General features: G+C 41.4%; 1 protein-coding gene across 2 annotated transcripts; it reads left to right on the top strand.

Moving 5' to 3' along the window:
• Positions 1-56,034: 56,034 nt before the first annotated feature.
• Positions 56,035-124,084, top strand: PRRX1 (paired related homeobox 1). Of its 2 annotated transcripts, XM_081025637.1 has the most exons (5): positions 56,035-57,315; positions 109,534-109,709; positions 114,149-114,330; positions 118,132-118,203; positions 123,805-124,026. In XM_081025637.1, exons 1-4 carry the CDS (start codon positions 57,075-57,077, stop codon positions 118,184-118,186), a joined length of 654 nt encoding a protein of 217 aa, XP_080881763.1. In that variant the 5' UTR covers positions 56,035-57,074; the 3' UTR covers positions 118,187-118,203; positions 123,805-124,026. The 2 variants fall into 2 exon arrangements, with proteins under 2 accessions (XP_080881763.1, XP_080881762.1); XM_081025636.1 differs by lacking the exon at positions 118,132-118,203 and having other exon boundaries at positions 123,805-124,084.
• Positions 124,085-144,104: the final 20,020 nt, after the last annotated feature.

The raw sequence follows: 144,104 nt of genomic DNA, 5'->3' as shown, positions 1-144,104 counted from the left end.
AAGAAAAATTCTTGAAAAAGTAACGGTTGGGCAGATAAGCCCTAGATGTCTAATTTACTGTTCCCTGGAGAGAAGTGACTGCACCTTTATTCAATTGTCTTGGCTGCTTACTGGTACCTATCACGTCGCACTTACCATACTGCTTATTTTATAGCGATTTATGGGTATGTCTCTCTCTTCTAATAGACCACCAGCAACTTGTGGGCAGGTGCTTAGTTTCCCTTTGCACCAAGGCAGACACAGTGTACTGCACATGATAGGCATTCAGAAGTGTCCACTGACGGATCAAATGAATCAGTGATTGGGAACAAAGGAGTTAGTGGAATCAGTAAGTCTAAACAAGCAATGGATACAATAAAGGGAGAAACGTCAGGCATTTACATGGTAGGCATAATAAAAAAAAATACCCCAATAACTTTTATTATGTGCTATGATTTTCTTCAGGCAGGGAAAGGGTTAAGCAGTTTTGCACCGAGTTCATGGGCTTCTGACTTGATAGAAAACACTACAATTTTGGCTTTTCCATTTTAGCTGACATAGTTTAAGTTGATGAATATTTTGATTTGTGCCAGTCTTGGGCACTTTTAAATGTTATCCCTCCAGGAGTCAAAAAGTCCAGTCATAATCATAACAATATGCTTGTCAGTCAAAAGCACCGGAAGATTGTTTAGGTGCAAAGAAAGTCTTTTCCCCGGAAAGGAAACAGGGCAATTGAAATCACCTATTTTTCAAGGCATTGAAGTCAAAACGGTTACCAGCTTCATGGTGTGAAAATCCAGGTCTTACGCAGCACCCCCTCGGTCAGACTCCATTATGTCCTGGGGCTATCCAGCCAAAAACCAAGTTACAGTCTCAAATTCAGAAGAAATTAGACTAAAGGGAAAGCACGGTGATCAAGGTTGATTTCCCCATCATTATATGCAGGTCACCGTTGCAGAATGTATAATGAGTTCCCTTCCATCTCTGCAGTCAAAGCACTTTGGGGTAGAGTTGCCGAGCCAACGAAATCAGAGAATTCATGCAATTATACAAGATCTGGGCAGAAGAAAGTGATTTCATTTTATTTTTCCTGAACAGACCGAACAAATAATATTTGATAGAATTGACCTAAAGGTTATACCATAGAAACTGATAGCATTACAGCAGGCAAAATTTAAAAATTCACACAGCATTGGGTTCATTAGCACAAGGGAAAAAGCCAGAAACCAGTGTGGGAGAAAGAAAAGAAAAAAGGAACAGCCTGGAGAAATGGATTTCAAACTTGGAGGCTGCCCAGAATTATTGAGATCTTCGGATATGTTGATGTCAGGACCTTCTTTTTTCAGTGTTAGTGTAACCGTAACAATTCCAGCTGCTCAGCAAATTTGCTCAGCAACTTCAGCCCAGCAGAGGAAAATTAAAAAACAAATTTGCTATGCCCCTTCTAATTTTATTGCTCCTTTTACATGGAAACTTTTACATGGAAACAAACTGGTTAAGTAAAAAGTTACTATAATAGAAAGAACACCTTTCACCCCCAAAGAATTCCATGTACCCCATGCTGATATCAAAAGAATCTCCTCATGGGAAAGAGAAATGTGGAAAGCAGAGGGGAGCAAAAATCTGGTGTTCAGAGTCCGCTGGGAGCTTCAGACAAATATGAAACAATGACTTCATGTAGTAGATACATTTCTCACATTCTTCAACCAGTTTTATTGGCTAAATACTCACGTATTCAGTTGTATGAACACCAAGCCCGCCCAAAGAAGAATCTGAGTGGGTATTAGAAAATGCATCCAAGATGGACCTCTTAAATCATATGCTTACCCTTTTATCCCACCATTTACCAATGTTTCTATTAGTTGGTCATTCTTGAAGTCATCTAAAAATGTGTTCTCGATTATCCTCCACCTCACTGATAAGGGAAAGATAATGTGGAAGAGGTGGGAAATCGTTTAGCAATAACAAAGCAGGGAGACGTGTACTGTCATTGTATCTAAGTCCCAGGTTGCCACGCACACTCTGACTTTCAGAGCACACAGCGTGCCTCAGACCTCTGTCGTTGACTCTGTCTCCTAATTCTCCCCTGAGAATCTTTCTTTTTCTTTAAGCCATTTCCACTCATTGTCCTGACCCAGACCGTGCACACCCATGGGCCCTGTCTCCCCTCCCTTCTGTTATCTAAACTGTCTTTCTGTCTTTCAGGCTGGATGCCTCCGTGAAACTCTCACGGGCTGCTCCCGCCTTTGCCAGGTCTCTCATCTGGCTTTCTCTCAAAGTTGGCACTTTGCCTTGTCGGCCTCACCCTGTGCTATCTCTTATGAGTTCATTAGTCCCGTAGGCCATGCAGGATAGCAGAAAGTACATAGGCTTTGGAATCAGATAGACTTGGTTGGAGATCCAGGTTCTTTCCCTAATGAACTGTGATCATTTAACCTCTCTGTAGTTTCTGTTTCTCGTGTAAACTGTGAGTCATGGTATCTAGTTTACAGAGCTCTTCGGAGCATCAAATAAAGTCATATATACAAAGTGCCGAGTCCTAGCGTAGACTCATTTGTTCCCTGCTTTATCTTTGGCACCTAGAAGAGTTCCCAGTACAGAGTAGATGCTCAATGAATGCGTATTAAATGAATTAGTGAGTATTCAGTACACAATCGACATTGGTTCTCTTCCATCCTTTTTTTTTCCACTACACTAATTTTTGCATGACAGGTTTTGTTGCATGTATTCTTGATATACTTGCTAGGAGGAGCTTTGATGAGTGTTTTCTCATGAGTCCTTGGTCTCCCTATTTACTAGATAACTCTCAGTGGTACATAAAGAGCCACTGATCATGGCTGTTAACCCACTTGTCTATGAACTATGAGGCTACTCCCCACCAATGGAAGCAGTGGCAGAGTAATAACAATAATCTTAGAAAAAAATTAAGGGAGCTAGAAGAAGGCATTTGAAAAATATGTATCACTTGTTAGCCTTTTCCATATGCCCAGCATGCTCAGAAATACACCATAAAACTCCAAACAATCAATAATCAAGGTATTAAAGAAGGAAAGAAGGAAATAAGAGAAGGAGAGAGGGAGGAAGGAATGGAAGAAGCGAAGGCGGGAAGGAGGGAGGGAGAGGGAAAAAGCAGAAGGGAAAACAAAAAAGCTGTGAACACACTGCTGTTGCCTCCAGGCTGCGTGTCTTAGGTTTGTTCCCAGGCCTCTCAGGATCATTCTCGTTCATGCTGGGAACAGCCTCAGAGGAGTTCTGAAATCCCCAAAGGATTGTGGTATTTAAAGTCCAGCAATGTCATACCAGAGACCATGCCAAGCCATGTGTCTGTCAGAATGAGAAACTAGGGCTCAGATCCTAGAAGACCCCTTCTTGATTTTAACCTAGGGACTTCTCCATAATTCTTTTAAATCAACGTGGACTATGATATCATACACCAGTTTGGAGCAGTCAAGACAGGCTTTCTCTTGGCATAATGGAAACATCATGAGCCATTATGGATTTTCAGTGCTCCAATGAGGTGGGTACAAGTTGCTTTGAAGAAAAAGAAGCCATTTCCAACCACATTTCTCCTGATTTATGCCCGAGCTCCAGAAGGTCCAGACAGGTTGGAAAAGATTTGGTAACTGGAGAAGTGACAGGGGGTGAGAAAGTATACTTTGTAAAAAAGACGGCAAACTCGACTCCCACTTTAAATTCTTGCCTTGGGCAATGTGTGCATTTTGAAGCTTAAATCATGTTAGTAGTTTAAGTCAGATTGAGGATGAAAGACTACCCAGCTCTCTGAATTAGGACTGGATTGTTTTGGTAAAAACATTTTCCAAGTTATCCAAGCATAAATCAGTCTTAACAAGGCACCTGTAATTACAAGCAAATCTAATGCCCTTCACCATATATCTACCCATTCTTATTTCTATTCTCTTCGCATTTTTTTTCCAACCAGAAAAGCAGAAAGCAATAAGGATTTTGAGAGACATGTTGCACTCAGCCCCCAGAAGAGAATAGAAATGTCCAGAATGGCACAAGTCCAGAGGCAGGACACAGATCACTACATGGGTCTCAGCAAGGAGGCCAGGTACAGGCAGAATCTGAGGGTGGACACAGAAGTTCCTCGTCAGACAGCAGGGACCGGTAGTCCTAGATTTAAGGGTGATGTCCAAGAGCTGGCATCAGCTGTCCCCTGGAAGCTGGTGTCCCACATTTCCACCATCCAAGAGCTTGCATGACAACATACATGTGCCCATCTTGCTCCTTCTCTTACTCTTGGACCTGGAAGCCTTCTGTTTCAGGAGATTCTAGCTGTCCATCTTTCCAGGTGACTCTTGTTTATCCATGGAAAATCTTCATAGTGACCTAGCATAGTTCTTCTTGGTTGTATTATTCTTTATTGCTCTCATGAAAAATTGTCTCATCTTCAAGTCACTGCTCTATTTTCATTAGCAAATGCCTTTCTGTAAGTCCCATCAGAAACAGATAACACTGAAAAAGACACCAGGGTTATTTTGCCCTTTTGCAAACTTTGTAAACTGGTCACATAGGCCTGAAGTGTTTTGTCCACCAAATCCAGCGGTCTTGGGAAAAAGCTGTATGTGTGACTGTTTCCAGTCTTCTCTATTTTTAAAACTTGATGTAAATTGTTGGGTCTTATGTTCTCTGCCGTGTATAAACATTTGTATGAGTAAAACCTCCTTACTTTTACTGCTTGTCATTCATCCCAGGTGACTCACCTTTTCAGTTGACTTATGATATTTTAATAGTCCATATCCAGAGGGTAAGGGGTGGGGGGGGGGTAGATGAGGGTAAACGGGATCAAATACACGGTGATGGAAGGAGAACTGACTCTGGGTGGTGAACGCACAATGTGATATATAGATGATGTGTTACAGAACTATATGCTTGAAACCTATGCAACTTTACTAACCATTGTCACCCCAATAAATGTTAATTAAAAAAAATCCATATCAACTACTGCTCAAGTGAGATCTGAGATCTGATGGAAGACGTTGTTCTGTTTGTGAGCATCAGGTGATCAGGGTACTGCTGACTGGTTGAAATTTCTTGGGTTCTCCTGGGTCTCGTCACCCATCAGAAAACAGACTATGGTCTCATCTTCAGGAAGTTGATTTAGTCTGCATTTTATATATTTTATAGCGAATCAAAGTTCCCACTTATTTTAGTAAATAAATGACAAGGTCCCATATTTGTCAAACTCTTGAGCCAAAATCCTCCACAAATGCCTGTTCATTTGAAATGACCGCCAATTTAAAACCAAACTTGCATGAACCAGGTATCCCTGTGCTGTGTCTAGCAACACAATGATGGCCTTTGATAGTTATGCCCAGTCTAATAGGTATGATTAGCCACATTTTAAAATGAAAAACAGGAGATGAGAAAAATCAAGTGACCCATCCAAGATCATACAGCTCTGGGGTAGTGGATGCAGGATTTAAACTGATGTCTGTTTGATTCCAACACCCTATTATCTCCTAAATGGACTGTGACATGAATAATAATCACATTACATAGCCACATAGAACTTCGGAGTTCTCAAGTCCTGATCTCATTGAGTATTCCCGACAATGAGTTATGCGTGACAAAGCAATTATTATTATTCCTATTTTATAGCTGAGGAAATGGAGGATGGAGAAGTCAAGTAATCTATCAGAGACCCCAGGTTCCTGATTTCTACCACGTTGCTTTTTTTCAAGTACATCCCACTGTTTCCTGAAGCGTCTTTCTTAGCAACATGTTTGCCTCCTTCCCTGCTTCTCTCTGTGGTGTTTGTTAGTCACAGGGGATGACACTCATGATGAGAAAGATAACTCTGTCTCTCTGTCTCTCTCTCTCTCTCTCTCTCTCTCTCTCTCTCTCTCTCACACACACACACACACACACACACAGAGGCTGTGCATGTTTTTTCCCTCTGAAAATTTGTATAATTGCTCCTATCACATGGTTATACATGCAGCTTCTTTTTTGCCTGATTAGTTGGAATATATACTCTTCCGGATAAAGGAACAGAAAGAAAGAAATTTTAGGTCTCAAAATTATGTGGTTCTTATGTTTAGTGCATAGCCTAACAGTAAAGCCTGTTTAGATTTTTCAGAATAAGAGATGGTTTTAAGAGATTTAACCCATTTGAGTGACTGCCTTTGATACATTTCATTCTTTGAACGTGCATGTCTTGAATATCTGCCATATGTCAAGCACCGTGACGCCTGAGACACGTCAAGGAAAATCAAATTTGATCCCTGGGTTGAATAAAACGAGTTATATTGACAGGTGGGGTGGGGATGGGTGAGGGGAGGGGCAGTAAATGAGCAGCAGTGCACCATGTCCATTTGTTACTTTTTGTGTGTACATAATAATGTATATACAAACGTGTCACAGTTGAACATAACTAGAATAAAGCAGTAGTCATAAATCGACTAACAAGAGGTTGAACCTTAAATCGTGTGTCATGTGTGATAATTCTGAAACTTTGTTGTTATTCTTCATTATTCTTATTTGAAAATCAAAATGATAGTCATCTCTCTAACTTAAAGAAAGGTTAGGAGGAAAAGAAAATCATGAGATTCTAAAATAGGGATTTGATTAGCACCGCTGGTATGGACTTTTGAGCTATTTTAACTAGGTTGTGAGGAATATGTTTATAACCACAATTATATCATATCCATCTCCTTGGTGTACAAACACTTATGCTGTTCAACTGGTCAGGCCCCTCCAATGAATTCTAAGTTGTTCTTGGACTTAGAAATGGTGATACAGATAAATTAAGATTTAAGGGGAAAAGTTGTTGGTTCTGCCCTCCGTCTTACTTAACTGTTGTATTGTTTGCTCTTTCCTGCAGTCACTTTTTGTTCTCAAGTTAATACTTACTAATAATTTCTCAACCATAATTTAAGAGAATCTGGAAACTTTCATTGTAAGTAGAGGGCTTAGAATAAGGAACACCACCCACCCCTAGAACATATCTTTTCAAGTGTCAAGTTCTCTGTCTGACTTCACCCAGATCTGAGAAGAATTTAGCTTGGAGTAATATAACTTGAAGGTGCTAGTAAGAAAGCTTGATGTCATGGTATCATGTGGTCATTTCTAAGGGAAATGGGGTGTCTCCTGAGTTGACTCATGGGCTTACGGTGTGAGAAAAGAAATAAGAAAGTAGAGCCAATCATGGTACATCGCATTAGTCAATAGGCTTCACAACTGTGGCACTGCCCTACAGAAATACAGCAAGAGTGTACAGCACGTTGTTATCACGCTGGGGCAAGCTCACGTACAATGCTGTTAGTCATTCTAAGTCAACGACTGCATTATACAAATTGGTGTTGGGCCAACTTGTATTTCAGAACCTTTAACCCTTCCTTCAATCTCCCCCTTTCCTGAATTTCCAAATAGTTCTAAAACTTCTGAAAGGGGCCTCACACGTCTTCTGAACAAGTCCTCTCCAACCATCGTGTACCACCCGCCATACTCCCTCCTCCTCTGTCTGTTTCCTTTTAGAGGTTTTCCTGTAAAGATTCTTCATCACAAGTGCTAAGGCTGGGCGCCTTCTACCCAATGATTCCTTAGGGCTACCCTGTGCCCACATTGTCCTGGAGAATCACTGCTCCGAGGAAGTAGAATGATCTTTCCTCCCCTTGCCCTCACAGACACGCATTTCTGCCACCCTCTGCTACTCGGATCTTAATGGAGGGCTGTCTCGCATTCCCAACTCCTCAGAGGTATTTGTACTTGCACACCCTTTTTCTAAGACGCGGACAGTAGTCCATGAGGGTTGCTGAAAAGACTGGTTTCTCAGGAGATGTCATGCTGCCCTCCTATCTTAGCCCAGGCTTCTTAGGAAACAGATCCTGAGGCAGATAGAGTGAGGAAGAAGGACGTGAGGGGAGGAAGGAGGAGGAAGCAACATTTCCCTGGCCCATCAGTGCAAGAGACCAAGTTGGTCGCACAGCAGGCATATCCAGTAAGAACTGGTACAGACAGGCTGTGTTCAGAAATGATGCTTTGGGGCAGCCGGATGGCTCAGTTGGTTAAATCGAACAGGGTTGCCGGTTCGATTCCCACATGGGCCAGTGAGCCGCGCCCTCCACAACTAGATTGAAGACAACGAGCTTCTGGAGAGGTGGCCAGATGGCTCTGTTGGTTAGAGCGTGAGCTTTCAACAACAAGGTTGCCGGTTCAATCCCCACATGGGATGGTGGGCTGCACCCCCCGCAACTAAAGACTGAAAACGGTGACTGGACTTGGAGCTGAGCTGTGCCCTCCACAACTAGACTGAAGGAAAATGATTTGGAGCTGATGGGCCCTGGAAGAATTCCCCAATATTCCACAATAAAATTTTTTTCAAAAGGAAAAGAAATTATGCTTCAGAGCAGTCCATGGCTGTGAGGAAGAAGATGGGATTGATGTGGCCAGCTCTCCCCTATTTCTTGTCACCCAGTGGTTGACATTTGCCTCCTGGGGTCATGGATGAAACCATCTCAGTGGCTGTGGCAATATGAGATACCATAGGTGTCTAGCACGTGTAGTGTGCCGGTGGTGTACTGTCTTACCCAGGTGCAAAAGTGGTAGGAGGAGACGGAAACTCTGGATATATGAGATGTGGCTGGGGACAGGAGGGGACTTGGTGTTTGCAGAGCAAGAAACAGCTCACCTCGGCAGGTGAGCCACCAGGCTGTGCAGAGTTGGTAAACTGTGGCAAAGCAAGGGGTGAAAGGCCCCAAGGTAATCTTGAGAGATACTTAAAATATGTCAGATCACCCCCAAGAGCCTCTCCTTACACCGTCATCCCACTCTCCCACAGTCTTGTGAGCATTCACCTCGCACCCCCCACCCCAAACTCTGAAATGCAGCACAGGACGTGGTTTATTTTGAGGTTTGTGCTCCATACACACGGTCTATTCAACTTTGACGAAGTGTCAGGTGTGAATTAGTGATGAGGCCATTGAGCTGAGATGAATAGAGTTTTCATTAAATGATATTTCTCAGGGACTCGTTCCATACTTTCTTCAAAGATGAGACAAAAGAAGTACCTGACATCTTCTGTGATCATTGAGAGTGCACAATGCAACTGCTCATATAAATAACCTGGAAAAACTGCTTTCCATCCCTAAGACACCTCAGACGCTTTTAAAGGCAAAATGAATTGCCTACATGTAAATAAACTAAAATAAAAACCAATACACCCTGTGGGATGGGATTGTTTAGCTCACACAGTGGAATGAAAAGTGGTTTTTGTTTGTTTGGGTCCTTTCAGTTTGTTTTATTGTTGTGGTTTTAAGTTCTTCATGGTGAGGGCTCAAGTAATTTTCTTCTTTTCTATTATAAGTTGCTGGCGGGCTGGTAAAGATTCGGTTTCATTCTAATGTTTGGAGAAAATGATCTTTCTGTTCCATATTCAAAGATAAAAATACCTCCCAGCTAAAGAGATTGTCAGTGCCAGCGCCAGGTTCCTTTTTAGGAATTTCCTTCCTGAACTTGGCCCTTCAACTTCCGAAATAACAACTGATTTTTGGCTTTTCTGAAATCAAAATATTTACCAACAGGGTTGGGTTTTGTGACATCGCATCTCCTTTAGCCTGCTGGGGTAATTGCATCAGATTATCTGACGCTGAACAGGGGAAAAGCCAGGGGAAACCTCTGTGGTCAAAGAAGGAGGAAAGGATGGAGTAAGCAAGAGTGAGGAACCAGCCCTGACTCTTTGACATGCACACCAGAATTTCAATGCAGGGTGTAAGGCCTGGCATTGAAACAGAGGAAATGTGTAGCAGACAAAATACCTACTCTTTGGTCTTTCTTTCAGTGTCATTCCTTTTGGCAAAACCTTTTCTCCTCCCTGTCCATTACAGAAACTAGCTTGTTCCCAATCAGTAAGGATAAAACAACAACAATAATTACCATGCCTATCATCTGTTTGGGGCTTGGTTTCATACTTACAAAGGAATTTGTCCAAATAACTAAATGCTGCCGTCTACCTCCTCTCTATCTCATCCAAACCTTATGCATCGTAACAAACTGATGTCAGAGGAACTTGGCAGGAATTTTAGGGAGAGCACCTCAATTTCATGAATAAGTAGGGCAGGAATGGCCTGTCTGGAGAATGCCTCCTAGCTCAATCCCTCATGTGTTATTAACAGTGAACGCTGAGTATGCTAGAGCCGGGGATGGTGCTGAGATGGGATGAGGTGGTGGAGGGTGGGGGAGATTACATCATTTCATTATGTCCCCCCACTCCGAGAGTGAAAACCTTAAGGGGGCAGCAAGCACACCCCAGATCCAGAATGTCGGCACTCCTCAGGGAACAAGTCAGCTGACAACAGAATATTTTCCTCTGTGGACTAACCTCAAGGATAATCTAGTATTTCTTAGACCTTCCTCCTCTTTTGAAACGATCCTTAGACATGAAAGATCATTTAACAAGAGAGGCAGGTGAAACTTACACTTTAAAATACAGCCATTACATGTCAGGCACTCTGCTTGATGCTTTCCAATATTATTTCTTTCGTCTTCGCGATACCTTTGCCTGGTTCTATTATGCCCAGTTTGGGAATGAGAAGTTTGGTTTAAGAAGCACAAAAATTAAGGTCACACATCCATTAATAAGAGCCATGCTAACAGCCCCTGTATTTGTCGGCAGTGGACACAGTGCACTCACTACCCAAGGACACCTTCAGGACCCACGCACGCTTTTCCCCAGCTGTGGGATGTGTGGGCTCTTACCGGCTCACTGGTGATTCTCTCTCCAGGCGTTGCCCCAGGCTAAAGACAGTGACCTTACCAAAGATTGTGCCCTCTTCTTGGGAGGCAGCCTGCAACCAAAGACTGGTAGTTGTGGGGGTACAAAAGACTGGCCCCCTGGACTTCACTGGGAGGAACCAGGGGCCACAACTCCCTCGTGGGGTCGGCTGAGTGTTTTATTGTGAGTGCATCATAGCCCAATCCCTCTCAGCCAGTCCTGGCTTCCTTGACCCTCGGACAGTGGTCCTTAAACGTAGCCCCATGCACATTTGTGCACACATCTCCGTCTCAGAGTCTATTTCCTGAAAAACCTGACTTACGATAGCCTTCTGGAATGCACATTAAAATGAAAAGGAAAAAAACAGAAACAAAAGCAATCTAAATGCCAAGACACAGGAAAACCAAAAAACTAACCAAACTAACAAAAGCCTACCTCATCCTTTCAATACAGTGGCTCTCGCATTCTATATACGGATATCCAGAACTGACACTTTTATTCCTCATGGAATTTCATAAATCATAGCATTTTACTCTTTTTAGAACCAAAATAAGTATTAAGAAGCCCTTCTCTGCCATTCCACTTCCATATTACAATTTTAAAAATAAATGAAGCTCTAAAAACATAACTGACGTGGCCATGGTCACCCAGCTATTTGGTAGATTAGGACCCAGTGCTGAGTCCAAGGCCATATTACACTTTTAAGTTGATTAAATTAGATGCTTTTACGGTTTAGATGATGTGCAAGAGAGTATTTAACTCAGAAATGGTGGGTTCTCTCATGCTAGTTTTAGAGTTACTAAATATATAACTATTGTCTTCAAAAATATAATAAAGTAACTGTTAATATCAGGAAAACAGACATTATGTATCCTCTGCTTTAACTTTTTTTAACCAAGAAGTGTCTTTTATACATTCACTTGAAACAGTTGTAATTCACAAAGCTTTAAACAATGCATTTTTCCCTCTGTCTGCCATCCTCTGCTAATTTTAATTTAAATGTCACCATATTACATGATAAATTGTTTATTTTCCTTAAAAGGAACAATTTCAAGTGTGCCTCTCAGAACTCTGGGAGTTCTTTTTTCCTTCAATTAGCTTAGTTTACAAAATGGGGATCTTGGAAACTGAAAGAAGATTCAATTGCAGAAGGGAAAACTTTTCCCTCCATGATTCTGACCCCCACCCCCACCCCGCATGCACGCGTGTGTGCACACACACACAACCCCTAGCCTCCATCGAGAGGTTAAAGGACCATGGCCTTTTGTTTCATGGGATGGATTACCATTGCTGGGTTGCTGGGAAGGAGAAAGGACTTTCCAAGCTGTAACACGCTGGACGTGTTGAGAGTGCATGGTTATGTAACACCATATTTTTTAATACAACTGACAGTCTGTCTTGAGATTTAAGTGTTTTTTGACAGTTTTTATGCACCTGTTAATTCAAAGCTCTTAACAAATGCCAGTTAAAAAAAGCCAGGCACTAAAACATCTAGCTTTAGAGGCTAAATATGGCTCAGCTGCAATCCCAGGCGGGAGGCAGGCAGCCTGACTGACGGGAACAGTTCCTTCCTTCAGGATGGAAATCAGCTGGAGCCTCCCTACTGTGACCTGAACCAACAGGTCTCCTTGTTTGGGGTGGGGTGGGGGGGACACATCACCTGACTTCTCAGGGAGTAGTGATCTGAGCTGCCTCAGATCTTCACCAGGGCGGGTTACTGGGGACAATGTTCTGTCGTGTTCAGATGGAGAGCTCAGGGTTGGGAAAGACCCCTGTCTTCCTCCTGGACGCACAGGGTGGTCTGTGAGCATTCTCAGACCTGGAGTCTCTTTACTGTGGCTCTCCACCTGGCTATCCTCTGTGCCACACCTCCCGGCCACACCCACTACCCACACCCAGCAAACCTGGGGACAAATGCCTGAATTTTTCCCATGCGAACTTCATGGTTTTCAAAGGAGAAGACCATACATTCCCCTATAACACAAACAGCAGTATTTCTGGTGTAAATAAAGGAATAATTCTCCTCAGCTTTAAACGAGGATAATTAAGGTGTATTCACTCAAGCTCTGGTCACATGCCCCAAAAGAAACCATCTCTCTGAGAATACAAAGTACCTGTACTCAAAGCACTAAAACAGCATAGGGTAGAAGAGAAATAAGCACTTCCTTTTATTGTTCTCTGAGACTCTATGGGGCAAGGTGTGGATTTAATACATTTTAAACATCTGGTGCCTTCTGCGATTGAGGGTACAGAACAATGCTGACCAAAAGAGATATAATGCAAGTTACAAATGTAAGTCCATATATACATAATTTAAAACTTTTCCAGTAGCCACATTTTTAAAAAAGCAACAAGTCAAAATAATTTAAAAAATGTATTTAGTTAACTCATATCCAAATTACCATTTCAAAGTATAATTAATTAATAAGAGATGTTATATATTTTTTCTGTATGAAGCCTTTGAAATCTGGTGTATATTTTGCATGTAGAGCACATCTCACTTTGGACTAGCCACATTTCAAGTCCTAAACAGCCACCCATAGCAAGCAAAGTTCTAAAATACTGGCCATGAAAGTGTTCTAACAGATGGGAAATGACACGTAGCGACCGTGGGGCATGATAGTACCAGAAACTGAAGAACGGCTGGGCACCTGTCAAGCATACAGCAGCTTGTTCTCTTTCCTACTGTCTCGTACAACGCATTTCTTTTCGTACAGTTGTTTACAGGTCCCTCTCGGCTTCACAGCGATGATCATTAGATTCAAAGGACAGAAATGCAGAAAAACAGACGTCTCAAAAAGTGGAATGAGTTACCTAGGTGGAAAAGCGAATGTCTGTCCTCAGAGGATAGAGCAGAGTCTAAATGATCACCGTCAGCAATACTAGCGTGAAATCCTGTACTATGAGGCATATACACTGTGGTTAAGACGTTAAGATTTAGAGCCCAAGAGACCTGGGTTTGAATCTCATTTCCACCATTCGTGTGGTGGAAATTTTTGCCATTCTGAGCTTCAGTTCCCTCATTTGTAACATAGGAACAACTACTTCATCAAGTTGTGATGCGGAATGAATGAAAGAACGTATCTACAGCTCTCCCTGCAACGTTAGCACTATCACAGCATAAGAAAACGGTCTGTGAATGTTTGGTGCTAAAGGCAGATTACATAAGCATATCCAGCACTCATGACATGGGTCATCACTCCTCCTAACGTCTACAACTCCGCTGATCTAGCAAGGACATCAGTTATTAAGGAGAGGTGACACCTAGACATTAGCAGGATTTGCAACAAAATGGTTCACTTCAAACACTGGTTTGTTTTGCTTGTAGGGGAGAAGAAAGAACTAACTTCCTTTGAGTGTGGAGGGTGTTTTTCTGTGTGTTTTTTTCTGTTGCTGTTTGTTATTTTCTTTAACTTACAGAGGACTTTCTTCATCTTCACACTCCTTTGAGGTGTGTTCATTTTAGGAGTGAGGATACTAGGACCAGGGAACTCAAGAATCACACAGTTGAGGTGTAGTGTAGTTAACATGTGAATCCAGACATGTCAGATTTCAGGCTCATGCTATTTCTACTACGTGGGAATGGCCAGATTTGACTTTCACTTATCCGGAACTTTCAATCAATAGCAGAAATGGATATAAATAGTCTTTCAAGCAATACTAAAATACCAACATTCTGGCTCCTTGTTTAACTGTGTTTAAAATACACGTTTCCCCACAGACGCCATCTACCCCAGAAAGGGGGTAACTGCAGTACCTGTGGACGTTACCATTATTTACATCAGTCTTCTTACCACACGACTGAAAGGTTCATGACCCTTTGAGGAGCTTGCTTCTGATGTAAAAAAATACTGGAAATGGGGACACATAAGATAGAATGTGTATTTTAAGAGACTAGTCTCAGAGGCACAGGAAATTGCATGCTACACAAATGTTTACAGGGCAATGATGGCGGCCACCCTGGAGTGGGAGCCATCTACACTCTTTTCCAGAGTGACTTTCCAGGTGTGTCTATTCCTACACAAGTTGGTTAAGATTGGTGGCGGGGGTGGGGTGGGTGGGAGAATGGAGCAGCAAGGCAGAAGCACAGAAAATAGAAGCTTGAAAGCTATTCTATCAGACAGGCATTCATGATCAGTTGCTATCTGTCATGTCTGTCATGGAAAAAAAACAAGGTCCCTGGCAGCTGTTCTGAGGGTCTCTGCTTCACAAGCCTAGTTTTGCAGAGAGAGGTCCTAATAAGAAGGTCCACATAGCTGCCCGGCTTTCAGAGCAGCCGAAGTCCCCAGGTGCTTTGATCACAGGACACAGAGGAATAATCCAGCTCAAACTGCATTTACATTTCTTATCTAAAAGGTATTCAATTTAGTTTAAACAAACTTCTATGTTTCCCTTAGGTTTTTTTATTCTCACAGAAGTGTTTTTACAAATTATGTATAATTACCCCTCCTGGTCAAAGGTGAGAGGGAAGGTAACATCACAATGGTAAATTTTCTCCCTGGGTATTGCCACCTCACACAGTTCCAGAGATTAATTGAGGGTGTGATGCTTCCGTTTATAAGCAGGAAAAGTGTAGCAGAGGCCACGAGGACGGCATTAAAAATTCTTCATCATAGACGAGCATTTCAGACATTCATTACCACACAAGCCATCAGTGGAGTAGATCTAATAAACCAATACTTGCAGACCTCAGCCCCGGGGCTGCTTAGACTATTCAAAGTAATGCAGAATGAAAATTGGCCTGAATTGCACCCTGCCTTCTTTTGAAAGAAGCCAATGGTCCTGCATCTCCTCATGAGAGGGTGTTAGGAAACTAGTTGAAAAACAGTAGACCCAGACATTTGGGTTTTAGTACTCAATTTGGTTAGAGACAGTAGGAAGTGTTCTAGTGATTCAGCACAAGAAAATATGTTTTCTAATTGCATAAAGTCAGAGGAGGTAGAGGTTTTGGAGGGAGAGAGAGGTGGTCTCTTCACTACTCGAAAAGAAGGAAAATAACTCATTTTTTTTGGTAAAAAGAAATTGCAAAATATTCTTCCAGAAATAAAAAATGAGAAATCACACACACACACACACACACACACACACACACACACATTTCTGAGATAGATGCCAAATACTGCTCTGAAATCATGTGAATATTTCTCTCATGCATTTGTCAGCCTGACTCCAAATCATTTTATTCTTTCCTCATTTCTTGTCTTTGTTCAGTCTGTTTTTGGTTAGTTGCTTCTTGGCATAGCTTCCATTGGAGCTGAGAGTGCCTGTTCTTTCTTCCTTCCCCCGACCCCCCTTTTCTTTCTTTACTTTTAAAACTTCATTTTTAGTGTTCTTCCTTCTGGGCTCTGCAGTGACTCTGCAAAAATTGCCAAGACCAGCGCAAACAGCACGCGTGTCTCTGGAGCCCACCCTGTTACCTCCAGCAGGCCTCCATGCGACATGGAAAGAGCCTCGGGGCGTGGCACAGAGACGTGCTGGAGAATGCAAATACGTGCTGCCCGTGACCCACTTTCCTGCGAGAGTCTGCAGCTCCCCCAAAACTGTCTCTAGTGAGCAGACTTGCTCAGCGCTGCCATTTTGTATGGAGGACTTTCTTCAGAAGAATCCTCCAAGTTGCTTGTGAGAACTAGTACTTTGAGACCCAGAGAGCGGAGATTACTATATTCGTTTATTTACAGAACCCCATGACATTGTATTGGGCTGCTTTCCTAACTGGCTTTGTCACAATATGTTTCAAATTGTGGAAAAATAAAAAATTGAATCACACTATCCATATGGCTACGTATAGTCCTGAAAAAGACGATGGTGGTTTTTAATCTAAATGTAAGCAAACACGTTTTGTATGGACATGGAGTAAGTTTTAAAGAGCATCATGAATACACAGAATAGAAAGGGAAGCACACCGTCAGGGACCATCTTTGTCCTCTATCCTTTTGTTCGGGAAGCTGGAGTGGATTTAGTTGGTATGATTGTTTCCACCAATGTGCGTTCAGACTTTGGGGAGACCCCTTAACATCAGAGCACACTTATAAGTGTGCTTCAGATCAGGAATGACAAAAAATAAAAATAAAATAAAAATAAAGTCGATCCCTTTAACAACTGAGAGGTACTTAAACTTGAATTAGACCGGTGGTCTAACGGGACAGTAGAAATTGAACTTTTTGTTCCTATCTGGACCCTGTCCACGTTCATGGACATTATACTTCTTTGAATGATTTTTCTATGAAGCATGAAGTCCACTCTGTCTTCAGGTAGAGCTTGAAATAAGTTTTTTCCTTCTCTGTCAGGAGTTTTTTGTTTGTTTGTTTCTTTGTTTTCAGAGACATAGAAACAGCCATTTGTTGATGATGTGCATAGGATTTATGAAAAAAATTGAAATCTCCATCATGTAGAGCAGTTTTAGAAACAGTCATTTTAAGGTTTAAAAACAGGTTAATTTCAGGATACAAAAAACAAAGGAATTAGCACATGAAAGTGCAGAGATTGATGTGGGAGAAAATCACCTGAGGTATGAAAATGAGAGATGTGAATTGGAATGACTTGGCCTTAGCTACCTGCAAGAAAAATATCCAAGCCTTCCCTTCCTGAAGTATGCAGCCTGCAGAATGTCATTTCAATCACTTCTGCAGTTGTTCTGCTGAGTACTTTGGAAATATCCTGTATCTACAGAAGACCTTCAGCAGAGAGGGAACAGAGCCTGTGGCCGTGCCTGCATGCTGCCAAACTCTTATGTCCAAACTGAAACCGTTAGGCCAGTGGCTCAATGATTTTCAGACACTCAGATCTTTGGCATTATAAAGGGAAACAATTCAGATTGTTCAGTTTCCATCCTGATATTTGTTATTTGTCATTGTGTAGTTACAGTCAATGGCTAGATAAGTGTGTATTTTCCCTACCAAACAAACAAACAAAACAGTTAAAAAGTTATATAGTTGATAGGCAATTCAAGAAAGTAACTATCCACAAAATACACAGCTAAATCACGGTGCCATGGTCACTAATGTGTCCTTATTATACAAATACATAAACACACACATGCAAACACACATTCGAGCGCCAATATATTTTTTTTAATCCAGTTAAGCCAGATTTCCTACCTTTAGTTGTTTGACGTGATATTATCTCAATCTTACTTGTCCGTAAACCAGTCAATTCCTACGAGAATAAAACTTTGTAGAAGTACACGATTTCTCTTTGTAAATCTGCAAACTATTTTTCCTTCTTATTGCTTGAAATATTATCACTGTGGTTTCAGTTATGTGCAGAGTATATTTTCAAGTCACTGCTCAAGTTCTGAATGCTCTGAATCTCTCTGTTGTTTTAGTGATCAGATAGTTGCCAAAATACAAGATAATTTATTGCAAAAAAAATTCCAACTTTAGTTTAAAAAATATACTTGACATTTTTTTAACAGAAATGAAAATTTTATCCAAAGAACACATGATTAATAATCTCAAATTAATAGATCCAAAATCAAAATGATAAGAATAAATATTTTGTATTTTGGTAGCATAATATATTTTGCCAAAGGACTTACCTTAATGTATATTAATTAGGAGATGGAGAAATGAGGGAGTGCATTTAAAGTAAAGACCACTTTATAGTTAACTTACTTAAAATGGATTTTTAATGATTTCTAAAATATTTTCTAAAATAAATGGAAAGGAAAATGTTTAAACTGTTTGATAAAAGCTTCTTTCAAAAGGCACATAGTATACCACTGACCTTTTCTCTGAGCCTGGAATTCTCCAGAAATTCTCCTGGCTATAAGGCATATTCATAAACTCAGACCAGTAGAGACATACATGTCCCACCTAATCCTTGCTATCTTCCTTGTTGTTCATTTTACAGAAATAATTCCCCCTCTTATTTCCTCAATTTTTAAATGCAACTGCCTCTAGGTTATAGATACATGAAATGGCATTCATTTTCAAGATATTAAATGTCATAACTGAGATCATTTTAAGATTATAAAGAATCAGTGCTTTCAAGACAATGCACTTGAATTATTATGTGTGCTTAAATAAGGTTGGAATTGTATAAGATCATAAAGTTGTGAATTACAGTGTTTAAGAAAATACTTGAAATGGGCACTGGCAAACCATGTAATTAAATAAAAATTGAAAGCCTTTGAACATGTCCAGGTTAGTGTAAATGGATTCACAGACCTAGATTTCATGTTTTCATTTTAATAGCAATAATGTATTTTGTTTATGTACGTTCACTATTAAACTATTTTAAATGCATGGCATACATAGCATTTTAGGCACATGTTTACCATATAGCTAAAGACAGATTTTAATGAGCCATGGCTGGAAATCCATAAAGGTCTGCATGTCAACACTGGTTCTCTTATAGAAAATATTTCCTTTTCTCTATTTCATTTCTAAAAATATGAAATGTTTGGAGAGTATGGAGGATAAGAGGGAAGAAGTGCTTTGAATAAGTACATATAGATTCTGAAGGTAGGCTTCCTTTCTTCCTTCCTTCCTATTGAAAACAAGAATAAGATTTGTGCAGAGGTGAAATTATGCAGAAATTGAGATGTAGGCTACAGCAGTCACCTCAGTGATAACGTGGAGCTGTTCTTAGCGTCTCTATCGCTTAGGGACGTTTAGACTGTCCTCAGCATATGTGTTGGGTCAGATAAACTTGAAGATCATTATTTATCAAACTTCAAGATTTAGAGCTTTGTAATTATGAACAAGGATATTTAAAGTGGTTGCAAACCAAATATTATTATAGAGAACAAGCACACAAAAAGCAACAACAACAACAACAAAGCAGAAAGAAAGAAAGAGAGAGAGAAAGAAAAGAAAGGTGAGAAGTGTATGAAAATAGAGGGATAGAGAACTTTGGGGGAGAGCAGACGACAAAGTTAAAATCAGAATGGGAAGGGTCTGATAAAAGAATCAAACATAACGTAAAAATATGGAAGCAGAGTAAACAACCCAAATATGCCCTTAACAAACCCCGTTCTGCAGGCTTTTCTGCTGCCACACCAAAGTATATTTTTCAAGAAAATTGGTTACAGCAGTTACCGTGCCTTCGAATAGCAGCACGTAGAAATAAGGCAGTACGTCTGGATCGACTCTCCATAGAGCTGTATTCTCTACCTTTTCATTCCCTGCTCCGTTCTGCTGCCCCTAAGCATATGGAATCCATCTCATTCAAGGACAGAGATGAGAAGAGGGGCTTGAGGAAACCAGGGCTGCGTCTGGCTGTTTTAACGGCATGCCACAGGAAAGTTTTATTTCCAATTGATTGGTTACAAATCAGATAAATATCGCTTCTAATGAAAGCAGCTTTGAACTGCTGGAAATGTTATCTATAGGAGTCTGGGGTTTATCAAAAGTCAAATGCAGCTTTAATCACATCAACATGCTAATTACAGGCAAACAATAAAAGCTTTAAGAAATGATTGTGTGGGTTTTATGACTATTGACAGTCACCAAGGTATATTTATTTCGGGAGGTAATTGTCAGAAGACTTTCTCCAGAAAGACTTGTTTGTAGAATTAAGTGTGTGTTATGCAAGCTTATCTACTGATCGGCTCCTGCTAAGTTATGTAGCCTCCCCCACCCCCCACCCCCGCAATGCCTCAGAACACAGAAGCAATTAAAAAATAAAGGTTCAGGAAGATATTTTTTCAGTAGTTAATTTGTGAGGGATAAGAAAAATAAAGACCTAATGTGTTCTGAAAAAAACAGAATGTACTACAGTGAGAAATGCGATCAGTTACTAAAAAGAAAAATAAATGAAGAAAACAATTAAGGTAAGTAGAAAAGTCTTCATAATCAGTGATGTAATAAGGAAAATTAGGATGGCATGTGTGCATATTTATTTGGAGTAGAGGTTGGGGGAGCCTGAATTTTCTCTTTTGTATACAAAATATTATTTAATGGAATGGGGTACTCCAAGCTAAAAATATATGTGATGAGAGTGAGACAAAGTAGAAAATAACAATAAATGGCTACATAGATCCAGCACCACTGGGTTTATTATTTGATTGTAGATTTATTGCATAATTCCCCAAAGTGCCTAATTTAAAAGTGTCTAAAAGTTTGATAACATCATCCCAAATCTACAGAGCTACACATGCTTTTCCATCCAAATAAACAGCAAAGGCAAATTTACAGTTGCTGCCCTAAGCATATATTTTTTTCAGGCTAGGACACCTGAAACATATATATATATATTTTTAAATTTCCATCTTATTTTTAATGACAAACTGACTACATTGCGACTGGACTAGAGAGGAAAAAATAAACCTTTCAAACTATAAACTATTTTTGTGCCATAAAGAATCATTCAACACTAAAAGGGAAAAACACTAATTTAAAAAATATCATTACTATATCGAAAGGTGTTGGACTGGATTTAATTCTTTCCATTCCCAAATATTGGCCTCAGTTCAGTTTCCATATCATTCAAAGCAATTAAAAATGTGGCAAATCCTTGATCAATTTTTTACCCTTAAACAGGGTCAGTTCTGAAGTTGTTGTCACATTTTAATGGGTTCAGAGTCTGTTTATGCAAGAGACAATCAAATGTTTGCTTTTAAAAGCCCTATAAAAAGTAAGAGCTTTTAACCTTTTGAATGCATTAATAAAATGCTAATGACATCATGGCCCAGGCCACATTTGGAGGTCCCCCAAAACTCCAAATGACCGTTGTGAAAAGAAAACAAAATTTTAATCAAATGATCTGTTATTTTAATGGCCACTTACAAAACAGGAGATTTATTGAGAAGCATAAAGTTTGTTTGCATGAGTGAAGGCAAAGCTATTAAGAATTACCTTCCTCTGGGTACCCCCCCACCCCAAACCACCAGTGCCTTGCAACATAATACTACCAAATATTTGTGAATTGTGACTCAAGTCTGCAGTCTCATTTCTAGCAGAAAATAAAAAAGAGGCTGGAGAAAAAAAAAAAAAGAAAAAAAAAGTGGTGCCAATTGGTCTGCCCCAGACTCTGATTATTGGATGCAGAATTTTTTTTTTTTTTTCAGGGGAGAAGGATTTGGTGGGAATGTTTCTCCCTTCAGGGTGAGATATCTGATATCCATCCTGAGACCAATCATAAGGCCAAACTTTCATGCAAAACTGCACAAGGGAAAAAAAAATAAGTCTTTGGGTAAAATTCTCATCTAAATTTGCAGCAGATCTCTAGTTTCCGCTGGGCAATTATGGCTCCTTTTACCATTTCTGATTACAAAACACGTTGATTTTTCTTAAAAAGTGATTTCTGATAACTTGAGACCCTTCAATCCCTAAACCCCTCCCCCAACTCTTCTTCCTCCATGTGAGACTCTCTGTTCCTCATCTCTGTCTCTCCTGACTAGAAGTGCTATCCAGTGACCCCTGGTGCTGATTAAAGTTTCTCGGGTGACCCCTGAATGCATTTTATTACACTGAATGGTCATAAAACCTGCTTAAACTGCTGGCTTATCCAAACTCCTGCCTCTTCTGTGCAAAGCCCCACAGTTAGAAAGCCCCAACCTCGGGCAGGGAAACTACAAAGAAGTCAACCAAGGAAGGGCAGAGGGCTGAACACTGCCTTTGTCTATACCGGGCAGCCACCCGGCAGAGGAGTGGGAACGACGTAGAATGAAGACAGAGGATCACAAGGGTTCTTGGGGAAATCAACTTACTACTAGTGTCGGTGGGACACGGAGAAGCAGAAACGTAAGGAAAGAGGGGGGGAAAAAACCCTTTGGTGTTTTGTTTTTTCCCCCTAAAATGATGCCATGACTGAAATAGTGTGTAAGGCATAACTAACACAGGATAACATACGGCATCTCTAAAAACAACATATTCCTTCAACGAATCCCAGGAAAACATTTGTTTGGCTTTTGGAAGCAACACAAGGTGGCTAGAAGCATTTTATATTTATGTATTTACTACCCCTAGGTAAAAATATATATTATTATCACTACATGGCTGGGGGAGGAACCCACTTACAGTTTAGCTTAGCTTCGCTGTTTGTTTCCCTGGCTGCCAGGTGCTGAAAGGAGACAAACTCTAATATTCTATGATGTTCATAATCCTCCATGGATGGAATTTCTGTGGTCGGGAGAAGGCATGGAAATGCTTGGAGGAGAGGCCAGAGAAGTCAGCGTTTGAAAAGAGAATGGTTCTACTGGGAATTAAAAATTATCTAGTCCTGGGCTTTTCCTGGTACTAAAACTGAGTGTGTGTGTGTGTGTGTGTGTGTGTGTGTGTGTGTGTGTGTGTCAAATACAGTTTTAGCACTTGGAAATAAAAACTTTTAAATTCCATTCCCACTCACAAAGTCTGAAAATAAATCAGCAGGGTCAGTTCTGATCCTTGAGCCAAAGTAGAGTCCACAGACTGGAAATCTGCCAAGAGATGTCCATCTGTGCAGTTCTGTACGATGCCCACGAGGCAACAGGATAAAGAGCTTATACACACAGTTAGCCCTGGCAGCGGTCTGACCAACCACTGTAGACATCCACAGAGGCAGGAGAAGGACTCAGCTTTCCCACCTTCCCCTGGTCATGTCCCCATTTCAGTGACACTGAAGCTGAATCAGGTCCAGACTCTGCTGGGAGCTCTTGGCCTTCCTAATCTTCAAACAGCATGCTCCCAGAAAGTTAGGCTGTTTTCTGGACACTGCCCCGGTCTAGAGCTTCGGTCATTCTCACACTAGCTAGAATCTTCAGTAAGGTAAAGTCAAGAGCCCAAGTGAATCATAGTAACTATTTAATCAGCATCTGATGACCAAAATGTGATTTCTTACTTTTGGAATCATTTCCTTTATTTCTGGTGTTTTGTGTGTTTTTTTTTTTTTTTGAAACCCTTGGAAATTTGCTGCATTGTTCTCCCTGTGGTTCAAAGAAATACAAAAAAAACATGAATTTAACTCTACTGTAGACTAGAAACAGTCCCTTTGCCTGTTTTTCCTTTTCATGTAGTCACTAAGCAGAAATCAAGCAGTCCCTCAAAGACACTGTTAGTTGTAGCTCGTATGTTTGTCAGTACCTAGAATGAACTGGTAAGTTTCACTCCAGTCTGATAACCAATAACACCCAACCAGCATTTTTTTTTATACGCAGCTACTTGCAATGGTTAGAGCATGATTTACAAATGAGAATGCTTGGAAGAAGCCACAAAACACATGAAGAAACACATAATAGGAAGCCCCAGTACATTGGGAAGAGAACTTAGATATGGAGCTGCTGACACTGTCAATTACACACCTACCGGGCTTAGCAATTTGCAGATATAGATACTTTACTTCTTACGACACCATATGAAGTACATACAGCTACTCCCAGTTTGTAGAGGAAGAAACTGGGGCTTAGAGCACTTCGGTAATTGCCCAATCCCCATAGCTAGTTACTGACAAGTTCAGGAATTTAATCCTGGACAGTCTGACCCTCTGTACTACCTTTGGGTTCCAATTCACTCGGTAACCAGTGATGCTTAACCCACTTTGTCAGTCCCAATCAAAGTACATAGAAAGAAAAGATCTCAGGCAATACACAAATGTACATTGGGTTGCTTATCTTATTTTTCTCTATGTGTTAGGTCCAGGATCCATACTAAGCCACAACTGAAGGTTATTTCCTCCATGAAGATTTACTCTCCACTTGGTAAATCTATTTCTCACTCCTCCTTTTCTTGGTGGAATCTAAATTTCTTTTACATTCTATATATATTTAGTTGATTACATATAAAGGAAGTGATACGTTTTTCTTTATATACTGGAGAGTTTAATCATTTTTTTAAAGGCTTGTTCCATGCCTTTATACAGATATTCTAAGATAGGAAAGTGGGTGTCAGATGTGCCAACACACTGGACAAGTTGGGGTTCAGGTTGAAGCAGGGAAGCAGAGGGTGGATAGGTCAAATGCAGTTGTTAGCCTTCACATATTTGATCTAAAAAATAGTGAGTAGATAAAATGGTGGCGTTCCAGGGTCTAGGAAGTTAACATATGAAATAACCCAGTAAACACCGTTCTTGGAATCTAGCCTAGAAAAATAATTTTTATGAGGGAAAATTTATATGTAGGAACATATTCACAACAGCAAAATTTTGAAAACATTGAAATTATCCAAAATTGGGGACATAAATAATTAAATGCTGACATACACACTGTGAAATATTATTACAACTACTACAAGTGATAATATAAAGTTAATAAAGCATAACAAGTGTCTTTATTGTTACTCTACATGAAATATAGAGATGAATAAAAATTGGGAAAGAATGTGTAGAAACGTTCAAAGTTACTTTAACTAGAGTATTGGTTTAGGACTTTTCTCCCCCTCAAAGTTCCAAAGTTTGTATAGCATTGCTATAGGGTGTTTATTGTACAATACAATGTGTACAACATAATAAACAATAACATATTTATATTACATACACAGACACAAGCACGTTATGTTGTGTAAAAACGTTTGGGATTTTTCTCTGTAGTATTTCTATGGCCCTACTATTTACAAATAACGTTTATGTCTTTTTGAATTTCTAATAATATTTCTTGCCTTAAAGTCTAATTTTTCCCATATTAATATAGCCACTCCACTCTTATAATTACTATTAGCATGAAAATGTTTCCATCCTTTAATTTCAAGCTATTTGTATCTTTGAGTCTAAGGCATGTCTCTTTTAGACAACAAGAATTGTTTTTTACCCAATCTGACAGTTTCTGCATTTTGATTGGACTTAGATCATTCACATTAATGTAATTATTTTTTTCCCTGATGAAAATATCTATCATTCTTATCTTTGTTCCTCTGTTAATATGGTTCTTTTGGGGGGAGGTGCTTGTAAGAATTTTCTGTTTATTGTTTTTAAGAAAGTTGATTAAAACATTTCTTGGTGTTATCTTCATATTTTGTTGTTGTTTTGGAATCTTTGAGCTCTTGGAGCAATGGGTGTACAGTTTTCATCAAATTTGAAATTATTTTGAGCATTATTTCAGCATTGTGTCTTCAAATTTTTTTCTGTCCCTCCCCTCTTTTCCTTTGGGAATTAGAATTATGTGTATAGTCATACCACAACTCATTGCAGCTTTGTTTGTTTGTTTGTTTTTCCCTAATAACTCTTATTTCTCTCTATGATTCATTTTGGATTGTTTCTATTGCTTTGTCTTCACGTTCACTAATCTTTTCCTCTGCAATATCTAATCTGCCATTAATCCTGTCCAGTGTAGTTTTTATTTTTGACATTGTAGTTTTCATTTTTCAGAAGTTTAATTTGGTTATCTTTTATATCTTCCATGTCTCTACTTAACATATTCAATCTTTCCCATAGCTTCTTGAACATATAGAATGCAGTTGTAATTGTTTTAATGGACTTAACTACTAATTCTATCATCTGTGTCACTTATGATTTGGATTTGATGGGTTTTTTTTTCTGTATCATTGATCACATTGGTTGCATGTTTGATAATTTCTGATTCGATGCCAGACATTGTGAATTTTACTTTGTTGGTGGCTAGGGAGTTTCTTGTTTGCTTGTTTGGTTGGTTTTGTATTCCTATAAATATTCTTGAGCTTTACTTTCAAACATTGTTAAATTATTTAGAAAAGAGTTTGATCCTTTGGATCTTGCTTTTAAGCTTTGTCAGACTAGAACATAGCAGCATTGAGTCAGGGATGAATTTCTCCTTTCCTTGAGACAACATTTTTGTGAGTACTGTAATCGAAGCTCCATGCTTTCTGAGATTTTCCACTCTGTCTAGTGGGATTGTTCCCTCTAATCCTTTTAGGTGTTTTTTTCCCTCAGTCTCAGGCATTTCATTACATGCAAGTGCTGATCAGTATTTAGCTGAATACTTGAGAAGAACCCTCTGCAGATTTCTAGAATTTTCTCTCTGTGCAGGTCTCTTGTCTCTGTTACTCTGCCTATAGTATCTAGACATGTTGTACTCCCCTGGATCCCAGTTCTGTCTCCTCAACTCAGAGAGACTGCCATTCTTCTGAATTCCCTCTTCTGTGCCCTGACTGAAAACTTTCTCTGGGCTGTAAGCTGGAACAATTGTAGGGCTTACCTTGTTTGTCTCTCATCTCTCAAGGATCATTTTCCTTCATTGCCTCATGCCTAATGTCAAAAACAATTTTTCTATGGTTTCCCAGTTGTTTATCTGGGATTGTAATCCATTTTGATGGGATATAGATGTCTCCATGTCTTGAACAAAGTATCACAGTGGCCTAAGCTACTAGTTTGTTTTGCAATGTAGTTCCTTAAAATCTCGGTAGGCTTAACACTGAGAAAATGTAGTAGGCTTCTCATCTACTTGCTCAGTGCCATGTGCCAGTAACTACACCCTAAATCATTTTGAAGCATAGTTTTCAGATCTGTTTTATATCTTTGCTTTCTTATCTCTACACTTTTCTTTCTCAACTTAATAGCAGCCATCTGGAGGCTTTCATGCTTGAAGGTGAGAAACTGGAATGTGATTCCTTTTGCCAACAAGGAGGTTTGATGGGACATTTACCCTTACATTTTTGTTGTTGTTGTTACTATCTCATACCCTTAGAAGCTGATAAATAATCAGTTTTTCCAACTCTGTATGATCCCAACTTTCTCTTCTTTCTGTAATCCTTTTAATTTCTGCTTGAAAATGGGCCAATTTTTTTCTGAGTTTATTAGTTCCTTATAATATTTTGACAAAAGCAATCAGCAATAGCCAATATTTGCTTCTAATCGTTGTTTTTTCTAATCTCTTCTGCTATGCATGTGGTCTGGCACAATCCCCAAATTACCACAAGTGATGTTTTCACCTTTTCTCTTTTTCTTTTTTTGGGCCACTGAATAACGTTAATTTCTATCTTTGTTTCCTCTGATGTCAGTTTTCTCATTGGATGCTTCACAAGATGTTCGTTTAAATTTTTTAATTTCAGCAATAGCTCCTTTCAAAATATGAATCCCTGGATTAGGATAATTAATACAGCTGCCATAAGAGAAAAAAGCCAAAATCTCAAAGGCTTAAGAAAATAAGTTTAATTTTCCTCATGCAAAGTTTAATGTGGATTGGCAGTCTTTCTCAAACTTGTAGCTGTGCCATCTGGAACATGAGGCCTCCAAGTTTTCCAAGGCAGGGAGTAGAGAAATGCTGAAGGCACATCATTTCTTACTTACCTCATTTTACACACAGTCATTGGCCAGAACTTGTCACATGGCCCCAAACCTAACTGCACAATAGCTGGGAAATGTTGGGAGATACGAATAAGAAATTGGGAGACACAAGGGAGACACAATGATTAACTCTGCCATACCATGCTGATAACTTAATATGACACTATTCGCATTTTCCGCATGGGCACATACTTCTGTATATAAACATGTATATCACCTTATTGTTTTGTAAAAACTGAATCATAGTTACACTGTTCTCTATCTTTTTATTGAAAAACATCTATTGGAAATTTCTCCAAATTAGCTTGCTAAACCTCTAATTTATAGTTTAAATGACTCCATAATATTCCATAGTGTAACTTGTACCATTATTTACTGACATATTTTTTATACTGTTTTTATAGTTTTTATACTGATATATGTTTATTTTTGTCAGTGTCATATATATATATATATATATATATATATATATATATATATATAGATATATAAAATATGCCATTATATGTATAGTATGTCATATATATATATACTTATATATATATTCTCACACATAACTCTAATCCTATAAAATCCATTTTTCAAAATAGATGGCATTTTCCCACTGTGGGATAGATTTCCAGGAGTGGATTTACTGGGTTAAGGTGCACATGTTTTGTTAATTTTAATATTTGCTACATTGGTATCCATAAAGACTGAAACTATTTACATTTCACCAGCAATATACACTATAATGTCTCCATGTCTCCATGAACCTGACAACAATAGATATTTCAACACTTTTTAATTTTGTCAATTTAATGGGGAGTAAAGAGAATTGGAAAAATGCAGATTAAAGGGAGAAGATCTTTATATGTTGGTTGGCCATTTGGTTGCCTCTTCAATTCCTTTGCTGTTGGAATTGATATCCCACATTTTTCAGTTAGGAAGAACATTTTATTATCAGAGCTAGTAAACATCTGGTGACCTTCTGAATTATAAATATTTTTCCCAAATCAATTTTCAAACAGTATTGGATATATTTATGTATAATATAAAATATTTAACATAATAACATGTATGATATTTTGTCACTCAAAAAGTTTAATTTTTGTATTGTCAAAATTTCTTTTATATATATAATGTGATGGCTCGGTGCGAGGTCAGAGGGATAGTGGATGGGGGGAGGGGGGTCCACAGTGTGAGGGATATAAATGATGAACGTCTAATTATTGTCTTGTACACCTGAAACTAATAAATAAATATATACATAAATAAATAAATAAATAAATAATTTCTTTTATGGTGCTGAGTCTCTCCTACCTCTGGATTGTTGTATATGAGATTTTCTAGCCCTGTGTGTGTGTGTGTGTGTGTGTGTGTGTTTAATTAGTTAAGGTTTTTAATACATTTAATATATTTTTAATCCATAGGGAGTTAATTCTTGTATAAAGTAGAGCTCAATTTCATTTTTTTCAGCTGGGTAGCTTTCTGTGTCAGCATTATTTAGTAAATAGTCCATTATTTCTGCCTTTTCATATATAAAATCGTGTTTTCTGGGATTCTCTATTGGCTGTATAGATCTATTTATTTCTTCCTATGCATATATATATATATATACACATACATATATAAATCTAATTTCGACTGTTTACTAGATTCTGGTAGTAAGGTAAGTCCCTATTCACTATTCATCTTTATAAAAATTTGTTTGGCTAGTCCCAGAAATGCTTGCTTCCTTGTAAATTTTGAAGCCTTTTTATCCACTTCCCCTAAACCTCTACAAGGATTAAAACTGAGATTACATTAAATTTCAACAGCAATTTTTGGCCCATTGACATTTTTATTATATCGGACCTTTTCATCAAAGAATGTGGAAAGATTTTCTTTGTGAAGACTTAATTTTATATGTTCAATCAATTTTATGTTTTCTTCATATAGGTTCTGTTCCTTAAAAATATTTACCTCCAAGTTTTTAATAATTTATTCCATGTGATTTACTAGCAAGAGTCTACCTCTACAATAATGTGAATAATAAAAGGTTTTGCACTCACCCCTACCTTGTTCTTGGTTTTTATTGAAATTTCTTCAGTATTTTATCATTTAGAATAACCATAATTATTGGTTCTGGATAAATAAACTTTATAAAAGCTAGCAATCACTGCTGAATTTATTAAATGACTTTTTAGCACCTAGTGATATAATTATGTGGGTTTTTAACCTTCGGAATTTTGACGATGGATTGTCTGGATAATTAATGAAATACACTTGCATCTCTGGAATAAACGGTACCTTTGAAAAATAGTTCGTTCTTTTCACGTATCACCAGACTCTGTTTGCTTATATTTTATGAGGATTTTTTGCATCATTATCTCTAGGTGATATGGGTCTTTATTTTTTCTGTTTTGCATTATTATTCTTAGACTTTAATATGAAAGCCATGCAGGCTTTGAAAAATAAGTTGCAGGAATTTTCCATCTCTTTCTATGGCCTGGAATAGTAAAACCAACATTGGAATTATCTATTTTTAAATTGTCAGATAAAATTAGTTATGAATCCGTCTGTTTCTGGTACTGTTTTTAATGGTAAATCTTGAATCATTTGACAGTCTCTCCTGTGGTAACTGATCCATTGAAGTTTTCCTGTGTCATCTTTGGCAATTTTATTTTGCTAGGAAATGATTCCTTTTTTGACTTCTTCAAATCTGTTGTTAAAAGTTGTATGAAAGACTCTTTTATAATCCTTTTCATCTTTTATGAATGTTTTAAAATTCCTGATCATTATCTGTTTTTGCATTCTCCTTATGAACGGTTGGGCTCTCCTCCACTGATCATTTTTCATGGTGAGCTCATTGTCTAGTTGTTGGAATACCTCCACTGTCTATAGTCTCTTGCATTGTGGAAGGGGAAGCAGCCTTTACAAACAAGAGGCTGACTCCTGTTGAGAGACTATGTGGAAACCTGTCAAATTACTACCAAGTGAGAAGAAAGAACCTCTGTTGCCACATCTCCCTATTTTTTAAGAGAAGTCATAAATCCAGAATTTTATGTAATCTCTTCCTATTTCAAAATATCGATGACTTGTTTAAAATTTTGTGTAACTAATACTCCAGGAGAAGATTTCTGGAGTAGATGGCACTCTGGATGATAGATGGTCCTCTCTAACTTTTAAGTTCTGCATGGCGGAACTTAAAAACTTCCTGCTTTCTTTTTAGGCAAGCTCCTTGGAGGCAGAGCTATGTTCTCTACTTAGTTTTGTATTCCCCAAGGTTCCAAGCATAGCACAAGATATACACAGGACATTCAATATATATTTAAGAATGAAGAAAGGCAACCCGTGGTGCCACTATCAGAGCCTAAAGGATCATTGGTCTTGCTTCTGTGAATACACACAGTAAGGCAATAAAGGAAGCTGCTGAAGTGGCATTGGAATGTGACAAGAATGAGGCATGGTGTCATTAAAATAAAATTCCCTGCAGTTGTTTTTAGTGTGTGTGTGTGGGGGGGGGGGAGTTGTGGTGGTAAGTAGAATGTACAATTGTGAGTTTTCTACAAGATCAGAATCTTTTCAAAATTTGAACTGTTCAACATTTCTGTGGCAAAGAGTTAGCTGGACAACAAACTACTGCTTAACGTGGAAGACAGAAGTTTCATCCGAAGCATGTGAATTTGAAGATTTTATAGTCTAACAACTACCCACATGCAAAGCCTTACCTAGTAAGGTAGAGTCTGAGGATGAACTCAGAAGAATGGATTTTCATTTTTTTCAATTTGCAATCCTCCTCTAAGAGACTTTTGTAGGGAAAGGAAAACAATGCAATCATTGGCCTATATTTTCCAGGTATGGAGTCTGAATATTATGATGATGAAGAAATGATTGTCTGGGATGAGAACTCAAACATGACTTCAAAATTTGAGGGAGAAAGGCCAAAAACCCAGGTTTTGGGTTGCAAACCTACTTAATCCTAGATTGGGCCCTGATGGTCTATTCACCAGAATGCTGCCTGTATTAGCCTAAGCCCTGTTCCTAATTACAACCTTCTTTGGGTGTTCCGAGATGACATCAAGATGTGTGGGATTAATAGACGGTACCAGGCACACTGCATAACAATTGTGGCAAAACACCGTGTACCCTCAAAGGCATGGACAGAATGATTTCCTGGGTCAACATATTAATGTCTAGACTTTCAAGGCTGCTGTTATTATGAAAAAAGAAAGCATCATTCTTTTGAGTCAATAGACTGTCCTAGGCTTATCATTGAACCCATCTCATTTTACTCTCTAATTTTAAATTTCTTTGTTATTAAGTTTCTCTCTCAGAGTTTGAAACATCAGTTTCAAACCAGACTATTATTAATCTCAAAAAGGATCCACTTATACATGATAGAAATATAGTGTACAATAATACTACATATTTATTTATAATATGTCTAATTTCAAAGAAAAGATTTGAGGTGTGCTATTCAGAGTTAATGAAAGAGATTCAATCAGCCCGTCTGTCTGGGAATTTGAGAATCTAAGTGTACCTAAAAAATACCAAACATGGCAATTTTTTCCAGAACTGTCACTTCGCCCTGCATCCAAGGGAAGTGACACCCAAAGAGTTCACAGCTGTACTGTCATCACAAGTTTGAATTTGATACTGGTGATATCATAACCATGGAAAATAAGTTTTTTAAATTATCACAGCTGAGTGTTTAGATTATATAAATTGTCATTAAGAGGTGAGCTCTATGGAGTTTAGTAGAGACTATTGACATTAAAGGATACACAGTTCTCTACTTTATTAAAGAATCAGCTGTGTCAAATACTTTACAGCCATTATGTCACTTTGCCTCTTACTGGCCCCATTAACTAAGAATAATCTTCCCTACTCTATGCATGAGCAACGGGAGGCTTGAAGAGGTTAAATACCTTCCCCAAGATCACACAGCTGGTAAGTGACAGAGGGAAGAAGCTCACCCTTGTCTACCTGACTGAAGCAATGTGTTCTTTCCATTACAGCTGGAATGTCTGGAATTCAGATTAAATTCCGTTTGGCCTGGATTAAATACCAGCTCTGTGGCATCTCTCAGAAATGAAATAAAATAAAGGCTAATGAAAACAGCTGATTCATCTCTTAACCAAGCAAAACAAACTCCAGTAGCAAGGGACAGGGTCTCACTATTGGAATAAAAATCATGACGTGACTGAAAGCTCTCTTCTCAGCCAGTCCCTTTCATAGATGCCATGATGTCTGAAAGTTTGCTATGAGTGTTCCTTCCTTATACCCTCTTTAAAAAAAAAAATACTGGAAGACAGGAAAGGTTTATATATGAAATAAATACACACTCAGGTGTTTTGTGACTACTCAAATATGCCTCCTTATGAGCAGACAAAAATGGCCAGCGACATATTTTTGGTGTGTGCTGGGGCTGAAAAGAAGAATGGAAATCCAGAAATAAGAGAACATTCTATTTTATCTCCTGCTTAGGTCAAATCTTAGTTAGACATAGCAGTTGAGGAAAAAAGAAAATAAGATTCTGGTGTATTTTCCTCTGGGTAATCTAGACGCTTGTAATGGGTCTATAAGTTGTTCAAGCCAGGTTCTTGATTTGAAGGAAGTCAGCCTAAAGATAATGATAATTTTTTATTCTAGTCTGGTGGTCGTTGATGATTTGTATCGTTTTAAAGGTCAAACATTGATTGGCATCAAGGTTTTTTTCTGAATTAGTTGCTTTTGTAGTTTTCATAATTCTATACATAAAAGGCACACTTTGAAAAACTATGGAGGAGATTTCTTCCCTTCCTCCTGGTGAATTTGACCTTTGAACTACCGTTAAGTTTGAAGCCCAAATAATGGATTTGCCTAAGACTGGTACTAGACAGCAACTTGTGCAAAACCATAGAGGAAATCAACTTAGTGGTTATCCTGTCTCCCTGACTATGCCCCACTGAATATTAGAAAGTATAATGTACCTGAAATACAGCATGTACCACAGACTGTAAGGGTTAAAACACAAAAGCCAAATTCCAAGCACCACCCATAGATGGCAAAACACAAAGTGCCATTTTTCCATTTTGAAACAACTTTTTTTCAAGGCTTCTAAAAATTGACTCCGCTTTCCAGAAAGCACTGCCGAGCCCTGTCACAATCAGACGAGCCTATGGAGTTGGCAGCCATCTTGTGCAATGAAAGACAAAGTGTCTGGCTCTGAGCCAAAAAAAGCCAAAGTGATCAATATTCCATTCTGAAAGCACCAATGGACCCTTTGTCCCAGGACGAACGCGTCTGGGAGATGTGCCAGAAGATTCACGTGTGCACATATGTGCACACGCACAGTAACATGATGATCCAGGAAATCCAGTCAGATGGGAAGATCAAAAGCCCAGCAGGATATTCCTGCGACTCTGGCACTGGTCAGTGATACTTCAATGTCCATATCCAAATATGAAGGCAGCTTAGAGAGTCTACAGATGGAAGATAAACAGAAACTTGAAAAAACGTACCAAGGCAGCTGATTTTTCTGCCGTGGCCTTCCCACCTACCCCGAGCAGCCCTGGTGCATTGTCAATCACTCCCTTGCAGCACTTTGAAGTATGACTCTGTCCCTGAATCCTACGGAGTGTTTGCCAGCCTGGCCTGGTCTCACCTCTAAGCCTCCTGCCCTCCGGCGCACTCACAAGTGTTTGGAACATATATTGGAAATGGAGGGGAATATGATCCCAGACCCAGGTCCAGACGGCTACTAGAACGTGTCATGTGTCTGGCACTAAGCACAGTCACCAATTTAAAACCAATGAAATGACCTCAGTTTTCTTGGGAAAGAAGGAAAAACGACCATGTGGCTGATGAGAGAACAATGAAAAGATATCTTGTGCACACGCATACACATATACACACACACACACACACACACACATCATTTGTCTGAAAATCAAGGCCATAGTCAGGGTTGAAAAACATATATTTAGTGCATAGCATGAACAGAAGGGCCTAATGAGGCATTCTTGCTACTGTTGTCCTTACAGATAAATTTTAAGGACACGTGGAGCCAGGGAGGAAATGAATATTCAGTTTAGAACTTTTTCATACATTTAATATCTGCCTCTCCCATCATGTTTGTAATTTTTACAGTCTTTGTTATGAATAGCTTCTCATCACATTTCTATGAGGGAGATCATCATAATTACAACCTTATGTTATGGGAGAGCAGAAAGAAGTGACTTGGCAAAGGTCATGTGGCAGTGCAATGTCCTAGACAGGAAGGGAGCTGATAGATCTGGAAACCATTGTGAGTCGCGCATTCCACTGTGCCTGGCAGAAAGCAAAGCTCAGGTTGCCCCAGCCAAAACTTCGAGCATTTTCAGAAACTTGAGTGCTTGCTATGAATGTGATGTCACCAAGAAGAAGATATTAAACGTTAGTAGTACTAACTTGAGCAAAATCTTATTGGAAGCAATTTCTAAAATCACTGTTGCTTTTGTGAGCGTTAGGAGTAAGACAGGGAAAGGATGAACTGACCCTGATTTGGGACATCTGATCTGGCATGTAAATTGCTGCAAACTGTACTCTTAGCTAACAACCTCCCCTTTGCAGAATCGAATATTCATCCATGCTTGGGTGGTATGTCTTTGGTGGGATGCCCCAGGGGGCGACTTCCCTGTGTGCTTGTATATTCTTGTATGGTCCACATGGCTACTGGATGAACCAACCCTTCCATCCTAGAATGCTGCTTAGTTATAAGAACTAGATGTTCAAATATTTTTAGAAATGAAATATCAGGAAGTTCCTAATTTCTGAACAATGAATGAACCTTTTTCCACATCTTACACAAATGGATGGTTGGTCTTTTCCCACCTAGAAGCTTAAGAATATTTTTTTAAAAAATCCATCTCCAACCACAACATAGAAAAGAGTGAAACTGAAAACTCAAACGAGAGAAACACAGTCAGTATTTTTCAAAAAGTGCCTGTTGCCTGGTAAGTAAATCTCTTTATATAGTTGATTTAAAAAAAAAAAAACAAAACCCCCTGCACTTCCTGAATGAACTCTGACATATTTAAAGTGGAGAAATTGAGAAGTTTCTGTAATTAATATTAAAATTCTGATGTATGGAAGTAAACATTTAAATTATAAGGTACCGGGTGAAAATTTCATTGGATGAAGAAAAGGTCTACTAACGAAGAATACGACCCTAACTGGACAAGGACAGACACATCTCCCTCAGCCAGACCTGAACAGGTGGCTTTCCCCAATTGTCCCACAAAGAGGAATTAAATGTTAATATTCCATATGCTCATAGGTTGTGTTTCCAATATTTGAAAAATGATTATTAAATATTTCAAACAGTATATAGAAAATGGCATACTATCACCAGTTATATTTTATAAACCTTAGCATGTTGTCATATTTGTTTTAGGTCTATTTTCTTATAAGAAAGTAGACATAGGAGACATTTGAAGCCTATAATGGAATACCACTCTCCACCCGCTCACCCCCAGAATTTAACTTCCTCTCCTCTCTCCTCAGCAGTAGCCTGAACTTGGTATGTATCTTTTGTTGTTGTTTTCAAACTTGACGATATAGAGATGTATCAAAATCATTATGTAGTATTGTTTGCACATTTTCAAACTTGACCCACATGGTATAATGTTGTTCACATTGTTTTCCTACTTGTTTTTACCCTTTGACATTGTTTTCAGCATTTATCCAAATTGGTATCTGTATCCCTTTTAATCGTTATAACTCCTTAAATTGGTCTACCAAGTTGTTTGATTTTTGAAATTAATTTGAAATTAATTCTTAATCTATTCTAGATACCAATTTTTTGACAATTACATGTCTTGCAAATAACTTTCCTCTATTATGCCTCTTTCTTTAATTATGCATATGTGGGTTGTTATACTTAATGTTATGCCCACCTCTATTCTTCAAAACAGCTCCATCCGCCATACACAGTTAATGCCCAAAAGGAATTTTACAGCAATGTCATTTTGCTTTTCTATCAACCCCATTCTTGTTCAATTTCAGATGCAACTTGCTTCTGTCTCTTGGCTCCATTTCCTTTCTTTGGCCCCAGATCTGATCTTTTATATGATATTTGAACCTAGATATTTTGATATTCTGTGCTCCCTGAAAATGTTGTCCAGCCTTCAACTTTTCTTCCTGTAGATTTTCGGGATCTTATGTGACTCACATACCATGTTCTCGTCATTGTGGTAAGATAGATCCTTTGCTCTAACATTGAACTTCTTATCAAATACTAAGTCTTTATCAATTGATTTCTTTTCTTCAGACATATATCATGATCCTGAATCTTCTTGTCTATGTATTCCTTTGCTTCTTTATTATCTGTTTTTCTACTCTCCATCCAACTACAACCATGTAAGCTGCATGAGGTCAAGGACTTTTGTCACCACAGTATTTTCAGTATTTTTGGAATGAATGAGTAACTCCAGGTGTTCTTTGAACAACCTCTGAATGTTGGAAACTTAATTCTAGCACGCAAGTCTTTCTAATTAAAATTTATGCCATAATATACAGCTAGTCAACCTTAATTAATAATTTTTATTATCATTTCATTCTCAAAACACATTTAATAAGTATGGCAGTTTTTAAAACATGGTTGCAAATTATTTGGAATTTCTCCCATACAGAGGTCGGATCTATGTCCCCTCCCCTTGATTTGGGTAAAGTTATGGTACACATGGCTTCTGAGGCAAGGTGATAAAAGGGCATGCAATTTCCACCTTGCTCACTACAACATTTGCACATGGAGTCTTAAATTGTCAAGTAAGTTCAGCTACGCTGAAGACTCATGCTGTGAGGAAACCCGTCATTCCAGGTGACAACCTCAACTGAGTCTAACCTTTAAATTATCCCAAACGAGTTACCAGACACGTAAGAAACCTCTAGATGATTCTGTCCCACAGACATTCAAGTCACTCTCAGTGACTTATTTAATTTAATTCTCTCCGGCTGAGGCCACATATACCATAAAGCCACAAGCATGTATTTATAATTTTATTTAATATATGTCACAATTAGACTTCCATTTTCTGGTCCAACACGTAAGGAGCTCGGAAATCATGGCTCCCATAGTCAAAATAAAAAGAAAGCTGAACAAACTAAAAAACAAAGACTCTTTTTAGATTCTTTTTAGATTGCTCGGAAAATTGAGGTCACCGGGCAAACCACTGCCCCCCAAAGGAGAAACAGGTAAATACAGATAATCACTTTACCAGAGTGAAAATCCAGGTGCATAAAACCTCCGTGAGAACAAGAACACGGATAAGAAAATTTAAACTGTAATTGACAAATTGCTGATGCTCACTGTGGATAAGTTTGAGAGTTGAAAACTCCAGGGGGGCCAGTCTTAGGGGAGCCCCCATACTTTTGTGAGGTTTGCCCCCAGGAGCCCCACCAGGTTTTCTCAGTGAAGATATCCTTGTGTTTCCAAGCAGTGGGAGAGGAGAATTGGCCCTTTTGAAATTGACCTATAGTATTCTGTTCTCAACAAGGCTTGCCCTCACAAGAAACTGTCTCACCAGAACTTAACTATCTGGAGCTTTATCAGAGCCTAACTAACCTGGGAGAAAGGAAGTACTCAATTCCAGCCTCCTGTAGTCTTTCTGAGTCACCTAAGCAGGTGAATTGACTGAAAAGCATTAGGGAATGTAATGGCACAAGCTCACTAAAAGCCTGAGACTTAATCACAGGACTATGGAACCTTTCCCGTCCCCCTCACTGGAGTTCCTATATAATAACCAGGCAGTACAACAGAAAGAACTGTATGCCTCAGACACTATTTAAGAAGAAATCTCTGAGAGATCCAAGATAGCAGAGTAGATAAGCACGGGGCCTGCCTCCTTTAATGAACACATTAAAATTGCAACTAAATTATAGAACAGTCAACAATCTGGACAACAATGTGAAGGCTAGCTGAACAAAAGTTTTGTAACCAAGCATATAAAGAAGCCATGTCGGGACTGGTAGGAGGGGCAGAGATACAGAATGGGCCCCAAACCTCTATGTGGTGGTTAAGAATCAGGAGGGATATCTCAGCTGTGGAGTTCCCCCTGGAACAGCAAACAACCTCAGACCCCCACACCAGACTCCCCAGCTCAGAGTAAGTAGTGGTGCCAGGAAGTAGAGCCATCACAACATTGGGCTATGAAAAACAGTGGGGATTCCAACCATCTGGTTGGGACGGAAGGCTGCGGAAACCCAGACGTCTTCTTAAATGGCACACGCACAGACTCGCTCGCTCACAGGCACTTACCTTGGGCTCCAGCGATGGGACAGGGACTTGGGGTTGTCAGAGGCACACAGGGTGCAGACTGAGGTGTGTGGCTCGGCACTAAGGACTAGAGGACAGCCGCTATTTTCCCTGGGTGGGGCCCTCATTTCCTGTAGCCAGCAGGTGGGTGCTATCTTTTCTGTGTTGAGCCCGCCCCCACAGGCCAAATCTGAATCCGATTGGTCTGTTGAGCTCTGCTGGGACCCCACCCCACCCAACTCCCCCAATGCCAGAGGTACTTTCTTGGGAGCAGCCAGCTCTGCTCACATTGTACGCTTTCTTGGAAAACTATGAGAGTCCATTGGCCCCAAGTGGGCAGCAACTGGCCTCGGTGTGCTCTGAAACTTTTATTGAGTAGCTCCAGGCTCAGCACTGACACTAAACTAGAGTCTACATTAACCTGGTGACCACAACTCTTCCACTCAGTGATTCCCTGAGACCCTGCCTCACCTGTGTACCGCACAAGGCATTATCAGTAGCTGAACCTTAAGAGAGCTGACAGGTGGAAGCAGGCTTTGGGGTGTCCTGGTGTTTTGCAGAGCTACTCCAATCCTGGTACCGGTGGCAGATGTCCTGGGTTCCCAGTGTGGCCTCTCCTACATGTCTCCAGGTTTAGCACAAGTAATGAACAACCTTGAATCACTTTGTAGCTCTGACCAGGTAGTCCCCAGCTAGTCATAGGCAGTGGGTGATTGGGGCTGCACCAGCACCCTCTCCAAGAGGCCCCAGAATTAATGTACTTAGAGGTTGGCTCAGACCACAGCAGAACACTGTCCAATTAGCTCCACAAGCAGCACGCACAAAGGGCGATCTCAACAGGCACCAGAGCCTGCTAGGGCAAATCCCACTCAGTGGGGTAAGCCGCCCCCTCCACCACCCCCACCCTCACACAGCAGCGCATAAGCTACGGATGTGGCCAAACCCCACAGCCAACCAGCCTGAAGGTCAATCTCACAGACAGGCCAATAGCAGTCAAGGCTCAACTACAACAGGAGGGCATATACAACCCACACAAGGGACACTCATGGAGCTCCTGAAACAGATGACCAGGGAGACTGTGACGAGCCCCACAGGGCACCTACTACATGAGGCCACCCGACCAAGACTGGGAGACGTAGCAGACCTACCTCATACATAGAAACAAACACAGAGAGGCTGCCAAAATGAGGAAATAAAGAAATACGTCCCAAGGGAAAGAACAGTAGGAAACTCCAGAAAAAGAACAAGTAAAATGGAGACAAGAAACTTACCAGCGGCAGAGTTCAAAACAATGGTTATAAGGATGCTCAAGGAATTTAGAACTTCAACAAAGAGCGAGCATAAAACACTGAGTCATGAAATATGAGCAGATACTCACTAGACTGTCCAGAGAAGGACAAATGCTTCCGAAAGAGGAAACTGAACATGTGAGGGCCATGGTTGAAATAGCTCAACACGTTCAGAGAGCTGAAGCTAGCTTCATTCAGAAGAAGGGTTCATTTATATATTCACGTATTAAACAAGTTCCTTAAAACAGTGAACAAGATGTGTTCATTTCATGCTTGCATGAAGACTGCTTTGTAGTGATGGAGACAGATTTTGTAAGTACTATGTCAAGAAATAAATATTATGAATTAGGTTGGCGCAAAAGTAATGGCAGTTTTTGCAATTATTTTTAAACCGCCATTAATTTTGCATCAACCTCATACAAGCTTATGAAGAAAAAAAAGTGAGGGCTAAGATAGAAAGTAGAGAAAGGGACATGAGGAGGGGCAGAAATATTCTTTAAAGGCCCGGAAGTGGTGTTGGGAGAGGGAACTTTGAAACTGAAGAATGAGCAAGAGATCATTTTAAGGGAAGTAGGTGGGTTGACCATTACAGACAAGTGGATGGCGTAGGACCTGTTATGTGAAGAGGGTACAATGGAAGAAAGTACATGCTATGACTATACGTAGGTGTTTATCCTCCCTTATAGACAATAAGGAGCCTTTGGATAACGTTTCAAGAGACAGATATGTTCAGATATGCCTTTTAGGAAATCCACTCTCTTGGCAGAAGAGAGGTATTGGCCACAAAGGAACAAGACAGGAAATTGCGTCAGTAGCCCAAACAACAGAGAAAGGATTGGTGCGTGTGATATTAAAGAAAGAAAACTGACAGGACTTAATTTCTGGCCGCTATAGAATGATTCCTTTTTATTTCTTTATTTGACTTTTATTTATTATTTGTAATACAAGAAATGCATATGATTTTGGAGGAAGTAAACAACCATCAAATAAAAAATAAGACAAAAATCACTAAAAATCCCAACACTTTAAGATGACTACTCAATACTGTTGCATGCATTCTTCTGGTCTCATTTCTATGCAAATATGTAATTTACACATATTTTTGCCTAATTTTCACATAACATCTACGTTGTGAATGTCTTTCCAAACTAGTATATGCTAATAACTTCATGGTTTTAATAGCTGCATAGTATTTAGTTATATTTATAATTTATTTAATGATTACCCTATTATGTAGTTTTTTCCACACTTTTGCATTATAAAAAAGGTAGTTCTGAATATTCTTCTCTGTAGATCATGGTGCTCCCTGATTATGTTTTAGGAATATATTCCTAAGAGCTGAATTGTTATGTCAAAGCATACAATTTTTTTAGTGGTTTTCATAGAATTTTCCAGAAAACCCTTTAGAAAACTGAATTTTTCTTGTACCTTTGTTCTACTACCTGAACTCTAAAACTATTTTGGAAAATTGAAGAAAAAAAGGTAACTTTTGTTGAGACTACATTAAATTTACTGATTAATTTAGGGCTAATTGACATTTTTAACAGATTGAGTATTTTCATCTGGGGACGTGCTACAAAGCAAGCATTCAATAGTGCTTTGTAGTTTGCCTTTTTGTAAGCCTTACACATTTCTTTTTCATTTTATCCTTACGTATTTGACATTTTATTACCATTATGATTAGAGTATTTTATTTAACATTATATGTTCTAACTGACTATATTTGAAATATAGGAAAACTATGGAACTTTTAATATTTAATTTGCAATTGGCTACGTTATTGAACTCATTAGTTCTAAGAGCTTTTTTCTGTTGCTTTTCTCGGGCTATTCAGGTGGACAATCATATCATTTTATAGCATTTGATAAATGTACTTTCTCTTTACAATGTTATTAAGCCATTACATAGTTTTCTTATTTAATTGTGTTCCTGGCATTTCCTGAACAGTCTTACACAATCTTTGCGATCATAGGCTCCTTTCACTTTTCCTGACTTTAATGGGAATTTCTGGAGGGTTACATCATGAGGCATGATATTGTTCAATTATTTTAAGCTATGCATATTACATGCTAAAAAGTCACTCTCTAATCCTATTTTTTAAAGTTTTATTGGGAATAGATCCTGAATTTAATTAAATGCCTCTTCAGTATCTCTTCTGAAGCTTTTTCCTTAATGAATAATGGTAACACATACCCTAGTATCTAAGTACTCATTTCTTCCTAGAACAAACCGTATTTCGTCTTTGTAGCTTAGTCTTTTAATACATACTTTAGGTTGTTTAGTTAGTATTTTGTTTAAGAAATTTGGGAGTCCTTTGCTTTTTGTGCTTTCTCTAAGATTTTGGTATCGGGGTTTTGTTATCCATACATATATATAAAGAAATTGAAAACATTCCCTTTTTCTCTATGTTCTGGAACAATTCAGTTACCCTAGAATTATTTGTTCCCTACATGTGTGGATGAGTGCACCCATAAAATTACTTGGCTCTAGTATTTTTGAAGGGACAGTTATTTAATACATTTCTTTGAATTTTCTTTCATGGATTTTGATCTAGTAAATGTTTCTTCTTCTTCTAGGATCAGTATATTTCATCTTTCTTTTCCTGAAACATTGTCTATTTATTTTCCAGTTATTAACATAGAATTGTTGGACGTACTCTCTTAGAATTCTTTTACATTTTTTTATATCAATGAGTATAACTCCTTTTGATTGTTCCCTTTGTTCTTAAATAAAGGTAGTTAGTATTTTGTCTTTATTTCTTATTCTTCAAAGACATTAATTCTTGGATTTGTTTATTAACTCTCTCTCTCAGTTCTAAACAATTAAGTTTTGCTTTTAGTCTTGTAGTCCTTCTATATTCCTTAGCTATGTTCAATTTTGTTTTTCCAGCTTCTTGTAGGCAATTGATCATCATTCTTCTTGGCTTAGTGACAAATGTGTTTAGAACTATATATTTGTTCTGAATACACCTTTCATTGCATCTGCAGGTTGAGAGCTATATAAAATATTATATATTATTAACATACATCATACGTAACATATGATATATATTATACATCTATATACAGAGGGTGCCAAAAAATGTATACATATTTTAAGAAAGGAAAAAAACTGTTTTAAAATCGTAATACTCAATATATATGGATCACAAAAGAATACAAGTCACGTGTGACTTCTGCAATTGCAAGAAGTATTCAAAGTGGTTACCATCAGCGTAATTTTAATAACGTATTTTCTTTCTTAAAATGTGTATACATTTTTTGGCACCCTCTGTATATGTCTGGCACATACAATGTGTTCTTTAAATGTCCCCATTGTTGTTACTAATTTATTAAGTAGTGTATAATTATATTCTTTACTTTTCCTTCTTTCTGGCAAGAAATTAAAACATTATAAAGTTGAAGTTACTCGTATCTTTGTTTCTTATTTCTTGACAATTTTTTCCTTCCTTCCACAATGCAACCGCTATTCTGAATCTGAAATGAATCTGTCCATTCTATATTTTTAAATCTTACAAATCTACAAATTCATAAATAATATACAGTATTGTTTTATGTGTTTTTAATGTGTTTAAATACTGCCACATTGATGTACACTTCTGCATCTTTTATGTTCAATCTATTTTCAAAAACTATACTAATGGGCATATAGATTGATTGATATATTTATACATATTGATATGGAGAGATCATTTGTTTTTAGCTGCTGTATGGTATTCTATCATGTGACTAAATCAGAGTTTATTTAATTCGTTTCTTTGTTAATATATCCATCTTTTTATAATTCTTTTCTTGTGATGAGAACTTTTAAGATCTACTCTCTTAGCAACTTTCAAATATGCAATACAGTATGTACATTACATCCCCAAGACTTAAATATTTTATTGGTGAAATTTACTTGAAGTGTATCTTTTGTTGGTATCCTATCACTGGATTTTTCCTTTAAACATCATCTGGCCAGTTTTGACTTTTAATAGATGTAATATTGTGAGTACTGATATATTTTGTTTTGTGTCTTATATTTACCATGCTTATCTATATTGTATTGAGGGTTTTTTTTGTTTGTTTTTTTGCTTTCTATTGACTTTATTGAATTTTATTAATTCTTTATTTTTTCCCTAGTGGTTTTGAAATTACACATTCTATTTATGTTGTTTAGTGGTTACCCTCCAATTTGTAACACTTGATTTACAAATTAATTTAACTTGATTTAGCAAAGTCTAAAATTAATCATTATATCTTCCAAAACAATGCAAAAGTCTTAGAATGATTTAACTCCACACTCTTATTTTCCATGAATCACTGAGTGTAAGCTTTTTTTCTTTTGGCCCTGCTGGAGGAAGGGCTAGGAGAACAGATCAATTTTAGAAATCAAAGAAATTAGTTTTTTTAATTTGAAAAATATACTGTTCAATCATCAACTCCGCCACACAAATCATTTTCTAAACATCAGTTTGTTTTTCTCCCCTTTTAGTGAACATACTGTAGGCAGACCTCTCTGTTTTTTCTTCTTTAAATCCTCAGGGTTAATAGATGTTCAACATCTGTTGAATGAGTAAATAAGTGAATGGATGAGCATCTAATGCAGAAAGGTCTAAAGGATTGTTTTAAAAGTCGACATTTTGCTGGTTAGTATTTGAGAAGACAGGCATGAAAAGTGCAATGAAGACAGACATCTTGTTGAGAAGTGAAATTTTGAGTGAAGAGCTGCATAGTTAGAATCTGCAAATATAGAAAAATCAAGGCCTACAAGGGTCGTTGTGTTGAATTTTATTTGACCTTTAATCGCAAATACTATTAAAAGAAATGTGAGCAAAAAAGAATGCTGGAATCTTCATTTCATGTGCTGCCTGACTCGCTCTTCATACTTTTTATTTGATCTCCATAATGCTCCCTTTGTTCTCGTGAGTAATGGTTTTAAGGCTTTTATGAGTCCTCTTGCTGCCCCAGGGTTCAGTTGCTAAAATTCTTCTTCAACCTGTGTAAGTACAGATTCATTTTTCAATTGAAGCTGTTGTCTCCAGAAAGCACATATTTCACCAACACAGTCCAAGGGCAGAATCATGATAACAAGTCTTCCCTATGGTCTAAGAACAGGATTCCATCTCCTGGCAGCTGAGAAACATGCTGGTGACGATAGGCATCCCAATGTGACATGGCAAAGGAATCTTTTATTACAACCAAAAAACTAGCACCTTTCCCCAAAAAAAGGGTTGGGTGGTAAGGTAAAGAGAAAAAATCATCTAAGTACAACCATCCTCTGATTTATAGGCTGTCTAAGCATACATTTGAATATTCTCTCTTTTCCATTGTTCTACCAAGAAAAATAGCAAGTCTGAATGTACAACTTACCTCTTTGCTCCATCCCCAGGAGAAGAAAGCAAGGACAGGATCCAAAACATTTAATGGTAAACCCTGTTTTGGGATATGGACCCTTTGGTGACACAAGCAAAGGGATCGATTTTCTCATCTTCCTCATGGCAGTTCCAGGTTTTTAATTGCCACTATACTGCTGGGTGACTCAAGAAGGTCAAATGAGGGTCAAGTAGAGTCTAAAGGAAGAGGAACAAATTCTTGGTGCTAAATTTATTATAAATCTTTCCAGGTGTAGTTGCAGACCATTCCTTTAAATCATTGGTGCATACCTGCACAATACATCGTTTAGCAAGGTAGCTAAGGGCATATGTTTGATGGTCAAAGAGAACCAGATTCTAATCAAGGCTGAGTGACCTCCTGTGGGGGTAATTACTTAACCTTGGTTTCCTTATCTGTAAAGGGGGATAGTAAAACCTACCTTCTGGGATTATTGTGATGATTAAATAAGATGATGGATATAAGAGTTAGCTCAGTGTTAGGCATATTATAAATACTCGTCAAATGATAACGATTATTACTATTACTAACTATTGCAAGGTTATGAAACTTTACTGAGATCTTGATTTGTTCTTTTAGCTTCAAGTTACTGTCTCATTTCCTTTCATTTCACCCTGCAGGATTCCTTTGAGCCTTTCTTGCAGTTCAGGACTAGGGGTAACCAACTCCTTCAGCTTTTATTTACCTGGGAATGTCTTCCTTTCTCCCACACTCTTGAAGGACAGTTTTAATGGATATAGGATTCCTGGTGACAGGTTTTTTTGTTTCTTTTGTTCTTCCCTTTGAGCACTTGGAATATAGCAGCCCACTGTCTTCTGGCCCCCAAATTTCTTATTAAAAAAAAAAATCTGCTGATAATCTTATTAGTGATCGTTTGTATGTGATGAGTGTCTTCTCTCTTGATGCTTTCAAGATTCTGTTTTTATTTTTGACTGCCTTGGATGTTTATATTCATGTCTTTCATCAAATTTGGGAAATTTTCTGCCATTATTTCTTGAAATGGTCTCTCTGCCCCTTTCTTTTTCTCCTTCTGGGACTCTCACAATCTAGAAATGGTCTGCTTGATTGTGTCCCACAGGTCACTTAAGATCTGCTCATTTTTCTTCAGTCTCTTTCCTGTCTGTTCCTCATAGTTGATAATTTCCATTGTCCTATATTAAATTTCGCTGATCGTCTTCTTCTGCCTGCTCAGATCTGCCTTTGAATCCCTCTGGCACATTTTTTTTCATTTTAATTATAGTACTGTTCAGCTCTAGAATTTCCTTTTGGTTTCTTTTTATCTTTTCTATCTCTTTATTAATATTGCCACTTGTGCACACATTATTTTCTTGACTTTCTCCACATCTTCCTTAAATTCTTTGAGCATCTGTAAAGCAGTTGTTTTAACATCTTTGTCTAGTAGATCTTTCATCAGGTCTTTTTCAGGAACATTTTCTTTTTATTTATTTTTTTACTCTGAATAAGCCATTATTTCTTGTTTTTGTTTTGTTTTGGTTTTGGTTCTTTTTTGTAGGTCTTGTGATTTTTTGTTGTTGTTGTAAACTGGACATTTGAATCTAATGATAACTCTGGAAATCACCTTCTCCCCCTTCCCCAGGGTTTCCTGGTTTTCGTTACTGTTTTTGTTTTGTTTGTTTTGATTGTTGTAGATGGTCTCTATTTCAAGGATCACCCTAAAGTATAAACTTAAGATCTTCTTGGGTCAGTCTGAGTCTGCACCTTTCCCTGGGCATTCATGGTTACTTTCTAATTTTCCCTGTATATGCAGTTGCCTTGGAATGTTCTAGTCTTTAATAGGTCTCCCAAAAGGGGAAAAAAAAAAAGAGGAAAATGAAGGGGGAGAAAGGGTACTGGCCATTTAAACCCCCTGGAAGTCACTTCAGCTTGAGGGGAGGGGCTCGCAGAAATGGGAGAAGTGTAACAACAACTGCTACCCTCCTGTTTGTCTGCACCTATGTGATCAGAAAGAACAATCTGGAAATAGAGCACAGATCACTGATAGGGTCCTTTTTTCCCACTGTGACTCCCACGAGCTGTGTGTAGCTGTTCCAGAAACATGTGCACAGCTGCCTGCCATGGGGCTGCAGGCGGGGGATGGGTGGCTGCTACTGTGCTAAGAGCTAAAATTGACCAAAATTAACCTCAATTTACTGTCCAAGTCTTTACCTGGATGTTGTAAGCCTTCAATAGACTCCAGAGTTTTAAATTAATTACATTAGACAGATTCTGCCAGTACAATTGTTGTCTAGGTGGGAAGACAGTTTCCCCGTGCTTCCTACTCCTCAATCTTCCCAGAATCTTCCCAATTCCCATTATTTTTTCCCTCTCCATATTTCCATCTGGATACTTTCCTCTCATCTGTTTTCCAGCTCATGAATCCTTTCTTGAGCGGTGCCAAATATCCAGTTAAACCCAGCTATTGGGTTCTTAAGTCCAGTTGTTAGTTATATTTTTCACGTACAGAAATTTCATTTGATTCATATAATTTTAATGGTGAAATTCTCATCTTATATTACTTTGATTATATTAATTATTTTTATTTTTAAGTCCATGTCTGCTCCCTTCAATATCTGGGCTACCTAATTCTGTTGTGCATTGTTTCCCTTGGCGTTGTTTCTTAATGTCTGTTTTTTTTAAAAAATGCTGGATATTTTGTGTGACAATTATAGTGGCTCTGAATGCTATATGCGTCCAGAGAGTTCTCACCCTATTGTACAAGGCAACAGAGGTGCAAGTCAGCGTGCTTTGATGTGGGACTCACACTCAATCTTGGTAAGGTTCAGTCTACATCTAATTTTGCTTGCATTCTAAGGATGTAGCTTTCTACATTTCTTAACAGAGAGCCTGAAGTGTTTCTTGTAGATTCCCCTCCTTGGTAGATCATGAACTTCAATTTTGGTCTTCCTGGCCCTGTCAGGTTGCCAAAAAATCTCTGATCTGCTTTTTATTCACATTATTCTATGCTTCTTACCCTTTGCCTTGTGCAGCTTAATTGGCAAAATACCTTGAGGGGGAAAGCTGATGTGAATGTTGATCTCATTTGTCTCCACCTCCCTTCTCCATGAAATCTCAATAATCCCAAACTCTAGCTTGCCTTCCTACAAGGCCATACAATTGCACAAAGCTCTGCTGGATTCTCTGCTTCTTAGTACATATTTTCTCCTTTTTCAGTCTCTTGCTCTATGTAAAATGTGGCAGATAACCCAAGGATAAAGGGGAAAGTTTGGTTTCCAAGGAATGGAGAAAATTTGGTTTACCTCAAGGGGTGTCCTTCTCTGGAATATGACTTTTCAAGTTCTGTTGTTTTGGAAGTGTTCTGACATTTGGGCTGAAGAGATAATACTTCAAATTTTCTAGTTGCTCTTGGAGGGAGCATTGTTGGTCTGCTACATACTGCCATATCATAGCTAAACATGGAAATTCTGAACTAATTTTATTGAGTATTTGCCAGGCACCCTGTTAGAGCCATACCCATGTTATCTTACAGTTTTTTCAGCAGTACTTTGAGATGCTGAAGCTCAAAGTTTGAGGCTCAGAGAGACTAAGTAATGTGCTCAAAGCTTTTAAAAGGCAGAACCAAAGAATTGACTTCCAAGGCCTTGGAAGCCTCTACTCTTTGCATCATGCTAGGCTCAGAATAGGACATGATAGTATCTAGTAATGGTTAAAGATTAATGGTGAACTCCTACTTTATGTCATTTAGTTCAAAATAACATGAAATTGGATGTCTGCTATCCTGTCTAAACGTCTTTAATGGAGAAACTGAGACACCCCACAGTAATGAAAATTACAGCAATCACTAAATCTCATGCTTCAAATTCTGAAGGAAAAAAAATTCAGAGTTCTGGTTTAAAGGAGAAGATACTCAAAAGAAAAATTTCAGAAAGAGGAAAGGATGAGACAGTGAGTGGCAAACGCAGGTTATTTTTTTTTTTAAGGATGTATGTTGGTTCTGATGCATGAAATGCAAAACTGGACACCAGATTCACGAAAAGCAAAGGTATATATTGTTTAAAAGAGGTGAATAGCGACTTAACAAAGTGTTGAAATAATAGATTCATGACCTGCGAAGTGTTGAAATAATACGTTATTTCAGACTTCTTTTAAAAATCAGGTTTCTAAATTCCATTATGTAAATTCTGCCTTCTTATCTGTAGCGATGAAAAGCAAGAGAAGAATGGCAGGAAAGTGTGACAACTGGAGGTAAGGATAACTTGTGTTACATACACTCATGCCTGTTCTAATACGTTCCTCACATACACATTATCTCACAGCACCCTTTTGAGGCAAGCAAGAAAAAAAAAGTCACTTAAATTTGTTACTGCTATTTACTGTGGAGCAAAACTTGAAATAAGGCAGATCCAGGTGTGCTTAACATGATAAAAAGAGGGGGGTAAAAGAGGGTAAATCATATATCTAACATAACAAGTGTAACTGAACGACAGAAGATACAACCAGCTTGGTTGTTGACCTGTGAGCTATTATAGTATTACAGGAAACGTGGAGAAATGAGAGAGAAGAGAGAGGCCTATTTAGAAAATTAGAGATTTCTGGAAGGACTCGGGAGAGGAAAGCAGGTGGAGAATGGGTTGTGCTTGGCTCCAGATTTGTGAGAGCTGCAAGCCAAGGAAGGTTATCCGAAGTGGCACACCCACTGGCTTTGCTATAAATAACCATCAAAGTCAGCTGAAGCCCCTTATGGGTTTCAAACTGGCCAACTTACCCAGGCCCGAAGCATTTTGTACCAATCCTGTAAGATTCCATCCCACTTCTGCTTGGCCTAGACACAGAGCCCCAGGTCCTAAACGTTGGGGAATTTGCAGAGGCAGTAAGCCAGTGTGGGGGACCTTAGCTCAGATATCTTCTGCAGGGCCAAGAATCCAGTAAGCGTGGAGGTTCTCGAATTCTCTGCGTGTGACATAAAAATCCACCAGGCTTGAGCTCTTCCAACAGGATGAAACGGTCAGCAGTGGTCAACCTCGCAGCTGTGTGCTGAGTGCCGAGAACCATCCCCAGTTTTACCTTCTTAGTCACATGCATGTCCCCATCCTCGAGGATTTTTCTAAACTAGGAACATAGCAAGAATTTAGCCTCTATTCTTCCATGGAACCCAGAGGAGCCTGCAACCCGGGCCATCTAAGCGTCAAAGAGCAGAGGAAGGGGATTCACGGTTGTTGAATACTGACGATGATAAGGCGTTTTGCTTTTGTTCTTTCTTGTCCTCCCAACAGCCATTTGTGGTGCAGCTGAACGTGCCTGGTGCGTGAGGCTTGAGTTCCTAGGGACAAAGAAGGTATGGTACCTGCACATTTGCGTTTCCTCTGAGGGCATCTCCACTACTGATTGTTTGTGTCTTTATACAGTGTGAACACGCTATCATATCGGAGCGACACACTCACAGGTCATGTTGCATATGAGGTCATTTTTTCCAGTATTCCTCAATCTTCAGTTCCAATTCGACAAGCGCTGTTGACGATGGAATCATAGGACATGCTAGCTCGGTACTATAGGCGGACCTTAGTGATGACCTGGAAGCTCTAGAGTTGTTGTCAGAGATGGAAGGACTCGGGTAATGCCTAAGTAGTCCTGTAACAAAATCGTCAGTGTCGTCTATTACAGCAGAGGCGTTTAGCAAGATAAGGTCTGCAAGTATTCACAGCATCTGCCCACGTGCAGGTCACTGGCGTCCTGAGCTAAAGCTGGCTGAGTGCTGTACGCAACATCAGTGTCCAGGGGTTGGATGAGCAGACAGCCCCAGGGAATTTCACGAGGTCCCACCTGAATACGGTGGGACTCCCAATCTGTAACAGCATGGACCCATTTCCAGCTCACTGCTTGGAAATGTGTTGTTACTCCTACTTCATTTGATTATTGCAAAACATCAAAATAATTCCATCCGATGGAGACGGAGGTGGGTAGAGAACATGCATTCACGCACAAGAGGAATGCTCCTGAAATGCCACTTAGGATTACAAGAACCACCGGTGGAAGGGCAAAGGAGAGTTTCTTTCGAGTCTGGCATGAAGTCTCCTTCTCAGGAACATTAAACCATGGGAACCCTGCAGAATCCATCTTGTCCTGCTGCACCCCTTTCCCATTTCATTATTAATGAATATATACTAGATTGTCGACCATGAGCAGGAAAGCATTTCTAGCCCCTCCCCACCCCCAGCATGAGATGTGCATGAGGGTGGTACTGTTTCGTTTATGTGTCATGGAGCCTGTGACCTGTCACATGGGATAATCATGTCAGCTTATTAACATGTCAGGGAGTGCAACTCCTGGCTTCCACCTCACAGGGGAAACTGCTTAGGGTCGGGGCATACTGCTAGCCAGATGAGGCAGAGCTCTGCCAGCTCCCAGTGCCAAGGAAACCCTGGACAATAATCAATACCAAACCTGACTATGAATAGGACCACCCAAGGGCATGTGGCTGGGAACCAAACCTCCTTCCTACCTTGGTCTGATCTCTTGGCAAGTTTCCTTGCTAGTCCCAGCTTTGCTCCCACTTACTTGGGGAAGAATCCAAAACACAGGAGTTATTTTAAAAAGGGTGAAGCAGAAAGAAGGGTTGGAAAGCCACTCACAGATGCTGGAAGGGTCATGAGGAAGAAGGTTCGGTTAGTTACATCATCCAGGGCTTCAAAGTTTTCATAAATATTGATGGATGGATGGAAGTCAAAGTGAATGCCAAGGAGAGATCTACACATGTTCAGAGATTTTGAGTTAGAAATGCTGTCCTTCCAGTGCTTCCCAAAAGGAAGTCACACGGGGAAGGCAAAATAGTGATTAAGGAACTAAACAGTCCACAGTGTTCTCTGGGGCCTTCTAAGTTCTCAGGGCAGGCCTGCCGGGGAGATGAGCATATGCTCCCAGACAGTCTTCTCCTCTCCAGACATCTTTCTGCCAGATGGTCCTTCTCGAATTCTAGAGGTGCTGGGTCCTCCTGGTTCCTGCAACCTGAGCCCAGAGAACTTTGGTTCACCAATTTTCCCCTCCCTTCACCTCTCTAGCGAGCAGGGAGCAGGAGTGAGGCCTGGGGCCTGGACCACAAGGAGAGGCCAGGCCCAGCGACCCTTGGCCTCTAGAAGGAGCTCCCCAGCCTCCTCTGAGAGCCCGAGCTAGAGCATGGGCGCTATTCTGAGGGTTGGGAGAGAGCCTTCTCCTGCCCGGCCAGCTGGCAGCAGGAACTGAGACTTTTCGCCATTTACCGGGTGAATGAGCCCGGTCTTGAATCTCCTTGTAGGGTTATCCTGATGGTTTTTCAATTACAGTCCAGCATCTGAACAAATTACAAATGTGTGGAAACATAATCAGGGTGTGAATCCAACCCACCAGTAATTGTTAATAGAAAAAAGAAAGGAAAGAAAGAAAGAAACCCTAAAAATCAGTTCTGCAGGGTCCATACCTGGAGGATTTGCTTTCTTGGGGACCTTCCCGGCGTGTGCCCCCAGCCCACCCTGCACACTTGGTCTCAGGGGGAACTAGAGGACTCTGGGGTTTGCTCCCTGCAGCTGAGGCCTACACTAAGGGACGCCCTGGGAAGGAAACGCCTTCCTTTGGGAGGGGTTAAGATCCCCGCAAGCTTTGGCGCTCCTGGGGCCTCCGCGGAAGTCCCCAAAGAATGCGCGGGGCCCAGAGGTCTGCCTGGACACCCTGTCCCAACACGGGCATCTCGCTCTCCCTGGGCTCCCTGGGAGTGTGCCCCCGCGTCCCAGCTTCGGGGCTTGGAGGACACTCTGTCGCCGCAATCCTCACAGCCCAGCATCATTCCTGGAGAGGGGCTCCTGGCCCATGCCCACCCCACCCCCCCAGAGGCGGCGGGAGCGGTGCTGCGGGTAATGGTCCAGTCCCGCACAGTCGCTGGTATTGGAGCTCTCGGTCCAAGAGACATTTAGGAAGAATAGTGTGCATAGAATTTTATATATCACATATATACGCGCACATATTTGGTCGACAAATATTCAGGAACTACGCGTCTGTCTGGCGTTTTCTGTCGAAACCGTTGGCCTCCCAAGTGGTATTGGTAAGATCGTGTGATACCGACCCACGAATGACGAGTGGATGACGCTAAGGAGCGCGTGACCCTTCTGGAGAACACGCGGGATCAAGGTGGCGATGTCCCCTTCCGTTCCCAACTGTCCTTTTCCGACTTATCCTCCCTGGTGCCACCTCTGGGTCACCCACCAGGCTAATGGCACACCCGGGACAAGGCAACTTCCTCCGAAGGGCGATCTCCCCCACGACTGACGAAGATCGCTGCGTCTCCAGGGGAAGAAGCATGTCCCGGGGGTCAAGGACGAACGAGACCTTCAAAGACGACTACGTGGACGAGGGCTGAGACAAGGGAGAAGCCAGGCCTGCTTCCGTTCTGGGGACAAACCCAGCAGCGCCTCCGCGAGCGAGCGCGGGGTGGGGAGGGCCCGCAGCCTTCCTCCTAAGCTCGGTCGGCAGGACGCCCTGCGAAAACCCCTCCGCGCGACTCAGTCGCGTCCCTTGGAGCGGGTGGCACCGACACGCGTGGCTCTGGGCTAGGCCCGCGGAGGCCGTGGTGGCGGAAATCCCCGTAGAAGGCACCCGCCTCCAAGGCTCCCAGAAGCAGCGGCCCACCGGCCAGAGTCCGCCTCCCGCCAGCACCCCGCGCGCCGGGCCCGGCAGCGGGCAGATGTTTACCGCTTGGAGCCCCGACTGCGAGGGGGACGCGGCGACCCGCGCAGCGCACCGCACAGCGCTGGCGGGGCTCTGGGCTCCCAGTCGGGGGTCCGGGGGGAGGGCGAGGGGATGGAAAGAGGAGGGGGGGGCGTGGGTGGACTAATGATGAAAAAGTCTCCTCCGTCCCGGCTCCTTAATTAAATGCATGGAAAGAACCGAGGCGAGCACATCTGGTTTCAATCTGCAGCCTTTGATGGCATCAAATGTTCTTTTCCCAGATCAGGGCTGGAAGTTCTGGGCTAACGATGGCTGTTTGGAGCCCAGAAACCGTTTATACACACTCGGACCCTTCTTTCTTTCCAGTTGAGCCTCTCGGCTATAGAAGAAAGAAAGAAAAAAAAGAAAAAAGAAAGAAAAGAAAAGAAACAAAGTCTAGTCATCAAGGGAATGAGAGAGAGTGTGTGTGTCTATGTATGCACGTGTGCGTGTGTGTTTAAAGAACATAAAACGCCACAAATAAGCACTTAATATTTTACTTACTCGTCATACACTAACTCATTTCTAATGAGACTATTAAAGCTGTTACCAAATTCCAACAGGTCATGAAAAAATCGTTCAGCACCTTTCTGTCCTCTGTCATGTGAAGGCTCGGCAGACAGACGACAGGGCATTATCCGTAGACTTAGGCGGGGGCCCCCCACCCTCCCTGGCCTTGCTCCCCTCCCCCACCCCGTGGCACCGGGCTGGACCGTGGACCGCGCGGGAGCCTCGCCCCGGAGCTCGGCTCGCGGGTGGAGCGTCCCGCCTGCGCGGCATCTGGGCAGCGCGACCCTCTCGGCTTAGAGCCCTCGCCTAAGGAAGCGACCTTGGCCGCACCGAAAAGGTGACGAAATTGGCCAGATTGCTGGGAGAGGGGAGCAATTATCATAGACTCCTCGAGTCCTGTCCTCCAGTTAAATAACGACGTACATTTCCTATCGCCTGGGGAGGGGGGCTGACTAGGGAGGCGGAGAAGACTGGAATAGATTCGGAGCCTTGGAGATCCTCTCGCTCAATCCGCCTTAGTCCGCAGAAGTGTGGGAGGGTCCCATTATTATCGCTCCCGTTATTTTATTACATTACTTAATAGGCTGTCTCTACAGAGCCAAGCACAGCCTTCAGATGCTTGCTGTCTCCCAAGTTCTCTCTCAGACGCTCCTCCACCCCACCCCCCAGCCACCCCAAACCTTCAGAACGGCAAAGACACGTTAAAAAACAAAAATTAAAAAGGCAGAGGGAGAATAAAATTTGATGGAGATAGTTTCGAATGTTTTCCAACAAGTTTCCCCGCCGCTGTTATCAAAACATGCAAATGAGATTTTCCAACAGGGTCCTAAACAAATCTGGAGGCGTGAACGCCGCCACAGCAAAATAATCAACCCGTTTGAAGTGACTGTGGGTTTCAGTTTGTCTTTTCTCCCTGTGATACTATTGCAGGGGAATGATAATTAGACCTTTACTTTAAAAAGTCCGAAAGGGCTCTCTCGCTTTCTCTTCCCTCCCTCTTCTCTCCCTCCTCCCTCTCTCCCCCTCTCTCGCTCCCTCCCTCTCCCTCTCTCCCCTCTCTCTCCCTCTCTCTCTCTTGCTCAGATGTTGGCAAAGGGGTTTTTCTTAATCAGACTGTTTTTTGGTCCGAGGGAAAGGAGGAAGAAGGAGATTGTGATGGAGAAAAGGGGTCTGTAAAACGTCAGGCACCGCACAAAGGCTTTGCCACGTAATTACAGGCTCCTATTAAGTCGAGATCTGCCCTCCCAGGGGTCTCCAATTTTCTTGTATTCCCTACAAAGCCTCCTCTGCATGCCAGTTTGTGCCTTTTGAAGTGCCAGAGAGCTTCTTGATCCAACTGAGAAGGAAAAAGGAGCTCCGCAAGAAGAGGGGGAGCGAGAGAAGGGAAAGGGGGGAAACCCACCACCACCCTCCTTCGGACTCTTGAAGCCCTTTTTTTTTTTCTTCTCCTAACGAAAAGTAAAGCGAGAATCCTGCCCTCCAATACATCTGCAAGACATCACCCTCTCCTCCTGAAACTTTAGTCACTCCTGAGAATCCACAGGAGTGCCGAGAGGGGGAACACGTTTTCTTGAAGATGTTTTAAAGCTGGAACAAGCCTTCTTCTGTTGGTGCTTGAACTCTTGCCTGGGAATAACTTTTTTAACCTTAAAAAAAAAAAAACTCACTTTGATTCTTCTCTCCCACCCTTCTTCTCTCTTTCTTCTGTTTGCCTGACTCCCCCGCCCCGCTGGCCTGCCCTCTCTTCTCTCCCCCTTACTATTATTTTTAGTGTGTGCGTGTGGACGCTTCTGGGGAGGTAGAAGGAATTTTTTTCTCCTGACTTGAACGTAGGGTGACTTTTGAATTTTACTTTTTGGTGTGGATTATCTCTTTGGATCGCGCCGGACTTGGCCTCAGGAAAGCAACCGGGGCTGTCAAAGGCTGCTGGTGGAGAACGCTGTGCTCTGCACACGGGGGTCCCCCGCCCTCTTTCCACTTTTTTTTGTCCTTCCTCTCTCCTCTTCTCTCTCTCTCTCTCTCTCTCTCTCTCTCTCTCTCCACTCCCCCCTCTCTCTTCCCCACTCGGCTCCTCTCCCCCCTCGCGCCCGCAGCGTTTGGTGTTGATTCGAGCGGGAAGAGGGGGGTGGGTGGGATCGGAGGGGGAGACCATGACCTCCAGCTACGGGCACGTTCTGGAGCGGCAACCGGCACTGGGCGGCCGCTTGGACAGCGCGGGCAACCTCGACACCCTGCAGGCGAAAAAGAACTTCTCCGTGAGTCACCTGCTAGACCTGGAGGAAGCCGGGGACATGGTGGCGGCGCAGGCGGACGAGAGCGTGGGGGAGGCAGGCCGGAGCCTGCTGGAGTCGCCGGGACTCACGAGCGGCAGCGACACCCCGCAGCAGGACAGTGAGTGAGGGGCGCATGCCCGCAGGGCTGTGTGTCCCGACCCGGGGCGGGGGTCCGCGCTGGGCGGCTGGAGCCGCCGAAAGTCAGGGACGAGGAGAGGTGGTGGCAGTGGCCGGAGGAAGGGCCGGTCCCAGACGGGGCAAGGGACGTAAGCAAAGGAGGGCTCCGCCGAGGGCGTAGCGGGGACAGACGCCGGAGGGGAGCTCCGAGGCCCTGCGGTCCGGAGCAGGGACTGAGCCGCCTGGCTCCCCTCCGCCCCGGCGGCCCGATCTGCCCGCAGACAGGTTACAGGGCTGGGCTGGGAAAGGCTCCCAGAAGGGTGCAGACTGTGCGGGTTCGGGGCTGAAGGGACAGAGGAGGTGGCACACAGGAGGCGAAGACCCCGGGCGGCTCCGGTGGCACAGGGCGTGCGGGCTCCCGAGCTCGGGCGTGTGGGAGGGGCCGCGCGGAAGCCCCCGGCCGGTCTCGGGGGTCGCCCTCTGCCCCCTGCTCTTGCCGCCCCTGCAAATGGGCTGCAGACAGCAGCAGAGTCAAAGGTCCGAATGACTCCGTTAAGGGTGAAACCCAGCTCCTGGCCCGCAGGATCCCGCGGCAGAGAGATGCGCAAGGAAGCGCAGCCTCCAGTCCCCAGCCCGGTGTCACTTTCCGGGAGCTCTCCCTATGGGCCCCAAGACCTCCAGAAAACTCCACGCACAGTCTCCCTTCCACAGAGTCCCCGGCTGATACCGCGCCCCCAGGGAATGCCACCTCGGGTTATTAACCACGCCTTAAAACATGACTCCAAATGTTTCCATAACGTCCCTGAGTCTGTAACAGACCTGTCACCTACCTCTCATCCCAGGTGACAAACTGCCCCCTTGAAGTTTGCAAGAGTCTGAACTTGGCTTCCGCGTCATTATTTGCTGACTGCTTCTAGTATTGTCTTCACATTTGGAACCTGTGCGAGTAGGGGGACCCTCCGGCATCCTATGACTTTCAAAAACCATAGCCAATGTCACACTCTCAAAAAACAGACAAAGCAACAGGTCCCAGAAACAGCTGGAATCAAGGCCTGGGCCAAGTGGTGGGAGCCCCATAGCCCCTCTAACGCAGGCCGCAGGGAGAACCCTTTTCTGGGGCAAGCTGCCTGCCCTTTGCTCTTCCTTGGTCCAGGCCAGCGCTCCCCTCAGTGTTTTTTAGCCAAAAGCAAGATGGGACCTACGTACTCGCAGAGGCAGAGGGCAATGGGGACTCTGACCTGGTCTGTCATTAGGGAAAGATGGCCAACTCTGAGGAAGGCAGATGGAGAATCCCCAGGTATGGGTGCCAACCAGCACAGCGGCAGGGTCTTCCTTATGGAGGGTATTGGTGCAGGGGTGGGGGTGGGGGTGCTGCTCCTGAGGCACATGCTGGCAGCTTGAGTGGTTTGCATAGATACTTTTAGCTCCAAGAAAATGCACTGTGAAATAATACAATTACTTTTAAACTCAAAAGGGTAGGGAACAGAGTATTCCGCAGTTTCATGTGCCTATCCCCCAGCTTCCCTAATTCTGCACTTCCTGCCCTTGTTCCTCTCTGGCTAATGATGAACCGCAACATTTATCACCATTTGGAGCATTGGAGGCTGGACAACAGAAAACAGGGTCTTAATGGAACTGCTGCCAGCCCCAAGAGCAAGCAGAGGGCTGTGAAAAGCAGGCCCAAGGCTGGTGGCTGAGCAAGCCCAGGGCCCAGGCCGGCCACAGCAGGCTCCAGATGCTACAGGCCTGGAGGGATGCCGGCCTTTCCCGTGGTTTGGCTCCAAATGGATCCCGCGAGAAGCGAGCTTGGGTTCGTGGTGGCCTTCTAGTGGGTACGCAGCAAGGCTCAGCCAACGAGGCTGGCAGGAAGCGAGGTAGCTAGTGAGAGGGGACCCAGGGATGGCTCCTGAGACCCAGGCCTTGTGCAGCCAAGGGGGCATTGAGCACGTGGCGTCTGGTGGGGCACACGAGGATGTGCAAAAGGAAGCAGGCTGAGTTGGGGACTGTGTGTCCAGATGTAAGGGGATGAGACCTTCGGAAACTTGCCCACTTGATAATTGAGCATATTTCTGAGTTTCAAGGAATAAGGAGGTCTAGTGGGGAGTGGACCCTGAAAGGAAATGGAGGTTCAGAGGCCAGCCAAGGGAGGACGCTTGAGGATGATGGTCAACATACACTTCATTATGGAAGGAGGTTGAAGAATGCAGAGTATACCTGGGACTGGGAAAATAGCTGAGAAAAACACATACACACATCGGTGTGACAGGCCTTGCTTTCCAGATATGGCAAGCGGCCTAACAATTTTTTTTTACTTTTAGAAACAGTGTTTCCTCACCCTCCTTCCCCACCTCTGGAAAGAGAATAGGAAGGTCTGGTAAGTTGGGTGACAGCAAGCACGCAGGGGGACCCTTGTCCTTGGTTCTTGGGCCCCCACCAGAAGTGGCCCAGAAAGTCAGGACCACTTAGCCGGCTGGGCCTCTGGTCCAACGTGGACAGTGAATCAGGAAAGAGGGGCGTCTCCAGGCAGAGAACTATAGCTGGGCTCAGAGCCCGCAAGGGACAGAGGCCTCACCAAGAGTCAGGCGCTCCTTGCAGCCTGCTGGGAATCTGTCTGCTGCAGAGTGGGGAACGATAAGATAATCTCCTTTGGAGAGATGGGTAACATTCAGAATATGCTTTTCACTCTTCCAGCTATACGGAAACAGGCCCTTCCTAAATTTTCTTTTGGGCTATAATTAGTAAGACAGATTCCATTTACACCTGCAATCTTAGGTCATTAATATTGCAAATTTGCGAATTCTAAGGGCCCGGCCTTGGCAAAGAGGAGCTAAGTATCCTGTCCAAAGTGAAGGCTTCCCGCTGATTTCCCACCCTGCCCACTGCAGTTCTGTTTCCCTCTTCCTTGAAACCCACTCCAACTTTCCTCTCTGTAGTAGGACTTCTTTCCTCAATTACAGATTCTCCCAGCCCGTAAATTTCTCCAACTTCTAGGTTCAAATACCTTCAGGGTTTAAAGAAACGGCTCTTTAACACTGTTAGGAATCCAGTGGCTAGTGGGGGAGTTTGGAGTGTGAAGGGGGGTGCTGTTAGATTAGGGGCAGGCAGGGAGAGGAAAGAGGAACAGGCCATAAAACAGGCAGACCTACTCCTAGGAGGACAGTGCATACCGCTGTCATTTCTTAATCTGAACTTGTGCAAACTCTTTAAAAAAAAAAAAAAAACAGCGCCTGCCTTCCACGTTCCCAGCCTCTAAATTAGTGAAACCAGATTGTCCTAATAAGACCTTTTGTTGGAAACACATGTAGTCATAAAAAGGTAGACGGAAAGTCAATTAGACACGCGCGCGCGCACGCACACACTCACAAGCGGGTGCTAAGTGTGCACCAGGCGCAGCTGGGTCCCTGGCTGGGGCGGAAAGCAAATGCAGCACATCCGCGCGGGAAATTGATTTGTCACAAAGGCAGAGGTGTAAACGCGGGACGGAGGAACCGCCCGCCCAATCCTCCTGCCACACTGCCCCGGCCCGGCCTCGCCAAGTCCTCCCCGCCAGAGAAACACCCAGGGGAGCGGGGAACATTCTCTCTGGTGCTCCCTAGTTGGTATTTGCATCATAAGATTAATTTCCCTGGACTCAGCGTTTGCAACACCTATGGCGCCGGAAATTTTCTTATGTGGCACCACCCTGGGACCCTGGAGCCGGTGCTGGCACTCTAAATTTGGGCCTCAATTATCTCGACTCAAGGGGGAGTGAGGGAAATACCTCATTTTAAGGGTAGCCTGGAAAAAAATTCTCTTTAGAGGAGGCAGTGAATTCCAGGATCAAGGGAGGTCACTGAGTCCCCAAAGTCCAAAGTCAAGTCCAGGGGAGAAGTGGTGAATCCTGTTTATCTTACATGCAGGGGCAGCGGCTGGATGGTCTCCTTCTCGTAATAATTTGGAGACATTGACAGCCCAGTGACTCCCACCGCTTTGGAGCCAAGGGCCGCTGGAGTTTGAAGTGTCAGGGAGGTGGCCTGCAAAGTCCGAGGCCGCAGGCTGCCAATACTCCCTGGGCCTCACTTCTCAGCTGAGGCTCTTCGGAGCGTTTCTCCCGCACTTGAGGCGTCGCGCCGCCAGCATTTTGGCTCGGGGACCTCAACCTTCCCCGACGCGCTCAGGTCAGAGCGTAGGGGGAGCAGGCGGGTAGTGGTGGGTCACAGGGAGCCCTGCAGTTCCTTCAAGTTCCCAGGGCCGTCCGTCATTTTAGATTTTACAACTCGAGTGAATAAATCATCTCCAAACCAGCAAGGTGTCACCCACTCATCCCTCCCCCTTTCCTGCGCGAAAGACCCCCAGCACCTCAGAACCAAGGGCATCGTCCTACCCCACTGGTCACTCCCGGCCAGCAGCTACCTCCGGGACCCTTTTTCATATTGAAATGGCATCTGTAGATTTTCAACTACGAGGACCCCTAGACCGATTTGATTTTTCTTTTACAAGATGTGTGTCTTCTACAATTCCTCTCCTACATCCTGTTTACCTGCTCCCTCCTTCAGCAGGGCACCCCACTAAAGCTGACCCCCAGCTTCTGGAGAACCTTCTCCATCGTAGAAGCAAGGGGCCGCAGGCACGGGATGTGGTAAATCTCTGCAGGAGCGTGGGCTGCCCCCGCGCGCCTCCCGCTGCTGGCGGTGCCAGCTTTTAACCGTTCGTGAAATATGTATTTCCTTTCTACCCTGTCGTAGAGATGGAGTCAGCAGAAGGCTTAGGAGGTACAACGTTTAGAAATCGGGGGAGTGTGTTTGTAGAGGAGACAAGGCTTGCGTTTTGCTTATTATTATTATTATTATTATTATTATTATTATTATTATTATTATTATAATTGCGGGGGGGGCGGAAGAGTTTTTTTGGGGAAGAATGCCCCCAGGAAAAGAAACGTGAACCGTGGGGGCTCAGCAACCCTCATCTAAGCTATTTGTTCAACCCACAGGACCCTCGCTCGGAGTATTCTCCGAGCTAGAGGGTAGACATCTACGGGGACTATTTGATAAGGGACAACTCCCTGGGGCCACTAGGTAGCCAAACATTTACAGAACTACCTGTGCGCGCGCGCGGTCTGCAATCCTTGGGCGCGCTCTGTCTCGAATTCTGCGTTTGAATTTGGTGCGGGGCCGACAACCACTCCTATCGTTCTGGGGGTGTCCCTTAGGGCCCTTTTCCACTGTACTAAGAGGATGCATGCGTCAACAGATTATTATTTGTCCACAAGAATTTGGGTTCTTGTAAAATCAAGTCGTTCGGTGCAAACAGCACTCGGTTAGAAAGCACCAGTCTCAAACAGGACCGACCGACAGTTATCAACAGACTGCCACACCCGCCTGTCCTCTGCCTACGCTGTTTCTTATTAAGTCAATCAGTGAGGAGATAACATTGACAGGACATCTGAAGACGAACAGTCATCAGTGTTTCGGGGTCAGTGGGTTTGTTTTCCACGTGTGGAAGTTTTGGAGTAAGAGGTCTCCCGCGGTTGGAATCTTAACAGACTCTGGGCTTCGTTCGTCTAATGTAGTGAGGCAGCCACAGAAAATTATGGGCTATCGATTTTAGGTTTAAGACTTGTAAAAAATCATTACATTTCACTTGTCCTGGAACCACTTTTCTTGATGAAAAAAATATCTGGGAAGCTGATTGCAAGCGCGAGAGCCACTTTCAGGGGACGGCGGGGGAACAAAGGCACAAAGGGTGGTTGGCGAACGAAATTTTATGAAAGACAAGAAAGAAAACATGTCAGAACAAATCAATCACATACACATGAGACTTCTCAGAAGATCCTGAGGACAATCGGATCTTAGGGGTTCTACTGTTTCCGTGGTTCTGAAATACAGGAATAAGGGTCTGAAGAGATGACCAGAATCCAGCCCCCGTGCTGCACCAAGTAATGAGGGAGCTGGAATTCCCAAGAACTTTGGGGCTTATTTTTACCATTAGTGATTTCCCCAGACTCAGCTCCACACGGGAAATAAATCTGAAAAATGTGTATTCATTCGAATCCCCAAGATCCGAGTTACGAGAAAGGACAAGGACAGGCCCCTCTGGTTCCTATTTTGTCTGCTTTCGCGGAGTTATTTGCAAGCGACTGGAAATTTTCTGAACGCGCTCGCGGAGAGACTACAGCGCAACCCCCACGCAGGAATGGAGACCCACTGGGCCTGAACAGCTGTCTCTCTTTGAAGCTCACCTTATTTTTCTGGGGGGGGGGTACGTTATGGGGGAGGGGGGATTAATGAATTCAATAATTTAGAGAATTTAACTTTTAAAACCGAGTCCACAGTTTCTCAGATTTTAATCTTCTCCATGCCTCCCTCCGCCCTTGGTACTTGTGCCCCCAGTTCCAAGGGCGCTGGGGCGCAGCGCTCCGCGGGTGGCACGTACCCCGCCAGCCTAACCAGACGCGCCTCTTCTGTCCTTCTCCCACCTAAAGGGGGCGCATTCTTCCAAGGCCGGGGCTGGGACCGACCTTACCCTGCCTTCAAAGGTCCCTGGGTTCCCACGGGAGGGACATGCTGGAAGACCCCTCTACACAAGTAGCAAAAGACGTGAGCTATAAATATCCTGAAGATATCCCAGGGACTACATAAATAAATGCTACATATGTGTTTTAACAGGATCGTGGAGGTAGCTGGTAGGCGGTCTGCCTTCCTGTCCTTTGAAAGGAGGGTGCTCAGGATTCCGGGGTGAACTGGAAGGGTTAGAAGGATGAGCCGGCTCAGTGGGTGCTAGGGCTGGTGCCTGGTTCCCTGGGGAAGGAGAGGGTTTGTCCCTGTGGAGGTGAGACATTTCTGCATATGCACTCCAGGTGTGAAAGAAAGAGGGACAAATCTGAGAGATGGAGAGTTGGTAGGATCAGTGAGCGGCTGCAAAACTGCCACAGAAACCCTCCCAGTACTGCGGTCTCCAGGTAGGGCAAAACACTAGCCGCCACCCTAGCGTTAGACCCTGGGGTTAGGGTAACTCTCTTTCCCTCAAAGGAAGAACGATCACTGCCCTACGTCTTGTGTGCCTGCAACTTGGGAACCCAAAGCCAGTTCCAGTTCCCAGATCTGAATCCTGGCCTCCACTGTCCTCCCTTTGGGGGAAAGAGTTTCAAGACTTCAGGACATAGTATGAGGATACATTCTTAACCGCTCTCTGTAAATCTTAGAATTTTCTACTTCTCTCCTTACCACACCTTGACATGGGAAGCCAACAAGACAAAGCAACACTGGAAGCAACAACGTGGCAGAATGAAAATTTTGTCTTCTTAGTCTCGATGGTGGTTCATACATACCTTTCAAGAGAATCTGAGCTTCGGGTTCACTAGAAACAGAAGCACGAGGCCAGGGCTGTAAAGGAAATTGCCTTCCCACAAACGTTTGTCTGGGAGTAAAAACATTCCCCCCTGTCCACTTAATTTCTCATCATCAGTCATGTCATTATATTTTAAAGGACCTCACAGTGCTGGAAGGTGGTGGAGTTATAAATAAGCATAAAAACAGACTGGCGCTCTCCCACAACTCTAAATATATATGGGGAGGCCAAATCTTTTCAAAGAGGATTCAGATATATGACTCAAAGGGTAAGGGGCCCCCCTCAATCAAATCCTTGCGCCAGGATATGCTAAGTTTAATCAACTTGACTATGGGTACAGCGAACGGCTTAGCCAGAACTCTGGATATATACAGAGAGCCACATTTTCTCAAGTTTCCATTGTATTTACCCACATAAATTCATGCTAGTACACAAAGGGCTCAGTACTCTGGTAGAATTGGCTTGGGCCCAGTGGGTGGTAGGGGTCTGGGGTCCCAGCCTCCTGAACTTGTCTACTGTCCTTTTCTTCTTTGCATTCCCTGTGCCCCAATGGGCTGTCCAAGACCTCTGTGCTGCAGAGAAAAGTGGTGCGAGAGGCCCCTTACTTGCTGTTTTCCAGAGTCTTCAGACCAGGAGAGGGCTGTTGAGCTCAATGACATGCAATGTACCCGGTATTTTCAAGCGAGGCTTGGGGAACTAGTTACCATTCTGTTTCTTTTCCAAGTAACTCATAAATACATGAAGTTGAAAGTTCCGATGGAAATAGGTATTGAATCGCAAACTCTATACCTGGGCATTGACATATATTAGCATTAATCCAGACTGGGAAGTGACATTAAATAATTATGTACACTGTGACTTTTCATTTTTACCAGTGCCACGTCCCTAAATACTAGTCTGGATTACAGCAGGCATATTGCACTGGGCACCTGCCAGACTATCGCCTGCGTTCAGTAAATGCTTACTAAGTGACAGAATGCACTCCCCATCTATAGTGGGTCCCTTTCCTGTCTAGCCTAAGTTCTAGGGCCCCTTGCCCCCCTACCCACTTTATACCCTTGGCCTTGGAGATCTCCTCTAGGCTCACCGTTTCATTAACCATCTCTATACTGATGACTACCAGGTTATAGCTTCAGGGTCCCCTTAGAGCTGTAGATTCATATATTCAGCTACCTACCGAATCGACATTTCCATCTGAACATCACAAAAGTGATTCATCCTCAAGAGCGAGAAAACACGACACTAACGAGTTCTCTTTCCCTATTAATCCTCTTATAGCTTTCCCTATTTGCCGGTATCACATGTGGGTGTAAAGGTCAGAAGTGTCTTCCTTGGTGCCTTCCTTTACCCCTCCGTCCAATCTATCCCCATCCCAAGTTTACTTTCTAAAAATCACGTGACTCCATCTCCTTTTTTAAACCTCTACTGTATCTCACCTGCACTGCTGTCCCAGCCTCCTAGCTAGTTGGGTCTCCCTGCACCCATGCTTATCCTCCCCTGTGTGCAGGTGATGGACAGAGAGGTTATAACAGATCTTCAAAGAATATTTGCTGGATACATGAATGATGAATACCAGTACATTCTTTTACACACATATAGTTTTTAAAAACCATGGCTTTCCCCTTCTTTAGAACTCACAATTGCTTTTTCATTCTTTTCTGTATCAAGACCAAATTATTTGTTCTGTTTTCTTTTTATCACCCTGTATAGTCTGTATTTCCATCCCTGCCCCTGCCTGTGTGGAACCACCAGTTTCCCTACTTTTCCCTCTTGTGCTCGCGAGGCTAGGATATGTGCTCTGGTCTCCTTTCTGCCTCTCTGACTTCTGATCTGAAATGTCTTTGCTCCCTGCCCCTTTTCGCAAAGTCACCCATGCTATCTTTAAGATTCTGTTCCCAGTATATCTCCCTGTGACACCTTCTTTGACTGCTCCATCTCAGACAAATCAAATCCCTTTCTCAGTGCTTACTGTAATAATCAGCGCCTTGGCAAATATTGCTTAGTTATTTTCCAAATAGTTATGATTTTTAATTTATCTTGAGAAGTCCTTAAGGTTAGAGACTTTTTTGAGGGGGGAGGGGTGAGGGCATATTCCACAGTGTATAAAAAGCAGCAGTATAAGCAAATAAATTAAATAGATCATTTTGGGGTGTAATCTGATTCTGCAATCTTCGCAATTTCTGCCTGCAAGTAATCCTTTTCTTTTTCACTGTAAGAGTAATATCAAAGTGCACTACTGCTCATTTTAGAAGCTGTATTATTTTACATTAAAAAGTTTAAATAGGAAAGTCAAGCCACCTATATTCCACCACCCTGAAGTAGACACAGTTAATAGTTTGGCGTTCAAATATTTCCTTTTTGTTTTTTATACAATTTCTGTATTAACTTTCTTGATGACTTATTTTTTTCTTTAATCACTGGAGGAATTTTTAATTCCATTTTGAAAGGTGGTGTTTCCCCCAAATGAAGAAAATACTCAAACATTGAGCCCACTTTCTCTCATCAGAAATATTAAACAAACACACCAACAACAAACAAAAGTTCCCCAATAATTATGGGAGCTGTGACATCACAGTTCTTTCCCAACATTCTTCAGTTCCAGTAGGTATATTTCCAGCAGTAAAGTCCTTCAGAGTAAACAGTTTCTTTTTTCTTTTCTGCTTGTTCTAGCTGGGAACCCTCCCTAGACATGAGCACATGTCTCCTTTTGAAACTGGAAAAGCCTGCATAATACCTACAGGACATTCTGAGACCACAGTTGAGCTCCTGCTCAAAAAATTAGTCTTTACATGGTAAAAACGATGGTAAAAACATGGTAAAAAGTAAGAAAGAGCTCTACAAAACGAGTAGGGGAAGAAGTATCTTAAGAGATTGAAAATTTGTCTATGATTATGGATCCCTGGATCTTGAATTTTCATATAGTAAAAGTTTTAAGACTCAGACATGCTTTTGCATAAAAAGGAGAAGGAAAATCACCATTTATTTCTTTGTACCTGGTAGCATAATGATCAGGTAGGACAGTGACATATTCCAGGACCCAGAAGTATGTTTTGACAGAGCAAGAAACACTTAACAAAACTCAGAGATAATGCATTTATGCAGGCATGAAAGTCTACAGTACGCCAGCCCTTATTTAAAGCGATAATTACAGTGAAAATATAAATTGTAATTATGAAGTCCATTTAAAAATCGTTCTCCGGCAAGTTGACATGAAAACATTTTGCCTGATGAATGCAAATATTTTCTGTAGGCAAAGTAGTAACAAATGACATACAATCATGTCGAACAAAATTTTTAAATTATGAATTAGATACATCTTAATAATTCATCTTTCTCCTCATGAGAAAGTGGGAACAGAGAGAGTAATCTCATTTGTGAGGGTTCAAAAACCACACGTGCCCAATAAAAGTTTCTGCCATTCCCCACATTGCCTGTTTCTGAGGGGGAAGGAGAGCCACCCAGCGAGTCCTGTGCTCGGAACCAGATGTACCGTTCAGCTCTATTCCTCCAGTTCAAGGAAAGACCACAGAATGAATCCTCAACACATTTTAGAACTAAAACAGAACTTAGTTCATTAATCACAAAAACTGGAATCTGCAGTTTTGCTACACGTATTTCAAAAGCTGAGTCCCTTCTGACAAGAGAAACAGAATCTTGCGCTGCTCCGTGGACTCTGTGTCTGTTCTCAGCTTCCCTCAGGGAAGAACAGATTTTTCTGGGTGTGATCACTTTTACTCAGAATATATGGAGTGCGATTTAAATTTCTATCTTTTTTTTTCTTTCCCCCAACATTCTCCTTTCTCAGGGTGGTGAGGATATCTATTGTCTGCACTGTTTCAGAATTTTTTGGTTTGGAGATTCAGGGCTACCTTGAACAGTCAGGAAATTACAGCAGTGTTTGGGAAGGCCTTAAAACGTGCAATCATTTTAACTGAATTAATATACTCAGACTGCTGGGTTTTTTCTTTTCCCTGTTTTTGTGTTTGTTTTTATATAAATTGATGTGTTACTTTGTCTTAAAGATTCATAACATTAATAAATATGAACAACAAAGGGAGATTAAATATGAAAGTGCTTCACAAACTCATAAGAACATATACTGATGCTATTAAGCTTTAGGAAGTCAATTCTAAGAAGTAGGTAGGGTTGGCGTGATGATTTTCATTTTACAGACAAGAGAACTGTGGTTTGGAGAATTTTAGCCAGCCACTGTAAAGTGACTTGAATCTTTCTTTCCTGATCCCATTTTAATGTTTTTTTCATTGTATCCCATCATCTTTGATGTCAGCCAAATTCTTTTAGATGCCTTATTGTCCAGTGAAGCAATACTGAGGTAAGGCTAGGAAGGCAGCATGACACTTTACAAAATGTTACCAAGCTACACAATCTCTTTTAATTCCTCTGGGTCATGTTGTTATATTAAGTGGGCATCTTACTGCACTGCCTAGCTTCCTCATGGGAATGCAGGAGGCCAAAAAGATATTGCATTTGTGAAAATATTTGACAAAGGGCTAAATTTGTATATATTATTATACTATAAGGGATCAAATGGGGAGTTTTCTCAATCAAGTCATCAAGTAAAGATGAAAACCTCAGAACGCGTTTCCATGTGTACCCAAGCCTCAGAAAGCAACATTCTTTCATTTAGATTTAAGGACATCAAGAGTTTCAAAGCATTTCACTTTCTCTGTTAAGTTATGCTTGCACAATATATAGGAGACCCCCATATCCGCAGTTTCACTTTCAGTGGTTTCGGTTACCCGCGGTCAACTGCGATCCGAAATTATTAAATGGAAAATTCCAGAAATAAACACTTCATCTGTTTTAAATTGTGCACCATTCTGCGTATCGTGATGAAATCTGAGTCCTGCTCTGTCCCACCCAGGACGTGAATCATCCCTGTGTCCAACGTCTGCCTATGCTCCCTGCCCATTAATCATTCAGTAGCCATCCCAGTTATCAGATAGATTGCCACAGTATCACAGTGCTGGCTTTCCAGTGACCCTTATTTTGTCCTTGTTTTGTAATTATGTCCCCAGAGCACAAGAGTAGTGACGCTTGTGCGCTAACTGGACGCTGGCAATTTCGATGTGCTAAAGAGAAGCCACAAAATGCTTCCTTTAGGTGAAACGGTGTGCATGTATGTATAGGGAAAAACAGTATACATACCGTTTGGTACTATCCATCGGCATCCACTGGGGGTCTTGGAAGATATGCCTCACGGATAAGGGGGATAACTGTACTTGCTGGTTGACTTTAGACAGACAAGTCTCTGCATCTCAATTTCCTTATCTGTTAAAAACGGCACATTACCATCTATCATGCTGGTTTGTTGTTTGGAATAATGAGATAATATAAACAAGCAGTTACTAATACCCTATTTTCCTTTCACTTGAAGACATTCAAATAAACACTTGCCCTTTTCCTGCTCCCCACTTGCACAGCTCTGACAAGTATCACTTATTCTAGGCTTCGGTACATCATCACTGTGGTTTCCCAATGGATGTTGGAGGCCATTTAATGTCACTGAAATTGGGAATATTCCCACACTCCAAAAGTCCCACTCTTACAGCTCGTCACTTACTGACAAAGCAGACATCCATTTTTGATCGGCAGTTAGAACTGGTGCCTCATGATTTTTAGGGACACTCACAAGGCCACAGCGTAAGTGCCTGGCCGAGCCAGGAGTCTGGCCCAAGAAGTTCCTGTCATTGTCAATTCAGGTCACCCTTCCCCTTTCACATGAAACAGTATTGCAAATCTTTGAAAAATTTGAGATGGCACCAACCTTTCATATTTCCATTTGTTTCATTCATCATCGAGGAAGACAAATTCCTTCCGTCAATTTAACCACTGAATTTAGTGGAGAATATATGACGTGTACTTAGGACACGAGGAGTCAAGACTTCTTATCCCACACTTGACACAACCAGTAAGTTTCCAGGAGACCAACCACGTTAAGTTTTCTCTGTAGTAGAATGTCTCCCACATAGCACTGTCTTACCACTCCTCTGAGATTTCTGTGAGGTTTACTTAAATTTTTGTACATGAGTAATCCTTACCATGTTCACTGTGATTCTACATACAGTTTCCATTCCTTTGCCAACTTAGATTTCCTAACCAGTTGAGTAAGATAAACATTCTGTCCTCAGTTTGTTATGTGACCTGCTTTCATATGTATTGCTTTGAAATCCGATAAACCTGGGAGACATACAGACTGCATTTCTATATCATGAAGCCTCCAGAACTCTTTCTTGTATTTTATATTTTTTCAGTTTGCTGAGCAATTAACGATGAAATCTCCCTGGCATTCTTCAGTAATGGATTGGCATGGCTAAGATTTGTGGTACATGTGGAAAAAGCAGGTCACCGTGGGCATGGCACTGAGACACCAGTTGATGGCATGACTACTGTGACCATGGTCTAGGGAAACAGTTTCCCATGTGTGTTATGTGGCTTATGCAGAGAGGCAGGTCACCTGTCCACATCATCAGTGGGCATTAGTCAGGGATTAGGAGCTCAGCCCCGCTGGGTGGATGAGTTCTGACATAATGGAAAAGTGTGTGTTTGCTGTCTGTGCTTGACAACATTATGTAGAGTCTCAGAAGTGGGGGTGTAGGTAACTTGGGGTTACTCTTCTCTTTTTGCAAGCACTCAGTCCTTCCTCATCCAGGCGGACTTTCCTCTGGTCCTTATTTTCTTCATGTCTTTCTTTGATGTCTCTCTCACGTGCGGTTCATTTCTCACGATGTCGAGAAAAGGGAGAAAAAGAAATCACAGAGGAGCTGACTCTCTAACGGTCTGATCTCCTAGAGTGTAAAGTGTTATGATGCCCAGTTCTTCTGAGTCAGAATGAAGTGAAGGGTCTTAAAAATGCAGATGCCAGGGCCCGCCCACACTCAGGGAATTGGACTCTCCCAAACCGTGTGCTTTTGAAACACCCCAGATGATGTTTTTACATACTGCGAAGTCTGAAGTCACTGATGGAGATGGCGTTCTTGCAGGCCTTGCTGTCGAGTGGTATATTTCCTTGTGCCCTCTGCAATGTCTGACGTGTTCCGTGTTCCGTCCTTAAGTCCTTAATCCACACCCCCGCCCCCCAGCTCAGTCTTCTGTCCCCAACCAGATGGGGAAAGTTTTCAACACGAGGCAGATCTCTGATACTTCAGAGCACGTTTCGCACTGTGGATGGCTCACTAGGCAGGCATGGGCTAAATGAACGTGCGGACAAGCCCGTGGGAAACAGAACAAGAGCCTCCACAAAGCAGTTACTAGGTGCCAAGCTCAGTCTTCAGCGGTTCACATCAAACAAAGAAAAAAAACTTCGAGGCAATTATTGGGGTTGTAAAAATCCTAACTATGACTAATTTAGGTGATTGTTATCTCAGCTCTTATTCTAGAAGAAAAAGCTGTGCCAGAGAAGCACTCCATCACGCGGATACAAATATTTGCAATTTAACTTTAGCGTTAAGTAGGTTTTCAGACAAAAGTATGCCACGTTCAGGAAGTTATGGTTCAGTGTTTTGTATCGTCTTTTCTTACAAAGTCCTTCCTTAACTTACTGATGGTTGATAAAGCACAGTTTTTTTCTAATTTTTCTGCAATTTTGTTTACTTATCTCCTGCGTGGTCTGAGAAAGCCAAGTTTTAATTTGCCCCTTTTTTTTTTCAGAAAGTGACTGTGGGAAGGTTGTATTTGAAAATCTCAACATAGCGTTTCCAAGTTGGCCATGTTGAAAGACAAATTTATTCCATTAGTGGGGCACAATGCTTGGCATGTACTAAAGTTCCATCACAAATATCTCCTTTTAAGGTATGCGCTAAATGGATGTATCCTAAATGGATTTTCTATTAAATATCAGGCTTTGTGTTCTTTCTAATGACGTATAATATGCAATTCATAGATGGCTGTCTAAAGAGTGCGTGGGGCTGGGGCTGAGAGAGTCTCTGTCACGGCAGACCATGTAACTAATGAGAAAGGAACCACATTGAAGAAAGTAGGGTTCGTGTGATTTTTAGAAAGCCCAGAGGAAGAAAACCAGAAAGTAGGGTTCGTGTGATTTTTAGAAAGCCCAGAGGAAGAAAACCAGAAAGCAGGGCTCTCACAGAGATGAGACTTGGAGCCCGGTCTGCAGCAGAGAACACTGCTGAGTTACTCAAGCAGTTACCAGTTGCTGAGTTACCAAGTCCATCTGGGATCCTTTTGTGACAAGATCTCTGCTCCAGTGGTTTCTGACATCACTGGAACCCCCTTGGTGGAATTACAACTTCATAATTCACAGTTAGCTGTTGTTTATTTTGTATTTAATCATTTGTGGAGCTCACTGGCAGCACACCCAGGGGAGCTGTGTGGTTTTGCTCCTGCAAATCTTGTTGTTGCATAATTACGTACGTCAGAAGTAACTCACCAAGTGTCATAACATCGCACATTGTGAGCCTGGCAGATGCTGGTCTTGGTGGTGACGGTCCTGGAATTCATCGTGACCGACTCCCCTTCTCACTGAGTTTTCCTTTTGGGGGGAACAGTTACCAAAGACAGCTGGGCTTCCCGGATTAAATACAGTTCTCTACATAGCAAGCATGATGCTTCCGCAGAAATATCATTCCCCGTGTGGCAATGACTTCTATGATGGATCTATGAAGTATGGTTCTAGTCCTCTTCACCTGTAAGGATGTCAGAAAATGTATCAATGAGATAACAGAGGTTTGTGGGTTAGCAAAGGGAATTGGGGTTAGTCTTCACTTTTGTGTTTGGCCCTGAAGCTCAGAAATGACCCTACTTATCTCATGCCTTTAAGTCCTTCAATGGGGAAAGGGTACTAAAGAAAGAAAGGAAGATGTTTTGAGCACCCATCATGACCAGGTACTGTGCTGGGTGGTTTATACTAGTTATGCTGTTTAGATTTTCACAATAATGCTCAGTGGTAGATATCGTCTCCCTCTCATTTACAAATCAGGCTTTGAGGCTCAGACTTAGCAACTTGCCTAAAGCCTCAGAGTTGATCCCGACAAAACCAGAAGTTGTCGCCTCCCCTCTAATACCCTGTCTTCCATTATCCTCTCATGTATCCTCCAAGGGCTAGAAAAGAGGAAGATGGTTGACTTACATGGCTTTTCTGTGATGTTTATTCAGTGGAACACAGAGCTATACTACTGGGCTGTGTATTGGGATTACAAATGGAAAAAAAATGCACATAATCCTTTAGAAAATTATATCTTTGTAAAGAAAACCCGATGGCCCTGGATACTTCGAGGACAGTTAAGCAGCAAAATTGAGGTTAATTACAGGGCTCAGTGAACTTGAATGAAAGAGTGAGTTGGAAGATAGTACTAGAGAAGAAACTAAGTGAACCAGAAAGCTTTCCTGAAGGTCAGGACTTGATTTTGATCATGCCCCTGACCTTGAACATGCTATCCAGCCCCCTAAGCAATAATGCCATGAAACTGGAAAAATAGCAATATATTTTTGACTGTTGAAGTCTGTTGAAGATGAAATCAGGTATATGTGGATCTTTTTTACACGTGGTACATAGCTTCTAAATTGTGTCAAGTCTAATACTGGATTAAAATATTGAAGAAGAAAAAAAAAGATAGGTCCAAAAATTCTGGCTAAATTCTTTCCTGCTATAGGAATGGTTGTTTTCGTGGTGGTGGTGGTTGTTTTTGTGTCGTTTTGTTTTGTTTGTTTTTTTCTGAGTTAAGGATAGGATTTATTTGAAAGATTCAGACAGTCTGAGTTGGTTGTTTGGAACCAGAATTTCATTTTTTCACATGCAATGTTATAAGTGGTGATCAGGTTCCCAAGAAGATTAGCAAATGTGTGACTCAGTGACCTTGGAAGCAGCCAGTGTTGCATTCTGGGAGTGACCTAGCAGCTCAGTAGTATGGACAGGGGTGTCTCTCCCTCTTTATTGGTACAGGGCCAGTGCTGGGCAAAATCTCGAGCTACCAGTGTCTGAATTGGGCGCTCCTCCTGTGTGATCCTCCTCCTCCTTTTATGGCATGGTCACATTGTACAGGTTTTGAAAGGCTGCCACTGATGTTTTGGTGCCTTCATCATCCCACTCACCCCTCTTCTCTAGAGGTCCCAGTGAGGAAGAGAAACACACAGAACAACAACTCAGTGGGAAATAATGTACTGAACTGTCATCATTTGGGCAAACATTCAATAAACGCTGGGCACCCCAAAGCCCCATCTTCAGAGATTTGCTGATAAAACAAAGTTGGGGGCTTAGGTTTAAGTCTGTGATGATCGCAGAGCAGACTCTCATTCCACTCTCTCTCACTCATTTTCTCGTATATTTGACAAATATGCATTGAGTACCCACTGTGTGCCAATCACTATCCCAGGCTTTGTGAAAAACACAAATTGCTTCTTCTCCTAAACCTTATATTTCCCTGGGAAAGAGAAGCAGTTAACAAGTAAATATACAAACAAGTAGATAAAGAATTCAATGGTAAGTTCTATAAAGGAAATGAAACAGGCTTATCTGAGCAGGGATATGAATGAAAAGATCGAGGTAAAGAACCTCTCAGGCAGCAGGAAGGAACAGCAAGTGCAAAGGCCCTGGGGCAGGAACAAGCTTGTTATGTCCAAGGCACAGAAAGAAGGTCAACACGACCGGAAGATAGTGAGTGATGGGAGTGTGGCAGATGAGGTCAGAGAGAGATGGAGGGGCCAGGTGATACACTCCTTGTAGGTCCCAGTGAGAAGTCGGGCTTATATGTGTGGCAGCAAAGGGAAGCCATGGAGAGATTCAAGCTGGAGTGTTTTGTAATCTGACTTATGTATTTAAAAGAAGAATCTGACTTCTCCATGGAGCGTGGGTAGTAGAGGAGAAAGGAGACGCACTAGGAGGTCCTTGTAACGGGCCAGGTGAGAGATCACGGTGCTTGGAACCGGCTGTGTGGGTGGGGAATTGAGCAGTGGTGTGTATACCTGGACTGTACTTACTCTGGGCTCAAGAGGCCACGCGGAGAGCACACTGGATTAGCAGAGAAAGGGGCCTTGCCTGGAGGACTGACCCAGGACACTTATTTTTTTAACCTCATCTTTTCTGTGTTTCTGTAACCCAGGTTCTCTCTCAAATGTGCAGCCTTCCCAGGGCTGCCTCCCTGGAAGCAGCTGACGGAGGAGAGGGAATGGTTGGGTGCAGCGGGGTGTGAAATGGGAGTAATTTTTTCTTGAGTTTGTTATTTGAAAAGAGAGAGCCTGTAATTCAGGTACTGCCTATAATTTTCCCAGAAAGGAAGGATTCTGTTTTAAGTTCTGCAAAAGCGGCCTCTTTGTAATTTAGCAAAACATCAGAAGGCAGCTCTGCTAATGACTGCAATTCAGATATGTGAAGACTTGTGTGACTCAAGTGACTTCAGAGGTGATTTGTATTTCTGAGGCCTAAATACCTCCCCTTTAGTGCATCTGCGTGAATGCAGCCAAGGGTCAGAAGTCAGTCAGGGCTTCTCTGCAAACAATGAAATGATAACCAGACTTCAGGTGAGCAGAAATCAGGACATTTTACCTACTGGTACCACCGGTCATTCAGCTAACAAATCCTTATTGTGTTAGCACTGTACCAAACACTCCGGACGATACTAGAGAAGCATATGACATGGGCTCTTGCCAAAAGAGCCCATCATATGATAGGTGACATGGATCCAAGACTGGCCCTCACATAGCTTACCTTCAGTGTCATTTTAACATGTCCAATCTTAGTATCACCAATCCGCCAAACCTGTCATTCAAAGGTACCTCAATCTACCAGGTGGAACCAGCTCAAATTTTAACAGCAACCCCAATGCCTTCCTGTCTTTCATTCTACATGGCTGTGTGTCAGGACAGACATTTTGTCACACAGGGACTTGGTCAGATCCTTCCTTATAGTTCCTCACAGATGGAACTTACAATGACCTAGAGGTGATTCCAGAGAGTAGGGAGAACTTCAAACCTGTAAGAAATCACTAGCTGGAAAACTATCAAAAGAAACTTTGAATAGACATCTCTTTGCTTTTAAAGAAGACGTTGCACCCCAAATACTCAAAGCATCCTGCAGAGTGTAGTACCACGAGAATCAAGAAACGATTCAACATCTCATCTTCCTCAGCATTCCAAATCTTCCAACACTTTTCATATTTCAAGTAATTTAGCAAATAAGTTACAGCCGACATCAACTTATAATTACATAATCGATTAAACAGACCACGAAGAAGAGGTCAATATTTGACAAGAAAAACCGGACGTCATATAAACTGAATCTTGGAACAAAATGACAATCCTCTGGCTTGAAGTCAAAGATGATCAGTCTATTAATTTTGTAGACAGGGAATTAATTAATCAGTATTATTCTTTGGGATGAAATACTGGCTTTACCACAGCGCTTATTTGAAATTTTATTAGGCATACCTCTTCTTCTGCATGTCCACTACTGTCTTCATTAATAATCTGAGAAAAGGAACAAAGGAAATTGGGTCAGTGTAAACCAGTTTACAACAACTGTGGCTGGAACCACCAGCCCAACACATGTCCCGATGCAGGGGGACACAGCAGGCAGTGTGAGGAGGGGAAGGCCCGGGGCCTGGGAAAGCTGGCCATGGTCAGCTCAGGCTTGGGAAGTCCTGTCAAAGGGTGACCCACGTTTGGACGAGCAGCAGATGAGGGGACAGCTCCACAGCCCTCAGGAGGCTGATTCCCAGCCAGGCGATCTGTGAAGCAATCTGCAAGACACATTTCGAGGGCAGATGATTTGGGAATTACAGTGCTTTCACCCAGACTAGGAAGTTTGAAAAATATTTGTTTTCACAGATGGAGAATAAAAGAATTTGGAATTTGGAATCAAAACATCTAGCTTTCAACTCAACCTCTATTTCTGCCTGTGTGTGCCCCTCTGGGTCTGTAAAGTGGAATGATATGGCCTGCTTGATCTTTTTTTTATTTTATTTTTTAATCATGGGGTCTTAAGGGGGAACAATATAGAAGAAAGGATGTATATGGTTTGAGGTCTGCTCAACACGACTGTTAAACTCGAATATACAAGAGGGTAATAAACTGCTAGGGATTCAGAGGGTAGAGTTTTCATCCTGAGTAGGAATACGTGAAGAAAGACCTTGTGGAAGAGGCAGCGTTTGAACGAGACTTGAGTATAGGAGAATTTTGTTTTTCACACGTCAGAATATTGTGAGTTAAGAACAATAGAAATACTAAGCAAAGAAATATCAAATGGACACGTACCTGTTCAGTCCCACAAGAGCCTTTCCAAACAGAAGGGTGAGAGGTCTGTGAATTTCCTTGGCAGTCGCTGATTTTGCTTCACTCGGTTAGAGTTAAAAATATAGGCCCCCACCTCCCGGCTGTCGATATGGCACCTTTCACCAGCATTTAACTCACTTAAAAATGATTTGAAACAACCTCACATTTGGAAAAAAAAAGCCTGGTAGATTTTTAGTCAAGGGTACAAAAAACAAGTTGCTGTTTGTGTTCCAGATATTTTTTAAAAATATAGTCTGATGAGTGGAGAATGGCAGCTTGGAAAAAATACTGGCTTAGAAGACCAAAAACACCAAGAGGGCAAAGGCGGGCAGCTCTGAGTTTTATAACCCAGCTTTTCTTTAAAAGGAGCCATGGAAGCACCGGGCAGATGGGGGGAGGGGGGCAGAGGGAGAGGAAAAGAAGTGGGGAAGAGAATTTCCCATTCAAATAATCGCATGGTTTTCAGCAAGGTCAAAAGCCTGAGAGTTCTGAGGTACCTTAGGGAGTGGGGACTAAGGAAAATGTGACTTGCCAAGATCAGCAATTTCTGACACTCTCAAATTCTAGCCCTAGGGGGGCAGCTATTTGATGAGAACAGGCAAAGAGGTGGCATGAATAGATGACTTTTAACATCCAGAGGAGACAAGCGGCTGCAGCAGATTCCTTGAGAGACATTTCCAGAACAAACAGAGTCACCTCTGAATTGCCTGCATATGGATTTCCCACTTGGTGGAGTCCTTTAAATTCTGCAGTTGACATCTCAATCTTGCACACTCCAGAGTTACTTCATTTTCTTATCAGATGGACTACACTTTGAGCATCCAAAATCATCTAGAAACGAAACCTAGGTAAAACGCGTTAGAAACGTATATCTCCTGGGCAAACAGAAACAAAGACGCGATCTAATATTTTCCAAGCACAAATATGGACGGCTTTTTGACCACCTTGTGTTTTGGGGAATGGAACTAACATTCACTGAGTACCTTCTAATCGTTTTGCCTTGCTTCTCTCCATTAATTAGAACCATCAAGAATTGGCTGGACCCTTCCCCCAATCCCATTTCCACCCCAAATGCAAGTTATTTAAGTTTCCTTATTACCAGTAGCCTCTTTTCAGAGTAACACGTGAACAAAACTATGATTTCCATGGTATAAAGAGCTTTTTTAAAAAAAGGTCACCATGACCATTTAGGATTTATTTACTTGTTTTTTTCACAAGTCAGAATAATGTGAGTGAAGAACAGTACAAACACTAAACAGGCACCTTTTAAACCCCATATGTGAAACACGGTTTTTAAGTAATGAGAAGGTTTTGGCACCAGACATTTCCAGTGTGCTGAACTTACATTCGGTGAGTGAGTCCATTGGAGGGACTGGTTGAGACTCCAAATGTCCCTCTCTTGTCTCTTTAAGGAAATTTCTTTGGATGCTCAGAGATGCCCCATGACCTTGGTGAATTCTTTCGTGACCCTTCTAAGTCAATAGTAGAAGAGCTTTGCTCCGAGAGAGTGGCAGGCCCCAGGGACTAAGAACGTGGACTTGGCGTCGGGCCCCTTTCCCTCACTAGCTTATCCTGGGAAGCCTCACGTTCCTTTTTCTCTAAAATGAGGGTCCCGAGGCCATCTATATAGCCGATGAGATGATGTCTCTAACCTGGTTAGCTCTGTGCCAGGCATGTGGCAGATAGTTAGCCAGTGGAAGTGATTTTACAATAAGTACTTGATCTGTATTTTATAATTGACCAGACACTGTGGAGTCCTTTATCACTCAGCCATAAAAATTGTGTGGCTAGGTCCTTGAAAGATTTGTAAACATCTGGAAACGATTTTGTCTGAGGACACTTTAGGTAACTAAAGGGACTCATTCTTAAAATGAATATATAGTCTCAGGAGACCCTGGGGTCAAAGAGCAAGTGACCAAATACTTCTACTCAATTCAGCAGGCTTTGTGGTGAGAGAAAGGGAAAAAGAAAGAGGGAGAAAGAGGAGGGGCGGGAGAGAATTAGATTTCGCTTAAAGCTAAAGAATATTTTGTTGGCGAAGCAACATGTTGCTTACTGTACGAGCTAGATGTCAAAGCATCTGGGCTATCTATTCATTTATTTGTTTGATGACCTCTAGATCCATTGTGATACCTCTTTAAAATAATAATAATAATTATTATTATTAAATTTATTAATGTAGAGATATTGAGAGATAAACTCTAAAACCCCTACTGACTTTGGACCCAGAACTGTGTAAAATAACAACTCAGAAGAACACTAACACTGAAAGGACAGTGTGGGTCAGAAAACGGAAATGCTCCACAGTGGTTGTTGATAGATATCTCTGGAATGGAGCTATGCTTGTGGAAAAATGAAGGGATTTGTTTTTTTTCTATGTTTCTTAAAAATTGCTTTTCTTTAACCAATCCATTTGAAAGAGCCGTTGGATTTTAAATTTTGATCTTAAAGATAACATAGAGTCAAGTATGCTTTAAGGATTTCCAACTTTTAGCCCTTCAAAATTAATTTCAGAGCCATGCTCAGGGTTATTCAGATGTTTACAAGTAAAACTTTATTTTACGAAGTCTGGGCACTCTTATTTATTTAGTCAAGTAAGGACATTTAAATAAACCTCCCACCATTTTCTGACTACATCATTTCATAAAAGAAAGAACACGATAGCAACAAAAACAACAAAATGATTGTAATTGTAAAATTTAAAAAATGGGTGCACATAATGTATGAAAAACGGTGTTTCCATTTTTCCACTCCCCCCCGTTTTATTTTGGAACCCTGAAAACTTTGTCTTTGTTCTAAAGACTGTTGACTGGGACTCTCTGTTTTGGGTTTTTTTGTTGTTGTTTTTTGCTTTCTGTGTCTTCACTATACAATTGCTGATTTCATTATTGAAATCCATTTGATGATTTTGTGGTGGGGACTCTAATTCAAGCAAAATCCATATTATTTTTTAGCTTTGCATCTTTTGGTTCTTAGTTCTGTGACGCAATTCTCACCGCATGAACAGGCAGTTGCACATTTAAAACCAGAGGAACAAGGGTCTAAGCTAGATGTAGACATTTCAGTCCTTTCTCCCCCCTAGGAATTATTGATTTGAAGTTGTACTGAACCTGTCGGGATATTGTTTCCTAATCTACTGGTACCGAATCTCAGATTCCCCAACTTCTTAAGGGCAGTAAAAGGGAACCTTTACTCATTTTCTGTTATTTTACAACACCTGATAAAAATGCATGTCTATTCTCTACAGACAGGAAAGCGTTAGGATATTTGGATTGGACTGACACTAACTGAGGGTGACTCCAGCACCTGGCACAGCTCCTGGAACACAGGAGGAACTCGTTAAATGAAGGCATGAATGAATGATGCCACTCCAGGCGATCACAGGCTAAGTGGTACCGTAGCTAGCAACTATGAGTTTACTTCATGCAAAGGACAAAATGTAGTTTATCTGGTAGACAAGGTTTTACAACATGGAATCTATGGGGGGAAGGCAGTCCATGGAGCTGAAAAGATTGAAAGCATTTGTATTTTTTTTGTGAAGATGCGAGTGGAAATAAGGCTGTGATTTGAGGACGGTTTGTACATGTTACTTTTGTGCTTGTGACCTGAAGTCTATGCCAAGACACCTGTGATTTTTCAAAAAGTCTCAGTGTAAGGTTATTGATCAGCTTTAAAAAAAAATTCATTTTCATTTCTTGGGTTATTTTTCTTGCTTTTGGACACCAGGGGGCGATATGGGGTGAGGTGTGGGGAGTTTGGGGCACTAAGGTTAGATCAAGTCATAGAGAAAGAAAAAGTAGGTGGAGACCTGGAGAGCAAACTGATCAGATTTAGTGTGCGTGCGTGCGTGCGTGTTTGAGAGACCGACAGACAAATCCAAGAAGGGAAAGCTTTTTAAAGGTATGGTAACATTTTGTCTGAGAAAGGTCGGCATTTGTCACCTGTACGAGATACTTTTCACAGCAGATTCCAGACAATATTTCACTTGGATAACTCAGAGGCTACCAGGTCTCTACCTTCTGCTATCTATATTTGGTTAGTAGTTCATTACATATAAGATTATCCCTCCTCTTGTCCCTTCCATTCATCCCACGTTGACAGAACACCTACAGTATTCCATGCACTGTAAAAAGTACTAAAAAGAATGTGTTGAATGGGGGTCAGGGTCAAGGCAGGATGAAGAAGAGTCACAAAACATGAAGTTGGCACTCCAAGTATTTTCCATGCCAAGGAAAAAACTTCAGGGAAGATATGAACTTTGAGCTGGATGGTGAGTAGATGTTTATCTCTTAGACTAGACTGGGGAAGGGAAATTATTATAATGGTGAATTTTGCCACCATGAACAGGTCAAGTGTGTGTGTGTGGTATGTATGAGAAAAGTTAGCTGGGTCTTTGCGTGCATTTTCAGTGATAACATAATCAAAAGAACAATCACCAGTTACCATTAGTAGCCTAGTTCTGAAATTTGAAAATGTAAGAGGCTCCACATTTGACAAAACTCGACCTCCTCACCGGTCCTTTACATATAAGAATTTGTGTGATGGGAGTAATTATAATATCAATTGGGTTTTAAATAGTCATGTGTTTTTATTGGGTCAAGATTAGATATGGGCCCCCTGGATTATGTGCTAGAGAAGTGTGATTCTGGGAAGACTATGAATAAAATAAAATGTACAAATTATTTGGAGAGACGGAAATTTCAGAGAATGTAAGAGTCTGGAGAGAGAAAAGTAAGTTGGCTTCACATAAGGACTGCCATTGGCACCAAAACAAGGCACTGCATGAATTGAGCAGAGGTCGTCCATTAGAAAAGGCTTGATTGCAAAGAAAATGTGCTGAAGCCTTTGTCTAGGCAGACAAGAAGAGTCTAGAAAGGATAATGTGATAAAAAGGTGTGTGCTTAACAAAATTTGGAATGGTTGATAGCACTACTTTGGGTTTCAGGTGGCTGTGGAGAGGGTAAGCTTTTCAAGTGAGAGATGTGGTTTATTCATCACTGTTTTTCCACTGCCAATCACAGCTTTAGAAAATTCTTGCCCCAAAAGTATTTGTTAAATGAATGAATGAAATAAAGCAGATGGGTTGGGTGCCAGTAAGCAAGCAAAGATTGGGTTAAGATGTCTATTAGCCAACCTAGAAATGAAATAGAAAGTAATGCTTTTAGAGGTCACTAATGGATTTAATCAGGCCAAACTTACACAACTAATGAGAACCAACCAGTTTTCATAGAGTTGCTCCTCAAGTGGATTCTGACATGACTGAAAGAAATTTTCCTTCTTTCCTTCCTTCCCTCCTTCCTTCTTTCCTTTCTTCCTTCCTTCCTTCCTTCCTCCGTCCCTCCCTCCCTCCCTGCCTCTTTCATTCCTTTCCTTCTTTTTTTATTTTTCATGTTTTTCTTTTTATTTCAGGAATGTTGCATTATGGTGTTTTCCTCAGTTCCCGTCTTTCCTCCTCCTATCCCTTTCTTTTTCCTTCCTCTTTCTTCATTTTCTCCTCCTCCCCTCTTCCTTCCACCTCTTCCCCTCTCCACACTTTTTCCTCCCGTATTCTTGTGTGAGTGACAACGACAGTATTGAAAATAAATAAAGGAGCATAGTCCCAAGTGTTTAATGTAAAGTGGGAAAATTATAACCCTGTGCTCTGGGTGGCAGAGTTCCAACAGCACGTTTCAGGGGACAATGGAACCTTCTGTTGGGGTGGGAGGGAACAGTGCCTTAGACTTAACTTAGACAACACTTAAGCCTGCCTTATTGCATCATTTATTCAAGAAATATTTAAGGTACAACTATGTGTACATGATACTATGTTAAGTACTCTGAGGGATGAGAAGTTCCTTGTCCTCCAAGAAAGTTGGTCGATGGGTCTAGAATCTAAACTCTACATTCGATATACACACGAATAAATATAATATCAAGTGCAAAGCGATGCTATGACAGAAGAACAAGGTATATGACACAGGAGTTATTTTTCTCTTGGCAGTCCAAAATCGGAGTAGGATTATTCAGGTTTACCTTTCCAAGAAAGAATATGCATTTATATTAACAATTATCCAGGATCAGGAAGTCCTTCCTAATAACTGACATTAATCCTCATGGATTAAGAATCTGAATTCTTATTTTTCCATAGTTTCAACACTTTTGATTAAATTCGAAAGATTTAACTCAAGAGAAGAGCCTTAAAAATTCCAATTAATGCGGTCAGTAAGTGCTGAAATATCTTCCTTGATTCACTATTGAATTACAGATTAGAACATAGCTAACTTTCTAGAATGTAGTTAAAGGTTAACCTTACATTATTATTAAGTACGATCTTACATTATTAGTAAGTTGCTCTATTCCATCTATTTGATTAAAAAAATTAAAGCTGTTTTTATTTCAGACCTCTAGGTATTCTCTTATTATTTAAGAGTCAGATTTTTTTCTAGTTGTAGAAATTTTTTCAAGATAAGAATGATAGTCTACAACAAGAATTGAGGATTCAAATGGGTCCCATAGAGAATCTTCATGGAAATAAGTGAAAGAAATCTCTCTCTCTCTCTCTCTCTCTCTCTCTCTCTCTCTCTCTCTCTCTCTCACACACACACACACACACACACACACACACACCTATCTTACATTTTTCTGTATCTGGGGCTTTTGGAATTTTGATATCATCAAAAGGCTTACCTTCTGCAGAAAGCCCTTGACCCCGAGGTCCCTTGGAAAATTTTAGGAGCTGGCCTAATCCCATATATATTCCAGGCAAATTCTGACAACCTTATTGCTTGTCGTCATTACGGGATCCTGGAACTTTTCCTAAATAGTCAGGCCTATTAACACCGGCATCTTGATTCTGTTCCAAGCCAACCTTCAATTTATTCCACTTTGGCTAGTCACAGCATTCTCCCCCACTCCTTCTGTGAGCCAAGCCATTCCAGGAGACCCCTGTGTGTGCTCTTAATATTTGTAGCTTTCTCAGGAGACAGAAGCGATAAAAAAAAAAGCCAAATACCTCAGTTTTGTTATTATTACTAATCACAGGACTGTACCTCAAAGGAATCCAGGTGAGAAGAGACGAATTAACATTGATAAACGACTTGCAACATAGAATACGCTGTAGAAAGGTTCTAAATATTAGTACAAAGAGTGGAGACAGCATGCAAATGTGATTAAGGAGGTGAGGTTAGAGGGCAAATACTGGAACATGAGTGCACTTAGGGTCAGTATGAACGCATTCTGCAATGATGTAATTTCCTGAACATACCAATCTCAGAGGCAGGCTTTCAGGAAACAGGATATTTGATATGGCAGGACTGCCTTCCTTATGAAGGGGATCAGGAAAGAACAACAGTTGATTTTCTTGCTGGGCTGTGATCCCCTCTTCCCCTACCTCCAATCCCCACTAATCTCAACATTCCCCATCATAAATAATTTGAAATTTTGTGTTGCCAGGGGGAACCTGCTCAGCCAGACTCTTAAAATGAAAGCTTTTAGAAGTAACAAGTTTGATAGGATGGATAGTATGATGCAGGATGGGTAATGGGCTGATGGGGTAATTTATTACTTGCCATTTCTTAGTAACTAAATAAAAAAGATGAGAAGCTCAAATCCTGATTTGGACTAAATTTTGAGATGAGACAGGGATCAAGGAAAACCGATTCTCTCGGAGATCTGATCTTATTGGAGGAAGGTGGGGTGTAGTGGCAAAGCAATGAGTATAAACCTTGGCGAGTTTTTACTCCCAATGTCAAATGATTGTGGGCAATCATTGCATCTTATGTACAAACATCTGAGTCCTAATTTTCATGTGTTCTGCCTGTGAGAAGTGCGGGTAGAGAATCCACGAGGCACATAGAGTTTTAGTTTTCTACAACGCTTTGCAGTTTTCTCAGAGGAAGGCTGCTGCCATAAAGGACTGGATTACCAGAGACTTTGGTTTCCAGGTGCAAGTGCGTCCAAAATCCCAGGTGCAAATGCATCTAAATTTCAGCACCACAAATCTTCTCATTTGTCATTCAGTTGCTCTCCTGCGTTTGTTATAGTACCTGCCAACACATGAAACACAGTAGAAACGTCGGGTCAATTTTGGAAATGAATTTAGGAGGGGAAAAACAATAACTTACAGAATCTTTGAATTCCAAGTTGGAAGCGCAAATGCTTATAAGTGATTGAATCAAACTGACTCTGGGAGCCGGAATTCCTTGTCTGGTGTTGCTGGCAGACGGAATCCTTGCTTGCTTATAGATTTTCAAAGATAGGGCGTGCACTATCTCACAGAACAGCTGTTTGCTTTAAAGGGTAGAAATTGGCTTTATCACATTTATATGAAAATTCTGTGTATGTATGCTTATGTGCATGAATAATACATACGCCCATTTTAGACGAGGCCTCGTCCCTGTAGAACCGGATTTTCTTATTCCAAAGCTGGTCACATGGGCTAAGAAGAGTGAGCACGCACTTAACGGGGAAAATGAGAGAAGTGGAATAGTACTGAAAATCTGGGAAGTGTGCCCACAGTATTTACCACTGTTTTAAGAAAGCATATTTATGCTTTTAGTACCAAGCCCATCTTTTTATTAATTCAGGGACTTCTACTATTTCACAATGAAAGCAGATTGTAAATAAAACTTTACTGATTTTTTTTTCTTCCTTTTCCTGTAGTAACCAAATGCTTTCGGCCACTGGCGTCTAATGAGGAACAGCTGTGCTTGAAGTGTTCCTATAGATAAAAATTAAACATATGATAACATCTAAGGATTGTTTGTTGTTAGACTAACAATGGGTGCAGGACCTAAGAGGTGGATAATGGCATCTCCTAACTTGTCATGCCTCTTCATATACAAAAATCAGGAAACTAACAGAACCCAACAATCCAGTGCATTGAGAGAGAAGTCCACATGCTCTGACCTTGTATGTCGTTGTAAGAACTTGCAATGAAGCGTCAAAGTTCATCCACTGCGATGTCTTTGGAGGTCTGATTTACCTGTTCTCTGATATTAGAATGGCTGAATGCATTAACTGTACCCAATGGCCTGTTAGAGCTGGAAGAAGGCTATAGAGGTGTCTGTCCTTCCAAGCCTCTTATTTGCAAACTGAGGAAACTGAGGTGGTTTGCACAAGACAAAGATCAGCTAGCTTGTTGCTGAACTGAGACTGGAACTTGAGCTCCTGTTTAATGCCCAATACCCTCCACCCATGGCTTTCCCATAGCTGCATTATGGGTCACCATTCCAAATAAGACGTTACATAAATATTACATAAACAGTCAATCAATTGTTCTCCCCACCCCCACTTTTTTAAAATTAAAGTTTATCGGCGTGACAATTGTTAGTGAAGTTACACAGATTTCAGGTGTACAATTCATCATCTGTATTTCACATCATCTGTATCTCACATGTATTCACCACCCAGAGTCAGTTCTCCTTCCATCACCATATATTGGAATCCCTTTACCCTCATCTCCCACCCCCCACCCCCCTTACCCTCTGGTAACCACTAAACTATTGTCTGTGTCTATGAGTTTTTGTTTCTTCATTTGTTTGTCTTGTTCTTTTGTTGTTTTCAGTTTTATATACCACATATCAGTGAAATCATATGGTGCTCTACTTTTTCTGTCCAACTTGTTTTGCTTCGTATTACAATCTCAAGATCCATCCATGTTGTCCCAAATGGTACTATTTCATCTTTTCGTATGGCCGAATAGTAGTCCATTGTGTATGTATACCATGACACCTTAATCCATTCATCTATCGGAGGACACTTTGGTTGTTTCCATGTCTTGACCACCGTAAATAAAGCCGCAATGAACATTGGAGCATATATGTCTTTATGGATAAATATTTTCAGATTTTTTGGGTAGATACCCAGGAGAGGGATTGCTGGGTTTTTTGTTTGTTTGTTTGGTGTTTTTTTTTTTTTTTTTTTTTGATGCTAGTGTCATCTGTCCACACACGCTTGGCAGAAGGAGTGAGTGTCCTCCGGTAGAGAAGTCATTCTCTCATTCTGGGAGATTGACACACGTGAGATTCTGAGCCATAGTTAGATAGCAGCGAGTTTTTTCTTCTTCAGAGTCAGGGCCAAGAGCCTTTGTTCTGTCAGTTGTGCTTGAGTTCTTTTGACTTAGACAGACAACTCGTAGTTGCTTGGATTTCTATTAGTTCTAATCACTTCCGATTAATTCCAACTCACTTCTCCAGTCAACAAGAAATCTACAAAAGGTTTGAACATACATCTTTTCCCCCAACTATCCTGACCCCGCCTTCTCTTTTCACTTCTTTTTCTGAGTATACCTTTGTTGGTCCTATTCTCTGGCATCTTTGCTGGAACCTCAGTTGAAGTTGTAGCACAGGCTTAGAGCAACTTAGGATGAATTGTCTGGGATCTTCTAGGAGTTCGGTGCAAAGGAATAAAACACAGACATGCCTGTCTCTTTGGCGCCTGCGTTTCCTCCCTCTGAAACGGTGTGCAGGTCCAAAATCCAGTATGAAAGAGAGATGGGGGACCAACACCTCACACCTGCACTGGTCACTCATTCCAGGTGCCAGGTAGGCAAGAGTGAAGGAGAGAATGACATATGAAAAGGGCCAGGGCCTTAGGGCAGTGAGACAAGTTTGTCTGTGGCCGTTTGAAAACTCAATGGGAGTTGCTCCCCCTTTGCAGAAATGCTGGGAAATGCGTCATTGGCCGTGACTAGCCATGTCTTGTCTATAGTAGAGAAAAAGAGGCAACGCTGAATGTCAAATGCATATCTTCTCTCTCAAGGTGCCTATTCCCTCGTGTGCAGTTCAGAGAGAGGAACGTACTGCAGAGTTGCAATGGTGATGAAAAGACACCATTCGGTGCAGAGACTGGTTAAGATTTGTCAAGCTCTTAGAATCCTTTATAAGTAAGATTACCTCACCCAATGACTCTACGAATTCAATTTTTCCAGTTAAAAAAGGGCAAGGCACACATTTTTGCCATTTGTGTGAGAGATTAGTATCTCTTTACTTAAATGCAAATTACTTTAAAAGCTAGGAAAACCTATAAAAGTTTTAAACGTTCCACACCAGGGGCTTGAACTAAGAGTCTTTGTCAAATAAAATGAATTCTGGAAGATCTGCTTTGAGCAACTTTCTTTGCATCTAAGTATAGCCTCTTTTAGAGGAAGGAAACAGTAAAGTTCTCACAGAGAGAGAAAACGTTTACCACTCAGTAAAAATCCCTGGGCCTGGCTCTATGAAAGCTTTAATTTAGCTCGGCTCACTCCTGCATGAGTTAATTTAGAGAACCAATAAAGAGAGATTATTTTTGGACTGAGAAGCTCCCTGGCATAGTCTTTGAACCTAATCGAGCTAAATAAAGCTATGGAACCTCCTATAATTTTTGCAGGAGGTCACCCACAAGCGATAGCCCTGGGAGAGTTTTCACGAACCCAGCAGACCAAATGTGAAGGAACAGACCCTAATCTGGAAAGTTTAGGAGGCTCATATGTGACTAGACCCCCTTCTCAAACACACATTAACTGGAAAAGAGATGGAATGTGACCGAGCTAGTATGCGTGAATGCTCTCATTCCCTCCCTCTCTCTCTCTGTCTCTCTGTCTGTCTCTCTGTCTCTGTTTCTCTCTCTCTCTCTCTCTCTCTCTCTCTCTCTCTCTCTCTCTCTCTCTCTCTCATCAGTCTAGGAGGCCACAAGAAGAAAGGGAAAGCATATAGACCTCGAAGCATAATCAGCTGCGTCTTAGTTTGGATTCTGGCACCCAACTGGTTTCTACTCCAATCCCCAATCTCTCTGAACCTCAGTTACTTTACTGGAAAATGGGAACAGTTGTCTCCCTGGAGGGGTTGTCATATTGGATATAAAAAGTTGATACATTCACAATCACCTGACGAGTATAATATTTCAGTTTTGATTTTTTTTCCTTGCCTGTACATTTCCTATTTTTTTTCTCATAATAACGTAAGACCTGGGCTTATTTTACTATAAGACTGGATCTAATATAATATAATATAATATAATACCCAGTGTAATATAATATAATATAATATAATATAATATAATACCAGGTCTTATGTTAATTTTTGCTCCAAAAGACGCATTAAAGCTGATTGTCCAGCTAGGTCTTATTTTCGGGGAAACACAGTAAAGAATATACCGTACATGTAACTTCCATTCATATATGTTCATATCCATATATGTTCACGAGTACTTTTTTATATCATAAAAAATCCTTCATAAAACAGAACTTGTAATAACACACCTTCCTTCATCATCGTTACCAACATTAGGACCATATTGTCATCATCATTTATTGAGCTCTACGTGCAAAATCACATATAAATGGTTTACATATATTGATGTTACTGTACTTTATTCTCAGGAAAGATGTTTTTATACTGAGATAAATATACCCAATAAAACCAAAATATTGAAGAGACTAATATTAATCTGTAAGCCTCTGAGAGAAACTCCAGGACCATTTAAACTAATTTAACCAGCAACAAGGTGACACTAACACTTCATACTTCCTTGGAAGGTTAAAGCTAAATAAGGGGCCATCTATACATACACACACACACATACACATATACATATATGTTTCTTGATATATATATTACCACTTTGATATATATTACCACTTTTTATATTACCTCTTTTTTTTTATATAAGCACTTTGAAAACAACATTTTAATTCTAATTTCATGTCTGGAAAACAAAGCTTCTCTTTGTTTTTCTGTTCCTAAGGAATGAAATCATTTAAAGATGGGGTAAGGCCTCAGTGAGATGCAAAAAGGCTTCTTCCAGAACACATAAGCACCATTCAGGACTTGGGAGGGTAGTTTAGAATCACAGTAGAGGCCTTTTGCTTATTAAAAATCACTGTTTTTCTGACCATTTAGCCTCTAAATGAAGCAGCTGAGCAAAACAACACCATATTATGTCTTTAGCTTTCAGAAATCAATCTTGTCATTTCCTTTTTTTTTTTTTTCCATCAACAGAACACATTCAGAGCAGAGTTGGAGCAAAGTTGCAGCTGACTTGATTTGGCCAGTAGTTCTTCAGCAATAACTTTCACAACCATCAAATCTTTCTGCTGAAAGCTTGCTGGTCTACCAGCCTCTGCTAACCGAGGTGAAGGGAGAGAGAGAAGGAGAGATGGGAGAGTCAGCCTGCAAAGGGGAAGAGGGTAGCGAAGAAGGATGGGCGGAGGCGGGGTGGGGGGGTGTCTCTGGAGAAGGGTCTCCAGGTTGTTAACTTTCTAATCCTCCCTTTAGAGCCAGCCGCCAAGGCTGCTGTTATCCTGTGTGCAGTGTTGATGGTCTGTAATCCTTTGTCAGAGTAATTGACGGTGAAGTCTGCACTTTTGCAGCTAATGATAAATAGGGCTTTTAAAGGTTGTAATTTCTTGTTTAACCGATGCCAGTTGCAAATACTTTGTGCTGAGGAATAATTCCTCTGTGCCAAATAAAATACAGTGGAAGTCTGTGGCTTGTTTTTCAGCTTATTGTTAGTCACAGCTCGCCTGACAGAGCACTTTCTATGCAGGAGATAAATGCTCAGGCCGTCTGGCTGCCAGTTTTAGTACAGAAAGCACTTTTCTTGTGGAAAAGGCTTTTCTGTTTCTCCAGCAAACATTAATAAGGTGGGTTTTTTTTCTTTTAATTTTTATTCTATTACAAAACTCTTTCAGAGAGGCAAGTTTGCTTCCTTGATGTGAGAGGGATTCTTGGAGTTTTTAAACGCGTCTCGCTTCTTTCTCTGTGCCATTCTGGAGCTCTGGTTTGCACATAGGTCCTCCAGATAAATGGTGAGAAGGGACTCTCTCATCAGTTCACCCAAAGCTATATTATGAGCAGTAGGGTCGGGGAAGAGAGTCTAGAGGGGTCTGCCCAGTTCAAGACTAAAGGAGACATTATAGCAAAAGAGCCTGGTTTTGGCTGGGCATGAGACATGAGAATGACCTAGAGGAAAGAAATCAGGGCTTCTGTGGGCTAAAAAGGGGCCAGACTTGCTTGGATTTGAATCAGGGTTACTGCCTTTAAAAATGAAACAACGTGACACAAAAATAATAATGAGAAATACCGGGTTGCCTCGAAGTACAAGTCGATGCATTTCTGGGGTTTTCCTATATATATGTAATTCTATTTTAAATGTACCAGTGGAGTTAGCAATTTTTAAATGCCCTAAGGTCATTTTGTGTCCTATCTGATATTATGGTTTTGGAACTTTTCATCCTTTATGAATCTACTTGCTTAAAGTGAGGCCCATCAGGAGTCCAGGAAGTTTGGTCTAGAATCTTTGATGGTGGGGTTCCTGCAGGTTCTTCACAGAGGGGTGCATGGACTTTTCGAATATATATTATTTGGCTCATTTGAAAAGTCCTTCAGAGCTTTCCCATACATTAAAACAATTATCCTTCATCATGTCCTCAATTTTCACTTTGCGTCATTAGTAACATGTATACACATATACTTCCTACAGTGAAAGAAAGATGAGCAGGAAAGTTGACAGCAGGCCCACACAGGGGAGATAGTGGGAGATGATGGACAGATATTACGGTGGAAGCTGACGAAGTAGGGAAGCCTCAAGCATCCTAACAATTAAAAGTAGCGGCATGGACGTAGCACTGACCTTCCAAATCTGCAAAAGCATCGATGGAGCCCAAACAAGGCTCCATGCAATTACCAGGACACTATCTGAAAAGCAAAACTGCTCCACTCACCCTCTCCCCTGCTTGAAAAAACTCCATTCCTGACTCCCCTGCATGAAAGGGTGAAATCCAAGTGCATGCTGGAAGGGGCCCTTCACCATCTGATCCCCCTTTCCCCACAGCTTCATCTTTCTTCCCTTCTTAAAGCTCCCAAATGCTCAGCTGCTAGCAACAAGGAGCGTCAAGATCATATATCACTTACCAGTCCAGCATTCTTGAGATGTCTACTTTCCCGAACCTCTAAAATTAGGACAATGACGTGCTCCTTCATGGGGCTGCAGCAAGGAATAAATGGGGTGAAAATCCATTATTAGAAATGAGTAATACCGCTTTGTACCACTCTACTCCATCCATTACAAGTAGACTCTTCCCCCTTTAAAAATGAAACAAAATGTGTGTGTTTTTCCCCCTTCAAAATCCATTGCAATTAGGTCCTCTTTTTCGTATTAAAATACAGTAGATCCCTCCTTTGTGCCACAACCTTACGGGTATGCCCTCTGGTATTTTGACTTAGCTGATTTTTTTCTGAAGCTGCTTGTTTATATCTGCATTTTTCTCACTAACGAGTGAGCTTCTTGTGAAGGTGGAGGCCACTGACCTTTCATACCCACCAGCCAGTAGGTGTTCGACAAACATATGTTCCATTGGATAGAAAGGACACACAAGACAGGAGATCTGAATTGATTAGTCCTTGCAATGCATTTTGAATCCCGTGGTTTAAAGGTTCACGTAAGCCTTGGGCATGAACCAAGTTTAATTTGCGGGCATGTGACTATTCCATCTCAGGACAAATGTTTTGCACGCTTTGTTCAAGAAGTACACATTTGTCAGACTCCCGCCATGGACCTGCTGTGTGTGTGTGTGTGTGTGTGTGTATGTGTGTGTGTAAAAATCAGACCCACATCTTCTCACAAATGTAATTTCCATCACAAAAGGACTAAAGAGAGAACTACCCAACTTAATTCCTTCACGGGACTACCCAGGTCCTTCAGTTGAGGACCTTGCCCACATTCATGGGAGAAGATATCAAATTTTGATTTGTTTTTTCGTGTTTCCCATTATTATGTCACATGAGTACCCTCTGAAGGGTAGACACTCGAATTTAAATTTTATTTTGATAACACTTAAGGCAAAGACAGTATACTATGGCTCTTCCATAAATGGCAACAGCGGAGTATTTCAAACAACTTGGGGATTCCAGAAAGCTGAGCTTGTGGCGATTCGGTGATTTACGATGCCGAGTGTAATGGATGGGTACTAGATCCATCAGTTATCTTGTTCCTGTTAGCCTCAGGCATCATCAGATTTATGCTCCCACCACTCCAGGAGGGTTTTATAACTAGTTAATGGGGCGTAGAGCAGAAATGTCTTGCAGGCTGTAAGTTCAATTCTCTCTCTCTCTCTCTTTTGCCAAATCGAAAGCATTTCTCTGAACTATAAACATCTCATGAGAATTGCATGATTGCAACACAATCCGATCAAGAAGTTGGCCTCTTTATCAATTTCAATTTCTGGCTTAAAATTATACCCAACATGCGCTCATCAATTCCTATCTATCTCTTAAAAGTTCTTCCACTTTTTAATACTTTTAGGAAGGAAATTTCATAACCTCTGCATTCTCTCAGGATCTCTGGTTCTAGGAAAGACAAGGAAAGCGTTTCAGAACATGGGCTCTGGAGCCAAACTACCAGGAGTCAGCGTCAGCTGCATTTCCTTCATCAGGCTGCTCAAGCTCTCTTAGCCTCGGTTTCTTCATCTGCAATATGGGGATAACAATATTAGCCCCTAGGGTAGTGAAATATGGACTAAACACCTAACAGTGGTTCCTGGCAAATAGTAAGTACTCAGAAATTGTTTTATTAAGAAATATTAAACTTACTTGGGAAATCATATCTACCTAACCTCACATTAGATAGAAAGTATGTAAGAAGGGTACAAAACATTGTCTCTGTTTTCACAGAGTTATGACATTATATAATAATTATATAGTAATATAAAGTAATATCATTATAATGATATAATTGTCTTATAGAATATCTATGTAATACAATTATAATGGTATCATAGAGTTTATTATAATATAATACAATATAAATTATGTTATAAACAATATAACATTATGTAATATATTACATATTACATATTATGTAATAATATTTTATATGCATAGCGGTCTTAGGAAAATCATCTTATTTGTGCCACAAATAAGACTTGTACCACAACAATCTTACAAGATTTGTACCACAACAATCTTGTAACACACTGAGGACTTTTTTTCCTCATTTATGAGTAAAGAAACTGGAGCTTAGGAAGGATGGGGCGTTTGCTGAAAGTGAGCGACAGAGGCAGACTGGTACCCAGGACTCTGTTTTCTAGTTAGTGTCATTTCTGATACACACCAGTCTCTCCCTCTGAGTAGCTATTGAGACTAAAATGCATACAAAACAAAGACGACAATATGACACTACGTAACTATGGGCTAAATTGTACGTATCAAACACTCGGTGCAATGAGCGCTAAGAAAAGAGAATAATTAACTTGCCCTAGAGAAGTTGGGATGAGTAAAATAAAAATTTTAATTAAAGGTGAAAACAATGAATGCACCCAGTGATTTTTTTTTTACTTCTGAAATGTTACTAAACATTGGTTTCCCTGTATTAAATGAGATAAATGTTGCTTTCCTCAATTTTGCCAAACCGTATTAAGTTACGAATACATTTTTTTGGTTAAAATTGTATTAAGTGCTCTTTCCTTATACCATAAAGACATTTGGAATATAAATGAAATAGCATATGTGAGGTGTTTTATGATCTTTGGAAGAAAGGCACCATAGAAATGCAACCTCTCAACCCGCAGAAGTTATGAACTCAATTACTATTGTCTCTGGCTAATGGAATTCTGTTCCCTCCAACTGCCCTGAGAATAAAGTGGGGAACACAGATTTCTAGCTCTTACTCTGAGGTTCAGAAATCTCTAGGCTGTGGTTCACTTTTGGCTTGAGACCACAAAAAACACACTCCAAATATTCATCATAGCCAAAGGTTAAGTAGGGTACACAAGATGTAACTGATTTATTGGCCATCAGTCACTGCAGTCACTGTACAGGACTGCATGCTAACTTGCCTTCTGAGTTGTACTATATCCTTAAAGGAACCTTGAGAAGGAAGATAGACGTTCGAAAGCCAGCAGCATACATCTTCCTGTCTCCTGTCCTGAACTCCCACAAGGCACAGTCTTGGAGAAGAAACCCACCTTCGTGATCGTCTTTGTTGAAACAAATGGTAGACAGATTTGCCCCAACAGACCTACAGCCTGTGTGTAATAGACTATACACCAAACTTCTTAATCCCAAATATTAGACTTTCTCTCTCGGTCTGGGGAATACATTGTTTTTCTGGAGGCTTTCCTTTTGGAAGAGGCATCAACTTGGAATCGAACTAACAGGCCTAGGTTCTGTTGTTACTGGATCCTTGGTAACATTATTTTTCCAGCCCTGACAAGCAGATGCTTTTCTAGAGGGATCCATAAAACTTCTTCAGTGGCTTTGGTCTGGACTTTGAAAAATATACTGCAAAAGGTTCCACGGCCTCATATATTATTTGGGTCCTAGAGGGATGGTGCCAGTGTGTATACTCTTGAGTTTAATGGAAGGCCATCCTTAGTGATTCATCTTTAATGTACCCCCACTCCGTTTTGGGGGTCGCTTTTCCTTGCTCAGGTCTGCATTATGCAGCAATTTCCGACCCCACTGATACAGTCTGTACTTGGGTGTACCAACCAACACAACTTGGCAATTGACTTCGCTTGGAACTTTACACCCTGTACCTTGGTTTCTTAGAATTTTAAACATGTGAAATATCTATTTAAAATACTTTTGTGTTGTTGTTTACAGCTGATTCCAGCTGGCACTGATACTGCAGGAGCCATTGTCTGGAGCGCCTACCCAGAAACTAATATGTCAAAGTGAGTTCCCAGATATAGTTGGCATGAGACTAGGTAATGGTAATATGTCTTAGCAATTTTTAGGGCTACACAGAAAGCCCAGACAAGGACAGAAAGCCTTTCCCAGTGCCACAGGTTGGTCTTTTCCACTGTGGGCAATTGGATTTGCTTCTAGGTCTCATGGTTATAGCACTGGTATAGTTTAACCCAGGTTTCTCTGAGCTGAGTCACACGTATGCCAGCAGAGACACACATCCATCCACACACAGACACACATGCACACACACAGACATTTTATAAGAATATGCCCCCCATCTTTAAATGTTAGATTATTTTAAAATTCCAGAGCTTTATATAACAGTTTTTCATCTTTGCTCTATTGTTTGAATACCTGCTGAATCTGATCATTTTCTTCAACTATTATCTAAAAGAAACTAAGCATCCACGCAATGTTGAAATTACCCTGATATCCACAGAGACCATTAGTAATGTTATAGAAAATATCAAGAACACTGCCAATTTGACTACAGAAATGTGTACCCATGGAATTACATCATAGCTAATTAATCCATTATTAAATTCATACATTCTCAAATTAGAGATGGTTAGTAAATAAATTTATCATTTTTTATTATGCCCCTCTTTGAGTGCACAGATTTATTCATGGCCAAGTAGTTGAAGAGGGATTTGTAATTTAAAATCAGAAAGAGATACCGTGTTTCCCTGACAATAAGACCTAACCAGAAAATAAGCCCTAGCATGATTTTTCAGGATGACACCCCCTGAACATAAGCCCTAATGTGTCTTTTGGAGCAAAAATTAATATAAGACCCGGTATTATTTTCGGGAAACACGATATTAAAAACAGTCTAATACCATGCTCCATTTGACAGCAGTAAGAACGGAAACCCAGATTGGCAAATTTACATTCTTAAAATCAAATTACTAGGAGAAAAACAAAAAACAAACAAAAAAACCCCACATGACTTTTTAGGGACAGACAGGGTGACAATCCAGGTTGTTTGACTTTTACTGGAGTTTGTGTTTGTTTTTTTTCTCCACTGTTACATAAAGTGGCTTTATGATAAAATTCTAGGGAAAAACTTTTATAAATATTGGGTTGCTGAAAATGTGGGAAAGGGCATAAACTCTCTATTGTGTAAATCTGATCTGTGGTCCCAACTAATTAGAGATAATCTTTGATATAAAAAAATGGACCCTCTCAAGTCTAGATGTTAACCATACTGATATCACTTGGTGACTACCCAGTCTTAATGGCCAGAAAAGCTGGCTTGTTCATCTTGGGAAGAGCTGGAACTGGTGCTAAAACTGGAAGTCTCCAGGAGAGAAAATCATAACAATCCTTTAGCCAAGGAGATTTATCGCAAACTAACAGATCTTTAGTAGAGACAGAAGTTGAATGATGCTATCGAGGGAGGTGTGACCACTACCTCTAGAAAACCTTAGTATAGAAATAACCAAATACAGCAAAGTGAAGGGCTCCAGCAGGGGTCTTCAAAACATGTCTGAATAGCTAGGAGGGGGCAGATTGCCTTGTAAGTAACTTCCTCTTTGGTGAGATAAAAAAATGGAAAACTGCAGTTTACGATATCCCCACTTTTGCCCAATCAGTGACCACACATATACTTTTTTAACCTAAGACTTACGGCAAACATTATGTTTGTAAAATCTGATTTTCCAAAATCTCTTCTCCCACCTACACACCTAATCTGTATATGTTTTTTATGAGTCCCTCGGGTTTGTAAAACCTTCCAGTGTATGCCTAAGATACTTTGTTTGAAAGGTGCTGACTTCCAGTAAGTTAACCACGTCGTTAAATCTTGTGCCATTTTAATTGAAATAACAGAGCAATTGAGAAGAAAGAAGAAAGCTGGCAAATGAAAGTCCTATTGATGGTTGGGGAATGTTTGGGTAATAAATTACACACGAGCTTGGCCCAGTTTGTCCTTCCTCCTCGTTCAACATATTGTTATCGAAGTTCTTTCTTGAAAGTAATTTAAAAGTTGGAAAAAATTTAAAAGAGTGGACAGCTGAAAAAAGATGCAAGAATGTGCAAGGAAGGACACCTGTATTGGCATAAAAGGCATGTTGGAAACAGATGCCGAGGAAAAGAATGATTTAGGTGGTGACAAAAAAGTCATCGTTCTCGCCCTTGGTCAACTTTTCTAATTACCGTCTTCTTTTTAATCAATAAAACTTATTAGGTCTTTCCTCCATGTTGGCTTTTCCTGTTCTGAGTTGAGCAGTATGAATTCTTCTTGCCAATTTTCAGATGACAGAGAGTTGGAAGTGGCGGCCATGACATGAGTCACAGTGACACATGGATTACTCATAGGTTTCCACTCCAGGCAGACAGAATCACCTATTAATAAGGAGTTCTTTCGGCTGTTTAGCAACAGGGGACATGATTCAGTGGAATAAGATTATTCCACATGGATTTTTGGGTGTTTTAGCCAAAGACTTTTTTTTTTCTCTCATATGACCTTAGTGCATCCTTCTCCTTACTAGTTAAAACAGTCACATATCCCTGGAGAGGAAATCACCATATAATTAAGGTTTAGGTGTGGTTGACAGGCAGTAATGTTCTTGTATGTTGGAGAATGAATTAGCCAGGCTCTTGTCCAAGCTCCTTTGCCAGTGAAAGGGGATTGAAGACTCAGAGACTAAAAATGACTATCTTAAAGAGACTACAACCTAAAGCTAAACATACGTTTTTTGGAACGGAAATATTAGAGGTGCCAGATCATGTCTACAATTCCACATGTGTTGTCATTATCAGAGCCACACATTTATTGAGTGCTACTAAGATGACCAGGCTTCTAGTCCACATATTTTGTTCATTGGCTTTCAAGGCTTGCCTTCTAACTGGCGAGATGATTACCAACGCAAAGTCATGCAAAAAGCAAGCGCAGGAAAGACCTGGGTAACACGCGCTTCTGGAATTGACATGCCTTAGAGGGAATGCAGTCGGTCTCTATCACAGGGACACCTGTGTGCCGAGACTTTACAGAAACACATTCCTGACAGGGCTGCCAGGCTTGGTGGCCGAGTGTGGACCGAACAGGGTGTGCACAGTAGGCATTTGCAGCAAACACAGTTAACATATTCGTGCAGTCATTCAAAGAAAGGTGCCCGACATAAGCCACATAGTAATGCTAGATGCTGGCGTACCGCCGTGAACAAGTCAGAACAGGTTTCTGCCCTCATGAAGCTCACAATCAATGCCCATGATGACAGGCCATTGTAAGTGTTAGAAAGCAGATAGGTCAGCTGCTGGAAGGAGAGGAATGACGGAAAGGCTACGTCTGGTTGGTGATCCGAGAAGATCCTTTTGAGGAGCTGACAGGTAAACCGAGACTGTCAGCGGGTGGGGGTAAGGCCTAGGACGTGCTGTTAGACAAAGAGAGACGAGGTCAAAGAAGGTGAAAGATGAATGAAAGACAAGGAAAATGTGTTTGTGTTGCCACCATCAGTAGCACAAGTACAGAAGGGTGAACGGAGTGACAAGTCACAGTGCAGCTGAGAAAGGGAGGCTGAACTTCAATTATGACAGAGAGAGGCTTACACAGACCATGTCCTCTGACCTACCACCACTTTGGTGTCTCCACCCTCCCTCGCCTGTTGCTGTTCCGATGGCTGCCCCATCTACTGGAATATCTTTTCTCTGTTGTTACTTTGCTTTCCCAGCACTTGAGACTTCATTCCCCAAATCAGTTATAAAGTCCCTTGAAGGGGGACCATATGTAAGATTTCTCTGTATTTTTCAGAGCACCTGCTTGCCTGGCATGCAGTAGATGCTCAATAAATATTTGTTCAAATGAATGAATAAGGTGACAGTGAAAGGATGTGAAGGTCAAGATTGAGTGTGACCATCGTTAGTGGCACCAATTTGGGGATTAGCCTAAGGTGGCAGTGTTCTCATCAGGGCTACTGTTGCCCAACTCGTGGTTAGGAGGTCAAGGCTGGTAGAAGAAAAACAATAACAGTTACTCCCATGTCTGTTTAGTCAATGTAAAGGTTACAATAACTCTCTCTTAAAAACCACTCTGGTTTCTTCTCTCTCTAGACTGTGCTTTTAGGTGAACTAATTTATTTTAAAATAAAGATTTGACTTTGTGTGGTGAGTACACAATGCAATATATAGATGATGTACTATAGAATTATATACTTGAAACCTATATAGTTTTTTGAACCAATGTGACCCCAATAAATGTAATAAAATTAAAACAGTAAAGACGCATATTCATTTCAATTTGGAGACTTACCTCTGCAGTGTGCTCTAGGCATGGAAGAATAGGACAATCACCGAAGCTTTTTCCAGGCATGCATCATTAGAGTGTCTCATCCAACGGATGATCCAGCCAAAGGTTTTCTAGAACAAAGACAAAAACAAAACAAAGCAAAACCGAAAACATAGCAACAAAAGGACATGATTCAGGCATTGCCTTAAACGAGTAATTATTCAAAGTTTTCTACTGGGCTAGAGACGGAAAACATAAAAACAATCTTAAAAACCCATGACACTGGATTTGAAAGAGCTCTTAGTCACTTTGCCCAACCTGTAATTTTTGCCAATAAGACCACTGTGGCCTACCCTCGTAGATTTGGTCAGTAATCCGTCTAAATTAGAATCTGAGTCCCAGTTGCCAGTCCAAAATCCTTTCCATGATTGCTCCATACTAGAATTTAAAGCAAAATATAAGGACATGGGTAGACCTAGTTGTCACAATTTTAAAAACATGTTTCTGTCTTAAAGCGAACCCTTTTAGAGTCAAGAAAGTTGAAACCCAGAGATGTTACAGTGTGGCACGTTCCTCAAAAAATGTCCTGTGTTAAACCACTTTTTTTTTTATGCATTGGCTTTTCTTATTCTTAAAAGACAATTTTAATTTCCTTTCGCTCACACAGTATTGAAAAATACTAAGCTTCTTATGTTGACCATTTTAGCATATTTGTCTTTGTATTCATAAGCTTGATGCCCAAGACCGGAATGACACCTGAAAGAAGCTATGAATTTCCTCTTCAGCCCTTCCCATCTATTCTATACCATGTTACAGAATTACCCTTGGCACCCTCTTGTATTCTGATGAAAAGCTGCCTTTCTGTTCCCTGTGGATTTCTCTGCTATAGGCATCTCGTCCTTTTAACGTGAGATAAAAAAAAGTCTCAGGAAGTACAAATCATGCTTCTATTCTTAAATGTTCAAATGCCTCATAATCGTCTTTTTATCCAAGTAAGAGTCCTGTTCTATCACCATGCCCTTCCCAGAGCTGAGCTTACTCATTAATTTTGTACATCTTCATTGCTGTTTTCAGTTGCATTTTTTTAATCTGCCTCCCATGAAGACACCCATTTCTCCTGCTAAGGTCAAGATTGATGTTGTGTTTTTTACAAAATGACAACAGCCCCCACTACAAAGGAAACCAGCTACCAGAAGAAGGCAGGAGCCGATGGCTCATCTGGGGCTGTGTTTGTAATGTTAGTCAAATACCAGGCACTTCCAAGGGGACCACACACCTGGAATATTGCAAGTTGAGAAAGCTTTTAAAATCTCAGTCAGAACGCACTCTTTTCCCAGAACTCTGCCTTCCTGGGTTTCTTTTTATCCCTTTGGAATTTACCAAAGTGCCCCGGCATTTAGAAGAAAAAAAAAGTCTCTGAATAAATATTGAGTAATATGAGCCAACTTTTGTGTTTTTAGACATGTGGCAACCAAATTAGTCAACCCAAGGCAAATAGGGTGGGAAATCATTGCATTTTCATAGCCTGGTGTGAGCCTGAGGCCTTCTGCCTTTCTCTCCTCTTTTTAAAAACTCATTTCTAATGAGATTACTTGTTAAAGGTCCCAGTTGCTTACCTGTTTTCAAGTGCTAGAATCTGCCTGCTTTCTGAATGTTTCTTTTCAAAATCTAAATTGAGAAAGGAAAATTGGCTTGGTAGAAAGCCAAGAACTGACCAGCAGGAGAAAAGGGTCCTAAATGGGGTATTTGGGACAAACTTCTATGCATCATTACATGTGCAATTTTGGGTCTACAGTTCTTACGGATGTTGAAAGCTTTTATTCATTTTTCAAGCTCCCCAGATTTCAATTATGCTCCCCATCAAAATTGAGTCATATTTGAATGGTTTTCTTACTGTCTCCCCCGTAATGCTGTGAGAGACATCTGACCGAATAGTTACATTCACTATCAATAAACAGTGAACAGGAAGACAATGAATGAACAACAGCAATGGTTTTGACTCGTCCATGTCTAAGGAGAAATTGCAGCAGCAGTGGTAGGTGTAAAATCCCCCAGTTACCTACTGTGTGCCAGGCTATCTGCCTACTATGTGTTCATTAAGTTTTCAAATGACCCTAGGAAGTAGGTAGTCTTACTTCCAATTTATTGTTTCACAAACAGGCTCAGAGAAGTGGAGTGTCTTACCTAATGCCACACAGCTAGTAAGTAGCAGGGTCTGTAGGAGAAAACAGGTTGTTCTGATTTCCAAGCCGGTGAACTTTGCAGTCCATTCCACTGCACCCCCTCTCCAATTACAGTTCAATTAGGTCTGATTAAGACTTTCTTCTTTTCCACTTTTTTTTGACATCTAGGAATGAATTGAAAAATGAGTAAATAAGTGATTTATCCATAGCGAAATTGGGAGTAGACTACATATCGAAAGCCAGAATTTTATGTCTATGAAAAAGAAGGTATTCTGTTCAGTAACTGAATTTCTATAATCTCACTATACGAATATTTCATGTCTGATTATTAATTTGTATTTACTGAGCATGGATAAGAACTTCAATGAAATACAAACATAAACTTTGTACTGTGAAGTTACAGTCTAACATAGACTCAGAGTGGAGGAAATTATCAGCATCGTCCCAGAAAAAAGTTAGGGCTCCAACATAGGACCACATGAAAGGTTTGCTTCATGTTGGGTGTCCTAGGGGTGCTGATCAGGAATCTTTTTCAGAAAAATATAAGAGCGTTAAAGCAGATAAGGTGATATGGATTGTGTTAACATTTTTGGTTCATTCTTAGTGTAACCAGAGAAATGTACTGGTCCCAAAGAACTGAAAGGAAATATGTGAGATGAAGTCAAATGCAGTACCAGTTGCTTTATGGTATCTCAGATTCTTCATTGTTTTCTGTTTCAGAGGAGCATTGGCTAGACTGAGAGCTAAACTTGTAGCTGTATCTACGTAAAACTGCTGTAGTTTCAGCCAGAGCCACTGACTCATCTTTTTGGTCAAAACTATTCAACATACTGTTATTTCGTACTTTTTAGAGCATTTTATTCTCCAAAGAACCTATGCCCCCAAATTCCATTTAAAGTGTTGTAACGTTATTTTCTAAGGTTTAGGACTGATGCTTGACTGAAAATAAACCATGTCTAGGCCAAGTTGATAGTAACGGGGGGAAAAAGAAAAGCACATCCAAGACCATCATGCAACGTTTAGTGTCTGGCAGCTGTAAAGCGATGATGCACCTGGGGGTCAACAGAGCTGTACAGTTGGGCATTTGTATTGGCAGAGACCTGGTCTCTCTTGACTGTTACTGGGAATCAGTCGTGGAGGCCACAGGGTTGCTGCTGAGAAGGTGTGGCTGTACTGCTAAACTTGGCTTTGGACACTGTGATGCCCTAAGTTCAGTCTACACTGCAAATCCGACTAGTTAGGTGATCATGTGCCAGTTATCGGGGCCACATTGAAAGGATGCTGTCCGAATTAGCATTGGAGCTCAGTGTACCCAAAGTAATGTAAATGGATACCACAGCTCTATCTCGCTGCTTTTCATAGGCCCTGCAATAAAAGCTAAACAGTTTTTAGTGGCTTTTGCAATTATACCTCCCTTCAATTTTCCAAAGGTTACAGGGCCTGAACCACACAAATCCCATTAAAGTAAGTAGTTGTTGTGCAATAAGCTCCTTTGAAAACATTCTTCTATGCCCATAAAATGATCAGCGGGTTGCTCTTTAGATCCACTTGCCTGCCATGTTTTCAACCCAAAGGCAGATGGCCACCTTTGATGTGGTGGTCGGTTTTTGCTACCGAAGCTGGCGTTTTACCTTCTTGCATCAGATTTCTTCCCAACTGATGTATCTCGGGCATACAAAACACATTCTTCTTCAGATTTTATCCCCAAAATATGTTTTTGCTGTACCTTTAAATTATATTCAGTGGACTGATTTGGAATCTCCAAGGCCCTCCCATGAGATATAGAGTAGAAGAAGGTCAGGGTTTGGGGGAGTCAACAGAAGCCCACATGGCGAGTGCAAGGCCTTAGGGAGCTGGGCTCGTGGCATGCTTTCTGCTCCTCATGCGTGAGGATGACACTTCACGCCATCTTTTCCACCCTCCCTTCGGTGCAAGTTCAACTGCCACATGTGAAGTCCACAGTGAATTTCATTGTAGAGCCAAGGACAGAGCTAGTGTTCTCTGCGACTTGTACTTGAATGCAACAAGGGCTTCTGCCCTGGGACTTAGGGCTTTCTTTCCCGGACAGGTGCTTTGTAGTCAAGCATCCTTATCCATTGAAAAGCATCTCTTTCTCATGCGTGTTCCTAGTTGTTTAAATTGGTCCTTTACCTTGGAGCTGCTTTTCTAGTAAGGAATAAAAATGAAGGCCTAATTCCCGTATTCACAAAGGAGTCAGAACCACCACAGTTTGGCCCATCTCTGGATCAGATGACTAACGTATTTGAAAAAGGAAACACAGTAAAAGTTGTTTTGTTTTGTCTTTTTTTTCCCCCAGATGTAACATTATCCATAGACGAAAGATAATGTTAGCCTAATCACTTGCTATGTGTGCGCTGTTAAAAAGAACAGTTGGGATTCAGAAATTATTCAGTACTTCAAAAATTCAGATGAATCAACAAAGTTCTAATTTTCTGTGACTGTTCCTATACCACAATACTACTGTAACTCCTTCAAATTTTATTGTTATTTAATTTATCTAGAGATCTTATTTGTTTTCTATAGGGATACCTGAATGCATTGAGGTGACAAAACATTTCCATAGAAAGAAATGAACCATAATCTTAAAAAAGCACTGGATTACATACTCAAATATATATAAACAGCAATTTAGAGAATTGAGAGGTCAATATGGATGGGAGTTCTCAGTGAAGTTTTATAAAGGACTCAAGATTTGAGATGTGTCATAGGAAACAGAGATTTTGAACTGGGTCCTAAAATGAAGTAAAAAGAGCCAGGATGGAGGTGGAGAGAAGATGGCAAATGGGGGTTTGGTACTGTGCTGAAATAACTCTGACCATAGTTAATTGATGAAGCAAGGACCTATGGAGGCCACTGAAAAGGAAAATTCAAGAACACCTGGACCAACGCAGCTATTCTAGATGAGAATGGTTGCATTTTTTTAATGGCTATTCTGGTGCAAATGACAACATGTGACACACATGGACTCTCTTTCTTAGACCCTCTTTCTACAGCTAGAATGGAAAAACCTGTCTTTCTCACAAAATTTCACCCAGGATAGCGTGTTTTGTTTTGTTTTCCATCTCTAAGGCTTCATTGCTCATCTTAGACACGTATATAGTCACCTGCTCTTGAGAGTGGCGTGCAATAAGGAGTCCTGGCTCTGTCACAACTTGTATTGTGATTTGGGGCAAGTCAGTTCACTCTTCTAGGCCTCATTCTCCTCCTCTGTCAAATTGAATTAGACAGTCTCCCTGGTTTCATTTGGCGATGATATTTTATGATTTGTGAGCCCAAGTGAAAAATACACCTGTTCCGAAGGTCATTTTGCTTGTTTCGATTAGAAAACTTGTCAATAACTTCACACTTGCAATTTCCTCAGGCATCCATACCTCACACAAACATATCATCCATAGACACCTGGGATTTGAAACGCTATGATTTTGATAAGAATGTGTCCATGTGCCCTATGGTTATTCCACAGCTTGGTGAATCCCACCCACTTCAGAATTCCAAAGAATGAGAGGCTGCCTCATGTCCAGTCCGACGTCAGTATCGTTGGACAGCATGTTTCCAAATTAACCTCTGCTGGAGCTGTTTTCATAAGAAAGATGATCTTCCAGTAGCGATAACAATAAACCGCTTCCACTTCTGTGCAGTCAGAGTCCAGAATCTGATAAAGAGCTTATCACAGGCCCTTCAGATGCCCCCCGCCCCCACATAAACCTCTGAAATGTTTACATTTTCTCTCATGCTGTGAGGAGACTGCACTGGGTCCTGTTCTTGTGTGTTGGGGGGAGGGGATGGGGAGCTCACACTTTGTGACTCGTGAGCAAAGACAGATGTGCCCAGGGCTGCCACTCAAGCTGCCTCTGTTGTCCCCTCACTGTCTCTTTCTGTTACACTCACACATTGAAGGACATTTGCCAGATCCAGACGCCGTGCACCCCTGTCATTTGTGTGTCTTTTCTCACCTTCCACAGGATCCGGACTAGTGTTTTCATTTGTTAAAAACAACAAGAACATTCACTGGGAAACTTCTGTGTCAGGTCACCGTAGCTATTTATTCTCTGTCATAAACTATCATTCTCCATTTCCCTGACTCCCACGTCGGGGGAGTGGGTGGTTTATGGTGGACAATCAGTTGGGTCTGCGGGAATGGGAAGATTTCAAAGAATCACTGAGAGATTCTGTAGTAGGTTATAGAACTAAGAACAAAACATCAAATGTCCTTGTTCTCGATCACAGTTTGGCAGTACAAGAAAAACCAGGCTTACGAACAGCATAAATGATTTGGAATTTGTGGTTACACCTGAGAAAGTGCTTCCCTTTGAGGGAAGAAAACACATCATGGGGTTGGCTGAATAAGCGATTTCTTTATGGGATTAAAAATAGTCGTCTACAGTCTGTCCAATTGGTCTCAATCTGGAGTAGATACAGAAGCTAAGGATTTTTTGCAGACTTCTGTTTAATGGGAGCATGAAATAATGGTTGTGATGTTTTTGTAAAGACCTGCATGACCTCGAGAGACCCAAAGTACCAGACATAGAACTGTAGACAAAAAATTGGGGAAAGAGAATGGGAACACCAGGAATGCCTCCAAATATTCAAATAGGAAGGAGAGAATGAACTCAAAGCAACTGCTCAAAGGTGGTTGATCCTAGGTGCTTGAATTCTAGTGTGGAGATTATTGTAAACCAATTTTGCTAATACCTAACTAGTGGTATAATGAGGGGTGTTGGTTTGCATATTCCAGGCCTGGAGGGCTCCCAGAAATCATGGCTCCATTCTCAAGATGCCACCGACTTGACACTGTTACTGAGGGTGACACAACAGTGCTTTCACATGAGAACCATTAGCTCAAGTACAAAGAACCAGAAAGGCGGCCGGCCATGACTAACCAGGAAGCTGAGAGAATGGGTGTCCACAGCTTCTTGGCTGGAGGAATGTGGTTGAGATCACATGGTTCTTTGTTTGTTTGTTTGTTTTCCGTAGACACAGGTTTTAAAGAGAAGTTTCCCATTTTTCCTGAAAACAAATTCAACAAGTACTTACTATACCTGGGTGCTCTGAATGTCCAGAGGAAACATGCCCTCTCTGTTCTAGGGTGCAAGGGCTTTCCTGGTGATGCAGTCTTCATGAGGTAGGGGGCTTGGATCCAAAAGACTTAGAGGCCTCGGTTGTTAGGCAGGCACAGAGATCTGGGCAAGGAGCTCCTGGATTTAAGCTACACTATGAATCCACATCCAGATCTAGAACACGCCCTCAATTTGTAAGAAGAATGCTATTGGAGTTCAGGTAGGCGGCACATTTCTTAGGCTATCATGATTCGTGCAAGTGATGCTTTTGTGTGTGTTGTGTGTTTGTGGTCAGAGATGATCAGGAGACTTTACATGTTGGGGAAAATGGCTGAGAGCTACTTTCTGCTGAAAGTGGAGCGAGTGGCTAAGCTCTCCTTTCTCTCCATCTTCTCTCACCCTCATATTTTTCTTTGGGCTGAGTCTCTTTGGGGAGAGCTCTTGGAAGTGTAAGCCCAGTTCATCGGGCCGGTATGTGACTAGGGCCTCGGTAGCTTGGTGTGTAAATCTGTGCAAGGCACAGATTTACTCTGTGGTGGTCTGGGCCTCAGGGTGACAGCTTGATGGTGCGTTAGCACACCTGCTATTCTGCTCAGCTTCACACATCCATCATTCCTGCCAGGGCTGCATGGGGATGTCAGGACAGGAGCGCACAGCTCTCTTACTGCTGTGGGCAGGCTAGCTAGTCAGCTTGCCACGGTGCTGGAACTCAGAAATAACCAGGGAGGGAACTTGACAGGTGAAAATATGGGGCCATGATTCTCCTAAGATGTCAGGGCCCTAGGACTCAATTTTTGGGTGAAATGGTTTCAGAGATCCTTCAGTTCTATTCCCTCATCTTGAGTTCTCACAGCAATAGGGTGAGGCCCAGCCACTGTGGGCTTAGGCTGCAGTAGCTCTGAAGCCTGTCTCAGCATCAGCACGGGGCAACGAGCAAAGGCAGGTAGGAATTACTAGTTGATTCCAAGAGAAGGCATGGTGAAACAGACATCCTTCTCGTCAGTTTGAACACGGTTTTTCATCGACAACGCTGCCTTTGTGTTTGGGTGGGTATGTTGAGGAGAAGGAACCAGGACACAGTTGGTGTCCTTGGTTCTGAAACTATATGAATGAATATAATATTGTTAAAGACCAATAAGGTCCAAAGCGATCTACTGTTCTTCTATTTCCCATCTCTAGAGAAGTGCAGAGAATCTGGGTAGCAGTAAACTTTTCCTTTAGCCTCCTGGACAACGCAGACTTCAAGGAGCATGCAAGAAATGTCCTTGTGACAGCTCTGGTCTGGTTCCAGATTTCAAAGCCACAACCAGTGGTCAGAATGACTGGGGTTCTTGGCCTCGGAAGTTGCAAGCACCTGTGGCCCCATTTGCACATGAAAGGAGCTTCGGGCTGTAGCCCTTTGATAAGGATGAGAGCAAAGGAAGCAACATCTCACTGTAGATATATAGTACAGAAGTGTAAACGGGGACCCCCAACGTGACATCAGTTCTTTATCATCCATGTCTTCTATTCCAGACGATCAGCTGAACTCAGAGGAAAAGAAGAAGAGAAAGCAGCGGAGGAACCGGACCACCTTCAACAGCAGCCAGCTGCAGGCTTTGGAGCGCGTCTTCGAGCGGACCCACTACCCTGATGCTTTCGTGCGGGAAGACCTCGCCCGCCGAGTGAACCTCACGGAGGCCAGAGTGCAGGTAACCTCACAGCCTCATCTCTGCGGCTGTTTCACAACACGAGCTCTAGGTTTCAGACTGGACAGCGTAGGCACAGAATCCGTTTCTAACTATGTTTCTTTATGCAGCACAGTGTTTTGAAAAACCAACTTCCATGCCTTTAGGCGGGGCGGGTGATGCCTTCTACAGATCTGCCCCTTCCTCATCGTTTCTCACCCTTTCAGGTTCATGTTATAAACACCGTCCCGCTGAGCACTTGACCCCCCAGATTTCAACTTGAGCTGTAGGGTGGCCAAAGAGGTGAATTCTCGGACCCCCACCTCCGTTTTCCTCCTGAGACTTTGGGAAGGTACAAACCTTTAAGAAACGTGTTATCCATGCACATGTTTGTGGGCACTGAGAGTGGGAAATGAACACATTACAGACCTTGTACTCAGGAACGACGCTGAGAACACATTCAAGTAGAGGAGTTTGAGTTTCTGTGAAGAAGACTAAGGGCACGTACAACAAGGTCAAGAGAGAACAGCAATTCTTTCCAACATAAGGCCGTGACATGTCAATAAACAATACAACTTGTAATTAGTAGGAATAATGACGATAATGTAAGTCACACTACTTGAGCCTTTATGTGCCAAGTACTCTTCTAAGTTCTTTCCATAAACAAATCTGTTTAACCCTCACAGCGATTCAATGAGGTGGCTAGTATTCTTCATCTTGCAGATGAGGAAACTGAGGTACAGAGCAGTGAAAGTATTTTTTTGCCCAATGTCGCACAGCTCAGAAGTGGCTGAACTAGGATTTGAACACGGATACTCAGATCCAGACGTTATGCTTTTCAGCACTACCGCAGACTGTGCCTAAATACGAGTTCTCCTGGCTTAAATGCTTCTTCTTGTAGTGCTTTGCTCTCCCTGCTGAAAGTCATGATCTTGTTACTTCCATGTTCCCAGTGGTAGGCTGCTGTTTTGATAAGGGGAGTGGCCCAAATCTGTCTTGTCTTCCTGAAGAAATTATTGTTTGTACGTCTGTGTTCGGTCTGGGCTGGAAAGATTTTTTTCTGCAAATAGTAACCCTCTGGCCTGCCGGGGGACTTGAGTGGACCCTAAGAGCCTTGAGGTAGGACCTCTGCCAGGAAGCTTGGTACACTGAGAGAGGTATCTGCTGAGTTAAGGAAATACCTTAGTTAAGTCCTGGAAGTCCCTCAGCCTGGAGAGAAAGTATGCAAATGCTTTCCCCGTGGGAAACAGAGACCTCCCCTAGAAGTGCTCCCCAGGAGAAAAAGAAAAAGAATGTCAGTGATGAAAGGAGAAAGTTGCCTGGGTGCCGTGATGGCATCGACAGGAGGTTGGAAGGCACGAGTGAGGTGTGCATTTCAGGGGGGCTTGGAGCTCTCTTGCTCAGGTATAGTGATCACAGGGACAAAACTGAGTTTTGCTCTCTTCATCCATCCTCCCATCCAAAGCAGAATGCTGAGGCTGGTCTCCCACATCCTTTTCCCCCATGCCGCTTACCACAGCTCTCCAAACGTGCTCTGTTTGTACTCTTTAATCCCTTCTTTTCTCCTTTGAAACCCCATATCTTTTATGCCCCAGACTTGGCCTGCAGTGGTCGAGTGAATAACTTCAGACCGATAACCCACAGTACCAGAAAGCACCACTTTTGTGGTGGTGATCTGAACTTTACATAAGGAACTCGGACAGGCTACTGGAAATGAAAAAAAGAAAAATGGGAAAGAACAATTGTGGGGTGGGGAGCTATTCTGGCCCCATCACAACGATAATTAAATGCCTTTCTCATATGTTGAAACTTTTTTATTTTCCTCCTTTCTCACCACGTTCTAATGGCTTTCAGGGTTGTGAACATTTCCCAGGCGAGCAGGCCAGAATTCTCCCTCCATAACTTTCTTCTTCCTCTATGAAGCCTCCCTTTTTCCCAAATGTACCACTCCCTTCCAGCTCTGGCCTCCTTTATACATATGGCACTTATCACAACATGACATGTAGAATATTGAGTTGTATGTGGGCCAACTTCCCTAACTAGACTGTGACGTCCTCTTGGATGGAAGCCATATCTTATCATCTTTGCACAATTCATTTTTTTTTTTTTTTTTTTTTGTTTTTTTTTTTTTTTTTTGGCCTCTAACATGTATCAAGCACCTATTACACTCTTGGAACCAATCTTGGTTTTCTGGGGCTGAATAAGACCCTGATTGGCCCTTCTGTAAGAATGTCACAGACTGGGGATAGAGAAGACAAATGTACATATTACACTGTTATGACATAGTAAGATAATCCTACATTAAAGAAATGTTCAAGAATTAGTGATTAAAAAAAGGAAACAATAGAACAAAACAAAATTTAAAAAGAATTAGTGATAGACCAGAGGAAGGAATGATCAAATCTTCTTGGGGAGGAAGAGAGAGAACACACATATATCAATCAATATCAATCACTCAGACTGCATTAACTCTCACAACTACCCTGTGTGTTGGTGTCATTATCTCCGTTTACGTGGGAGATAAACAATCAGAGAAATTAAATAACTATCCGAGGACAAATCTTGAAAGTTGTGTGGCCAGTATTTTTATCCAATTCTGCTGGATTTTAAGGTCGTGTTCTTAACATAACAACATTTCACGAAGGAGTTAATGTTAAAGTTGAATCTTGAAAAACATGTCTTTTGATACCTGGGCAGAGAGGAAGAATTTCACAGGCAGGGGGAGTATTTGGTGTGAATATATGTAGGTGGGAAACAACCAAATCCTGAGATAGTCTTGAGCCTGGGGCAGAAGTTGGAAGGCTAGAGGGCCAGTGCACGAGGTCCAAGTGATGCCAGATGTGGCTGGATTGGTGGACAAAGAGCTCATTCCTGACCAGTCTTTGTTCTATGGTAAAACATTGTGATTTCATTTGGTGAGTGACGGGGAGCCCATGGATGATATACAGCACGGCAAAATTACATATGCACTCAACACGATAACTCTAGTAGCAATGGGAAGGGCACAGTAGAAGCAACGAGCTCGGTGTCTGCAAAGCAAGGAAAGCGGTGTCCAGACTCTGCCTTCACTGATGTCCCCTCCCCCACCCCGTGCCTTTCACGGGGCACCGAACCCAGGGGATTTTCTATAAATGTTGCCCCCTGGATCTGTGCAGCTGTCCCAGTCTATGCCCTAGAATTTCTTTCTCTCATACCTTGTCATACGTTTCTATAATTGCACCTAAAACTCTCACTTTGCAGTTTTTCAAATTTGCATATCTGTCATTTTTTAATAGTCTGAGCTGCTTACAAGCAGAATTGCATCTCTCTGTTCCCAGCATTTAGCACAGAGCACTCCATAGAGATTTCTAGAATGAGTAAACGAGTGAATAAAACTCCATGGCTATCCGGAAGAATTGTAGGTTCATGAGTCAGATGATCTTGAGCTCAAAAACTCTGCCACTTATTATTTGTGTGAACGTCAACAGATTGCATGATCTCATGGAATCTGTTTCTTCAATTCTAAAATAGAAACAATAAAACCCAATATATGGAATGGTCATGATAACTAGAAATAATGTATGGGACAGGCTCATATAAGTTCCTAGCCCTAGGAGCACTTAATAAATGGTAGATGTATTATTAGCTGTAGCCAATGATGATGGCAGCAGCACTCATATCCCTGGAACCCTACCTTGGAATGTACTCCATTCAACTTCCAAACTTTAATAACTTCATTTCCCTTTCACAAGTTTCTAGAACTTCAGGAGCCAGGGTACAAATCCTCAGCTCGCTCCCCCTTGTGGGAGGGTGTGTCCTGCATGAGTCTATCCCGTGGGTCTAGGCCTCCACAGGGGAGCGGACTTAGCACTCTCTGTAGTGGTCATTTTTCTTCTCCACTACTTCCTCACTCTCCCGTGTTCCTTGCACCTCCCGACTACACCGTCTGCTTTTTAAAGTCTTGTCGCAAGGTCTACTTTTGGGAAGATGGAGAATTTTCTTTATATATTTCATCAGCATTATGAAAGCACATGAGGTTTTTGCCTTTCAAAGGATTTTGAAAACATACACACACACACACACACACACACACACACACACACACAAACAAACAAACAAAATGTCATTGTCTCTGAGGCAGAAGTCTAAGGAGATTTTTTTCTTCTTTTCCTTGACTGCAATTACAACAGGGATAATACACCATGTTTTGCTATCTCATGGGTTAGTCATGGATTTTACCTCCGGAGTCTTGATGACTGGAAGTACCACCCCCTGGCCCTGTTATAAGAGCTCTCTCACATGGCCCACCAGGAGAGGATCATGGCGTATTTCTCTTATTCTCTGCAGAATTCCATACCTGCCTTCCATCTTCCTCGGAAGGCGTTGTCCAGTAAAATCAACGAGGACTTCATTTCATGTAACCGCCTCTTGTTTGTTTTTCCTCTCCCTCCTCATGCCCTTCTCTCCTCCCAACAATCTTCCAGGTGTGGTTTCAGAACCGAAGAGCCAAATTCCGCAGGAACGAGAGAGCCATGCTGGCCAATAAAAACGCTTCCCTCCTCAAATCCTACTCAGGAGAAGTGACTGCTGTGGAGCAGCCCATCGTGCCTCGTCCTGCTCCAAGACCCACCGATTATCTCTCCTGGGGGACGGCCTCTCCGTACAGGTGAATGACTGGCCCATTCTCCCTTGCTCCACTTCCACATGTTTCTCAGCGGTCGGTCACGTTCAAAGCTGCTTGTGCAGCTGCTGACATTTCTTACTGGGTTAACCTCTTCAGAGACATTCAACTTGCTGACTTCCCCAGAGTTTTCACAGAATTACTAGTTGCCCCAGGAGCAGGGTTGGGGCAGAAGACAGAGGGGCAGGCCACCAGCAATCACCTCTTGGACTCAGGAACTCATGCAAAGGTTTCCAAGATGGGAAAGGTTCTAAAAGAAAAGATTCTTAAGCTATGCCCAGAGTCCCTCTTGCAACCATTCTGGAACAAAACTTTACTCCTTTTCCAAATTCCAGATAGATTTGTTTAACTATGTTCAAGTAGTCATTTAATTTGTAAGGTTTGAGGTATAGGACCACAGGCAAACTTCACAGTGAAACTGATTTTAAATGAAAAGGAAAGAAGGAAAGAAGGGAGGGAGGTAGGGAGGGAGACAGGGAGGAAAGAATGGAGAGAAGCAGAGACAGAGAGAGAAGGAAAGAAAATCCAAGACCATTCTGATCACTTTTACGCCCACGGTTCTCTGTTAGTAGGTGGGGATGTCTTCCGATCCAAAATGCCTTCCTATTCTATTGCTAAATCTTATCTGCTTCTCTGAAGTTCTTTGGGGATCAGTTTATTTGTGTGGGTTTTGTGAACATATAAAAACAACGTATAAGACACTAAACTTATAGTTAAAAGGTGCAAAAACTTAAAGAAGCAAATAGCAGAGTACGATTTCAATGTCTCAGAGAGGCTTTTAACCTCCAGTTACTATTCTGTTCAGAAACTCTAGGTTAGTGCCAGAGGGAAGCCAAGACACAACTTCATAAAGCATTGTCCTCAGTCTAAAGTGCCTTTATTTGAACCTAAATCTGAATACTCCTAGAAACCATGTCGAGGCTATGTGTTCTCTCTGGCTGACTGCCGTGGAGAGAGAGCTAGTTACAAAGTCATTGATTATGCTTTGGTTAACTTTTTATTGTTAAGGTTAACTAATGGGTTAAGGAGATGTTTGAAATTAATTATAGGAGATTATCCCCCAGTTGAAGCTCAACTGCTGATGTGAAAGGGCACAGCTGTGAAATGCAAACACTTTTCAAACATTGATCACTCTGTCAAAGCAAAAGACCTCACCTAAATGGTCTGTCTGTTCCAAATCGGTTCCTTGAAAGAAACACGATCAGTGCATTGGAAAGCTCTTTTAAACACCCCTCCTCAAATGGTGAAATTAGCCTGAACTACTTTGGTCTTAGTACGTAGAGACACCATGCATAGGAAACTGGAAATTCTTACTGCTCTCCGACGTGGTATGCCTTGCTGATTTCAAAAGATTAGTCATATCTCTGTGTACTATTGATAAATGTAGATGCCTCTCCCGTAGAATTCACGAAAGATGCATTTTGAAGACCATTGTGAAATCACCTCCTTTTTAATATTTTAAATACGTGGAAGACCGCTTTGTTTCTCTGATAAATATCAATAGTTCCTAGACTTGCTAAGTGGCTCGTGAAATGGATGTGGTTCCAAGCTTGACGTATCAAGGTCTCTCGTTTGAGTTTGGTCCCAACCAGAAAGTATTGCTCCCTTTTCTGCCTGGATCCTAAGTAGGAACTTTTCACACCAGCTCTAAACAATCCAGATGGCTGTCAAGTGGTGCTTACTAGTGAGAGGCTGAGAGCAGTACACTGCACGTGTGGGGGTGAAAGTCTTCCTGAATTTATACTGCGTTAGATTACCTGGACCTCAGCAGAAGTTCAAGCCCCAGTGCCTGCATCATATATTTTTTTTGCATATGGGCATCTAACTGAAATTATTTACATGCAATTTATGTTTGCCTTTTTGGAGGGAAATGTTCTATTTTAATTTGAAAGATTATGTAGAAATCCTAGATACGTTTTTGAAAAACACTCATAATTCCACCATCTTGACATAACTAGTTTGTTTATTTTTTGCAATTAGAGTTCAGTATTTTATATAGTGTAGATGTAGTGTACATATTATTTTGTATTCTGCTCTTTTCACTTAAAATTATATAATCTAGTACGTTTTACTCATTTCATGGTATACTTGTATATCATTTCTCTCTTAGATACAGAGTTTGTAAAAAAATAATAATAATTAAAAAATTCATAGACTCTGATTGTTCATATTCTGTATGAAGAATAAGTTAATCTCCAAATATAAGTAGAAAAATGATGGTTTAAAGCAGTAATTTAATCAATAATAATGTTTTTGACCCAATGTTGACTGAAGTGTTTCTATTTTGGTTAATTCCTAAAAGTGGCAAAAAGCTATTCTGTTACTCGGAGATTTTTCTTCTATGTTTAGAACCAAAATTCTTTATGATGTCACATTTTTGAAGCTTGGCAGGAAATAGAAGCCTTGTTAAGGAAATATGAAAGAAAAACAAGTGATGGAAAGCAAAGGAAATGATAGACCTTTTGTATTATGGAAAATAACTCTCTATTTCTGTCGGTACTACTATGTCAAGTTAGTTATCACATGTGACATTCATTAAAAGGCATTTCTCTTGGTTAATCCTTGGAACGCTCCTGTGTGGTAGCTCTATCCTTGCTCTGGTTCCAAAGAAGAGACTGAACACTTGCCCACGGTTCAGCCTTCGGCATGCCGAATTAGACCCAATGATCCCTGTTTCCATCCAACATGGCCATATTTTCATTCAAATTAGACCTTACGTCATATTGAAAATAGTAAAGCGTGTAAGACTGAGAAACTATGTAAACATGCCTTTTGGATTCAGGGTCGGTCTCAGATCAGTGACACATGCCTGCAGCTGAGGTCCACCTTCTGAGGTGTGTGGACGGGCCCTTGGGGTGACGGATGTGGCTTGGTCATGCAACCCAGGGACATTGAGCGGACGTTTTTTGCCAGACAGCACAGTTTGCTGACTTCCACAGCTCTCCCGTGCAAGAAGAGAGGAGAAAACCAAGACTCAGAGCAATTGTGTGCATATGGTCAGAATTATGGGATGGGAAATAGCCAACACATTTTTTTTCTGGGTGTCTTTTATAGCCAGCGTGGTGGCTGTATAATTTATCATCCAAACTGGGGCACTTTTGAGAGTGAAAGGGGAGTGCTATTAATAATAACACGAGAACAACAGGCATTAAACTGGGATTGTCCCTGGCAAACTGGGACATATGGTTCACAATGCTATTTTTAAAATGTCATGAGCTCGTTTGTGCACTTGAGCGTGTTGGAGGTGATGATATCAGGCAGGCAACTGAGTTACCAGAAGGAGCAGGGTATCCTCTAACATGGGCACTACTATCCTGGCAGGTGTCTTCTTTATCTCTCCGGAGCCAGTGGAAGGAAGCTTGTGTTTGGCATGCACGCCCACTGCTTAGCTCAGAAGGGTTTTCCTTAGGTGAATGAAAGCACACACCAGCACCCGCGTTAGGAAGACTCGCGCTTTGCCTCTTGGGTAGCGCTAATTAACCAAGTCCTAGTCTTCTGACTGTTCTTGTAAACGAAGGAGTCTAAAACCTTTTCCCCAGAGATATCCTTTCCTAACAAGTGCTAGAGAGAGAATAGCCTGGCTCTGCAGCCTTGGTTTGGAGCACCATTCCCAGAGGGAGGGCTGGGCTTCCAAGAAAACGGATGACAAGTGACAGGGAGGCCAGCTCTCCTTGCCCACAGTTCCCCTGCCCTAAACGCCTCCCCTCATTTGATCATGGTCACAGTTTGCCTGACATCTGCTGAACGCATTTGGCTCATTTCTCCCTTTCACACTTTCAAAAATAGATCCTCGTCCCTCCCAAGATGTTGTTTACACGAGGGGCTTCATAACGGATTCTAACGGAAGACACTGAAAAGGTAACTTGTCAGAGGGGGGAGGGGGTGGCTGTTGGGGGTAGGGTTTAAGTGGGAAATAAGTGTGTTCAAGAAAGTGGGGTTTGCAGACCTAGAAATGAAAGCAGGGAAGTCCTTGAGTGGGGAATACCATTGGAAACCAACCAGAGTTGCAAAAGATGGATCCATGAAATTCAGGGTCATTGGCTAGCCTAGAATAGGGTGCCTCAGAGATGACTGCACATATAGACCCCCAGGCAGTGTGTTACAATGCAGACTCGGCTTCAGTAAGTTGGGGGCACAACTTGATCTGCATCTCCATTGCCCCAAGTGACCCACGCTGCTGCCACTGGTACATACTCTGAATAGTGAGGCTTTCGATGACTGTAAGGTATGGGGCAGAGGTCAGAGGAACTACGTTCTTCTCTTGGGCCAGTTGAGTCATCCACCCCTAATAGAGCCTCATATCTGAGATGGAGCTGGGAACAGTTCTACTACATATCTCCCAGGGGCGTTTGGAACCAATAGGTTGGCAATGTGTATTTCAAAAAAGAAATACAAAAATCGTTGTGACACTAGAAGGATGTAAGGCTCCCTATATAGGACACCTGTAGAAAGAAAAGTTAAAAATGGCAGAAGCATCACTGAACACGCAGTGTACACTGAAGGCTTACCAGTGAAATGAGGTCCAAGTGTGTCTGCTGTAAGAGCTGAATGTACATTTAAAAAAAATAAAATCAAATTCTGAATTTTAAAAACAGAAGCGAGAAATGATTCTCTGAATCACGAAAGATCACTTCCAAAAGGATTTATGGGCGTCTCATTTTAAAAGTAAATTTCCCGGAAAACTTGTATTGAATTTTCTTAGACGAAGCAAGTACACCTCCATTGTTCTTGCACTGACAGAAGAACAAACCTAAGAGACTGTCTCCAACCTTTCCATGTCACAGACAGAGTCGTGAAAACCTTGAGCTGCACAGCCTTTGGGAAAATCCTGAGCTAGAAAACCCTAGGGTCTCAGGGAGCTCACAGACTTCTCGGCCTGGCAGATCTGTGTGTGGGGTGGGATTTTCAACAGCTTGTCATCGTTTGTCCAAAGGGGCCACATAGAAAACAAAGGTGGAGTTGAAAACTGAATCAGGTTTCATTGTGCCCCCCGCTCTCCTCAGTTGTTTTGTGATTTGTGGGACTTCGTGGGTGATCAGAAAGAGAGGGGCAGCTGCCCACGTTTCCTGGCTTTCAAATCGTTCCCTGAACAGTGTTCACCATACTTCGTCGGTGTCTGGCAGTCCTTCTAACACTCTCTTCCCCACAGCCTCTCCTGATCATTTCAAGAGAGATTGAAATAATCAAAAATGATTTGTCCCCCATGAGAGCCAAACTGGAAGCCTGCTGGGGGCCAGCATTCTGCTGCCTAGGGCTGTGCTCCAGCTGTTAGACGTCTCCAGAGAAGGAGGGAGAAAAATGTCAAGCTTACATCAGTGTGCCAGCTCTATGCCAGTCTCAGTGTAAACTTGCTGCATCCACGGATGGGACAGGAGGACTTCTTTTTCATCTAGAATTCTTCAGGGCTCTTTATTCGCCAGTGTAGTTTCTTGGTCATGGACACAAAGAACTTCCCATTCTTAAAAATGAAATAGAAATGTTGCTTTAGCCAAGCTCTATGAATCCAGTCCCAGAAGTCACATCATGATGGCATCCTGTTAGAGGATGTAGGTGGTTCTAAGTCACAAAGCGAGACCAGTGGGCAGGATATCTGGGGCTCAGTCAGTGGGCTCTGGGTCTTATCACCTGCTTACTCTATAGCAGTCACTTAGTTTCAATCTCACCTTTTCATCCCAGAAAGCTTCATCCTGTATCAGAAGAAATGGTGACCTGGTCACTTGACATGGTTTGAACGGTCCTATAAATTTGGTTGAAGAGAACTTATTGCCCTCATTGTTTTCTGTCTTGTGAGAAAACGTTTCAGAGTTCTCTTTCTTTTCCTAACGCAGAGCTTTAGAAGTTTTTGGTGACATGGAAAACAGGTGGTCACGAATACTCAAGCCTCTCTTGCATCTGTTGTCACTTTTGCAAGTGGGTCCTCCCCACCTTACTTCTAGTGCCATTTTTTAAAGAATGACTAAGCTGTTCTTGGAGTACCCACCCACTAATTCTGTCTTTTCTGACCTATAACAAGTCTTATTCGTCACTGGTATGTCAAAGGACTGCTCCTTGCTTGCCTACTTGAGTTCAAGTTGAGAAACTAGAACTATGTCAAACTACTCGGGGAAAACAGATTCATAATTCTCCGGTATGTGCACAAAATCTCACTTGTAGTGTCAGATAGTCTAAACATTTGTTAAGAGGCTGTGAGTTAAGACTGTCGCTGTTGTTTTATTTTGTATCTTATGACTATCCGATGCTGGGATAATTTAGATCAAGTTTTGAGAGTCTATAACTTTCCTGAACATTTCTCAAGTGAAAATGTTATCACTTACCAAGCTCCTAGGGAACTGCAAAACTCACTCATGAATATCAACTGCTTTTTTTATCCTCATGTCCCACTAGCTTGAGGACATCTTACAAGGCATTGCCAGGGTGTCCTTATATAGTGGTGTCCTTATAACAGCCCACAGTATAATCTGACAGGGTGTTAGTCTCAACTCTGAAACAGCCTGCCTCTTCAAGGAAAATACCTCAGTGAAAATCCAATCTCCTGTGCAAAATAGAACCCAAATTTCCACTAATTTGGTTTTGAGATGGAAATGGATCAAAATCCATCTCAATTAGATATTAATATCCAGCCTGCACTGGAGAGAGAATCTCAGTAGTTCCAAGAAATGTGTTACCATAGTAAGTCTTCAGACTAGAATAACGAATGATATTAGTAAACTACACAGTAACTACTACAAAATGGTTCTGCAATAGATAAAATTGAAATCGCAACTGTAGTAGACATTTCTAGAAAACAGTAACAGCATCTTCAGTAAACTATGTCCCCAAGGTTCTAATTCCCTTTGTCTGCTGAGGAAAATGGACCACATTTAGAAAATGAGAGAATCTATTAAATAGGAGTTTGCTTGTCCAGAATCTCAAAGGATGAAAACATATCACTCAGAAAATTAGACCAAGTGCTTAAAAGCACAACACTCCATGACAATCTACAATTTGTCATAAGAGAATTTTATTCTTTATGCTCTCATGAGTTTTAGTCGACTGTTTCCAGAAGCCATTCATTTTCATTCTCAGTACTTAACAAATACTATAGCTAACTCACAATTGCAGCTTCTCTCATACGCATTTAATAATGGTACTATGTACCATCATAGGGTTTAATTATCTCACAGAAACCTGGTTGAGAAAGGCTGACTTGGTTGATTTCATGATCTAGAAGTTAGGTACACTTCCCAAATCTAATTGTCTCTTTTCTTACCTACTTACATCATCAATTTCTTTGAAATCTTAGATTTCAGTGTATCCTAGAAATTTCTTGAGTATAGGATTACGGAGTTGCATTTATTTCTGACAGGGTCTTGAATGGAAGCACACAATTCATATAGTTATTAAATGATTGTATGTATGTGGGTTTGGAAAATAAATGAAATTTCTTGGTACATTGTAAAGAAAAAACTTGTTTCATTTTAATGGGTTGTTCTGATCATTTATCTCACTCTTCATTGAAACCTGCCTTAACTGGGGACTCTTTCTGCCTCTGTCTCTGATAGACAGTGGTAGAACTGATAATCTATTCTCTAAGTCTCATCAGCACTGGTAGTCATTCTTTTTTTTTTTTTTGATGAATTTAAGAATATGCAATAATCATCAGCCCCTGCTTTTGTCATGTCCCTTCTGATTTTGCTTATTCTATGAAGATAGCCAAATTAACAGGAAGGACTAGCTCCTAAGGATACAAGCATACTGGTAAAATATTTTCAGACATCATTACTTACAGCAGGATGACAGAGAAAAATGACATTGAGCTGGAATTAGTTTAATCATACTGTATCTAGATATTGCTCAGTTATTTACCTATTCGCTAGATGCTTTCTTCAGTGCCTGGGGAGACAGTGGTGAACAAGACAGATGTGGTTTCTCACCTGTGGAGCTTGGGGAACTGAAATAGGTACCAGAAAGAACAGCACAGGTGCTGTAGGAGAATCTAACTGTGTGCAGGGTAGTTACAATCCTCTACCAGAAATGAGTAAGAGTGAGGCAGGCAAAAATGACATAGAAGAATGTAAGAATCTTCTGAAACCCTTCTGAGTCTTCTTCTTTCTGCCATAAGATACACATACACATACACACAGATTTTAAACTAAGGATGGATATTTCCGGAAAGACCTAGTGATGTGGAACTAATTATATTATATTTCTTTAACCTAATTTTCCTGGGTTAATTGCTAATAACTGAGCTGAAATAGGCTATTGTAGGTCTTTACGTCCTGACTATGCGGTGTCCCAAATAAGTGTTAATGATACAGCCTCTGTATGTGTAGAGTAGCTTTAGTTTTCTCTTCTTCTGGTCTGTCACTTGATTCCCCCAAAACCACAAACTCCTGTGTGGCTGACAAAATTGCACTGGAATGCAGGCAATGGAAGAGCACATGTCATTCCATTTATAAGTCTGTCTCATTCCAGCCCTCAGTTGAAAGCGATTCTGCTAATCTTGGAAACAACTAGAAACATTTTCATTTAATTAAAATGAGTTCCCTTTTAACTGTTTACATACAGCAATGGATTTTTTGCGTCCAAGTTTAAGAAACCATTACTTTTTTCCTTTTAAAGAAATTCATGGATGCAATTAACAGTAAACCACCAAATTGCAAATTTCTGCCCAGTGGTGTTCCCAGGTCTTAATTAACATCGCTGACAATGACAAACAAAACTTCAGGTGTTTCTCAGCAATACGGACAGCCCGAAACAGGTTAGGATTCCTGACACGGAAGACTTTCTAGGTTCTCTCAATTTCAACATTTCCAAACTAACTGACCCAAAAGGCAGTGCACACGGTTACTCAAGTCCTTTTGAGAAGTTATCAAATCAAGGCCAATCAGTATGGGAGCCTTCCAACTTGGCAATACTTGGTACTACCAACCAAGAACAGCAGATAAGTCATCTTGGGTGGTTCTCCAAGTACATTGCTTAAGACGGTATTAACTGATTATCCAAAATGTGTTAGAATTAAAGTCAGCTGCCTTAGAGCGAGGGAGGCACAACGTTTCTCCTCAAATGCCTCCTTCTCTTCCTAACTGCTCCCCTAGGCCAGGGATGTAGGCAGAAAGAGGGATCGAGTACTGTTTTTACTGGTCAGTGGATGAAACACCTGCTATTCAACAGATGCAGCTTTCTTCTCTCACCCCAGCAATAAATCATTACGCCCTGATCCCACACACCAAGTACCTGTCCCCTGCCTCATTCTACTCTCCACTGCTTTCCCCTATCCTCCAAAAACACCGCCACCCTTTTCCAAGTGCCTTAAACCAATGGAAATAGGAGGCTGAAGGGACCTCAGAGGTCATCTCATCCAACCCACCCGCCCCTGCCTGCCCCCATCCCGAGAGTGGCATCCATCTGGGGCACAGACTTGCAGCTTCGTGAAACTAATGCCTGTTATTCTCCCTGCTCTCTCCTTTGTCCCTACAGTGCCATGGCTACTTATTCTGCCACATGTGCCAACAGTAGCCCTACACAGGGCATCCACATGGCCAACAGCATTGCCAACCTGAGACTGAAGGCCAAGGAGTATAGTTTACAGAGGAACCAGGTGCCAACAGTCAACTGAGGAGAAACATAATTAAACAGGCCTGAGAAGAAACCAAAAACCATAAGACACCTATCCTGTTCTGTCATTTCTTCATCTGCTGGAAAACAAAACAAAAAAATAATAATAAAAACAAACCAAAACCAGAACTAAAATTGTGGGACCATGGCAGAGAAAAGCAGGAGAGGAGCCAAAGGAAAATTAGTTACCAAATGTTCCTCCTCCCTCTGGGACACCTGTGCCACTTGTTTTCTGTGTGTGTTCATTGATTTTCCTCCTACTCACGCGCTTTTGCTTAATATACTCCGAGCTTCTTCGATTAGTTCGGCCCATCTACCCCGGGATTGTATGGGTTTTAAAAAAATCTCCAGTAGCCAAAGATATCATATATATATACATATATATATATATATATGTATATATATATGTATATATATAATATATATACACATATATATAATATTCTGAATATATATGTGTGTATATATATATATTCAGAATTGCCTATTGTCTCCTCATTGGCATGTGTCACCCTCGGTGCCTTACCCGAGCCTTCTTCCCAGTTCTCTGTGTGTAGAAGCTCTAGGAACTTTGAAAAGCCCAAGTCTTTCTGAAAAATCTGTGCCAGACATGATCTCATTGTCTCCATCTCTGTTGGTCATGGTAAGGTTTTTCCATCAGCTACTGGGGGAGGGGGGAAGCAATTGTGTACCACATCTGGTCCCTGGCCTGTCTGATCCGCTGGGATTGGCTGCGTCTGGCTAATTCTAAGCTCTAAGTGCCCTATCTAAGCTCTACACTATCAATAATGTCTCCATCACCCCCATCCAAACAATCAGCTATCTTCACTTAAAGATATTTGTTGTTTCTGAATGATTTGCTGTCATGGGCTATTGGATAGAAGAAATATTTTTCACTTGAGAGAGGCAGAGAAGTTTCTCTCGGAACACAAAGACTGCGTTGTGAAAGGCATGGCCTCCATCTCTTTGGTGCCTGAAGGGTCGTCAGATGCACACGTCTATATATACTGTATATATTTATATATTATATATATATATAATATCCTTGCAAGCTTGAGTTTGCAGTTTCTCCAACACTACAAAAAGCCAATTTCACACCGTCACCACTGTCCTTGTCTCTACAGCGATGATACCTTTTATTGAGGCTTTTGTTTCCTTTCTGCTCTACACAAAATTCCCAGGAGGCCACAGAGCAATGGATAGGGCAGCTGTACGAGAACGGGTCTCATTGTCACATTAGGGCTTTAAATAAAGGAGAAATGATTCAAGGCTCTGAGTGTCCTTGAGTTTGAAGCCTGCCCTCTGGTGGGAGGCAGATACAATCTGCTCCATCACGGGAATTACACTTAGAGAGAGGAAGGAAAACCATTTGGTCTTCTGTCCTTTCTCCACTCAACAGAAATCTGAAAGATACGTGGTTAGGTAGAATACTTAAGGGTTTGTCTACATTTCCAAACAGGCAACTATGGGCTATTTTTATTTCCTAATGTTTTGAAATAAAGTTGAGTGGCTCGGGTTGGGAGCCAGGATGGACCTTTCTATGTTTCTTTCTCTTTGTTTCCAGCTGTGCTTTTGTAACTTGTCAGGTGGACTTGACCAAACCACATTACCATGCGGTGCCTCAGTTTCCCTTTTTTAAAAATGGGTTTAACAATACTTACCTACCTCACAGGGGTGTTGTGAGGCTCTATTCATTTGCTCCTTCGTTCTTTCCTGTACCCTCCAGCACTTTGTAGCCGTGGGACAAAGGGACTATAAAAGTATTCAACGTTGATGGAAGGATACGGTACTTGGGAGACTTGTTTTCTAGCAAGGAAATGCAATCTTGCTGTAAATACTCATAACCTTTTGGGAATGAGAACTAGGTTTATATTTATAGGCCTCTCAAAACTCACATCATTGGACCCAAGAATAATTTAAGATGCAGAACAGGTGCACTTTCAACTTATATTTTCATCCTGACAGCTTGGTTCTCATAATGTTAGTTATCAGTTATTTAAAAAGCTTTAGATTGATTTTGGCTTAATATGCCAAATTTGGAGTGACAGGGCAAGAAATCTGGGGTTGAGTATGCACTTCCAGCTCACACCATTTCTTCCTTTGGCATACCAGATTGAGCTCACGGAGTTCTTATTTCAATCACACAGTCACCAATATGAAAATGTATCGCAAATGTTGATGCTATGCTTCTTTCACTCACAAGAAGGAAGCCCATCTTCTGTATTTTGCTTTCATCAACTGATTCCCTGTTCTTTGCACCTACTGTTCAAACATTTCTTACCGAATGGTTCACATCGGCTGTCGAACAACACATGTTACTTGCTTCCTCAAGGGTCCCTGGACTAATTCTTTTGCCCCACTAGCTGGAGTAGATTAATGAGTTTTAAACAAACCATATGTCCTAACATTAAAACATTCTTTGTGAACTGAGGGTAGCCCAAGAATTGGTGAACTTTTGCAGTTTGGAGTTTGGGGAGAATGGCTAAAAGTGGATTTGGGTTACAGTGCAGGGAACAGAAATCATACGTGGAAAGATTTTACTAAGAAGGGGGGAATCTTAGAAGAGAAAGTCAAGAGATAGAGGGTCATGCAAAACAAAGTCATCTGAAGCTTTCGTCTGATATCCATTTATAGTGGTGAAGAGAAAAGCCTGAACCCATAACTCAAGTGCTTGGTGCAATGGGGCAGTTTTATCCCATGTCCAGGCAAGGGATATCTGGGAATCCCATGGGGTAACCAGTGCTGGTCAGCCATAGCAACTTGCATTGTTGGTGACCGTATATCCCAAGCACCTATTACCTAACCTCTGGATCATGACATATAGTACAAGCACTCATTTATGATTGACTTCAAATAAGCTGAAGTTTCATATGTGATCTGCAGGAGTAGCCTTCTCGGTCTTAAGCCAGGTGTCAACAGAGGGCCTGGAGGCCACTGAGTTCAAAGGTGACCCCCGTCCCTCGCCGTCATTATACAGATACGGATGAATACATGCAAACCATCTATCCATGGTGTCCCCAATCCCTCCCAAACACGATGCTGATTTGTGGGGTACATGGCAGTTTAAATCAAACCAGAAGAGGTGACCGAATAAAAAAGGGAATGACATTTAGGGTATAAAGATCTCATAAGAAATGTAATATGTAAATTATATCTTGCTTTATGATGTAAAATATACATTGTTTTGCGCTAGAATAGAAATGATTCCTTTTCAATAAAAAGAAAGAAGGATACTACATGTTGTCTTTTGTTTGAGTCGCTTGAGTCACGCTGATTCTTTTCTCTTTGAACTTCAAAAACAAACCTGCTAGGATCTATGACTACATTCAGAGAAGAGTGAAGGTAAGAGAGATTCGTAAACTGAGAACTTTTCCTAGAGTGTGATACAGGGCTTCCTAAAAAGGAAAACAATCTATTGTTCCTCAAAAGCAAAGAAAACAGTGGGAGGAAGAGAGGATGTTGATTAGCATAACAGGAAAGTGTAGGGCGAAACATTTATGAGCGTTTAGCTATTTTTCACCCACGTCTTTATCATCCCCAATACCAGGTATCAGATGACAAAACAGATTTCAGATAAAGCACTGCCTTTTATTTGAGAATAAAGACATAACGAAGTAAAATTTCTGAAGCCCTTGTTGTGCATGGCATTGGGTGTGCGGTATTGGGAGGGGGGATGGAAAACCCAATTGGGAGATATGGATTCTGTTTTCATGCCATCTAAAATCGGATTTAAAGGGAAACCCTAGCATCAACAAATGTATGCTACCATTCAAGACAGTAAATCAGTTACTGTCAAACAAACAGAGCCCACGGAAGTCCAGACGAGGAAGACAGAAGGCACTGAGCTGGTGGGGGAGGGGCTTTCACAGAGGGACAGGGACTTGAGTTTCATCAACCAGAAATCGAGCAGGAGAAGAGGAGGTGGTGGCCTTTCAGTTGGGAAAGGGGAGAAAAAGAGATGAAGGCGGGGACACAGGAATAAGGAATTTGCATTCAGGGACCAGGGCTAATGGGATGAAGAGTTAATTTTGCAGCAGAGTGGAAGCAAACATGAGAAACTGAAGTTCAGCCTTCATCTTACAGAGTGTTGTGTGTCAGACAAAGGAGTTTGGACTTTTCGTCAAGCTGTAGAGATCCACTGAAAGTTATTAAGACAAAAGGTATGTCAGGCAAAAAACTCCACTACTTTTGCAGAATTATTGTCATCAAAGAATGAAGATAAATTAGAGCAGAACAGGAACTGAAAGCAGAACCAATAGAAGGGGAACAAAAAACAAAGGATGAGTAAGAAACATGCTGCAAGGAAACAACCAATAGGACTTCATGGCAGGAAAAAGAGAATGGATTCAGACATAACGCTGGTTTGAAACCTGGGGACTAAGCGAATGAATCACTGACAAAACTGACAAAAAGCTACAAAAACAGGAGATACCCAGTGATAGGAGATGATGATCGTATTTTTAGGTGTATTATTGAATTTAAAAACAGAAGTGTTAATGTCTAGTAGGTGAAGACATGAAAGTAGAGCTTGGAATCAACGTCAAGGATGGAGATAGACGTTTGGGATTCATCTTTAAGGAGGCGATACCTTGAGGTACAAGAGTGAATGAGATCTTCCAGAAGAGAGGGTCATTGAGGCTCTAATAATAATTTTACTGAATGACTTTTGGAAGATGTTTCAGCCAGGGAGCAAGATTAGACTTTAAAGAACATGTACAGTTGGGGAGAGGGAAATTTATAGGGGGTTGTTGAAGGGATAGGATGAGGATCAGCTTATTTGTTATTGCAGAATTAAGAAAAGAGAATCTTTTTTAAAAAAAGAGGAATATTGAATATATTCAAATACTGTAGAGTAGGCTAACTGACTGGGCATGGAGGAAAGGCCATTGGATTAGTGATTTTTTAGAGTCCAGTTTATTCTAGAGTGCTGGAGGAGGAAAGTGAATTTTGACAAGTTATGGTATAACAATAAGTGCTTTAAAAAAAATGGAAGCAGCAGCTACAGACCACTTGCTTGAGACTTTTGACATTCGACATCGAAAGCAGTATGGATGCTTTCAGCAGCAGGTAGCAGAAACCTATCAAAGTAGTTTCAATCACAAGACGTTTCATTTAAAGGACATTATGGTTGCCCACTGAACCTAAAAAAAATACTGCTGGAGCCAGAACAATTCTGGGGATGATCCCAGACCCTGTAAGGAGGCCCATCCATACCCTAAGACAGGTCAAAGTCTATACACCTTCCCCTGGGTCGCACCAGCACTCTTCCAACTGTACCTCTCCCCTGGGCAAAGAGTCTGCGGGGCCAGCTGGATGTGCCCACCTGGTATCTGCACACCTCATTGTAGACCATCTTTCAGGTACGGGCCTACGCTGGCCTCCTCCTGAGACCAGTTTGTGGTGGTCAAGTGTGTAGATGGACCTTGGGTACACATGATGCAGTTTGCCACCTGTGTATGCACAGGTCTACTTCGGGTGCAGAATGGGGCTGGTGTGAGAAGAGAAGTGGGCAGACCACAGGGGCCAGGGGCCAACCCTCCCACACTGCCATGTTCTGGAAAGGAACTCCTAATAGTCTGAGAATTCTAAGTGTCAAGCTGACTTTTCAGGTCATTACGAAGGTATATTCATTCAGGTAGGAGGGTAGAACGTAATTGGTCTAACACTTTGCTAGCTCAACTTATAACATAAATTTATGGACGTAAATACCGTGGCCCTTCGTTTGTACTCTTGCCAGGCTCTGCTTTAGCATCCCAGTGGGTGAGTGACATACACCTCCTTTACGACCTGGCTTGGCTGCCATTTGATTCAGTTTCTGGAGATCCCATTAACCGGAAACCTGTGCCAGAAATGTTGAGTCATAATTCTTGAATCTGAATCCATCCCAGCTCCACTTTTTTTTTCTCTTAGAAACAGGACTCAGAGCTCTCTCTGCCCATCCCCAGACATCAGTGTAAAGGCTTCATCTAGTCTTGTGCCTCAGGACAGAGTGACAGAAGAATCTGGAAGAGCTAACCTAGCCCTATCCCCAGGCAGTGTCTATGTATATTGTGATTTACAGTAGATAAGGGTTTAACATCTACAATGCGGCCTGTGGGGAGAGGGGACAACAGAGAGGTTCTGAAAGGGGTAAGAAAGGAGACTTCCGGTCATTTTTCTAGGTCCTCCTAAGCCCCAATACTTTCCACTCTGTTTCAAACCTCCTGCCTTTGCTTGAAAAGGGGGAGATTCTTTTCCATATCACAGAGTTTGCTGTTGTCTGACCCCCAGGAGTCTTGGAGATCTGGCATTGGGCTGATATCCTCTGTGTTCCACAAAATCGCTCAGGTCATTCTAGATTTCAAGGCTTTTAATAAATGGCACTCCACATTTACCTGTCAATTTCTGCATTGTCAGATACATTTCAGTTGCAAGCAGCAGAAACCCAGCTCAAATTCGGTTGCAATGGTTTAATTCATGAGACGGATGGGGGGGGGCGGGGTAGGTCACAGAACGAAAGGAGGAGCTATAGGAATCAGAGGAGCTCTGGAAACGTCAGGTACTGGAGGTGAGACTTGACATCACCAGACCTCTCTGTCTGTCTCTTATCTCTGCAGGCAAGTTTTCTCCTTCTAGTAGGGAAAGTGGGTACTGGCAGATGAAGACTGGCTTTGGAAGAAAGATCTGAGAAACAAGCTCCTGTTGTAAAACTGCTGGAGAACTCTACCGTCCTGGCTTGGTTTGTGCACACCCATGATGCATGCACGTGCCCTGGGGTGGAGGTGTACTGAGCATCCAGATCAGGCCTGCCTGCCTGTATTTGGCCCCACCTGAGGACCAATGCAACTCCTCTTGTCCCCACCTCTGGCTCTAAGTCACTGGTGCAGCACTCAATCCCCAAGATATTTCCACCAGTTTTCCTGACAGAACCTCAATGGAACCAATGGATGAAAGTTCCCCACTGCCATCTACAGCCACAAAACTATTGAACATCAGTCCCCATAGTAGGGGTGCCCACCTTGATAACACAGCCATGTGTTGGCTTTCCATTTTTACCTCCTTATTCTCCTGGCTCCTCATTCCTGTTCCGTGGCATCATTTTCCAAATAAACTACCTACATACCAGCCATTACTGCTGACTATGCTTTTTGGGGGACCAAGGGGCATCCTCACCAACACTAAGGGACTGAGCAGGGGAACCTCTTCTAACCAGAAGAAGGAAATGAAATGTAGGCAGACAAAAATAGCACAGATCTTCTGGAGCAAGGAAGACCATAAAAAGCACATTTGATTGTAAATTATGTTCCATTGAAACTGGTCTGAACTATTTCTTCTTCCTAATGCTGGCAAATGTTGGCTGCAAATGCTTCAATTAAAACCATACCAACTCCTTTCCTCTTTCCTGTGGAAGAGAGAACCAGCATTTGAACAAAGCCCACTTACTCTTCTTTCTGGGCACACAGGTAGATTTCATTTCCCAGCATCCCTTACAGTTAGATGTGATCTTGTGACTCATTTCTGGCCAATGAAATGTGAGCAGAAGTGGTAGGTCACAATTTCAATCCTGACTCCTATCCCCTGTTTTCTTCCATCTGTCTGACTGATCTGACACCTCTGATCAACTTTGGGAGCTACATTTAAAGATGGTAAAGCAGTAGTCAACTTGGGACCCTGAAAAATGACTGCAGGAAGCCAAGTCACAGCGCTTGCTGACCTGGAACCATCATGGAGTGTTTGACAGAGAAATAAAGTTCTATTCTGTTGAACCATTAGCCAATGTCCACTTGTTACCGTAACTCAGCCCAACCTGACTAACACACTTCCTCCCCCTTTTCTTCTCTTTCCCTTTTCTGTTTTCTCCTTTTCTCCCTCTCTCCCTCCCTCCCTCCCTCCCTTCCTTCCTTCCTTCCATACGACATGCATGTTAAGATCCTTATTGTAATTCATGGACTTACAATCTCAATGACCACACATTCTCATCTCACATTAGACATTTCAATATTATAACATATAGTTAGTTAGCATCTTGTACCTTTTGGATTATATTTAACAAAGTAATTGAATATTATAGTAAATCATATACTAAATAACACTTTTAATAAATTAATGCCTGACACTCTGGAGTTCCTGGAAAATATCTCAAAATGTTATTCTAGTTATAAAAAGACAGCATTCCTCAAAGAAAGATAGCCAGGTCATCTACAAATTGAAGGCATCTGAAAACTATTTCTTGGAGTCACATATTTATTTGCTTAATGTCACTCAGTTAAGCGGAGGTAAAATAAGACTAGCAAAACTGGACAGCCAGAGAAACTAACACATGTGCACAGAAAAACATGAACAGAAATGTTCATTGCACAATGGTTTGCAATAACAAAGTATTGGAAACAAACATAATGTCCATCAACAGGAGAATAAACAAACTGTGATATATTCATACAATGGAATACTATTCAGAAATTAAAAATGAGTAAATGAACCAGGCTACACATTTGTGCACTTTGATACCTCTCAGAAACATAACTTTGAAGGGGAATAAATAAGTTTCAGAAGAATATATGACACTATTTATATAAAGTTTTAAAAAGTACACTGATGTCATATCTTGCTTGTAAACATATCAGTATATGTTAAAAACATAAACAAGAGGCATAGGAATGACAACAATTTCAGAAGAATAATTTCAGAAAAAGTAATTTCTGAGTGAAGAGATGGGGATAGGACTCGGAGGGGTACACTGGGTACTTCAAATGCATCTGAAATGTTTTATTTCTTAAAAAGCATGAGATGCAAATATGACAAATACTAAAGTTTGTCAAAAACTGGGTGGTAAGTATAGCGTGAGACTGCTATGATCTCTGTACTTTTCTGTGCTAATTATATTTCAAAATTTGTTAAATGTGGACCAAACAAAAAAGAAGAGCATGCATAATTTCCAACCTTAGCAGGCAGAGGTTAGAGATTGAGGTGGGCATGTTTGTGTAATCCTAGATTTTACAGTAGCCACACATGGAGGAAGTATGTGAAATACATTTTTAAGAAAACCAAAAAGTAAAAGAATCCTACATATAATCCAACTTACGCAAACAAGCTTCTAGGCATAGAAGAGGCACTGTCTCTGATAAATGTCTACCAAAAATATCTCCCGTGGTTTACTACTGTACCTGAATTCTTGCCTCCACTCTACAGGTTTCCAGGAATCTCCCATTATCTGGACTGTAGGGGGTTCCCCAGACCTTGAAGTTATTATTAGCCATCATCATTCTTGCATGGTCTTGAAGGCATAGGGCATAGTTGTGAAGCACAGGATGGTAAAAGAGAAGTACGTGTGTGGGAATCCTGCTGCAGAAGAGCACACATTGCCAGGAACTCTACACAGAGAAATTTCAGGGGATAATGTGATGTAGTGGGGAAAGCGTGGACCTGGTTTCCAGTCTCTGCTTAGTTACTTACTTGAGCTGTCACCTTGGGAAGTTGCTTATCCCCTATGAATCTTTTTTCTTCTTTTGGAAAATGATGCCTCCATTATAGATTGGTGGGGGATTCAATGAGACAGCATACATAGAGCATCAACGTACTACTTGAATCACACTGTGGATTTCCTTTGCCTTTCCTACTCTCCAGGGACAACACAGACACACTGGAACAGGTCCTGGGATGTCGGTCAGGAGGCCCAGGCTCTCTCTGTGGCATCAGAGCAGAAGGAATTCAAAGATGAGGGAAGTGGAGGAGGGAAAATGCAAAAAGGCAGAGAGGGAAAGCATAGAATGTGTGCAAAGGCCCTGCTCTTCCCAACAGTGCACACAAGATGTTTCTTCCTGTTGCCTAGTTACTCTTAACTGAGGGTTTCTCCCTCTCTCTCTCTCTCTCTCTCTGATAAAAAGATGGCACTCAGAAGTCTAGAAGCCCCTCTCTGCACCCCAATGGAAATTCTATAGGACAATGGGAACCCTTGTCTTTATCCCAGCACACCGGGTTCAGGATCATACTTGGACTAACCTCATATTGACCCGTGGGGGCTGAGGGAGATTCCTGAATGTACTACCCTGAACTGTACCCAATAATAACACAGCATATTGTGTAACAATAAGTTTGATGGCCTCAGGCATATAGTCAGACTAGCTTATGCTCAAGCCTGCTGTGGCCTATGTAAGGCAGAGCAGCTGGGCTTCTAGAAGCCTGACATTACTCTCATTCACTCAGACACTATAACCCAACACTGTGCAGGATCTTAGGGTGTGGAAATGAGCCCTTTCGTCTGTCCTGGAAAATGTGCTGTGAATTCTGACAGCACTAACTTCCTTAAGGATCCTTTAGAAAAGTGGGTCCAGCTTGATCTCCTGAAGGAACGTCTGCTCTTTTGGTCAATCCAAGACCCTGGCTGAAATTTATGAAGTCCTGTTTGTCTTTGCTTCCCAGGAAACTACTGAATTGATGCCTTCTGAGGAAAACAGAGACAGAGAGAGAATATGGCCCCAAGAGGATAGAAGGTGTTCATTATACCCCTTTAAATTGGTAGGATGAGTAAACTGGTAGATGAGGACATTCTAAAGTACTTATTCATCCTGATTCTGGGAAGCCTTTAAAAGTGAGGAAACTTGTGATGGCAGGTATAGTATTATTGGATATGATTTTTGATTGGCTGAAGAACCATATCCAAAGATTGTCTTTCTTCATTAGCATACTTCAGGACTTTGTTGTACGTCCACTTTGCTCAATGTTATAACCAATTCCTTGTACAAAGGTAAAAAAAAAAATGTATGTTATCAAAATTTCAAATGATCCAAGCCCTGAAAGAATAGCTAAAATACTTGAATCACAGGATTCATTTCAAGATGGTCCTCATTTTACTCATAATCTAGATAATAGGTTAGGGTGGGCTACTAATTTCAAGAGAAACAAAACCTCCATAAAGCAACATATTTCACTAGTCTAATTTCCACCACATACGAGGATGGCTAAAATTAAAGGGATTGTCAACACCAATTGTTGGTGAGGATGTGGAGCAACTGAAAACCTTATACATTGCTGGTGAAAATGAAAAATAATACAATCTCTTTGGAAAACAGTGTGTCAGTTTCTTACGAAGCTGAAAATACAGCTACCCTACGACCAAGAATTTCTACTCTAGACACAGACAGTAATTTAGTGGTTACCAGAGGGTAAGGGGTTGGGGGGGTGGGTGATGATGGTAAGGGGGATCAAATATATGGTGATGGAAGGAGAACTGACTCTGGGTGGTGAACACACAATGGGATTTATAGATGATATAATACAGAATTGTACACCTGAAATCTATGTAAATTTACTAACAATTGTCACCCCAATAAATCTAATTAAAAAAAGAAAAAAAGAATTTCTACTAGATATTTCTCTAAGAGAAATGAAAATATTTTTACATAAAGACCTATATACCCAAATCTTGAGAGCCCTTTTACTCATAACAGCCCCAAATGGAAACAAGCTAAATGTTCACAACAGCTAAATGACTAAACATATCTGTGGTCTATGCATGCAATTGAATACTACTTGGCACTGAGAAAAAATAAACTATTGATTCATGCAACAACATGAATGAATCGCAAAAACATTATGTTAAAAGGAAGGAGATAGAAACAGAAGAGTATCTGTTTTATTCCATTACGTGAGACTCTAGAAAAGACAAATCTAATTCATAGGAATAGAAATTCAGTGGGTTGCCTGGGGCTGGGGTTGGGAGGACTGACTACAAAGGTGACAATGGATATTTCTGAGGTGATGGAACTGTTGTATCTTAATTATGGTAATAGGAACATGACTGCACACATTTGTTGAAGTTCATCAATCCATACTCATTAAATATGTATATTTTCTTGTATGCAAATTATGCTTCAAGAAAGTTGATTAAAAACGATGAGTGTAGAACTGTATGACTAAGTGGGAGACACCAATAAAATATGTCGTAGAAACAGAAGTTACTTGAACGACCCTGTGAAAAAGGGTTTTAGTTGTAGGAAGTGGGATCTAGGAATAGGTATTAAACAATGGCTTGAACTGCAAAGTAATAAACAAACATTTGGTATGTGTTGACTAATTCAATGAATTCTGCATCCATAGCAAAAACAAAATTCCCACTATGACCTCAGAGAATATTGTATACTCAGAATTTCCCAGGCCTAAAGGACTGGCATCTGCAAACAAGCCATCATAACCATTATTATAATGTTTATTATTTTTGATTATATTTTTACTTCTCTTTGTGATTAATATAGCTGTATGTTATTTCTTGAAATTTAAGCACAATCTATTTTTGGAAGACAATAATGTTGGTACCGAATACAAATGAACATGACTTTCAAGAGGAGATAATGTGTTTACATTTCACACACATGTGAATCATTTTGTTATGTAAGGTCTCATTTTACATCACAGGATGACAATGGAAAGGAAAACCTAGGGTCTTACTTTAAAAAATTCAAATTCAAAAGGGTAGACAGTATACCATGGAATATGAAAACCAGAAGAAAATTCAGATAAAACTACAGACTAATGATTCTGCTAACGTTTTCTCCGCTCAGAGACACAGTCAGCCTGGTTATAAGGATCAGTCCAGAAACAAGAATTTATATATTGTACTGTCTTCAATGGGTGGTTCACCAATTTGAGTGACAGACAAATGACGTCTACAGCTCATTCTAAATTTGAATTGGATAACTATATGAGGTTAATTGTTAAATATCCTTTTCCAATTCTTTGATGTATTCTCAGTGCTTGAGCGGTGCTTGGTGCCAATATGAGTGAGACGCCAGCTTCTGGTTAGCTAGCTGTTCTTTGGGTACACTGTGGACTATGCCAGCTCTCAAGTTTCTTTGAGTTTCCAAACCTTTTATGGCAAAATCAAACTCAAACTCAAACTCAAAAAAAAAAAAAAAAAAAGCACAAAAAAATCCCCAACATATTTTGCTCACTGGGCATTCCTATCACACAGATCTTAGAATAAAACAATTAGTGTTAGTGAATTACCCTAATTATGCTTCAGACCCTGACACACAGTTTTGAGAGTGGCTTCATGTTGTGCAGCCCAGCTTGAACACTAAAAATCGTCCAATTGCTACACCAAACACACCAAGGTTTGCCAAGGAAAATAATCTAGTTTTTCTATTTCCTGTGACCCATCAGGGTACAAAACACAAAACAAGCCAAAATTCCTCCACAGTGGGCTTGCAGTCTTAAGGAGACCATTATTTTCTATGCAGAAAGTCAAATATTTTTTCCAGAACCCATTTTCTTGCTGACCACATTGAGCATTGAGAAATCAGGGAGAGCCTTCTCGGGAAAAATTGAATTGAAGGAGGAATTTGGCGTTGGAAAACAGGAAGTGGGTTTCTATTGCTGTATATGGTCAAGAGAGAATGGGGGTTCTAGGCCACGCTGTCCAAGGCGTGTGAACAATCTCTAGAATCAGTGACTACTCTTTCTGATGCTTATTTAAACCAAAGCAAGGTTTATCCATTACTCCTCATTTAAGGACAAAGCTAGAATAATACTGATGGAATTTTCTGCCTTTTCAAAGAAGAGGAGATCGAGTTGGGAAAGACCAATTCAACACTTGAAAGAAATCTTTAGTACAAACATATTTCATCAATTAGGGTAATGTTTTCCTCAGGCTTGTCCAGGAATAAATCCCAACCTTCTCCCCTTAAGATCCCAAAGACACAGCTGATTTGTTTTCAGTTGGGGCAATGAAATGTTTAAATGGGAAACACATGTCCATTTGGTCTGGAGAGGACATGCTAGGAAGCTTCTTGTTTATGAGTGGGGACTCAGCAATAATCTGACAGCCACAGAAAGACTAAACAAGCAACTAGCAATTAACTCCTAAATAATAGTTCTTCCTGGGAAGATAGTGCATTTTAAATCCACGAGGAACACTCACTACCTTATAGAAGGTTTAAAAGGCTCTTGCTTTCAAAAACGAGGAAGTGCTGTGAAAAATCGTACTTAGTTGTTTCTCTTCTCTTTCTTGGAACACAAATAATTTGATCTAACTGCTCCACCCAAATGCTCATGACCCCGGATCCCTGCCTGTCCTAGGTAGTGTTTCCACATGGACATTTTTTCCTAGCTTTTTTTTTTTTTACCTTTATAGTCTTTCCTAATCCTGAATCCCAAGAAAAATTGCCAAGAAATCGGGAAAATGGGAAGAAAAGTGAATCTCTTGAGAGAATTGAACTTAATAAACAATGTAGAGAAGTTGCTGAGTCAAAAGAATCTCAGAAAACGATAACATGTGGAGTGGAAATTGGAGGGCAGCATTTTTGGACCCGACAGGAGAGATCACAGTTTCATCAGTCTTGCTTGTAGCTGTTACCATGCCAACTGTGCGCTCATGGCCCCATGTGTTGCTCATAGTGAGTCAGTCTAGTGAATACAATAAATAATAGTAATCACGTGGACTATTTTATACAAATTCTGTGAGTAGTGTTTCTAAAAATAACAGCTGTGGAAGCAAAATAAATCTTTAAGTTGATAATACCGACATGTCCTTTTGTGTACTGCTGTTAACCTTGTTAGAAGATCTAAATGTTACATTATGTAAATATTACCCAATTTTGTTTTCTGGTATTGTCTGGTGTTTGAATATTTGCCATAGGCTATAGTTCTTTTTCGTACTACCAAACTTCATCTCTATTATTTGTAAATAATAAACATTAATAAATTCATAATTAGTAATAAATATATTTATTAAACATGTTTTAGACATCCGTGATAGTGAGTAAAGAGCACAAAGAATGTTGGAAATATTTTAAGAATAACTATGACTTTGGGAATTCCCAAGAATTCCTAGAATTCTGATTTCTCGTTCCCTCATCCCTAAGATTAACACCTGTTGGGAATTTGGAACACTAGTCCTTGATAAACTTAGGAAGAAACAGCATTCTAGAATAGAAAAATGGAGCCCTGGTGTTCAGTGTCCTAGCAAAGATTGGTGACAATGTTTTGAACTTGGGAATTAGAAGAGCTAAGTATAAGCCCTCCTTCAAAGATTTGCCCTGTAGGCAACCTTGGGCAGGCCACTTAGCAATATGGATATACTAATGTTTTATTGGATTATTGATAAGATCAAATAAAATTAGGAATTTCACTTTGTACCCTTTCATGCACTTTAGATAAAAAAAGGAGGGGGGGATATAAATTCAGGCAATTATCTCAAATAATCCTTGCTAAATTTTGCATGCCCATGTATAAAATTAGAAAGAGCAAAAAGTGAGGTGGAGGGCTTACTGGGAAATTGGTAGAAAGAGCTTTGTTTCTAGTTCCAAGTATTCTGCCCCTACTCAAGAGTCTTCCATCTGCAAAGGGTGTGGTGAACGAGTGATGGACTCAGAGACCCTGGAGATTTCTGGTGACTACCTCCACCCAGGCTCTAGATTCAGTTGCCTTTCTTTTTCAACACTAAAAAAATCTTTTCCAGCATAATGGGAAACAAAAAAAAAAAAGAATTAGCTAGAATAGAAAATCGAAGGTCAGATGTAACCCAAGAATGCTACCCAACTCTTAAGATCTTTAGGCTACCTTAACCATCTAGTTTTTTTATTGTTTCCAAACTTCTGTCATTTAAGCACCATTTTATACTTTCTACAACATCTGCATACCATTTATACTCTTATTTGCTCAATAGTTTTCTTTAATTCAGTCAATTTTTTTAACTTAGCCTTGTCCCAAACAATAATAAACATGAAATTATTGATTGATGTGCAAATTGTAGTTCCCTAAAGCACACTTACTTAAGTATTACATATACCACAACACATTGGTACATAACTATTACACTAAGCAACTGTCCATCTGTGTGCCATCTAAAATCATGTACTACTGGACCAAATTTTGGGGACGACTTATAAAGATCATTTCTGCTGAGTTGACTGACAGCAGCTAAAGGAAAGTCATCTTGTCTTAAAGGAGTAAAGGGAAGCAGACCTGGGCAGTCACATGGGACCCCATTGTCAGAAGTGGCCCATGCTTCATTTAATACTCTACTACCACCTTCTTGAAATTGTTAACAATTTTTGGACAGAAAGCCCCACATTTTCATTTCGCACCAGGTGCTGTCAACGATATAGCTAGTCCTGAAGGGATAGAGGAATATAATAGGGGTGGCATCAGAAAATAGCTCAGGTGTGACCCTGAAATTTGTTTTTCATCAACAACTTTTTGTACTACATCATTAAGTAGTTATTAGAAAACCCACCACCCTAAAACTATGCAAGACATGCATGGAAGAGAAAAAGGAAATGTTAGATATTTATTATCTGATATAGAGTTTAGAGTCAGTTCGGGGAGTGAAGAGGAAATTCATTGATCAATGAGATATTCCATAATTAACAGCTGAATTGTGTGTTATGGACAATAATTGTAATAGATTTAGAAAAGAAAGGCGTCTCTGATGACAGGAACAAATGGAGAAAATGCGAAAGGGAAAGATTTAACATCTCACTTACCTATTTTTAGAAATGTCTATGCTGTCATATAATGTCTACGCCTGTCATGTAAAACCCTTCACAGTCTAGTCCCAACATCTCTCCCCAGCTTCTTCGTTAACCAGTTTCTACCAATGCAGTCCTCTCCCTAAAATGTACCAAACCCAGGTCAACAGGGGCAGTGGAGGCTCACACACTCTGTATTTAGATATTTAAAATGATAAAGCCAGGTAACAAAGCATTCAATAATGCATGTCCTACTATGCTGCACGGATGAGCCTACCTTTATAACAGTCTGGAAGGCTGTGTTCTAAGGTCGATTTCCTAGACTCCTGGGAATTCCACTCTTGCTCTTGGTGGGGTGGGGACAGCTGGCTCCCAGCCCCAGGTCGCACGCAGTCTGCTCCCCTCTGGTACTATCTCCAGCTCCAGCCCACAGTGTGAAAGGCCTCTGACACACCCTGTAGACCCCAGCTCACACATCCAAGCTCATGCACCGCCCCCAAAGAGCTGCCCTTTGGTCTCATCTCAGTGTAGATGGCGCACACATCAGTAGCATGATCTGGCTTTGGGAAGATGGATTTGGGGACACGACCTGTGCAGGTCCTCAAGTAGGTTTGTGCAAGAAATTCTGGATCTTGGGAAACCAGACCGTGGTCTGCAAAGGGCAAGGGTATGGTGGGGGAGGGGTATGGGCTCTGGGTGAGCATATCCTTTTGCCTACTGACTTCTTGTTTCATGGAAGGTGTGTAGATGGAAGAGGTCTGAAGGCTGGCCCTGTAACACTTAGGACCTCGAGCAGGTACAGCCAATGTACCCTAGGTTCTACCCCTTCCCTAATTCCTCCTTTTCCCTAAGAAGTATTTTTAAGTATCATTTTGTCTCTCTATGCATTCCTCTCTCTGCCTTTCTTCACCTAGAACACTCATGCCTATTCTGTTCAAGTATCATATGACCTTGTTCAAATGCCACCTCATCTTTGAAGCTTTGCAAACTCTCTTAGGCACAGATTGTTTATTTCTACTTTGCCTTCCCTTGGCTTTTTGTTTATGCCTTTGGGATAGCCTTTGTGACTTGTACTGTAATCACTGTCATCTTCCGCGAGACTGCGAGTGCTCTGTGCACGGTTGGTCTCTTGTACCAAAAGAGTGATCGGTGACACATAATGCTTTCTCTTACAAACATACTTACTGAGGGCATGAATGAATGAAATATACTCTTGTGGCCCCACATGTGCCATGCAATGTGAAAGTTTATTTATCTTGAAGCGTTACTGGTCTCTAAGAGTAGATGTCATCATCTACGTGGCACCGTCCTGGTGAACGCTGGAAACACTCAGTCATCCAGATGTTTGGTGTCATGGGGATAAATCCCCAGATGATTGACGGAAGTTTTCAGTTTTCATCGCAATGACTGGCATTGTGCATAGACGGTCTCGTGTTCTCAGCCCTTGTACCCCCACCTCCGTGGGTGCACAAAGTGACTCTTACAGACCCAAATGCTCAGCGAGCTGTTAAGGGTGCACAGCATTCGTCCTTATGTGCTACTCGTGTGAAAGCTGACAAGTTCAGTGCCAAAGGTCATTTCAGTTCATCGGTCTTCATTGTCATTTGCAACTAGCATTTATTAGGCACTCACATGTGCAAAGCACATTTTCAAATGAAAGACATCATGACAAACACTAGCTGATGAGAGGTTTTCTTTAAAGCTGTGGAATCAACTTTCCTGCCGCCTACCAAGCTATTTTATAAGAATTCTGCTTAAAGGAAGTTCAAAGCATGTACTACACTTTGATTATTAAAATCTCACTCATTTCATGGAAGTCTGTTTCCCTAACTTCCCACCCCCTTGTTAGATCTCTGTCTGCTATCCCAAACTCTATTTACTGACGGTGCATTTGCTCATTATCTGAAATGCTATCAGTATTTGTTTGCGATAGTCTGCCTGTTAGCCTGGGTAGCTGAGGTACAGAGGAAACACAACACGCTGACAATCGGAAGCCTGAGTGCCACCTTGCCTCTGTCATTTGGTGATTTGAGAAAAATCGTTTAACCTCTCGGAAGCTTCATTTCCAGCTTTGCAATGAGCACTGCCTTCCTTACAGAGTGGCTGTGAGGACGCATGAGCTAATGCATGAGGAAGCACTTTGAACACTTGTAAGTGAAAGCAAAGTACTCGGGGTCATTATTATTTGCCTTAAGTGCACCTTTCCATTTGATGTGAAGTGTCAATTCTCCAAAAATCAGCTGTTTTTTTTTAATAAGCTTAAATGGTGTCTGAGCAATTGTCCTTTAAGGTGTCCAGATGTAACAGGAAAATAATGAGAAGTTGATAAAAGCTTAGTAAACAGTAATGATGGTGATGGTAGTGGCTAGAAAACAAAGGACAAGCTTTCAAGCACAGATGGGAAATTTGAGGCCTGAAATGTTCCCCAGGTTTCCAAGGAGATCCCAGGACTTCTGAGGAAAATTCCTAAGCTCAGTGTGCTTCTCCTACTGCATGGCCCACCCCCCGAGACACTTCTCCCTGGTGGAGTTATCCAGGGAGACCTAATTTTTCATGTGATTTTATGTAACTCTCATGATGGAAGAGCTAGAGAGCATCTGGAAAGCAGCTTGGGCCAGGGTCGCCGTCCTGGCATGGGCCACGGAGCTCTCTGGATGGGGGCCGTGCTGCTGGATGGGGGCCAAGCACTGCTATCCACGTGGCAATGCCAACAAAAGGTGACCAGCTAACAAACAGAGAAATGGCCCTCTTCCTGGAAGCAGTAACGCGGGCAAATGTGTCCTGATAGCTTTTTCTGAACAAACACATTTGGTCAGTCAGCCATTTCCCCTCAGCTTCTACAGCAATGGGAGAAGCTGGATATTTAAAAAGCCCCACTTCAGAGGGAAAATATAAGCATGTATTATGGAATCGGCAGATAAGATTCAGATGAGGATATGCGTTAGATTAGAAGCAGTCCGGGGAAAGGTCAGATTCCTAAAAGCAGCAGTTCCTTTCACTGAACAACAATACCACACGGTGGTTCCAGACAGAACTGCATTGATGGGACAAACTGTCTAGAACAGCTTGCCCCGCCCCCCTCCCCAGGCAGGGCCTTCCTCCAAGGCACTTGAGAATTTCACAAAAACAGGTGCAGTTAAAAATAGAAAATGTGCTGACTATCAGAAATGTCCTCTTAAATATTTCAAAGAAACATTGTGAACTATGATATTTTATAAAGCTTTCTGTGAGAGTCCCCAGGTGGACAGGGGCCCCCAGCACTGGGCGCGTGTGGTGACTGCCCACTTAGTCTTTCTTGCCTAGTAGGTGGGCAGGGCTGTGTCCTTCACCTCGGAAAGGCTAGCTAATGAGATAAAAAGAGCTCCTGAGACACACGAGCCTGTTCCACGGTTAACTGTGTGACCTCAGAAAAATTATGGACAGTTGTCCCCCCTTATTTGCGGGGCACCGGTTCCAAGGTCCTCAGGGAATGCTTGAAACAATGAACAGCACCAAACCCTATATATACTAAGATTTTTCCTATACATAAATACCTTTATATTTATAAATTAGGCACAGTAAGAGAGGAATAGAACAATAATAGAACAATTATAACAACATATCATAACTTGTGTGACTGTGGTCTCTCTCAAAATATCTGGAATTTTCCATTTAATATTTTCAGAACACAGTCAACCGAGGATACCTCAGTTTCCTGGAAATGTAGGGATCAACATA

The sequence above is a fragment of the Rhinolophus hipposideros genome, assembly GCF_964194185.1.
Source record: "Rhinolophus hipposideros genome assembly, chromosome: 19".
In the NCBI taxonomy this organism is placed as follows: domain Eukaryota; kingdom Metazoa; phylum Chordata; class Mammalia; order Chiroptera; family Rhinolophidae; genus Rhinolophus; species Rhinolophus hipposideros.
Note: the sequence above shows the minus strand (reverse complement) of the source record. Positions and strands in the feature narration are given on the sequence as shown.

Bases quoted from the DNA above. Each gene is read 5' to 3' on its own strand.
- PRRX1 (XM_081025636.1), top strand. From the start codon at position 57,075: ATGACCTCCAGCTACGGGCACGTTCTGGAGCGGCAACCGGCACTGGGC. The intron at 109,710-114,148 runs GTAACCTCACAG...ACAATCTTCCAG, and splicing joins TCACGGAGGCCAGAGTGCAG to GTGTGGTTTCAGAACCGAAG. The intron at 114,331-123,804 runs GTGAATGACTGG...TTGTCCCTACAG, and splicing joins GGGACGGCCTCTCCGTACAG to TGCCATGGCTACTTATTCTG.